General features: G+C 47.3%; 1 protein-coding gene and 1 long non-coding RNA gene across 5 annotated transcripts; both read right to left on the reverse strand.

Annotated features, from left to right (window-relative positions):
- Positions 1-22,408: 22,408 nt before the first annotated feature.
- Positions 22,409-24,864, reverse strand: LOC143764253 (uncharacterized). Its single transcript, XR_013213140.1, has 4 exons — positions 24,797-24,864; positions 24,063-24,135; positions 23,788-23,896; positions 22,409-22,588 (listed from the first exon to the last, which is right to left on the reverse strand). It is a non-coding gene; the product is annotated as an uncharacterized LOC143764253 (long non-coding RNA).
- Positions 24,865-33,949: 9,085 nt separating this feature from the next.
- On the reverse strand, positions 33,950-93,704 carry LOC143781753 (alpha-1-antitrypsin-like). 4 transcript variants are annotated; one of them, XM_077268549.1, is made up of 5 exons: positions 93,634-93,704; positions 56,587-57,228; positions 55,821-56,091; positions 34,532-34,679; positions 33,950-34,182 (listed from the first exon to the last, which is right to left on the reverse strand). In XM_077268549.1, exons 2-5 carry the CDS (start codon positions 57,221-57,223, stop codon positions 33,994-33,996), a joined length of 1,245 nt encoding a protein of 414 aa, XP_077124664.1. In that variant the 5' UTR covers positions 57,224-57,228; positions 93,634-93,704; the 3' UTR covers positions 33,950-33,993. The 4 variants fall into 4 exon arrangements, with proteins under 4 accessions (XP_077124664.1, XP_077124679.1, XP_077124671.1 ...); XM_077268564.1 differs by lacking the exon at positions 93,634-93,704 and adding an exon at positions 91,945-92,005; XM_077268556.1 differs by lacking the exon at positions 93,634-93,704 and adding an exon at positions 91,689-91,822.
- Between the last annotated feature and the right edge of the window lie 10,189 nt (positions 93,705-103,893).

Genomic DNA, 103,893 nt, shown 5'->3' on the forward strand with positions numbered 1-103,893 from the left:
ACCAGGCCCAGCTTGACCGACAGTGGGAAGAGAAGGAGGGAGAGTATCGGGCCAAACGTGAGGCCCATAACCGACGGGATCTGGAGGTGAAGGCCAAGGCCCAACAAGACCGCACCACTCACCAGGCCCCGCGCAGGCAGGGCACTGTCGTGGACTTCAAGCTCCAAGGAGGATGGGGCTTTGTGAAGGAGCAGGGGCTGTATGCGGAGGTCTTTGTAAACCGGAGGAACGTGGAATCCCACCTGCGGGAAGGCCACCCCGATCGGAATCTCTACCCGGGGGACGAAGTTACCTGCACTAGGCACTTCGGGGAAAAGGGCTGGTTCACCTTGAATGTGCATAAGAAACGAGACACCACAGCACCCCCCGTGCAGAGCTCAGTTAAGCGGTCCCCTGTGGCAGTGGTTCCCCCGCGTACTCAGGCTACGGCTGTCACCAAGACGACGACTGTCACCCCGATGTGGACCATCATCCGCACTACAACATGTACTGTTGCTACATCCGCCACCGTTGTGGCCAAGGGACTGACCTCCCCGATGGTTGGCGCTTTAGCTGTCCCAGAGCAGAGAACTGTGGGTACACAGAACCCCGTTTGGAGTGAGGGAGTTCCTGGTACGACACCTGGTGGCCGCAGGTACCCCAGCGGATGGCCCCGCCCATTGCTACCTGCAGAGCTACGGCCGCCGGAACAAGAGTAAACCTCGGAACCCCAAACCATGTATATAGTTCTTTAAACTGTTTGTTTTTCTGTTTTGCTGCTTTACACCCCGTCTAAGGTTATTCTTAAAGGGATCCCTTTATTGACCCGGAATCTCTATTGTTTTAAGTTTTTCTATCTTTTGCATCAAAGAACTGCGGGATCATGAACTGCAAATGATTCACAAACTACTTGTACATAGTTTGCACCTTTTTTAAAGGTGTTCCCTACTGGTTTTACAAAAGAGGCTGTTACAGAGACTGCCTCTTACAGAAGTTGCTGTAAATTACATTTTGCCTTACAGACCTGAAGAAAAACCCGTTGGGGTGGCAGAATGCCGGGTCACAATTACACGTCTTGTAGCCCACCCAAGACCAGCGTTTGAGGGTTCATAGCGGGTCCTTCATACTGCATCACGTCATGTTGCCTTTAGGAGAACTTGGAAAGATAATGATGTGATTGGTTGCACTACCTCAGAAAAGACTAGAGAGTCCCTCTTAAAGGGAATGTCAATTGTTGCAATTTTTGCCTTAGTAATAAAGGGTTAATAATGTTGAAGTTAGAAAGTTTGATAATGTACTGTGAATAAGATTGAGCTCATAGGAGAAAAGATGCAGTAGGCCCGTAGGGGTAGACAGATAGTCCTGCATACATGAAAGAGAGAAAAATAAAGAAAATGTTGAATCACACTTATGCCTTTAGTGGGTCCAGTATATTCCCTTAAGGGAAATGTTAAATTATTGTTATAGCACTTAGTAGCATACCCGGCTGGGTAGTGGTCAAGTTAATAATTGTTATCAAAATGCCTTTTGCACAATGTAAATATGTTCCTATTGCAACGTTCAAGTGTCCTCACCTCCCATAAAGGGAAGCACTGTTAAATTTACTTGTTTACAGCATTCCAAAAATTTGGTATCTCTTTTACTAACATGTATTGTTGTTCTTCTTTTCCCAGTCCGGGAGTACTGGATTAAACGGGGGGGAGTGCAGCGCCCCAGAGTCCTGGTCGCTGCAGTATTGTCGCTCTTCCACCAGGGGGAGTGATGGTACGTCTGATGGCACTAAAGGAGTTCACTTGACCAGGTATCCCAGTCACACATTACACTTCACACTCTGGCCACCAGGGGGAGCAAAAGGTTCTATGTATTAGGCCACTCCTCACACTCTGGTAAAACTGGAAGTCAGATAGGAAGTTAGGGAGAAGCTGACTGGGTTTTGCCCAGGTAACATCTAGAGAGAACGTTGCTTGGGAAGACTCAGGGGGGTCCCTGTCAGGGGTGGGATCCTGGCAGTGGCCTAGCACCAGACAGAACATTATGGAGCTGCGCCTGCACTTCCTTACGGCAGCATCCTAAGAAAGGATACGAAGCAAAGCATTTTGTGGAGAAGTGAGAAACGAGATCACAGCACAAAGGAGATAAAACCAGAGGGAGTCCTGCCATAGAGATCGGCAACATCCTTCTGAGGCGCGTAGCCGGTGGCCGGAACGCCGAGGGGGTGATTGGCTACAATCATTACCCCGAACCGCGGCAGGGCAGTTAACTCTAGGTTGGCTGTCCACACTTTACACCTAATGAAGACAACGGAGGCAAATTGTAGGAGAGGGGCGTCCTATCCATATCATCTGGGGGACGGAGAGAGAGAACTGAAACAGAACAGAAACGTACACGACAGTTGTGAGGACTATCCCGTGGGGCTCAGCAGGGAGGTACTACAACACACAGGCGCTAGTAGGAAGGCTACTGATTTCCACCTGCAAAGGGAACTCTGGATGTGCCTTCGGACCGGCCGGTCTCAGCCAGCCCTGTTAGCAGTGCTCTGGATTGTGGATGCCGAAGCCTTCAGTAAAAAGGTAAAGAGACTGCAACCCTGTGTCCTCGTCATTTACTGCGTCCTACACCATCACCATCTATTCCTCAAGGGAAGCCCTGGGGACATACTTCACCTGTGGGAAGTTACACCATCTAGCTGCCATTCCATCACCCCAGCGGACGCCTAGCAGCGTCGGTCACCCTGACCGAACACCACAGGTGGCGTCACGAACTCTTGACAAGCTTTCACCTACACCTTTAATTGGGCGCCCCTTAGCAGGGCTACGGACCAGGTCAGGCCACCGTGACATCCCCAGGACCGGGACTGAAGAGACCCGGTACCGAGTACCCCGCCATCCTGCGTCTGGGGGCGCTACATATACACACAGGCATATATACACACACACACACAGGCATATATACACAGACACAGGCATATATACACACACAGGCATATATACACATACAGGCATATATATACACACACACACACACGCATATATATATATATACACACAGGCATATATACACACACAGGCATATACACACATACAGGCATATACACACAGGCATATACACACACACAGGCATATACACACACAGGCATATATACACACACAGGCATATATACACACACAGGCATATATACACACACAGGCATATATACACACACAGGCATATATACACATACACACAGTTGGGAACACTCACCAAGAAAAACCATGTATTGCACTTTAGAATAAGGCAGCAACCCAAGCTGTAGTCGGCGCTTCCAGGGAGGAAGTCATAACTCAGTTGGAGTTACAGGGCAGGACAGCAGGGGGGGAAGGGGTAGACAGGAGAGCACAGTGCGGTGTCACCTGACACCACTGCTATAGCAACAACTGACAGGACTGCAGGAAAACAGAGTGCCGTGCGAGTCGCCGCCCACAAAGAATGTCAACATCCTCCTGAATCCTTATCACGTGAGACAGTGACACCGTCGCCGCGGTCAATATATGTGCACGTGGCCCTGCATAACCTTAAGAGGCGCTTTTAAAGGGCCCCGCACAGTCTCTCAATCATCAGGGCCCACCGTGCAATTCCCCTGTATCCCACCAGGCCAGTCCGACCCTGGTACCACCTCTGTGGACTGTACTGGGGGTGATGTTGAGGTGGAGAAAAAGGAGAAGAGGCCCCTTGAATCTGGGCTTGCCATCCACTCAAGCACATGCTCTTTCTGGGCCTTATCAGCAAGGAGTACTGCTGTGCTTCTGCCAAAGAAAGGTAATGGAGTAGACTGTCCAGTAACAGAAATTGTCAGATGTCTTTGCATAGGACATGTTGTTGTTGGGTCACTAGTGCTTTCAAACATTACCACCTACCCCACGTACATCTTGAACATCAAGCCTAATGCCCCTTCCTTCATGACCTCCTTTTTTCCCTGTCATGTTTTTCAGATAGTGTGGTAGTAACACAGCATTAGCTACAAAAAATTAGATAGTTGTTTGAGTGTGGATGAGTCCTGTATAGTGTTGAGCATTCCGATACCACAAGTATCGGGTATCGGCCGATATTTGCGGTATCGGAATTCCGATACCGATTTCCGATATTTACCGCATATCGGATACCGGAATCGGAAGTTCCCAGAATTCAAACTGCACGAATTCAGCCAATGAGCAATGATTACAAGTGTGGGCACATCCTGTTCAGCATGGTGGGCATGTAACTACTGGCAAGGCTGTGATTGGCTGCTGAAATGATGTCATGATGCACTATAAAAAACGCTGCCACCATTTCGGGCTCACTCTGCTGTGAATTCAGTTAGGCATAGCACGCTGTGTTCTGACTGAGGGCCAGTTGAGATAGCGATTTGCTTCATTGTGCCTTCCCCAGGCTAATTTAGCAACCGCTGTGTATTCACCTTGCTTTTGCCTTGAAGCGCTGTTTTCACAGCTGTCTGCAAGGTCTCTGTGTGTGTGTGAGTGCAGCTCACTCTGTAGTCTGTGTGCAGCCACAGCTGGTTGTATTCAGCTCAGAGTGCTTCACTGCCTCATACTGTTCTATCCATTGTCCTTTTTTGCTAATAGTGCAGCCTGCTGCACATTTTTTCAAATAATTCCTATTAGTGGCTTTCCACCCGTATCCAGCTAAATTGTGGAAAAACACTACATAGGATAACATAGAGGAGGTTTTTTGAGCCTTGCAGCACCGTTTACAGCTGTCTGCACGGTCTCCGTGTGAGTGCAGCTCGCCCTGTAGTCTGTGTGCAGCCACAGCCGGTTGTATTCAGCTCAGGGTGCGTCACTGCCTCATACCGTAAAATCCATTGTCCTTTTTTGCTAATAGTGCAGCCTGCTGCATATTTTTTCAAATAATTCCTATTAGTGGCTTTCTACCTGTATCCAGCTAAATTGTGGAAAACACTACATAGGATAACCTAGAGGAGGTCTTTTGGGCCTTGCAGCGCCGTTTACTGCTGTCTGCACGGTCTCCGTGTGAGTGCAGCTTGCCCTGTAGTCTGTGTGCAGCCACAGCCGGTTGTATTCAGCTCAGGGTGCGTCACTGCCTCATACTGTGAAATCGATTGTCCTTTTTTGCTAATAGTGCAGCCTGATGCACATTTTTTCAAATAATTCCTATTAGTGGCTTTCCACCCGTATCCAGCTAAATTGTGGAAAAACACTATATAGGATAACCTAGAGAAGGTGTTTTGGGCCTTGCAGCACCGTTTACGGCTGTCTGCATGGTCTCCGTGTGAGTGCAGCTCGCCCTGTAGTCGGTTCCTCCAAAAAAAAAATATAATAATAATAAAGTTCACCAAACACACCACTTTACAGTTGTGTAGGCCACATTAGCTCATATTAAAGTCTAGTCCACAATTTAGAAAATTAGTGTTTCTTATACCTGTTAGGAGCTGTTCAGGAATAAGCACACTAAGCCCTTAGTACTTTTCTGCTTATCTTTATCAGTCAACCAAGATGAAAAGGGCAGGGAGTAAAGCACGTGGGCGTGGGTGTGGGCACGGAGCAGGGAGAGGAAGTGGGGATTCTGTGCCTGCTGCGGGCACCGGTGACTCATCATCACCCAGTTTCAGCAGGGAACAGTCCTTCATGCGCAGCTTTGTCGGAGAGCGCCATACACCGCTGCTGCGTGAAGAACAAATTGAATCCGTTGTGGATGGATGGCAGCTAACGCATCGACTTCAATTAGTGCCACATCCTCTCAGGCACAGAGCACTGGAGAGCACCCATCTGTCTCTTCACCACCTGCCAAATTGCCCAGGCAGTCAGAGAGCCCAGGACAGGAGCCGTCTCTACTTCTGTTCTCTGAATCTCTTGGCTTGGAAACAGGGGGCCAGCCTAGCAGCATTGGAGAAATGGAAGAAGAGGCAGTGTGCAGTGATGCGCAACAGCTTTGTCTCTCTGACTCTGAAGAGGCGGGTGGGCCAGTGCCTCCGGTCACCACACCGCAGTACGCATCTGATGATGACACTCAGGTGCCACTTTCTTGTGCGTGCTGTGCTGCTGAGACTACCCAGGAGGAGCAGTTGGTGGCCGAGGGTAGTGTAGATGATGAGGTCCTTGACCCATCATGGCGTGAGGTACGGGAAGGTGGTGGGAGCAGCTCTGAGAAAGAGATTCCCCGAATGGGCCAAAGATGGAGAGGGAGGGGGAAGACTGCGGAGCCTGTAGCCTCCACTTTGGCACCCGTTAGGAGCATGCCTCTTCCAAAAGCCAAAAAGGGCGCTCCCAAGACTTGCAGTGCCTGGTCCTTTTTTGACACAGTTGCAGATAACATTTGCTTTGTCAAATGCAAGGTGTGTCATCATAAAATCAAAAGAGGGAGAAATGTCAGCAACCTCAATACCTCAAATATGTAGAAACATGTGTGGACCAGGCACGCGGTGGAGTTACAAAAACACACTGAAGACCTAGGCCAACCAACAGCGGCAGCTACCACCACTTCAGCTCGTGTTGCCTCTTCCTCCAGCTCACATACAGCTGTTTCGGCTTCCTCCCAGGATCACCATGGAAGAACCTCTGGCACTGTTGTCCAGAGACCCACTGTAATTCCACCCGCAGCACCACGTTCCCAGTCATCCTCACACTCCCAGCCCAGTCTACAGCCATCGGTAGTACAGGCATGGGAGAAAAGGCGGCCATTCTCGGCAAACCACCCACGAGCACAAGCTCTGAATGCTGCATTGCAAAACTACTGTCCCTTGAAATGCTGTCATTCAGGCTGGTGGAGACTGACAGCTTCCGTGACTTGATGGCATTGGCAGTCCCACAGTACAATGTGCCCAGCCGCTTTTATTTCAGCAGGCAAGCCCTCCCTGCCCTGTACAAGCATGTGGAGGGACATATAATACACGCACTACTGAACGCCATCAGTAGCAAGGTCCACCTCACCACCGATGCGTGGACCAGTCACCATGGACAGGGGCGATACCTTTCCCTCACTGCCCATTGGGTTAATGTTGTTGAGCCGGGTACAGATCGTGCGAGTGGCACAGGACGTTTTCTGTCCACTCCAAGGATTGCAGGAATCCAGTCTGTATGCATTGACTCCTCCTCATACACAAGTTCCTCAGAATCATCGCTGCAGGAGCCGTCACAGTCCACCTCCACATGGACCCGTGAACGTTTACCTGTTACGACCGACATGAGCACAGCCGTGGCCAAACGTCAACAGGCCGTCTTGAAATTAATTTCTTTGGGGAATCGAAGCCACACAATGCAGGAGCTCTGGAATGCCATCAAGCAGGAGAGCGATGTGTGGTTTGTGCCAGCGAATCTCCAGCCAGGCATGGTAGTGTGTGACAATGGCCGAAATCTGGTGGCAGCTCTGGGCCTCGGCAACCTCACTCACATCCCATGTCTGGCACATGTGCTCAACTTGGTCGTGCAGAGTTTTTTGAGGGACTATCCGGATCTTGATGCACTGCTGCACAAGGCCCGCCTAGAGTGTGCTCACTTGCGGCATTCCAGCATGGCAAGATCGTGCATTGCAGCTCTGCAGCGCCAATTCTGCCTTCTGGAACATCGCATCATATGTGACCTACCTACCAGGTGGAATTCCACGTTACATATGTTGGAGCGGTTGTGTGAGCAGCAGCCAGCAGTAGAGGAGTACCAGCTGCATCAGGCGCAAAGAAGTCACACTCCGCGCCGTTCAGACTTCACAACCACAGAGTGGGCCACTATGAAGGACGTCTGCCAGGTTTTGCATCCCTTTGATTATTCCAAGCGGATGGCGAGTGCAGAAGATGCACTAGTCAGCATGACTGTCCCCGTTATCTGCCTGCTTCAACAAACACTGCAAGCGCTAAGGGATGATGTTGTGGAAGAGGTGGAGGATGAGGAGTCACCATTTCCATCAGCTTCTGGACAGTCAGCGCCACGCGGTTCCTCACAAAGGCGTAGGCAGGAAACACTTTGTGAGGAGGATGAGGAGGAGTCAATGGAGGAGAAAGACATCCGTCCAGAGGAGGGAGTTACACAGTTGTCCAGTAGTCAGTGTGTACAGTGAGGGTGGGGTGATGAAGAGCGGGCAGAGATCACGCCTCAAGCAGGGAACAGCGTTTCTTGGCCAGTTGGCAGTCTGCAGCACATGGTTGATTACATGCTGCAGTGCCTGAGAAACGACCGCCGCATCGCCCACATTCTCAACATGGCTGATTATTGGGTGTACACCTTCCTCGATCCTCGCTACCGGGACAACGCACAAAGCCTCATCACACCATTGAACCGGGACCATAAAATGCGGGAGAAGCAAGACACACTGGTGATTCCATCATCTTCTCCAGTACAACTGAGAGCAGTGCTGCTAGTGCTTTACAAAGCAGCTCAGTGCGTCGAGGCAGTGGAGGAGGCTCTGCCCAAAGAGGGAGCAGAAGCAGTGCCTCTGTGTTGGCCTAATGCATATTGATCTGTATGTATTGCAACAACTATTGTTTGTTTAATATGATGTGATTTTTATGTCTGCATGCATATTGTTCACATGTTAACAATTTTTTTTTTTTTTTTTTAAAAAGGTCCTCATTTGCAGACAGGATGTTGCTCCTCCCTCTCTCCCTGTGAGCACATTTTCTTGTGTGCAACTGAAGCTGAATGTAACAGCATATCTCTCTCTCAGAAACCAGATTGATCCTGTTCTCATGTTGTAATGCTGGATGTTCTTAAAGGGAACCTGTCACCTGAATTTGGCGGGACCAGTTTTGGGTCATATGGGCGGGGTTTTCGGGTGTTTGATTCACCCTTTCCTTACCCGCTGGCTGCATGCTGGCTGCAATATTGGATTGAAGTTCATTCTCTGTCCTCCGGAGTACACGCCAGCGCAAGGCAATATTACCTTGCACTTGCGTGTACTCCAGAGGACAGAGAATGAACTTCAATCCAATATTGCAGCCAGCATGCAGCCAGCGGGTAAGGAAAGGGTGAATCAAACACCCAAAAACCCCGCCCATATGACCAAAAACTGGTCCCGCCAAATTCAGGTGACAGGTTCCCTTTAATTCTCAATAAAAGAACATTCTCTGTTGCTCGTTGTGGACATCACGCTGCTTAACCCGCTGCTAACAGGTTATCGGCCCAGGAGTCAAGGCAGTCCCAAACCTGCAGAGCCCAGAGATAGAAAGACGACAGCAAACTGAGAAGAAGTAAAATGGCCACCAGCAGCAACTTAACAAAGTTTACAGTGCCAAGCCTGAATAACCAGAACTACCAATCCTGGAAATTCAAGGTGAAGATGCTGCTGATAAGAGAAGGTACGTGGAAATACACTCAGGACCCTAAGCCTGACCCAGTACCACAGGAATGGCTAGAGATGGATCAGAAAGCACAGAGCACCATATCACTCAGTATAGAGGATGATCAGATTGTGCATGTGTGCAAGTGTGAATCTGCAAAGGAAATGTGGGAGCAGTTGCAGAAAGTACATGAGAGAATAAATTTAAGTAATAAACTCTATCTAATGAGAAAGCTGTATCATTCTAAGCTGCACAATGACCAGGACATGCAGGACTACATTAGAAATACTCTAGAGACTGTAGAGCGCCTGCAGGGCATTGGGGAAGATATGAAGGACTTCCATGTAGCAGCACTATTACTTAGTGGTCTCCCAGAAAGCTATGATACGCTTGTTATTGCATTAGATGCACGCCCAGATGATGAGCTGACATTGGAGTACATCAGAGGAAAGCTTGTAGATGAATATAAGAGAAAAGCTGAAAATGTGAGCAGCAAAACATGTAACAAGGAAACTGCTTTACAAACACAGGGTGTGCCCACCAGCAGAATCCACCCTAAAGAGACACGTGAATGTTTTGTATGCAAGAAGCCAGGTCATTTAAAAGCTGAATGCAGAGTCTGGAAAGCTAAAATGAATCAGCTGAAAAAGCAAAACAGCCAACAGAGAGTTAAGAGTGCTGTATCTGGAAACAATGATTCAGTGAATACTGAAGCTGCATTCACATCAGTCAATGCATTTAAATCAAAGCATGCATGTTGTATAGATTCTGGTGCAACCAGTCACATGACCAATGACAGAGACTTCTTTACTAAACTTAATCAAAATAAGTCAGAGAAAGTGATAATGGCGAATGGTCTGTGCATGAACTCAGAAGGCGTAGGAGACCGTTATATTGATTGTAACATCTCTGCAACACAAAGTAGAAGGATCCATGTAAAAGATGTACTATATGTGCCTAGTCTTGAAAGTAATCAATTATCTGTGAAAAAGCTCACAAAACAAGGTAATGAAGTTATATTTAAGGAAGATAGCTGCATCATCTCAAAAGAGGGTCACACATTAGCAAAAGGAAAAATCAGAGATGAACTGTATCAGTTGAATTGTAAAGAGTGTGCATGCACAGCTAAGCAAGAACTGCACAAGAACTGTATTCATGTATGGCACAGGCGGCTTGCGCATAGAGACCCAGAAGCAATAAGAAAGTTATTTCAAGAACAATTAGCTGACAATATTACAATTGATTCATGTAATCAGACAATGAAGTGTTCCAGCTGTATCAAAGGGAAAATGTCCAGAAAGGCCTTTCCTAAGAAAAGTACTACAAGAACAGAACAACCACTAGATTTAGTACACACGGATATCTGTGGTCCAATGCGTACTCAGACCCATGGAAAAAAGAGATATTTTCTTACATTTATTGATGACAATTGAAGATATACAGTTGTCTATTTACTTCACAGCAAAAATGAAGTTCCAGAGAAACTTGGAATATATCTAGCTGAAGTACATAACAAGTTTGGAAGAATGCCAAGAATTTTACGCGCAGATAATGGAACTGAGTATACAAGTAATGAAACACAGAGCATTTTAAAGAAAAATGGAATCATATTTCAAACTACTGTACCATACAACCCTGAGCAAAATGGTATAGCAGAAAGAAGGAACCGGACACTCTGTGAAAGCGCAAGGAGTATGTTATTTGATGCAAATTTGCCTACAGTATATTGGGGCGAAGCTATTATGACGGCTTGTTATCTTCAGAACAGACTACCAAGTAAAGCGACAGAGAAAACTCCATTTGAGCAATGGAATGGTACAAAACCAAAACTACAACACATAAGGATTTTCGGAAGTAAAGCATTTGCACATGTTCCCAAAGAAAAACGAACTAAGTGGGAATCTCATGCCAAGGAAGGCATCCTGGTAGGCTACAGTGAAACCCAGAAAGATTATAGAATTTTACACCCAGAGACAAACAAGGTCACAATAAGTAAAGATGTAGTGTTTGATGAAAACTTCGTGTCACCCAAGTTTTATGACATTATGCCAGTAGTCCAGATGAAGCAACAACAACAACAATCACAATTACAAGACAACAAAGAAAAGAATGTAGAAGTCTGGCTGGACTCTTCAACCACTGAAGGAACAACAAAAGGCCTAAGTGAACCTGAAATTAGATGGTCGTCAAGATCAAACAAAGGAATACCAGCTAAACGTTTATCCTACGTTGTGAAGACACTGCCTGAGTCAGAACCACAGTCATGGGATGAAATGCAGAAACTACCCACCCATGAAAGAACAAAGTGGATCATTGCCACGACCTAGGTTCCAAGAATTGAGAAGCACTATGGGACTGACAGAATAAGTAGTTGTTGAGTGGGGGTGTTGGCCTAATGCATATTGATCTGTATGTATTGCAACAACTATTGTTTGTTTAATATGATGTGATTTTTATGTCTGCATGCATATTGTTCACATGTTAACAAAGTAAAAAAAAAAAAAAGGTCCTCATTTGCAGACAGGATGTTGCTCCTCCCTCTCTCCCTGTGAGCACATTTTCTTGTGTGGAATTGAAACTGAAAGTAACAGCATATCTCTCTCTCAGAAACCAGATTGATCCTGTTCTCATGTTGTAATGCTGGATGTTCTTAATTCTCAATAAATGAACATTCTCTGTTGCTCGTTGTGGACATCACGCTGATTAACCCGCTGCTAACACTCTGCCCAAGGCAAGACCAGTATGGCCCAACTGTGGCACAGTTTTGTGTGCCCGCCACAAATGTCTACACCATCACAGGCGGCATCGGTTCCATCAGATGGTGACAGACTACATGTCTTGCCCTCTTACTGTACTCCCAGACGGCTCTTCCCATTTCAAGTTTTGGGTCTCTAAGCTGGATACATGGCCAGAGCTAAGCCAGTATGCATTGGAGGTGCTGGCTTGCCCTGCGGCTAGTGTATTATCGGAACGCGTCTTTAGTGCTGCAGGTGGTGTACTAACAGACCGTTGCATGCGACTATCCTCCGATAACGTTGATCGGCTTACTTTTCTGAAAATGAACCAGGCCTTGATCTTGCAGGAATTTGCCACTACTCTTCCTGATTAAATAATTGGGTGACTGTCTACAGTATCCAGGTCTCCTGTTGTGTTCATCTTTCTACCACCTGAACTGTAATTCCTGGGCTCCAACACCGCCAGTTGAGGCTCAGAAGTGCAGGCTGCACAGTCAAAACATACGACCCAGTGTTATTGGGTTTCAGTAACCTCAGCTGATCCCCAGCTGTGTAGCTGGCAATGTGTCCTGCGACCGCCACGCTGACACAACAAATTAAATGTAAGGGAACCTGTCCCCCCCCAAGGCGTTTGTTACTGAAAGAGCCACCTTGTGCAGCAGTAATGCTGCACAAGGAAAAGGTAGCTCTTTTAGTTTAGCTCCTTGCACACGCAGAACTTAACACTTACAAAATGTGTCCACTAATGCCGTAAAACCGTCCCGGAGGTGGGACTTTCCTTCGTAATGTGACGCAGCACAGCCGTCATTCCTACCCCCTTGGTGCCGTGCGCGGCCTCCTCAGCATTGTTTGATTTTGTCCCGGAGCCTGCACTGTTATGTTATCCCTTGGCTAGTCACACTTAGCGCTGCCTGTCTTCTGACATCATTTGGTGTCAGGCTGGCTGCACCTGTGCGGCCGCGCTGCCCGAGATCCCGCCTCGCAGTATCTTCTGATTTAATCACACTGTGGGCCTGGGATCCATGGGCATGCGCAGTGCATATCTTCACCTCAGGCTCTCACTCATCTCCCTCCGCCTTCTTCAGACTGTGCTCTTTCAGCTGATCCCTAATAGCATGCCACGGCCGTGACGCCGCACAGTCTGAAGAAGCCTGAGGGAAGGGAGTGAGAGGCGGGGATATGCACTGCGCATGCCCATGGATCCCAGGCCCGCAGTGGGATTACATTAGACGACACTGCGAGGCGGGATCTCGGGCAGCGCGGCCGCACAGGCGCAGCCAGCCTGACACATAATGATGTCAGAAGACGGGCAGCACTAAGTGCGCCTGGCCAAGGGATAACATGACAGCGCAGGCTCCGGGACAGAATCAAACAACGCTGAGGAGGCTGCACACAGCACCAAGGGGGTAGGAATGACAGTTGTGCTGCGTCCCATTATGAAGGAAAGTCCCACCTCCGGGACGGTCTCACGGTATCAGGGGACACATTCTAAAAATGTTTAGTTCTGTGTTTGGAAGGAGCATAATTAAAAGAGCCACCTTTTCCTTTTGCATCCTTAGTGCTGCACAAGATGGCTCTTTCAGCTACAATTGCCTTGGGGGGGGCTAAAGGTTCCCTTTCGACTTGCTCCAATCAGGCTTCGGTCTACACTGTGTTCCTCCTCTCCTCCTGCTGTCCCTGGGCTTCAACACCGCCAGTTGGTGCCTGGAAGTGCTGTCCGCACAGTCAACAGTCGCTCCTCTGTTATTGGGGTTCAGTAATGTCAGCTGTTCCCCAGCTGTGTGTGCGGCAATACCTCCAATCTGCTCCTCCTGCTGTCCATGGGCTCTAACACCACCAGTTGGTGCCTGGAAGTGCTGTCCGCACAGTCAACAGTCGCTCCTCTGTTATTGGGGTCCAGTAGCGTCAGCTGTTCCCCAGCTGTGTGTGCGGCAATACCTCCAATCTGCTCCTCCTGCTGTTCCTGGGCTCTAACACCGCCAGTTGGTGCCTGGAAGTGCTGTCCGCACAGTCAACAGTCGCTCCTCTGTTATTGGGGTTCAGTAACGTCAGCTGCTCCCCTGCTGTGTATCTGGCAAAACAAATCTGCTCCTCCTGCTGTCCCTGGGCTCTAACACAGCCAGTTGGTGCCTGGAAGTGCTGTCCGCACAGTCAACAGTCGCTCCTCTGTTATTGGGGTTCAGTAACATCAGCTGCTCCCCTGCTGTGTATCCGACAACATGTCATGCGACCGCCATGCTGGCACACTAAGAGACATTTACATGCCTCCAGTGCAGGCTTCGGCCTACACTCTGCTCCTCCTGCTGTCCCTGGGCTCCAACACTGCTGGTTGCTGCCCGGAAGTGCTGATTGCACAGAGACAAACACCTTGACAATGTGTTAGTGGGGTTCAGTAACGCTTGCTGCTCCCCTGCTGTGTATCCGGCAATGTGTCATGTGACCGCCACGCTGGCACAACTACTTAAATTTAAGGGAACCTGTCCCCCCCCAGGCGTTTGTTACTGAAAGAGCCACCTTGTGCAGCAGTAATGCTGCACAAGGAAAAGGTGCCTCTTTTCGTTGTGCTCCTTGCACACGCTGAACCTAACACTTATGAAATGTGTCTCCTCACACCGTAAAACCGTCCCGGAGGTGGGACTTTCCTTTGTAATGTGACGTAGCACAGCCGTCATTCCTACCCCCTTGGCGCCGTGCGCCGCCTCCTCAGCGTTGTTTGATTCTGTCCCAGAGCCTGCGCTGTTATGTTATCCCTTGGCCAGGCACACTTAGCGCTGCCTGTCTTCTGACATCATTTGGTGTCAGGCTGGCTGCGCCTGTGCGGCCGCGCTGCCCGAGATCCCGCCTCGCAGTGTCTCCTGATTTAATCACACTGCGGGCCTGGGATCCATGGGCATGCGCAGTGCATATCTTCACCTCAGGCTCTCACTCATCTCCCTCCCCCTTCTTCAGACTGTGCGCCGTCAGCTGATCCCTAATACCATGCCACGGCCGTGACGCCGCACAGTCTGAAGAAGCTGGAGAGAGGGGAGTGAGAGGCGAGGATATGCACTGCGCATGCCCATGGATCCTAGGCCCACAGTGGGATTACATTAGACGACACTGCGAGGCGGGATCTCGGGCAGTGCGGCCGCACAGGCGCAGTCAGCCTGACACCAAATGATGTCAGAAGACGGGCAGCGCTAAGTGTGCCTGGCCAAGGGATAACATAACAGTGCAGGCTCCGGGACAGAATCAAACAACGCTGAGGAGGCCGCGCACGGCGCCAAGGGGGTAGGAATGACGGCTGTGCTGCGTCACATTAAAAAGGAAAGTCCCACCTCTGGGACGGTTTTACGGTGTGAGGGGACATATTACATAAGTGTCTAGTTTAGCATTTGCAAGGAGCATAATTAAAAGAGCCAACTTTTCCTTTTGCAGCATTAGTGCTGTACAAGATGGCTCTTTCAGCAACAAACGCCTGGGGGGGTTTAAAGGTTCCCTTTCAACTTGCTTCAGTGCAGGCTTCGGCCTATACTCTGCTCCTCCTGCTGTCCCTGGGCTCTAACACCGCCAGTTGGTGCCCGGAAGTGCTGGCTGCACAGAGAGAAACACCCGCCAATGTGTCAGTGGGGTTCAGTAACGCCAGCTGTTCCCCTGCTGTGTAGCCGGCATCGTGTCCTGCAAACGCCACGCAGACACAGCAACTGAAATCGAAGGGAACCTGCCCCCCCAGGCGTTTGTATGTATAACAGCCACCTTGTACAGCAGTAATGCTGCATTTGTACAAGGTGGCTCAATAAGTTTTTCTCCTTGCACACGTCGAACTCAACACGTATAAAATGTGTCCCCTGATACCATTAAACCGTCCCTGAGGTGTGACTTTCCTTTGTAATGACACGCAGCAACCCCCTTGGTAGTGCTGCCCGTCTTCTGACATCATTGGTTCGCAGGATGGCTGCGCCTGTGCGGCCGCTCTGCCCGACACAACGCCCCTAGGTGTCTTATTTATTTTGACTGCGAGGGTGTGATTGATGGGCATGAGCAGTGCATATCTTCGCCTGTCACTCATCTCCTTCTGCCGTCTTCAGACTGTGCGGCTTCATGGCCATGGCATGTGATAAGGGATCAGCTGACGCCTCACAGTCTGAAGCAGGTGTAAGGACATGAGTGAGAGGCGAACATATTTAGTGCGCACAGCCATGAATCCCAGCCCCGCAGTGTGAATAAATGAAAAAACACTGCGGGGCTGGGATTCATGGGCATCGCGAACCGTTCCAGTAACGTCAGCTGGTCCTCGGTAGTTCCATTGGCTCTTGGACCTTTGGCTACCCATCATGGTTCCAGTACCGTCAGCTGATTCCGGGCAGAGCCTCTGGCTTAGGTGCCTCCTTCTGGGTATCCGAGTTCCACCAACGTCAGGTGGTCCTTGGTAGTGCTTTCTGGCACGGGTACCTCCTGCTTAGTAACCGGGTTCCAGTAACGTCAGCTGGTCCTCAGTAGTTCCATTGGCTCTTCGAAATTCGGGTAGCCATCCGAGTTCCAGTTCCATCAGCTGGTTCTCGGCATTTTCTCAGCCTTCTTGTACCTTCTGCTACATTCCCAAGTTCAAGACCCTAAAGATGACGACCCGGAAGACCACCCCTAAGATGACGACGACACCAGAGACGACAACCACTGAGATGAAGACGACCCTGGAGACGATGACCCTGAAGACCACCCCGATGACGACGACGACCCCAGAGACGACCACCCTGGAGACAATGACATGGAAGACCGAGAAGCAGAAGAACAAGAGGCTGCAGAACAAAGAGCAGAAGAACATTAAGCATAACACTAAACATCAGAGCAAAAGATATTATCTAAATTATAAGCAGAAGAAGACTAAGCAGCGTATGGGGGTGAGTCCGTTCCTCCTCATGGTGCCCCTGGATAAAGCCTGCTGCTGCAGGCCAAACTGAACGAGGACAAATCCTGTTATAACTCTTTTGTGACAGGCAGAACGGAAGGTGTAATCTTCAAACTTTCATAGATAACAACTACACGAATGCCTCTCACAAAGAAAAATATGATGAAGTAGAATATGAAGAAGAATAATAGTTGAAAAAAAAGAATATGAAGAATGTAACAAAAAAAAATAGGTAGCAGATGAAGAAGAAGAAGTTGATGTCAAAGATGCTGCAGCTGAGGATGATGAAGAAGAAAGTGTGGGAGAAGTTAAAAAAAGGACAAGGGCATGGAAGTAGTGAAACATCAATATCTGACAAAATAAAAAAAAAATTCACATAGTCAATATCTTGGTAAATCCGAATGTCTTAAAAAAATTAAATAAAATTCCTGCTATTCTATTTGATTGGGCTAAACCTCTGTGCCTTATGCAGCTATCAGGGAGCCTTATAAGGCAGCCTAATAAGCTACAGAACTGATGCAAAAAAAAAGGTGGTGTTGGACAGTGGAAATCGCTACAGCACAAGCAGTTTGGGAGTTAATCTTCCCTCCCTAACTATATCCCTTCTTCTGAAGCTGCAGCTACCTCTCCCTATGCTAAGATCGGCAGAAGTAAGATGGCGGTCGGCGTGCACGCCCCTTTATAGCCCCTGTGACGCCTCAGAAAGTAAGCCAATCTCTGTCATGCCCTTCTCTAAGATGGTGGGGACCGAGACCTATGTCATTCCGCTGCCCACACTCTGCGTCCTCCTTCATTGGCTGAAAAATGGAACTGAAAGCATCATATGAAACGCGACTTTGGCGCACAGATCGCCGACCTCATGGCCAATCCCACACTAGGATCGGGTTGGGTTTCATGAAACCCGACTTTGTCGAAAGCCTGCGATTTTTTAATTTGTCCGATCCGTTTTGCTCAACCCTAGTCCTAAAGCCTCAAAGAATCTGTCCAGACACATGTTTAGGGCCAGAAGCAGGAAAAGAGAAAGCCATGACTGAGGTCCCTCGCGCAGTAAGGAAATGATTATCCCCACCCGCAGACTCTTATCTCCAGAAGATCGGGGTCTAAGAAAAAAAAAAAGCTTGCAACTCTCCTTAAAAGTATAAAATCTCTCCCTCTCCCCAGATAAGGTATCTGGGAGCTTGACTGTAGGTTCAGGAGAGTGCAAAGAGACATCAACAGTGTCAAAGTGCTTACAGTCAGTCTGCAATGATTTAACTGTGTCAGAAAGCTCCCTTTGTAGGTGGTTATGAGACTAGGACAAGGCTCTCTGTTCCACAAACAGGTCTTGTATCATAACTGTCAAACTGTCCATTTGATCCACCCAGGCATGGAGTGGATCCATAGCAAACAGAGCAGAGGAAAAAAAATGCAGAAATCCCTTTAAATGTATTGGTCAGCTATAATGTCATGCTGCTGCAGTGCAGTGCAGTGCAACCTCCACCAGGGGGAGCTTGAGAGGGAAGTGAGACTGCACACACAGAGAGCAAGAGATCAGTACACCAGAAAGGGCAATATACGGTACAATAGGGACAAACAGTAACGGAGTCAATAGCCAAGCCAGGAGGTCAGAACCGGAGAATCAAACAGATAAACAGATAGAGAACCGCTGGGAAAAGGGCAGACAGAGGGAATTAACAGACACAGGACAAGTCAGGGTTCACAGCAGGACAAATCAAGAGCTACCAGCAAGGTCAGATTCACATGTCGAATGCAGAACTATAGCTGACACTGCCAGCATGATTTACGGGAGCTAAATAGCAAACCTGAACCCAGAATGAAGCACAGCAAAATTAACCCTTGACATGATCTGCCCAGAAAAAGGGCAGACAGGAATAAACCCTGGAACAGATCATGACATCACCAACCAGTAATGAGTGTCACCCAAAATTTTTATAATGTGAGCGTCACGTGAAACACAGCGCAGCATAAAGTCAGCCATGCATGCCAGACTGCCAACAGGCAAGACTTCAGTGTCCTCACCAACAAGACGACTGACTATGCTGTCCTCCTCCTTCTCATCCTCCTCCTCCCTGTCCTCAGGCCATCCCTGCTGAACAGACGGTATGACAGCTGTGTTTGTAGTACCGTCTATAGCGTATGAAAATAGCTACTGTTCTTCCTTCTCCTCCTCATTGCCTACCAATCCACATTGAGAAGACGTGAGGCTGGGCTAAGTGTAATCCCCATGTATGGTTCCTTGCTCCATGTCCTCGTGCAGAGAAGTTTTCAGAATGCTCAGAAGCGGGATGGTTTTGGAGGATGGTACATATGTCGGACATCCATGTCCACACCTGAGGTCTTATGTGTGGAATCTGAACTGAATATCGATGGCCTTCTTGATGTTGGCAGTCAACAACTCCTTTCCAACATATGCAGCGTAGAGTTCCAGCACATGGGGATATCACACACCAGTCTGTGAGCTGGAAGCTGAAAACGCTGCTGAAGCATGGCAAGGGTGGCTGAAGCTGCAGCTGACTTTCTAAAGTGGGCAGACAGATGGCGTACTTTCACTAGCAGATCCGGCATCTCCGGATAGCTTTTCAGAAAACGTTGAACCACGAGGTTAAGCACATGAGCCAAGAGAGGTGCGTGTGTGAGCTCGCCTTGCCTCAGAGCTGCCACCAGTTTACGGGCATTGTCACACATGACAATACCTGGCTGTAGGTTCAGCAGTGGCATCCAAACATCTGACTGCTCTTTCAGCGCTGTCCACAAATCTTCTGAATTGTGGGGTTTGTCACCTATGCAGACTAGCTTCAGCACAGCCTGTTGCCGCTTGGCTGAGGTAGTGCTGCAGTGCTTCCAGCTTCTGACTGATGTGTTGATTTCAGAGATGGAGGATAAAGAGGAGGAAGTGCAGGAGCTGCAGACTGTGGGGGCAACCCTGATTTACATAGGGCCAGAAATCCTTGGCGTGGGGAGGATGTGTTCCATCCCAAGGTCTGACAGGGTCCCGGCTTCCACTATGTTAACTCAGTGTGCCGTCAGTGAGGTGTACCGTCCCTGCCCACAAGCACTTGTCCATGTGTCTGTGGTTAGGTGGACTTTCCCTGTAACAGCATGTTGTGGGACACATGCTGGTGTAATGCCGGTACGGCACACTGGGAGAAATAGTGGCGACAGGGGATCGAGTACCTTGGGACAGCCGCCGCCATCAGGTTGCAGAAAGCTTCCGTCTCAATGAGCCTAAAAGGCAACATTTTTAGTGCAAGAAGAAGATAAATATTAGAATTTAGGACTGTGGCCTGTGGGGCGTTGGCTGGGTATTTCCGCTTGCGTTCCAAAGACTGGGGTATAGACAACTGAAGGCTGTGCTGGGACAAGGACATGGACAGGCTTGATGATGGTGCTGCATGACTGTGGGCAACAACAGGTGCAGGACTAGAGGCATCTTCACATGCACGGTGTACTGCGGATTGGCTTCTACGCAAAACAGTGGAAGAAGCAGTGGTGTGACCTGCAGACAGTCGTCCTGGAACCTGGGTTTCAGCCCACAAAGTCAGGTGCTTTGCTACCATGTGCCTGATCATGCTCGTGGTGGTCAGGCTGGTTGTTTGGCCTGCTTATGCGGGCATGGCAGGTGCTGCAAATGGCCTGTTTGGGGTTATCGGCAGGGTCTTTAAAAAATAACCAGACTTGGTAAGATCTAACAGTTGGAATGGCAACTTCCCTCATGTTGGTGTTATGTGGAATGGATGCATGCCTTCTGTCTGTGGCCACCACACTGCTTCTTCCTGCTTGTTGGGGTGATATGCCTTTTTTCCCATGTGTGCTGCTGCCCTCGCTCTGCATGTCCTCCTGCCAGGTTAGATCAGTCACATAATCATCCACCACCTTGTCTTACACATCGGCACCCTACTCCTCCGCCTGACTTTCTGGCAATTGTGTCTTGTGATCGTCCACCTCTTCTGACACTTTCCCACCATCGCCTTCATGTGACCGGGGCTGGTCAAAGCTTTGGGCATCTCTAAATGCGATCTCATCTGTCCCCATTTCAAGTTGACCGGCCCAGAGTTCTGAATCTTGAAATGGAAAACTGAACAGCTCTTCAGAGTGTCCAAGTGTGGGATCAGTTGACTCAGGACACTCGGCATGGTGGAAGGAGGGAGGATCAGTGTGAGGAATATCCGGGCCACACTCACAGCTACTTAGACTTGACCATGTGGAAGACATGGTGGTGGTGGTGGCTAAGTGACTGGAAGCATTATCCGCTATCCAACCAACAACCGTTTCACACTGCTCTGGCTTCAATAGTGGTGTGCTGCGGTCCCCTAGAATGTGGGACCAGAAGGTCCATCGAGAAGATGTGGGTCTTTGTTGTTTCCCACTGCCTCATCCTCTACCATGCACCATCATCATCACATCCACTTACCCATCCCTAGCCCCTTGCCTTGCCCATTTTAAATGGACTACTGCACTATTTCAAAAGTTCAACACAAATGTATTTATTTGGAGTGAAATATCTGATCAGTATGCCTGCAAATCTACGATTTTTCAAACACAAACACCAGGCAGGCCTCAGCTTGACATAACAGACTATATTCTATTTTGGCTTTTTTGTGAATTTAATTTATGCAAAATAGTGCTGTATATAAGTAGAGTAACAGATAGGAAAAAACAGTGGCAAAACTGCCCACAATGTCCAAGCTTGGAGCACGCAGATATATGAGGCCTGCCGTCGAAATACCACACTGCCAAAAATGTGGCCTTTTTATTTTTTTATGCAAAATAGTGTTGTATATAATTAGAGTAACAGCAAAAACAGTGGAAAACTGGCCTAAAATGCCCAAACTTGGAGCACGCAGATATATGAGGCCGGTCACGGAAATACCACACTGCCAAATATGTGGTCTGCTTTTTTAGTTTAATGCAAAATAGTGCTGCATATAAGTTGAGTAACAGACAGGAAAAAAAAGTGGTAAACCAGACTACAATGCCCAAACTTGGAGCAAGCAGATATATGAGGCCTGTCACAGAAATACCACACTGCCAAATATGTGGCCTGTTTTTTTTTATGCAAAATAGTGCTATTTATAATTAGAGTAACAGACAGCAAAAAAAGTGGTAAACCAGCCTACAATGCCCAAACTTGGATCACGCAGATATATATGAGGCCTGTCACGGAAATACCACACTGCCAAATGTGTGTCCTGTTTTTTTGTAAAATGCAAAATAGTGCTGTATATAAGCAGAGTAACAGACAGCAAAAACAGTGGCAAAATGGCCTAAAATACCCAGACTTGGAGCACGCAGATATATGAGGCCTTTTTTGATGAATTTAAAACACACAAAAAAAACAGTGGCACAAGGCTAGCACACACAACTATGCTATGTACTGTATGACTGACAAACTATGATTTTTAAAAGAACTTGGCACTCAGTATTTGAAAGTTATTTTTGCTTCCTTTTATTAGTGCATCCAGACAAAAAATAGCTAGTGAACGTTTTCGGTCCGGCAAAGGACCTTCATCAGACAATTCTTTGACATGAACTATAAGGTGAAAAGAAAGGACTTCACAAAACATGAATTGTCACATGATGAAGAGATATTGATATACAATATTAAATAATCATATAATGATAAGTAAATATGAGCAACGTAGATCTAAACAAAACAAAACTAAAAAGCGAGCTCTATTCGTGAGTGCTCAGTGAACGGTGGAGGTTCTGGTGAGGCTGCAGAACATACTGTAAAACCAATATAAGGGAAATAAAACAGTGATATGACTATATACATGACTACGTATATATATGAGACATCGTGATTACTCGTAAATCCCGCCCCCTGCACAGTAGCTCCGCCCCACCACATATAATCCCGCCCCCCAGCCCATTACCACACACAATCCCGCCCCCACCACATTACCACACACAATGCCGCCCCCCCACCACATCACCACACACAATCCCGCCCGCCCACCACATCACCACACACAATCCCGCCCACCACATCACCACACACAATCCCGCCCGCCCACATCACCACACATAATCCTGCCCCCCACCACATTACCACACATAATCACACACCCCACGACATTACCACACATAATCCCGCCCCCCACCATATTACCACACATAATGCCGCCCCCACCACATTACCACCATTACCACAGATAATCCCGCCCCCACCACACATAATCCCGCCCCCACCACATCACCACACATAATCCCGCCCCCACATTACCACACATAATCCCGCCCCCCACCACATTGCCACACATAATCCCACCCCCCACCACATTACCACAGATAATCTCGCCCCATACCACATTACCACACATAAAGCCGGCCCCCACATTACCACTCGAGGCTCCATCCCCACACAATAACACACGAGGCTCCGTCCCTCCACATTACCACACAAGGCTTCGTCCCCACACATTACCACACGAGGTTGTCCCCACACATTACCACACGAGGCTCCATTCCCCCACATTACCACATGAGGCTCTGTCCCCACACATTACCACATGAGGCTCCATCCCCACACATTACCACATGAGGCTCCGTCCCCACACATTACCACACGAGGCTCCGCCCCCCCACATTACCACATGCAGCACTTCCTTTCTATGTAATTCAACCACTTCAGCCAAGGTAAACGTACATTTAATTGCATCCGCATTCTCCAAAACAAAATGAGCCAAGAAGAGTCGCCAGGTCCATCTCACAGGCCGCAGGAAAATCTGGACAACGATGCAGTAGCTGATCGACAACAACAATATCGACTAAATCATAGGATTGTTGTCATTATTTACTTTAGTTTAATGACCAGCCGCGTTAATTAGATAGCAATGAGCGTGCCGAGCGTTAGCTGGCTGGAAACAGCTAGTACAAATAATAAAGGTTAAAGAATCCTAGAGAAACTAAGTAGTGAAGGATACATAGTGGAATATTCCTTTCATAGAGAGACCACGATCTAATCTAGGACATTTGATACAGGTATCGGTGAGGGTCTAGACAGCCAATAACAGTGAATATCAAGTGAAAGACCTAGAAAACATGAGCAGGCATTAGATGATAACATGTGTACGCAATATAAAACAAATAGTGTAACATACCTAGTGACCAATACAGAATGATAAAGAACACCCATGCTTGAATTATAAGATAAAAGGAGTAAAAGTAGTAGAAGGATATGTGCTATGATAAACTGTACCTGGATGTGGAAGCAAACCAGAAAGGATTAGAGAGCATTAAACTAATGGCAGCCTGCTGCAGCGGGTAAATGGCTATGAAGGACAAGAAAAAAGAAAAAAAGAACACAGGTGATATATGGGGCTAGAGATAATACTAGATTAGGTACTAGAGAATATAGCACAATAGTGCAAAATACCTGGGGGGTAGGACACCACTCAAAAGGAGAAAAAGCGCTGGGGTCTGAAGCAAAAGGGTTGCGGGAGCAAAGCGTTGTAAAAGAGGTGTATATAAATTAGAAGCAGGGAGATGAAAGAGGGGGCAGGGGACGCACCGTCCCACTCAATATACCTGTGTCCGCATCAAAGGAGAAGGAGAGCGGCAGTGCGCCGTACAGCAGGAGCAATGCTGCAGCGCTGTAAGACTTCCGGGTTTAAATCCCTGCAAGAGGTGGCGTCATCACGGGCATGTGACCGCCCGGGGAGCAAGAGCACATGTGCAGAGACCCAGAAGGGGAGCGAAAAAAAGGAGGAGAAGACAGAGCTCGTAATAGCACATGCAAGGGCATAATAAGAGCCAGGTGGGTATAGTAAACTCAAGAGTCCTGACGGGGAGGAAATGTAAAAGGTATAGAGGCAAGGGAGAGAGAGGAAGAGAAGGCTGCAGCAAAATAATAGAAAATAAAGAAAAGAGGGAAACGGACCAGTCTATGACCAAAGACAAATAAAACAGTGCTAAATCTAATATGCACTATACCATATAAAGTGATAGTGGTGCCCAGTGCGGTGAAAAGGAGTCATGTTACCGATTCTAAAAAGAAGAAGAAGAACATTGAGTTAAAAACAATATACAAGTACAAAGTCATAACACTACTGTATAAACATTTACAAAAAGGATGACAAATCATATTCCCTATTGAGCCCTTTGGGCTCAAGGGTCTGGAGTGTAAATATCCAGAAAGCTTCCCTTTTTTTAAGCATTTTGGTCCTGTTGAGACCTCTCCTATTGGGATCAATTTGTTCCAGAACTTGGAACCTAAGTTGGGAGATGTTATGATTTTTTTCGTGGAAGTGATATGAAAGGGGCAAGTGGGTTTTTTACACCAAATGGTCGACTTATGTTGTGACACCCTGTCCTTAATTGATTGAGTGGTTTCACCCACGTAGGCTAAGCCGCATGGGCACTTTATTATGTAGACAACATATGCGGACTCGTATGTGTAGAAGCCCTTAATAGGGATACCTTTACCCGTATGGGGATGACAAACCTTTGGACCTTTTGGTACATTGTTGCATTGAAGGAAACTCAAGCAAGGAATGGTACCCTGTTTTTGCGTCTGCAAAAAAAGTTTGCCTAGGTAGAAAGATTTTGGAGCCCACATCTGCTTTCACCAATCTGTCCCGTATTTGTATACGTAGTCATGTATATAGTCGTATCACTGTTTTATTTCCCTTATATTGGTTTTACAGTATGTTCTGCAGCCTCACCGGAACCTCCACCGTTCACTGAGCACTCACGAATAGAGCTCGCTTTTTAGTTTTGTTTTGGTTAGATCTACATTGCTCATATGTACTTATCATTATATGATTATTTAATATTGTATATCAATATCTCTGCATCATGTGACAATTCATGTTTTCTGATGTCCTTTCTTTTCACCTTATGTATTTATAGTTCATGTCAAAGAATTGTCTGATGAAGGTCCTTTGCCGGACCGAAAACGTTCACTAGCTATTTTTTGTCTGGATGCACTAATAAAAGGAAACAAAAATAACCTTCAAATACTGAGTGCCAAGTTCTTTTACTATTGTCTTATGGGTTGAAGACCCTACTTGAGCACCAACAGCACCTACTCTATTGAGTGCTGTGTTTCCCTCTAGTTGAAACTATGATTTTTAAACAGGCCTCAGTCTGACAGAACACACTGTATATATTTTTTTTTTGGGGGGTGAATTTTTGGGAAAAAAAAATGCAACTAGGTATATAGCAAAGAAGCTGCAACAGCAGCAGCAGACAGTTATGGAGCTTTGAGAGGGATACAGTGGGAGCAATGGACGCACATACAGTGCCTGCAGGCCTTGCACTGATGTGGATATGCTGTGCCCTGCCTACCTAGCGCTGCAATATCGGGACCCACGAATTAGCCCTAAAAAGGACTGTTGGTTTCTCAGGAGTTTTGGATTTAACAGTTGCAGACCTACACTAACTATAAAAACCACCATTCTGATCCTATCTCGGCAGCCCTCCCTACTCTCACTGAATCTGGAGCAGAATGCGGCGAGCAGGGCAGCGCCAGGTCTCTTATACTCGGGATGATGCTGTGCGGCCAAGCCAAATCACTGCACGACCACAACAAAGATGGCTTCGGCGTTTCATGGCCTGGCAGACAATCTCTGCAGCGGGATTGGTTGGGTCTCTAAAGTCCGACAAAAATACTGGGTGGATACACCAGTTACCAGCGAATAATCCCGGAAATGCTCGGTGCTCACTGAGTACACCGAGCATAGTGATACTCGGACGAGTAACGAGTAGTGGCGAGCACGTTTGCTCATCACTAATAACAATGTATGGGTTCCTGATAAGATACATATATTAGCGAATACATCCAAATTTATGTTTTTTTCTAGGTATATATGTGTCTGTATGTGGGCACTTTGTATGCAGGTGTCTGTATGAAGGTGGTCTGTGTATAACCATTTGTCTATATGTATGCAAGTGCTCTATGCATGCATGTGTCTGTATGTATGTGCTCTGTTTGCACATATTTGTATGTGTCCTGTGTATAAATATATGTGTGTGCATGTATGTGATTGGTGTATACTTGTGTGTCTGCTATGTGTGTAGACATATGTAACACCTGCACTGGGAACTGTCAGGGCAGCTTCTGGTATACTGGGACTTACAGACACTAAGAAGAGCTTTGCAGCTGCTGTTAAACAGGGACCTACAGACATTAGCAGATTTTCCCCTGAGCTGCAGTGGACTACAATTCCCAGGTACCCTTGTTTCAGTCAGAAGACACAGCCTGGATTGGATGAGGAGGGACTTGAAGGGAGGAGCTGGGCAGAAAGTGAAAGCAAGAGTGCAGAGAAAGAAGTGAACGTGGCAACTTGCTGTGAGAGACTGAGCACGGCGGATTTGCATCCCTCTACGCTGCATTGTTGTTGTCCCCTCGGATATACTCGCGCAGCTGGAGAGAGTGCGGCTTTCTTTTACCCTCTGAAGCAAGTTACATCAAGAACTTGGAGAGTTCTGCCGGCACTCCCACCATATAAAGGACTGAATCCGGCCGCCCCCAGCTGGTGTTCAGCGAAACATCCGACCGTTGGAAACACGCAGTGATGCCCTTCTGAGACTTGTGGTCCTACCAGCGCTATTTACAGTGAGTACACTACAGCCCAGATTATTGCCATTAATATTCATCTAAGTGCACCAACTGTTCTAATTTGTGCGCCAACAATCCGCGCCAACTGGGCCCCAACGTTAGGACTGAGTTAAACCAGAAGAAACAAAAAACCCTGCTACGTTATACTTGCAGGGTTGAAGTAGAATTAGAGTGTGATGTGTATATGACTTTGACAGAGCACAGTTATTTGTATTGCATGTTATCCTTTTAAATCCATCTCATTTATGCTGCATAGCAATAAACCTGTTAAACTGTTTTACTCCTGATCCCTGTGAGTGTGTACTGAGTGTGGCAGGGGCTTCCCGAGTCAGCCCCTGGCAGAAGATAATAGTCCTTCTGCAGTCCCAGAGAGAGCTCCAATCAAGATTCGGGTGGAGGCACTGCACCCTGGAGAGGTGAGACCCCCCATAACACCCAGTGTACCGTGGTAGCCCTAAAGGGGTGTTACACATATATGTGTGTAACACACAATGTGTATGTCACATACTGTGTGTGTATGTAGCATCCTCTTATAAATCTCAACTGCAAAGACAAGAGTTTATAGGTGTAAACATGACAGCAAACGACCAACAAATGAGCAAAATGCTGCTCATTCAGTGGGCCATTGGATTGGTTTTGGTGGAACAAAAACCATTGATCTCATCAGCAAATCACTCGGTGCAAACAGCAGATGTGGTGCTGATAATATGATACTTTATGGGGACAGATTGATCTACTGGTGATCGTTCTGTGCCCAAAATTTGTCATCGTGTAAAGAGGCCGATAAAATAGCACCAAACGACTTCAATATTGTCAATAGTGCTCATTTAGCGGTCTGAACTCAGTGCAAGTAAATGTAACCTAAATGTTTGCGTGTGATGGTGTAATATGTGAGCATTTAGGGCCCTACTATACATTTTTGCCCAGGGCCCCACTTGGTGTAAAACCAGCCCTGCTATCAAGGTATAGGTGAAATACAACAAATCCTGTACTCAACTTATTGAATACTCTGCTGGCCAGTGCCCCTCCACTAATGAGTGACAGCTACGGACAGTGGTTGGCGGCAACAGTCATGGAGGGATATATGTAGCGCCCCCACCGCTGCAGGGCCGAGGGGTACCCGGCACCGGGCCTCTGAGTCTCGGTTCTGGGGTTGTCACGGTAGCTAGACCCGGTCCGTGGCCCTGCCTGCGCGGGGGCTTCCAGGGAAAGGGTGTTGTATAGTGGTGATGTTACGGTGCAGTGTAGGCCGCAGTAAATAACGAGGACACCAGGTTGCAGTCTCTTTACCTCTTTACTGATGAATTCAGGGTCCTCAGTCCGGAATACGGTTAACCAGGCTGCGCAAGTCCGGCCGGTCCGATGGCACCTCCAGAGTTCCCTTTGCAGATGGAAATCTGTGCCTTCCTGCTAGCGCTATGTGTTGTGGTCCTCCCCTGCTGTGCTTACAGGATAGTCCCCACAACTGTTGTGTCTGTTTCTCGTGTTCCCTCACAACTTGATCGGATGATGTTCTTCTCCTCCGTCCCTCCCTGATGTTCTGGTTAGGACGCACCCGTATGACGGGTAGGCTCGGAGCTCTTCCGGGACCCTAGAGTCGCCCCTCTCCTAGTGTGCCCCCTATGTCTTCGTAGGTGATTTAGGTGAGACAGCCCGCCTGTAACTGACTGTCCTGCCGTTGGTTTGAAGTATTGCCTGGAGCTCTATACTTCCTCGGCGTTCCGGCCGCCGGCTGTGCGCCTCAGTAGGATGTTGCCTCGGTCTAACAGCACGACTCCCACTGGTATTCTCCTTCTTGCTTTGATCTCGTTTCTCACTCAGCACAATATATCTCGCTTCTGATCCTTTCTTAGGGCACCGCCGCTATCCTGAGCAGGCACGGTCCCGTAACGTTCTCTCTCGTTGCCAGGCCTCTGTCAGGATCCCACCCCTGACAGGGACCCTACCGAATCTTCCCCCACAACACCCTCTGCCACAAGGTGTTGCCTGGTTCCAACCCAGTCAGCTTTCTCTGATCTAACTTCCTGCCTGATTCCCAGTTTTACCAGACTGTGAGGAGTGGCCTAATGAATAGTACCCTTAGCTCCCCCTGGAGGCCCGACTGTGAAATGTATTGGTGTATGTGATACCTGGTCAGATGAACTCCTTCAGTGCCATCAGACATACCATAGCCCCCCTTAGCGGCAGAGCATCAGTACTGCAATGACCAGGACTCTGGGGAGCTGCACTCCCCCCCGGTTAAATCCAGTACTCCTGGACTGGGAAGAAAACAACAATACATGTCAGCAAAAAGACATACAATTTTGAAAATGCAATAACAATAAGCAAGTTTGAACAGAGCTTCCCTTTATGGGAGGTGAGGACACTTGAACGTTACAAACATGGCTAGATATTATAGATAACAGTCTATAAATAACTTCTCTTACCCAACCGGGTATTCTACTTAGTGCAAACTTTGAACCATAATTTAACATTGCCTTTAAGGACGTATAAGCTTAACCCACTAAAGAACTATTCTTAAAACACTATAACACTGATCAACGGTTCTTCATTTTCTTTCTTTATATCTGCAGGACCGCCTTTCCTAACTGCTCCAGGCCTGCTGCCTCTCCTTTCTGTTACAGGACCGCCCCTTTCTGCCCGGGCCTACTGTCTTTCCACTGCTATACACGGTATAGAACGTATCATCCATCTTTCAGTTCAAGATTACTGAGCCATTCCTGTATGGCTCCTAGGAGGACTCACTGATTAACCCTGTACGGGTTCACTTTCTGTCCTCATTCTCTAACACATTATTGAACATTTCTTACAATTAACTAGCTTTCTACATATAACTTTACATATAAGCACTATCACTATTTTTCTTAAGGCATCATTAGACTCTAAGTGCTATGAGTGAACGTTCCCTTTAAGAGGGGACCAAGTCTCTATGAAGTAGTGCAACTCCTCAGGCTGCAAGTCCGTACACAGCAAGGACTCCGGTGCGGGTTCCAAGAACCGTGTCTTCGCAAAGAGTCCTTCTTTGATGTAAAACCAGTAGAGAGCACCTTTAAAGGGCCACTGTCACCCCCTCCAGCCGTTATAAACTAAAAGAGCCACCTTGTGCAGCAGTAATGCTGCAGTCTAACAAGGTGGCTCTTTTGGTTCTTGATTAAGTTATTACCTCAATAAAGCGATTTGAAAATTGTCCACAAAGACCAGCTATTGTACCGGGAGGCGGTCCGAAGCGTCCTGTATGAATCCCCCAACGGCCGTCACTCTTCTCTTCAGGGGCGCTGGTTTCCGCCCCCTGAGCGCTGTTATCTTCTGAAATCTGGCGCTTGCGCTGTTCTTTCCTGCCTGGGGCCTGCGCAGTGTTTACTGTGAGTCACAGCACAGACGCAGGGTGCCTGACTGCGCCTGTGCCGGCAGTGCGGCCGCCCTGTTACTGAATCCCCACCCCGCACTGTGTTATTCATTATGCACAGTGCGGGGCGGGGATTCAGTAACAGGGCGGCCGCACTGCCGGCACAGGCGCAGTCAGGCACCCTGCATCTGTGCTGTGACTCACAGTAAACACTGCGCAGGCCCCAGGCAGGAAAGAACAGCGCAAGCGCCGGATTTCAGAAGATAACAGCGCTCAGGGGGCGGAAACCAGCGCCCCTGAAGAGAAGAGTGACGGCCGTTGGGGGATTCATACAGGACGCTTCGGACCGCCTCCCGGTACAATAGCTGGTCTTTGTGGACAATTTTCAAATCGCTTTATTGAGGTAATAACTTAATCAAAAACTAAAAGAGCCACCTTGTTAGACTGCAGCATTACTGCTGCACAAGGTGACTCTTTTAGTTTATAACGGCTGGAGGGGGTGACAGTGGCCCTTTAAGAAGGTGCAAACTATATACAAGGAGTTTGTATCATGCATTGTTCATGATTCTGCAGTTCTTGATAACTGATGCAAAAAGTGAAAAACAAACAAAAAGCAATAGGGATCCCGGGTCAACAAAGGGATCCATTTCAGAGTTAACCCTGGACGGGTTTTAGCAGCAACAAGCAGGAAACAAACAGTTAAATGAACTATATACATACTAATAAGCATTCTTGCTTTTACATTTTCTGGCTGCCCCCACCGAGGCTTTACCTGGCAGGTGGCCCTCTGCGGCCCAGGCAGGTCGGACTCCAAGTCTACTCCCGATGCCAGGTGTACCCCATGGGTTCGGGTCTTCTGCATGACCAGGTCGTGCGCTGCCATGAGTGTCTGCGTGGGTCTATGGATGATGCTGGCAGAGGCTGCAGCAGCGGCTTCAGCGGCAAGCTCCTCCCCCTCGGTTCGGGATACTGCCAGAACGGCTGTACAACGCTGCATATCCCGGGCCCACCAGTTGCTCCCCTGCAGATGCCGGCGATATGTCACCACGTCTCCCGGTTTCAGGAGGGACTTCGCACCATCCTCACTCAGGCAGGGCTCCACCTCGTCCCGGGTGATGCGAACTCGCAGGGCCATTCCAATTTCCTGGACGAAGCCTTTCCCCTCCCGGGGCAGGTAAACAATCACAACGCCCCACTTTGGCTGGGAGCCCTCCAGCAGCTCGCCTCGCGCCTCCCGCTCCACTTCTCGCTGGAACTCCGCGATCAGATGGTTCCGATATTCTCCCCAGGGGAAGGGCCCGAGGTCGTACCCCCCCGGTGCATTGGCACCAGACGGCGGGGGCACTGGGGCGCCAATGGTCGCAGCAGCGGCCGGGTCGGGTGCAGAGGGGAGGCGGCCTCCCCGGGGGTCGCGGCACTGGGTACCTTCACTTGAGGTAGCTCGCCTGGCGCCACTCCCCTCTCCTGAGGGAGGCGTACGAGCTGGGGACCACCCAGGCACGGGATGCCCCACCGGCAGCTCCCAGGGATCCAAATCCTCCAACGGGGGCATATCGGAATAGTTCCCCGGCGACGGGGGTCGGTGCGGGGCCATCCTTTTCCACAGGCCTTCACTGGTCTCCAGTCCCACCTCATCTGAGTCATGGTTTCGTTTCTTCGGTTTCCGCCCGCCACAGAAAATCAGAAGGCGGGTCTCGACTGCTGAAGGACACGTCCTCAGGATGCAGAAATACTTAGACTGGGCGGCCATTGTCCTTCGCGCTCTCCAGCTTGTCTACGCCCACTCCACGCCCCTCTTCTTCTCCTGCGCTCTCCTCAGCGCTGCAATGGCGGCGGTTTTGGCAGTAATCCTTGTAGTAATGGCAATACACAGTCTTTGTAATAAAGCACAGTAAATCACAGTTCCAAGGCACACATGACCTGATTCTTCAGGCTTAAGTAGATCCTGTTCGTGACACCAAGTTTTGTAGCGCCCCCACCGCCGCAGGGCTGAGGGGTACCCGGCACCGGGCCTCTGAGTCTCGGTTCTGGGGTTGTCACGGTGGCTAGACCCGGTCCGTGGCCCTGCCTGCGCGGGGGCTTCCAGGGAAAGGGTGTTGTATAGTGGTGATGTTGCGGTGCAGTGTAGGCCGCAGTAAATAACGAGGACACCAGGTTGCAGTCTCTTTACCTCTTTACTGATGAATTCAGGGTCCTCAGTCCAGAATACGGTTAACCAGGCTGTGCAAGTCCGGCCGGTCTGATGGCACCTCCAGAGTTCCCTTTGCAGGTGGAAATCTGTGCCTTCCTGCTAGCGCTATGTGTTGTGGTCTTCCCTGCTGTGCTTACGGGATAGTCCCCACAACTGTTGTGTCTGTTTCTCGTGTTCCCTCACAACTCGATCGGATGATGTTCTTCTCCTCTGTCCCTCCCTGATGTTCTGGTTAGGACGCACCCGTATGACGGGTAGGTTCGGAGCTCTTCCGGGACCCTAGAGTCGCCCCTCTCCTAGTGTGCCCCCTATGTCTTCGTAGGTGATTTAGGTGAGACAGCCCACCTGTAACTGACTGTCCTGCCGTTGGTTTGAACTATTGCCTGGAGCTCTATACTTCCTCGGCGTTCCGGCCGCCGGCTGTGCGCCTCAGTAGGATGTTGCCTCAGTCTAACAGCACGACTCCCACTGGTATTCTCCTTCTTGCTTTGATCTCGTTTCTCACTCAGCACAATATATCTCGCTTCTGATCCTTTCATAGGGCACCGCCGCTATCCTGAGCAGGCACGGTCCCGTAACGTTCTCTCTCGTTGCCAGGCCTCTGTCAGGATCCCACCCCTGACAGGGACCCTACCGAATCTTCCCCCACAACACCCTCTGCCACAAGGTGTTGCCTGGTTCCAACCCAGTCAGCTTTCTCTGATCTAACTTCCTGCCTGACCCCCAGTTTTACCAGACTGTGAGGAGTGGCCTAATGAATAGTACCCTTAGCTCCCCCTGGAGGCCCGACTGTGAAATGTATTGGTGTATGTGATACCTGGTCAGATGAACTCCTTCAGTGCCATCAGACGTACCATAGCCCCCCTTAGCGGCAGAGCATCAGTACTGCAACGACCAGGACTCTGGGGCGCTGCATATACATAATGTTATCAGTGCAGCTGCCGTCACCCTGATAACACAAGACTAGAGTAAGAACGACACAGAGAGTAGACACAGCGCTTTATTGTGTGACAAACGTGCTGGAACTCATTCTATTTTGGTGGGTTTATTATTCTTCCAGTGAAAATATCAGTAGAAATATCTTTGTTGTAGATGGTGAATAAGAACGGTCGGTCAAATGGGACGTGTGGTGGAAGACTGAGCTTCTTTATTCCAATGGTCGTGGCTGCAGCGGCTTCTGTTCCCTTCTCATCCACTTTCAGCACGGCTTTATGGACAGCCTACAGAGGTTGAGAGCAGAAAAGTCATAAAACATAGGTCACCTGCGCTCTTATTGAGTCTTTAAGGGAGTGGTCAAATTAGGAACATTCCCTCCCACAAGTGCCCCAAGAATCAGCTGCAATGACCAGAGAAGGCAACTGAACGTGTTCTGCTGGACAAATGATGCTCAAATCTTTGGACAAACTATTTTAATAAAAATGTCTTTTTTTACTAAATTATGTTGGGAGGGGCACACTAATTTACATAATTTTCCCCATGGAGCATTACCAATGTGATTCCAGTCAGTCTCATTAAGGAGATTCAGCCCCTGAAAATGATTCTTTGCTCAAACCCAAAATTAATTTTCACCTTTGACACTTTTAGCCTGGAGTCTCCTGTAATTCCGGATAGGTCTGCGTCATCAGAAAATACCTCTGTGATACCAAAATGTTCTAGTTCCTTCACAAGATCAAGTTCTCCGGAGATTGAAAATTTTGGAATTGATAGAATAATCTCTCTGTGCAAAGGGAAGAAGTCTCATTATGTCATAGAAATGTCCCACTAAAAAGTCCATGTTCACACTGCAATCATGATTTTTCAATTGTGCCATTACAATAATAACAAGTTAATTTTCATTTTAAAAAAAACATACTGAGCAACTAACCTGCACACAGGATGACTAGCATACCAGGCACAGCCTGTAAATAGCAGACGTGTTAGTGCAGCTCTGGGGTATACTATAGGATGTAATTCAGAATCAGTACCGGATCAGTAATGTATGTACATAGTGACTACAACAGCAGAATAGTGAGTGCAGCTGTGGATTATAATACAGGATATAACTCGGGTTCAGGAAGGGATCAGTAATGTATGTACACCGTCACTGCAACAGCAGAATAGTGAGTGCAGTTCTGGAGTATAAGGCTATGTGCACACTTTGCGGCGTGCTCTGCGGGTTCTCCCGCAGCGGAATTGATAAATCTGCAGGGCAAAACCACTGCGGTTATCCCTGCAGATTTATCGCGGTTTGTTTTGCGATTTCCGCTGCGGGATTACTCCTATACTATTGATGCTGCATATGCAGCAATATGCAGCATCAATAGTAATGTTAAAAATAATAAAAATTGGTTATACTCACCCTCTGATGTCCGGATCTCTTCGGCGCTGCACGCGGTGCGGGAAGCCCTGACAAAGAAGGTCCGGAGACCTTCGAAACGCGTAGGCACTGTGATCCCTATCGGCACCCGTCCTCTGCTCTTTCCCCCTTTTCCATCCTGGTGACGTCACCCTTACTACACGCCCCCCTACTCCACCGCTCTGCCTAGCGGTATTCTCGCAGCCCACGTGTGCCGGTCTAACAGCGTTCCAGGCGTGTGTAAGCAGAGCACTAGCTAGGGAGGACGCTCCCGAACCAGTGAGTGCTTCTGCCGTCCGTCATCACCGTCTGGACCTTCCTGCTCCGGACACACAGCTGGCAGCTGCCCCTGCTCCTATCCACACCAGCACTACGCTAGCACCTGCTACTTAACAGTAAGTGTATTAACTTTAATTCATCTGTTATACACTCACATACAGATTGCACCTACCATAGGCAATAAGTCATTGGGCGGTCGGTGATTGCTGGCCACGGCGGTCTGGCATTTGCTTATCTTCATTTGTGGAGCTGTGACTAGCAGTGTTATTGTAGGGACGGAGCCGCTTCCTCATTGTTGTTAGCTGCCTATTAGCAGCTCCTGTGTATCCATTCTCAGGTTTCTCATTCTTTAGGCACTTTGATCCTATTGTACGTTTCCAGCTGGTTAGCGCAGTGTCCTTATCTATTTTACAATCCTCCACATTACGCGACAGATTTAGCACAGTGGCTGTCTAGGCACCAGCAGCTTTCCATCTTGTTTATCTTAGGAGCGCCAGTGTGTTTGTTCTTTTGTAGACCTTCTATAGGTGTCAGTGAGAAAACTAGATTTATTACCACCTTCAGCCTTCAGTCCGATCAAATACGCCAGATATTGGAGAATGCATGGCCTATTTTAAAGGTGGACCCGATTATTGGGAAATTTCTTCCCACCCGACCTTTGGTGAAATTCAGACATGCTAGAAATCTCCGGGACTGTTTGGTGCAAAGTCACTATGTGAGCCAACATCCTCCAACTTTTTTGGAGAGATTTACTCCCAGGTTTGGATGTCATCTGTGTGGCCGCTGTGTCGCCTGCCCTAATGTGGATACCTGTGACATATTTATTGATTCAAGGGGCGCCAGGACATATTCTATTAGAGCACATATTACGTGTGTTACACGATATGTGATTTATTATGCTACCTGCCCATGCGGACTTATCTATGTGGGATTGACCACTTGTCAACTGAAGGTCCGCATTAGGGAGCATGTCCTGGGGATACAGGCAGCTGGCGGCCACATGGATGCATCTAAACTTGAAACACTACCTAGGCATTTCAAGGAGTTTCACGGATGTAATGCATCATTACTCAGGGTTAGGGGAATTGATACCCTAAAAATTAATATTAGGGGGGGTCAACTCTCTAAAAGGTTGGGGAAGCTGGAGACGCAATGGATTTGGCGTCTCCGGACTATCCACCCGAAGGGTCTAAATGAAAATATTTCATTTGCCCCATTTTTGTAGTCCGCTGGTTGTTTCTGCTAGATCTCTTTGTATACTTCCACATGCATTTGTTTTTATTTGATTTTAATGGTGTATTTTTATTTTCAGTATTGATGTTTGTGGCACGTGAAGGACGACTAGTCGGTTATCTCTCTGGGAACAGGTCAATCATCTACCTGGATTATATATACTTCCTTGGAATGAGGAATTAGCGAGCAGTGTGTGACTGGAGTGTTCGAAGAAATCCATTGGGATTACACTTGTATTTATTCCCCTATGTGTATACCTCTACAAGGGGAGACTACCATGGACTCTGGCCATCATTTTGTCCGCTACTGTTTAACTAACTTTCCCTATCAAGAGATGATTGCTCTCACCCAGGGTTAATTTTCCCCTTTGTGGTGATATTTTGAGTTGTATGTTAACCGATATGTCTAATAGGATGTTTATCCTTAGCTTTATGGTTCGTTATCCATGTTCATCTATACATGTGTGCTGTTTTTTTTGTTTTTTCTTTCGTATTGTTTTTTCAATTATTTTATTATTATGTTTATGCACATACATGTATATGTTTATTCTTGGTCTGTGAGGGTTAGTCTATTATTATTTAGTATATATTGGGGCGATACATATATGTATACCTACATACGGTTATAATATTGGTTAGGCACATTCTAATTATATGTTCTGTAATAAGGTTAGGTTATGGGCTATTGATTACTTTCTATTTATTTAGTTAGATTTTGTTATTCATCTTTTTGCCATCTTTACCTGTGCTGTAATCTTCACCAATATGACCGCGCATTGTCCGTCTGCGCATGCCGGACTACATAAAAATGGCCGCCTATACTCCCTGTGCTGTAGCCTTTATGTGTATGGCTGCGCAGGTTTACTTGCGCATGCCAGACTACACCAAAATGGCGGTACAGTCTATTTGGTCTTGGCCTCCAATAAAATGGCCGTATGACGCGATATGCGCATGCGCACACATTATATGACCGCATAATACTCCGGAACTGCTTCCTCTGCTCTCTGCATCATGGCGCCATCATTCCGGGAGCGCATGGGGCCCCATGTGTTCTCCTTATGTGGCGTCCAGGTGTACTGAAAGCGGATTAAGGAGGTACTTCACGCCATTGGTTAGCCCCTAATTGTAGCCCCACCACTTTGTGCCCTTCCATCTATATATATACTGAACCCAGCACTACACCGGTGTACCCCTTGAAAAAGGCAGTAGCCGAAACGCGCGTCGGGGCGGACAGGGGTGAGGTGCCAGTCCACATTTGGCATATTTCCACACTAACCGGTATGTATATTATATACTATTACTGTGTCAGGCTTCTCTAGTTATTTTTTGTACTTCTCTTTACTATGTGTAGCTACATTGGGTAGTCTGTCGCAATTTTTGATTAGTAAGTGGACCTCTGTATTTGTAGGCACCTGCCCCCTGCCCATATTAGGTGCATGCTGAGGGTGGCACGGGGATTGTTTCCTTCTGTCATGTCTTTATCTGGTTTCATTATCAATAAAGTTTTCTGTATATTTATATATTTGGACTATTTGCTGCTTTTTTCTTTAGTTGGTTTGGGCTCCTGGAGTCCCCAGTGTGCCTTCAAAACTTCCATCTTGGTGACGTTTTACCGGAGGAGGCACCTGGGGGCCAAAAGAAAAAGGCAAAGACCACAAAGCCAAAACTGCAGGAAGCAGTAAGCTATGTGTATGCCTCCCTCACTTTACCCCCTGTGTCGGAAGCAGGGTCAACTCGCTGTATAAGCCACATTGACCAGCCAAGCCCGGGTTCTGCTGTGGACCCAGTGCAAAGGTGCGGGGAGATTACAAAGAAACATAGTGAGGTGCAGAGTTCCGTCTATGCTTGCAGTAGCAGGGACATAGCAGCAGATGCATCAGCCAAGAGGCTGGACAGTGAGGGAGGCCTAGCGGCGGGCGTACAGTCAGACCACGATACTGTGGTGCGCTCCTCAGTGGAAGGGGAGCGGCCCATTATCAGGGACAGCTCCAGTAGCCTCGGTGCCCATGAATGCTGTTGCCGCTGATCACTTAGATGAGACGCGGCAGCAGTATGAGGCGGTTGCCGGGGCTGGGAGCTACGGTCCTCCCACCAAATTCCTATTTTGTGTTGGCACCGCAGGTCAACAAGATGCTGATATAAAGGATCAGAGACACCTCACAGCGGCGAAAGATTAGCAGCGTCTGGTATCAACAGAAAAGCAGTGAAAAATATCAACTGATGATGCGGAGGGCATACGTAATACCAGGGGTAAGGTTACCTCCAGTTCTGTGGAGGAGACTGAGCCCCTTGTGCCTGATGATGTGGAGGTGAAAATGTCACCCCCTGTTGTCACTGGTCCAGCAGGAGTGAATGTGGTGGTGGGTATGGATGAGGAAAATTCTTCGTCTAGTGGTGTGGTTGCTGGTTTGATAGAAGGTGAGGGGTTATGGAGGTGGGTAATAGTGATACTGTTGGTGTGGATGTGGTTACTGATCCGGTTGCCCCCCCTGGTGGTGGCAGAGCTCATCAAGAGAAATATGGTGTCCTCGCCGTCTCTAGGCTCTGGGGACGGCATGTTGCAGCAGAGTTTCCTTGAGGCTCTAAAAAAGGGGGAGATCACTAATGGTAGATTGTCGAGAGTTTGATCTATCCTTCTGGATAGAGAGGCATGGCCTTGGGGCCTTCCGAGAGCCAAGAGTGGGGGATACAGTGTGGTCCCTCCCAACAGCTGGGCTGAGTAGTGTGTGTAAGAATGTGGTCCGTCTTCGATGGAGAGGCAGTGATGCATGTACTCCAAGGTCTAAGGTTGTGGAGCTCCTCCTGAGGATCGGCTTCAAGGCGATTGACATCTACACCTTGATACATCCCTATTCCACGCCTAAGTTTGATGTCAGCTTTGTTCGGCCAGAAGAGCTTGAGCTCTTCTGGGGAAATTATGAGCTGGCAAAAAAAGAGCCCGGCTGGAGAGACTTTGCTATTCAGGCGGTGTCTCGCCAAAACCAAGTCAAAAAAGTGACTGTGATGACTTGTAAATAGTCGCTATCTTGTGTAGCATTTCACCCGCTACGGGTCTAGGGGACACTCGCTTAGTTGCGGTGGATGACACTCAGGAGACACGTTTCCTTAAAGTTCATAGGTTTATTGCTCCATAAACCACATTGCAACAGGAACAACAGGTAAACAGTCTTACGTCAGATAGGTGATTCCCCAATGTCCATAGTAGAGCTCCGCTCTCTCACGACTGTGGGCACACAGACCGTGCTATGAGCAGCACGTAGGCTCTCCAGCCTAAAGATGGTCTCTGTGTGTTGTTCAGGATGTCTGTCCCCACTTGGAACCGTCCAACACACAGGCCACTCTGCAGTGTCCAGCCAGGACACATGGAAGTGTGTCCACCCTGACACACACCCACAAACTCTCACCGCCATGTGCCAAACACACCTCCATTATGAAGCCTGAAACCACACCCAGGTACCCATCACATGATTAGACATGTGGTTCTGACATCACCCCAGGTCCTGAAACAAACAGATAGGCATGGTTATGCCCCTTACCCAGGGGTGAGGTATATGGGTAGCCAGACCCTCCCATCTCTCATAGCAACCCGTAACCCGGACCCAAATATACTTAAACATTTCCTTATTGCTTTATGTGCATTACAGAAAACACTCCGGGTTACATCACAGCGACAAGCCTTCTCTGTGATACATACCTCCCGTCGACTATACAACCTTTAGCCACGCTACACTTGTTATGACATCATGAGGTGGCTTGGACGATATGGAGATGCCAAAGAGAAACCGTGACGAGTTTGGTATCTGGTCGGGGGGCCTGGATGTTTTTGGTAAATAGTATCACTACGCGACCAATCAGAGCGCCGTGACGTCATCTAAGGCCCTTCAAGCGCGCATTCTTAGGTACAACGGCTCCCGGTTACGGCGGTAAAGTCCAGGCTGCATCGGAGAGGTGAGTATATCCCTATTTTTTATTTTAATTCTTTCTTTTACACATTGATATGGATCCCAGGGCCTGAAGGAGAGTTTCCTCTCCTTCAGACCCTGCGAACCATCAGGATACCTTCCGATACTTGGTGTCCCATTGACTTGTATGGATATCGGTATCGGATTAGATCCGATACTTTGCCGGTATCGGCCGATACTTTCCGATACCGATACTTTCAAGTATCGGACGGTATCGCTCAACACTAGTTATTGAATTAGAAATGGGAAGTTGTCTGATATTAGATGTCCTCATGAAGGGACAAGAGCTCCATCTCATTAACATCTATGGTCCCCAATCTAGGTGGGACCGAAAGTGCCTTATTATGAGAATCAAGCCCTACCTTTTTACAAGTCGGCAGGTTGTCTTTAGAGGTGGCTTCAATACTGTCACAAGGCACTGAGATAGAGAAAGTTCCAGAGACAAGCGGACTTAGCGTCGCCCTTAATAGTATAGTTAGTGAGGCTCGCCTGGTGGATGACCACATTCGGCACACCCCAGGCCATGAGGGGTTCACCTATCATACAGTTAACTGTAGATCCAGAATAGATATGTTTTAAAGGAGGAAGCTGTCCCTTCAGCAGTGTCTGTTGTTGAGGTGGAGTTCTCCGAGCACTGTTTAATTTTGTTTTCTATGAATGTAACAGAGACCCTCCGAATGGGAAGCGGCCTTTGGAGGCTCAATTCGTCTCTCATGGAAGAAGCGGAGATAAGACAGTCCTTTGAGGATTTTCTTCAGAGCCAGGTACCCTTACTGGATCTTTGTAGCAGAAAGTCAGAGTGGTGGGAGATGTTTAAGGAAAGGGGTGCAAAATTCTTCCGTCAGCTCTTGAGACTCAGGAGTCTCCACAGGTACCACCTGTATCATGGTCTGAGGAGGAAACTCGAGCATCTTGTCTCAACTGGAGGTAGTCAGGAGATCTCTAGAGTGAAATCTTTGCTTAAGTTATGAGGTGTCAGTAGTATAGACAAGCATCTTTGGGTTTTGAGAGGGATTATGGAAAGTACCGCTCTCCTGACCCTTATAGAAACTGCAAGATGTCAGTGAATAGTAAAGTACAGGGAGGCCCATGTATATGGATACACCTAAATAAAATGAGAATGGTTGGTGATATCAACTTCCTGTTTGTGGCACATTAGTATATGAGAGGAGAAAACTTTTGAAGATGGGTGGTGACCATGGTGGCCGTTTTTAAGTCTGCCATTTTGGATCCAACTTTTTTTCCAATGGCAAGAGGGTCATGTGACACATCAAACTTATTGAGGATTTCACAAGAAAAAAATGGTGTCATGCTCACTCCCTGACTGGGTGGCATGAGCTAGGGGATTGTGGCCCCACTGTGCCACAAACAGACTACCCTGGAAGGGGTGTGACTAAGCAGCTACCTTGGTGTTCACTGGAGCCTCTGACGGTGAGGTCAAGCTTGTGCGGCAGGTAGCTGCCAGGTACCACCCAAGTGCGGTGTCTGGTTGTGTCAGCTGATCCCACTGAGGGACAAAACACAAGAGACTGGTGCGAGCAAGTACGGATAGGCACAACTGGTAGTCTGGTGGGCACAGCTCTCACTCTAGGCTGGCAGGCAGGCATGCCTGGCACTCTAGGCAGGCAGGAGGTCAGTAGGGAATAAATAGATACCAGTTCAGACTGGAGGGACAGGAACTGTCAGGAACCAGTTCAGACTGGAGGGACAAGGACTTGCTTCAGGAGACACGGGAACACAGGCTGGAATGAGTAGGATAAGGGGGTAGGTAGGGACCAGTACAGACTGGAGGGACAAGAACACACAAGGCGTGGAGTGGAAGTAGAGCAATTGCGGATGCGGAATGATGCGGAGAGCAGGACAAAGCCATAGGAGGAGAGACAGGAGTAGAGCAGAACCGCAGGAGGCAGAGCAAAGAGCAGAACCACAGGAGGCAGAGCAAAGAAGAGAACCGCAGGAGGCGTAGCAAAGAATACAACCGCAGGAGGCGGAGCAAAGAGCAGAACCACAGGAGGTGGAGCAAAAAGCTGAACCACAAGAGGCAGAGCAATGAACAGAACTGCTGGAGGCAGAGCATAGGGCAGAACCGCAAGAGGCAGAGCAAAGAGGAGAACAGCAGGAGGCAGAGCAAAGGAGAACCGCAGGAGGCAGAGCAAAGAGCAGAAGGAGTGAACACAAGGAAACACACAGCCGAATAGGAAAGGCTACAGACAGGGATACAAACAGACACAGGTATAGGACTAGGTTCAGACAGGGTCAGGAACAGGACAAGGCGCAGAAACAAGGACTCAGATCAGGGTATGAAACCCCCTGGATGGCTGAAACAAAAGACACAGGACACAGGTACAGTCCTTGGTATGAAACCCCTTTGGGTGGCTGACACAGGAGGAAAAGCAAGACAGGACCTGGCACCTCAGCAGCAAGACACTAACTGAGGAAGTAATATGAAGCATAAGAAAAATTGGAGCAAAAAGTCCAAAAAGCAATCAAAATATCAATTTATTGGAAGTAATACACAATACATAAACAGACTAGGATAAGGTAGTAACAAAAGGACAGTGGTATCCTGACAAAAAAAAGATATTTAATATTCGACATGGGTAAAAGTGCTCAAGTGCAGCAAGAGAGAGACCAGAAGGTTCAAAGTAAATAGCAGAAATAAAAGTATCCAAATGGCTGAACTAATCTGCGCGCTATGCCATTATATAGGACCGGGTCCCAAGCTTGAATCATTGCTTACCCATGATATTAGTGTGCCAGGATCAGTGTCCACGCCGCCACCGACGCGCGTTTCACCTCTTTCTCAAGGAATCCTGACAACATCTCTTGGGGTCCACGAGGCCTGAATTTTGGGAAACACTGATCTAAATAAAGCTTTAAAAAAAAAAGAGGTTATCCGGGACAATTTTTTTTCTTATGGGACTAAGAACTTACAGACCGCACCTTGAGAAAGAGGCAAAACGCGCATCGGTGGCAGCATGGACACTGATCCTGGCACACTAATATCATGGGTAAGCAATGATTCAAGCTTGGGACCCAGTCCTATATAATGGCATAGCGCGCAGATTAGTTCAGCCATTTGGATACTTTTATTTCTACTATTTACTTTGGACCTTCTGGTCTCTCTCTTGCTGCACTTGAGCACTTTTACCCAAGTCGAATATTAAATATCTTTTGTCAGGATACCACTGTCCTTTTGTTACTACCTTATCCTAGTCTGTTTATATATTGTGTATTACTTCCAATAAATTGATATTTTGATTGCTTTTTGGACTTTTTGCTCCAATTTTTCTTATGCTTCATATTATAGTTAGGAGTGTCCTTTAGGTGTACCTTTGAGATACCCACATGGTTTTTGATCTCTGTGGCACCCCTTTACTTTTGTTGTCTTGCATGGTATATGTTTATCTAGCTGAGGAAGTAAGTTGCTCAGGCATCCCCATAGGGGTGGGAATGCCTTAAGTACCTGATGCCTCTTGGCAATTGACAGGGGACACCTTAGGAAGGTGCACATAGACTCAATAAGAATCAGGAAGTGCCGGGGCTGCTGCCCTAAGCACACAGCCAGGAAGTATGCAAAGAGCAGGCAGGAGACATGAGGTTCACAACATGGGGCCGACAGAGAGCCGGACTCACAGCATGGCCTGGAGGGGTAAGTAGCATGGCCTGGAGGGGTAAGAAAGATGGTGTATCTGCCTGATGGGAGATGGAAAGCCATGCAGTAATGCCGGCAGGGTTGTTACAAATGCTGTGCTTGGTTTTAACTTAACTTTATTCTTTCATGAGTTATTTACAAGTTTCTTTTTGTTTACAGCCATTGACATGTCGCAGAGGTTAACACATGAGGAGTGGATAGAAATTATGTTGATGTCTGGTGAACGCAGTACCCGAGTCATTGCAGCAGATTTCTATGCAAGACACCCTACGCAAGAAAACTGTCACCATTCCCATTTTATTTAGGTGTATCCTTATAAATGGGCCACCCAAAAATGTTTGCCTCATCACTGAACATAATGTTCTGTGTAAACTAAGGGTCCTGTTCCAATTTTTGTTTAGACCATTCTGCAAATTCAGTGCGCCGATCTGGCATCAGTCGAACATCCCTTCGGTGGATATTAGCTACTCACAAATGGCACCCTTAGAAAATCCAGCTGCTGCAGCATCTCAATGAAGATGACCCAGATTGGTGCGCTGAATTTGCAGAATGGGCAAAACAAAAATTGGAACAGGACCCTCAGTTAACACAGAACATTATGTTCAGTGATGAGGCAAACTTTTTTGGGTGGGCCATTTTATGGATACACTTAAATAAAATGAGAATGGTGACAGTTTTCTTTTGTAGGGTGTCTTGCATTGAAATCTGCTGTAATGACCCGGGTACTGCGTTCACCAGACATCAACACAATTTCTATTAACTCCTCACAAGAGAAACTTGTAAATAATTCATGAAAAAATAAAGTTACCTTAAAACCAAGCACGCCATTGTTTTTCTTGTGAAATTCTCAATAAGTTTGATGTGTTCCATTGGAAAAAAAAAAGTTGGATCCAAAATGGCTGACTTCAAAATGGTCGCCATGATCACTACCATCTTGAAAAGTTTTCCCCTTCCATATTCTAATGTGCCACAAACAGGAATTTGATATCACCAACCATTCCCATTTTATTTAGGTGTATCCATATACATGGCCCACCCTGTGGTTACAGGACTGGTCGATACTATGGGGTCCCTGAGGCAATCCAGATCAGGGATCCTGGAGGTTGTTATTTGCACCTCTTGGGGAAGAGGGATCTTGACTGGGATGAAATGTCGGCTTTCCTGGCTGAAGCCAAGGGTAGACCCATCTCTTGACGTTTTAATAGAGATGATCATGGAAGAGGAAGTTAAGTTGACGATTGAAGTGCTTGCCCCCCAAAAAAATCACCCTGTCCAGATTGCTTAACATCTGAATTCTATAAGACCTTTAAGGACATTTTGGTTCCCCTCTTGACTGAGGTATTCAGTGAGTGCCTTTCCTTGGGCACTCTGCCAAAGTTAATGAGAAGATCTTCCCTGATCATCTTGTCAAAGGGTAAGGACGCATCTTGCATTGAGAATTGGCATCCTATTGCGCTTCTCAATGCAGACAGGAAGGTTCTGGCAAAGGTGCTGTTTGCAGGGAAGGACTGGTCACTGGAAGGGGTACATGTTGTCACTGGACCAGGCAAAAGCATTTATCGTGTTAATCACGTGAACCTCTGGTTTGTCCTTCTGAGATATGGCCTGCCAGGCGGTTTGTTTATTGGGTTAAGACCTTGTACGGTGGGGCAAAGACTTTCCCACTTGTAAACATTTGGATTGGCAGCTCTGTTGAGGTTGGATCTGGTATTCGCCTGGGTTGTCCCTTGAGCCCATTGCTGTACGTGTTTGCAATTGACCCTCTTCTTAGGAGGGTGGAGCGTGGACCATTGGCCGGGATCGGGATGGACCGGGAAGCACCAGCACTCTGTGGGTGGTGGCGTATGCCTATGATGTTATTGTTTTTGTTTCCTCTCACAAGGAGGCAGGGTGGCTGATGTCAGAGGTAGATCGCTACTCGGAGGCATCAGGGTCCAAGATCAACCGGGATAAGTGTGAGAGTCTCTGACTGGGAGGAGGAGATCCTGATCAAAACTTGCCTGCTCCCTTTACTGATTTATCTGGGCAGTGTGTGCATCTTGCTGGAGTCTCTCTGGACTCAGGTCTACAGTTTGTTCTTCCAACTGTTATGGGGGAATAGACTGGACCTGGTCAAGAGAGAGGTTACTTACCATACCAGGAGACTAGAAGGGTTGGGTATGGTCAACCCTGTGGTATTTCTTGTGGATACTTTCATTAAGATCAATATTGAAAACTTCTGGAAAGAGAGGGCTCCTTCATGTGTATTCTCCTGTACGGGTTGGTTTCAGCCTTTCTTCCAGGAACGGGAGACAAGAGGGCAAGTGAAGGATCTTCGCACACTGCATGGACATCTTCCTGTTTATGCTTCCTTGGTTCTGAATGTAATTTGCCGGTGGGGTCTGGGAATGTGGGAGATCAGGACTCTGCCAAGGAAACTCTATGACAATAGGGTTCTGTTGACCCATTTCTATCAGGATCTCCTCGAAGTTTTGGGACATGGTCTGGCGCTGCTTCCATGGGAAACTGTGTGTGAGGGACAATCTGAATTGTAGGAGATCTGAGGAAAAGAACTGTCCTAGGAGCATTGTGGTACCGTGTTGGAAAGCATGGACCATTTCCTTTAACACAGAGGTGTACTGGCCGGTCTCTCTTATACAGAATGGGCCTATGGAGCATTTGGAGACCTTGGTGGTTAGGACCGCTGCACCTTTTTTCTAGTTAGCTCAGTGGTTAGGTATCACACGTGGAACACACGGTACTTAGTATTGACACAAAGGAAAATCTTGTTAGTGGACGATGTGTTTAGGACCATACTCTGTGCCATGGTGAAGGTGCACTCTCTGGAGTATGAGAGACTGGGCACACATAGGACCACTCTCATATGGATGGGCTTTTCTTTCAATGTGCGCTTGTCTGGTCATCTCCTTTCCTGGTGGTGGGCTGCTGCTGACATCGTAGATTTTTGCTTTGTTTGATCATGATATAGTGATGTAGTTCTGCAGGTGCTGAACTTGGGCTTTGAAATTTGTGGTTATTGTAGTGTTCGCTTCTGTATATATTGTATATAGGATCTAGATTTTGGGTGTAGGTGTTAGGTTGGGTGGTGGGAAAATGGGGAAGGTGTGTTCATCTTGTGGGACTGTGGGACCCCTTGGTCTTTTGTGAAAAACTGGCACTGCCTGATCTGGTCTATGGACGTTGGACAAAGACTGAGGCATGATAGGCAGGACCAGCTCTCAGGTCAGTGCGGGGGGTTGGTAATGGTGGCCTTGAGTGTGGGGTGGTGGTTAGTTTACTCAGGTGTATCCATATAAATGGCCCACCTTGTATGTGTATATATTGTAGCGTTTCACCCGCTACGGGTCTAGGGGACACTCACTTAGGTGCGGCGGATGACACTCAGGAGACACGTTTCCTTAAAAGTTCACAGGGTTTATTGCTCCATAAACCACATTGCAACAGGAACAACAGGTTAACAGTCTTACTTCAGACAGATGATTCCTCAATGTCCATAATAGAGCTCCGCTCTCTCAGACCTGTAGGCACACAGGCCGTGCTATGTCCAGCACTCAGGCTCTCCAGCCTGAAATGGTCTCTGTGTGCTGTTCAGGACGTCTGTCCCCTCTTGGGACCGTCCAACACACAGGCCACTCTGCAGTGTCCAGCCAGGACACATGGAAGTGTGTCTACCCTGACACACACCCACACACTCACCCCATGTGCTACACACACCTCCATACATAGGTGTAACCACACCCAGGTACCTGTCACATGGCTAGTCAGGTGAGCGTGAAATCACCACAGGTCCTTACACACAAAACCATCTTACGTGTTCAGACACGCCTCTTTGGGAGGGTTTGTAGGTGACTGAACCCACCCATCTCTCCAATCACCTGGAAGCCTTCCCAACGTAAACAAATCCCTCAGCAGTAGATCTGCTTGAGCAAAACATACCCAGGCTTCCATCACAGGGCCACCCACCTCTGCGATATATACCGTCCATCAATCACATGACCAGTCACGATGCCACATATTCCCCCTCTCTGCCTAAAGCCGTGGGGCTTGGCACTTTCTATTACCCGACCAGAGATCCTTCTCTGTCATCCCCGACAGTCAAACTGTCTGTCAAAGTCAGGGCCTGTTACTGAACCCTTTCGTCGGCATTCGTTAACCATTTCCGTCACACCCTTTGATAAAGACGACCCCTTGTCATCTCGTCTCAGTCGGATTTGGGCAACATGGTCAATCTGGCGTCGCAATCCCCTTGCACCCATACAACCTATCTGGACTGACTCTTTGTCAACACGTCCACTACCGGGTCTCCCACGCAAGTCACTCAGGGTAACTACCCTCTTAGCTGTGGCATCAGTTGTGGACAGCATCACTAACTGATTAGTTTCTGGGGACCAATTCACCTTACATGCCCCCACAGCCTTCTTGAACTCTTCATGCATAGACTCCCTGGCACAGGCCTCTCTCAGGTCTTCAGGTACGTCTATCATACATTTGAACAAAGAACTCTCCTTCTCTTCAGCTGTCATTAGACACGCATCTTGTTCAGCTTTCAGAGCCAACTTCCTCTGAACATCACCAGCTTCCAGATGTTTGGCCAGGATAGACACCTGCCGCTCCACCTTCTCCCAGGCTACTTTATACTTTGACTGGCTTTCTTTCAGGCGACCTCTGAGCTCCGCCACCTCTTTCTCTAAGGCACTCACATGACACTCAGTGGCCTGTCTCCGAAGCTCCTTTTGCTTCAAATGAGTATCCACAGCCTCTTGAACCATGCTTAGCTCGTTCCCTCTATCCTCTGGATTGGCTGAGCTTTCATCACGCAAGGTGGTACCTACTTCAGGCCCCACTCCTTTGGTGACCCCCTCCAGCTCTTCACAAGGTGCAACTGGTACCACTTCTTTGCATCCTTTACGTCTCCGGTGACGGGAGGACTTTTCCTTCTGGTGGGGCTCTTCTTTACTGTACTCCCTTACTTCCTCAGAGTCACAGTCACCAGAATAGTCTGTGTCATACCCCACAGTATGGTGAACCCTCAAGTCACACTCTTTCCGGGTGTCAGCTCCACATGTTTTACCTACCACATCACTAACAGTCATCTTGTGGCACACATCAGGTGACGTCATGTCTGTAAGTTGGGACCCTCCACCATTTTCCTTGGTCACGCCTGACTTAGGACTGTCAACTATAGGGGGTGCATTCTCTGCATTAACTTTCACACACAATAATTCATTTGCCCGGGACAACAGTCTGTCTGAGTCACGCTTTTGAGATGCTCCGCCCCCTTTTGGGAAACCACCATCCCGCGGGACTCCACCCCCTTTTGGGCACCTACTACTTTTTGGGTTACCGCCCCCCTTTTGGGACTCCGCCCCTTTTTTTGGAAACCACCATTTGGCGGAACTCCACCCCTTTTTGGGTAACTACTACCTTTTGAGTTACCGCCCCCATTTGGGACTCCACCCCTTTTTTTTGGAAACCACCATTCGGCGGAACTCCAACCCTTTTTAGGCAACTACTACCCTTTTGGGATACCACCCTCTTTTTGGGACTCCGCCCCTTTTTGGCAACCATCCCTGTTTAGTTTTTCCACCCCATTTTTTTTTTGAATGCTACCCTTTAGGGACACCACCCTTTCACTGGGGTACACCCAACAGTGCTATCAGACCCCAGCTCACAGCGTGCACCAGAATGTCTCTGGGCCTGCACTGGCCCTTTAAGAGTCTGCACAACCTGGAGCAGAAATAATGGGTTTTTTTGTTTGTTTTTTTTCAAAACTTCACCAGCTCCTGCTGGCACTGCTACAGCTCCTGCTGCAGACACAAATCTCCGGCACCTCCGGGTGCCGATCACAAGCTGCTGCCACCGCCACTGCAGCTCCTGCCGCTGCGGAACCCCTCGCTGTAACCGCGCTGCACGGCTCAACCGCAGATTTCGTGGACCCGCCGATCCACAGCAAGCCGCTTGTCACCTTCGTGGACCCGCCGATCCACAGCAGACTTCGTAACCCCGCCGAGTTACCGCCAGACGCCTTCAGTCTTTGTGGCTGAGCCACAGCAAGTTGATCAAAGAAGAAAAAAAAAGAAATACATGGACTCGCCGGTCCACAGCAAGCACCTGCACACGTGCTTTATAGAAAAACACAGTCTCTCACTGACCCCGGTCAGAACAACACAGACTCCGGTCTGTTACACACCCGGCTTTACAGCCCAAACACAATTTTTCACTGATCCCGACTAGCTTAATACACGGTTTTCAGACCATTACATACCCGGCTTTGCAGCCCAAACACAATTTCTCACTGATCCCGACCAGCATAATACACGGTTTTCAGACCGTTACCCGTTGGCAACTTTTACTGGTTCCTGGACACCTCTCGGTCTCAGAGGTGCCCAGACGCAATGTCTCTCTTTTCCTTCCAATCTGACCCTGGTCAGTACACCACGGATCTCCATCCATCACCTGTCTTTGCCACACAGGTTCCTGGATCCCTCTTCTCTTCAGAGGTATCCCATAAACAGCAGTTCTCACTGACCCAGGTCAGTATTTGCTCACGGTTGTCAAGACCGTCCACTCCTCTGGCTCAGACCAGCCAGCACTGCAACCTGTGTTCCTTGGATCGTTGCCCGCATCCGAAACACCAATTGTAGCGTTTCACCCGCTACGGGTCTAGGGGACACTCGCTTAGGTGCCGCCGGTGACACTCAGGAGACACGTTTCCTTAAAAGTTCACAGGGTTTATTGCTCCATAAACCACATTGCAACAGGAACAACAGGTAAACAGTCTTACTTCAGACAGATGATTCCTCAATGTCCATAATAGAGCTCCGCTCTCTCAGACCTGTAGGCACACAGGCCATGCTATGTCCAGCACACAGGCTCTCCAGCCTGAAATGATCTCTGTGTGCTGTTCAGGACGTCTGTCCCCTCTTGGGACCGTCCAACACACAGGCCACTCTGCAGTGTCCAGCCAGGACACATGGAAGTGTGTCCACCCTGACACACACCCACACACTCACCCCATGTGCTACACACACCTCCATACATAGGTGTAACCACACCCAGGTACCTGTCACATGGCTAGTCAGGTGAGCGTGACATCACCACAGGTCCTTACACACAAAACCACCTTCGTGTTCAGACACGCCTCTTTGGGAGGGTTTGTAGGTGACTGAACCCACCCATCTCTACAATCACCTGGAAGCCTTCCCAACGTAAACAAATCCCTCAGAAGTAGATCTGCTTGAGCAAAACATACCCAGGCTTCCATCACAGGGCCACCCACCTCTGCGATACATACCGTCCATCAATCACACGACCAGTCACTATGCCACTATATATATATATATATATATATATATATATATATATATATATATATAAAAAAAATTTATGGTTATAGTTTCTGTATGTTATTGTTTATTTTATTTGTTTATTATTATTTGGTAGCCGAACCAGAAGGTGGAAGTAGTTATTAGTTATTTTTCTGTATACAGTGGAAAAAAAAAGTATTTAGTGAGCCACCAATTGCGCAAGTTCTGCCAATTAAAAAGATGAGAGGTCTGTAATTGACATCATAGGTAGACCACAACTATGAGAGTCAAAATGGCAAAACAAATCCAGAAAATCACCTTGTCTGATTTGGTAAGATTTACTTTGCAAATTATGGTGGAAAATAAGTATTTGGCCATTTACAAAAGTTTATCTCAATATTTTGTTATATATACTTTCTTGGCAATGACAAAGGTCAAACGTTTTCTGTAAGTCTTCACAAGGTTGGCACATATTGTTGGTTGTATGTTGGCCCATTCCTTCATGCAGATCTCCTCTGGAGCAGGGATGTTTTGGGCCTGTCGCTGGGCAACACGGACTTTCAACTCCCTCCAAAGGTTTTCTATGGGGATGAGCTCTCCAGACTGGCTAGGCCTCTCCAGGACCTTCATGTGCTTCTTACGAAGCCACTCCTTTGTTGCCCTGGCAGTGTGCATGGGATCATTATCATGCTGAAAGACCACCCACGTTTCATCTTCAATGCCCTTGCTGATGGAAAGAGGTTTGAACTCAAAATTTAACGATACATGGCCCCATTCATTCTTTCATGTACACGGATCAGTCGTCCTGGTCCCTTTGCAGAGAAACAGCTCCAAAGCATGATTGCTACCCCCATGCTTCACAGTAGGTATGGTGTTCTTTGGATGCAACTCGGCATTCTGTCTCCTCCAAACATGATGAGTTTTGTTTCTACCAAACAGTTCTACTTTGGTTTCATCAGACCATATGACATTCTCCCAGTACTCTTCTGGATAATCCAAATGCTCTTTAGCAAACTTCAGATGGGACCGGACATGTACTGGCTTAAGCAGGGGGACACGTCTGTCACTGCAGGATCTGAGTCCCTGGTGGCATAGTGTGTTACTGATGGTAGCCTTTGTTATGGTGGTCCCAGCTCTATGCTGGTTATTCACTAGGTCCCACCTGTGTGGTTCTGGGATTCTTGCTCACCATTCTTGTGAACATTTTGAGATCTTGCTTGGAGCCCCAGATTGAGTGAGATTATCAGTGGTCTTGTTTGTTTTCCATTGTTTTATTATTGCTCCCACAGTTGATTTCATCACACCAAGCTGCTTGCCTATTGCAGATTCAGTCTTCCCAGCCTGGTGCAAGGCTACAATTTTGTTTCTGGTATCCTTCGATAGCTCTTTAGTCTACACCATAGTGGAGTTTGGAGTGTGACTGTTTTAGGTTGTGGACAGGTGTCTTTTGTAATGATAACAAGTTCAAACAGGTGCCATTACTACAGGTAATGAGTGGAGGACAGAGGAACTTCTTACAGAAGAAGTTACAAGTCTGTGAGAGCCGGAATTCTTGCATGTTGTTAGGTGACAAAATACTTATTTTCCACCATAATTTGCTAAATAAATCTTTCCAAGTCAGACAAGGTGATTTTCTGAATTTGTTTTCTCACTTTGACTCTCATACTTGTGGTCTACCTATGATGTCAATTACAGGCCTCTCTCATCTTTTTAAGTGGGAGAACTTGCACATTTGGTGGCTGTTTAAATACTTTTTTCCCCACTGCATATGTATAAATATGTGTGTGAGGAGAGAATGAGCTGCTGGACCAGTGTTCATAACAGTGATTATTTGCTGGTTTATATTTCTGTTATTATTATTGTTATGTTTTTCATTTTTATAATAAAAGATCTACAGGATTTAACTCAGGATCAGTAATGTATTGTATGTACACAGTGACTGCACCAGCAGAATAGTGAGTGCAGCTCTGGAGTATAATACTGGATGTAACCCAGGATCAGTAATGTAATGTATGTACACAGTAACTGCACCAGTAGAATAGTGAGTGCAGCTCTGGCATATAATACAGGATTTAACTCAGGATCAGTACAGGATCAGTAATGTAGCTTCATAGTGACTACACCAGCAGAATAGTGAGTGCGTCTCTGGAGTATAATACAGGATGTAATACAGGATCAGTAATGTATGTACACAGTGACTGCACCAGCAGAATAGTGAGTGCAGCTCTGGCATATAATACAGGATGTAACTCAGGATCAGTACAGGATCAGTAATGTAGGTTCATAGTGACTACACCAGCAGAATAGCGAGTGCGTCTCTGGAGTATAATACAGGATGTAACTCAGGATCAGTACAGAATGAGTAATGTAATGTCTGTACACATTGACTGCACCAGTAGAATAGTGAGTGCCCCTCTGGAGTATAATACAAGCGGTAGCTCAGGATCAGTATTGTATTGTATGTACACAGTGACTGCATCAGCAGAATAGTGAGTGCAGCTCTGGGGTATAATACAGGATGTAACTCAGGATCAGTACAGGATCAGTAATGTAATGTATGTACACAGTGACTTCACCTACAGAATAGTGAATAAACATACAAAAATAGGCAGACACAGATGGCTGGTACACAACTGTACATTCATATTATCATAGTTATATACCGTATTTTTCGGACTATAAGACGCACCGGACCATAAGGAGCACCCCAAATTTGGGGTGAAAATTGCAGAAAAAAAGATTTTTTATAAGATGGGGGTCCGTCTTATTGTCCGAATTTACAGTATCTTACCTGAGGGCTGGTGGTGGCAGAGCAGGGTCACTGGAGGCATGGTGTCGGCAGAGGTGGTACGGCGTGCACCTGAGCAGGGTCCCTTCCTGCTTAGGTGGGCGACGCCACGGCCTGGTGTCCATGGGAGGGTGGCAGCAGTGGTTACCGACAGAGGTGCTGAGATGAGGAGGCACAGTGAGAGGTATGGCGTGAGAGGGGTCCCTTTCCCCGGTGAGGTGATGCAGCAGCCCGGTAATGCAGCAGAGCCGGGTGAATCCTGTTGTTATCGGTGGGCACGGCCATCTTCCTGAGGCCGCGCGTGCGCAGATGGAGGTCTCTGCTGCCCGGGGCTTCAGGAAAATGGCCGCAGGATGCCGCGCGTGCGCAGATGGGGATCGCGGCGGCCATTTTCCTGAAGCTGAGTTCGCATCTCGCACCGATAACAACAGGATTCACCCGGCTCTGCTGCATTACCGGGCTGCTGCATCACCTCACCGGAGAAAGGGACCCCGCTCACTGCGCCACCTCATCTCCACACCTCTGCCACCGCACCTCTGCCGCCACGGTAAGCCTGCATTGCGACTATTAGACGCACCCCCCATTTTCCCCCCTTTTTTGGGGGTGAAAAAGTGCATCTTATAGTCCGAAAAATACAGTAATACGACCAACCTCTATATGGATAATGTGTAGGACACACTACTGCTATAACAGCGAAACCACTCAAGAAAAATTAGTGTACAAGTCCAAACAATATATATATTTATTTAAACAAATACCAGAACATGGATACAGGCTGCAAGGTAGGAGACGTAAACATAACCTCATGAAACCTAGGAAATTGACAATGATCCCCAAAGAGTAATCACATTAACAGCCCCACTCAAAGTGGGGGTGGGCTGGAGTTGGCGTGGTCCCCTCTTGTATCTTGGTATGTACGCGTCCTTTCTATATATCTGCACCTGTCTATGGACATTTACCTATATTGTTATATAACATCTTGTATCTTTTGCATGTCCTCAACAGTGAGCTATTGCTATTTATGTGTGCCTATCTTGTTATCCCACACTTTGAGTGGGGCTGTTAATGTGATTACTCTTTGGGGATCATTGTCAATTTCCTAGGTTTCATGAGGTTATGTTTACGTCTCCTACCTTGCAGCCTGTATCCATGTTCTGGTATTTGTTTAAATAAATATATATATTGTTTGGACTTGTACACTAATTTTTCTACAGAATAGTGAGTGCAGCTCTGGAGTATAATCTGACGTCCGTTCTGTACATTGTGAATGTGTACAATGAAATCCTATAGTTATTGTTACCTTGATTTCATTGCTTTGTTCCATGCCTCTTCTGACAAATTCTGAAGAGCTTTTTCAGCATCATGCAGTTTCCCTATCTCTGGTAAGACAAAAATTGCCGAGGTGTTTCCTTTGTACGGGACGTCGACCACTCTGCATCCAATCTCAGGTATATAACCCGTGAGATACTCTCCTCGTCTGCTCATCATCGGCACCTTCACTACTGTGTTCTCATCCACATGGAAGTCTTCTTCTCTGGTGTGATCTACGTTGAAAGCGTGTTCCCAGGATCCTACAAGAAATCCCACCAGTATTTCACTTATTCCTTATATATCGTTTGTTACATTTCTGCAGTTTTTGAACTTTTTGATCTCCTAAAGTGTTCATTCTTTCTCTATTTGTATCATGGTGAGGTGAAACCTGTTGTGTTTCTTTACAAATAAGTGACTCTGCTCTTAGATCTCTTTATCAGGGTTTTCAGATGCTGTAAAATTGATACTTTTCTTTTATAATAGATCATTAAATCTGATCAGCAAGGGTCTCACACCCACCTCTCTCCTTGAGATTACAGCACTCCAACCTGAGTCATTGTTTACCAGGCATGGTCCTGTTTATTTAGTAGTGACTGTGCCTGATCCAACAGTTCAATCACTTGATGGTCACTACCAAATATACAGGACAATGCCTGGTAAGCAAATGGAATGCAGCACTCAACGGAGCAACTCGGCCTCTTTCATTCAGCTCATGAAAATGATGGGAATTCAACCTTTTTTCTTTAACTCCTTACCCTTGAAGAATATTGTGTTGACAATAACCAGAGCTGTCATCGGATCAAGATTGTCCAAGAGATCTTTAATTTTCCCATTGGTTTTCTTCTCCACATAACTATTGATTTGTTCTAAGGCTTCTTGTACTTTGTGGAAGTCAGTGGAGAAGGCTTCCGATCGGTAGAAATTCTTGGCGTCATCTAAGAACTTGTTTAGAAGATTTAGCTTTGTATCAATGAAGAGCGCGTTGGCGCTGTCCAATTCAAATCCGCTTTTCGGTTGGTTGATGATGTGTAGAAGCTTCTGGAAGCCTTTGTGGATCATTTCTTCTGATACCGAGGATTTGTTGAAACCAAATCCTTCATGGATCTGACTGAGGGTCTTGGACTTGGCACCAAGTGAGAGTAAAGAAAATGCTATTGAGATACTTAATGGAGAGAAGAAAAAGTTGTCATTAGGGTGAGCGGCAGCTAGTTGGTAGTAGAGCTTGTAGGAGAACTTGAGGTTTGCTGAGGATATCTGGAGCAAAGCTTCGGGTTCATTGTTGTGGTGGTGGCCATCGTGGTCATGGTCATCATCATGTGGTCCACCATGGTGTCCACACACAAATGCACAAATCAGAGCTTGGCTGAAACACAGGAAGACAAAAAGCTTCATTTTCTCTGAAAAAGACAATAATTCATTATAAGTATGTGAACCACCATATTTCTCATTAATTATGTTTAGGGCTTGATATACAGCTTGGTGAACAAAGCTCCTACTTTATTATGGTCGCGGCTGATACCCCAAAACAATGCAGTAAAAAGTAATCAAAGCATGATATGTACCCCACAAAAAATGTACTCCCCAGACAAAAAACAATCCCACACACATGTCTAATGATGGAAAACTAAAAAAAGTTCTGCATCTCAGAAAAAGTTGATACAGACCAAACTATTTAAGCCGAGGCACCTAATTTTGCCACAAAAAACTGGGAAAACTTATTGACTTGATTATAAGTTGGGTATGCATTGTCCCCTCATTCCTATGGTATACGTGGCTCCCCATCCCTGTCTTTGTGTGCATGGCTCCCCATCTTTGTCCTTGTATGCATGGCTCCCCATCCCTGTCCATGTATGCATGGCTCCTCGTCACTGTATGCATGGCTCCTTATCCCTGTCTTTGTATGCTTGGCTCCATATCCCCTATCCTTGAATGCATGGCTCTTCAACCCTGCGCTTGTATGCATGGTTCCTATAAAAAAAAAACACATCCTACTTACCTTCCCTGTTCGCCTTCGCTGCATGTCTTCCGGCCAAGCGATCACGTGTCCCCGCTCATTAAGGTAATAAATAATCACTCCAAGCCTATGGGAGTGGAGAGAGGTGAATATTCACTACCTTAAAGAGCGGGGACATGTCTTTCTGGGACAATAACTCGTGTATAAGTTGAAGGGAGCGTTTTCAGCACAAAAAAATGTGCTGAAAAACTCGGCTTATACACGAGTATATACGGTAGTTATTATTTTTCTTACTAAGTTTTGAATTTTTTTAGCAATTTTTTTTTCTCCCGGTCACCATCTGTCAATATTCAAACCCAGCAGCTCTTGTGCACCAGGCAGCAGCTCTTCCCTGTGAGATATTGAGCTCGCTAGACAGTTCCTTCCTAAATCAGATACTAGTACCCATGTTGTTCCCAATGTCTCCACCCCAAGTTACTGATTGGCTCAACCCTGTGATCTCCTGATTGAATGCCCTACTTAAAGGGAACCTGTCACCCCAAAAATCGATGCCCAACGGCATCAGGGGCTTATCTACAGCATTCTATAATGCTGTAGATAAGCCCCCGATGTATCCTGAAAGATGAGAAAAAGAGGTTGATTATACTCACCCAGGGGCAGTCCCGATTCTGTTCTGGTCCGATGGGTGTCGCGGTCCAGTCCGGGGCCTCCCATCTTCTTATGATGACGTCCTCTTCTTGTCTTCAGGCTGCGGCTCCAGTGCAGTCGTACTTTGCCCTGTTGAGGGCAGAGCAAAGTACTGCATTGCGCAGGCGCCGGGCCTCTCTGACCTTTCCCAGCGCCTGCTTATCCTCAAGATCCTACTGCTGCTCCGTGTACCGACCTCTGGCTAATATCCTGACTATTTCTCCAGTCACCTTCCATGACAGCCACTTCTGCCACTTCGAAGGATGTCTTCCCCACCCTAATGGGGGACAGAAACACAAAGAGGTTAAATACCCCTCCCTGCGGGACTCGGGACCTTCCCGCTTCTCCTGTGCCCCTCCGGGGGTAAAGCAGGGTGTGCATGCCAGGGGCCTCCAGTAGCTCCCCAGCTTCCTCCTCCCCCGTGCTGCCGTCTCCAGGGAGCACGCACGGGCCGGAGGTGGCCCGGCTCCATTTCCAGGTCATCGCTGTGCATTCCATGATGGGTTATTTCCCCTGTGCATTCCATATCTCCATGGCTACCTTCTCCCAGATCCCGGTACCTCAACCACTTCCATTTAGAAAGAGGAAGAAGGCTCCGGTAGAATCTGACTCGGACTCGGGCCAGATTCAGTCCTCGGGTTCGGAGGTCATTTGGGAGAATGAGGGTTCCACTTCCACTTCTACCTCTAAATTGGGGAACAAAAAATACTACTTTAGTTCCGAAGATATGGGTGAGCTGATCAGTATAGTGAGAGGCACCATGGGGGTGGAGGAGTAAGAAGTTAAATTCACGGTACAGGATGAAATGTTTGGGGTCTGAAGGTCAAAGATCAAGATGAATACTGCCATGTGCCAATCCACTCAGAGCACAGGAAATTCCTCAGATTCGCAGTCTCTCAGGGGCAGCAAGTCACGCATTTCCAATTCAACGTCCTACCCTTCGGCGTCTCATCGGCATACGGGTCTTTACCAAAATTATGGTGGAAGCAGTGATTTTCATCCGTCGCCAGGGGATATGCATTATCCCATATCTGGGTGATTTTCTCTTCACTGCACCATCTATCCTTCATCTGAAGATGGAGGTAGCAAAGACCCTGGAAAAATTAAGATCCCTGGGGTGGATCCCGAACCTAAAGAAGTGAGAGATCCATCCCTCCACAAGGAGGAAGTTTCTGGGGGTTCTTCTGAACTCAAAGGAAATTACATCCTTTCTACCCAAGGATCGTCAGATCGACCTTGTCCACAGAATAACCAGGTTCAGGGACCAGCGGGCACCAACCCTCAGAGAATCAATGTCTATTCTAGGATCTCTGACCGCTTGTATCCAAGCAACTTCCTGGGCTCAGGCTCATACACGAATCCTACAGACCCACGTGCTTCTACATTCCAGAAGACGACAGATTCCATTGACCCAAAGGATTTCCCTCTCCGGCCATGTAAAATCAGCCCTGAGGTGGTGGTTAGTGTTGAGCATTCCGATACCGCAAGTATCGGGTATCGGCCGATACTTGCGGGTATCGGAATTCCGATACCGAGATCCGATACTTTTGTGGTATCGGGTATCAGTATCGAAACAACATTAATGTGTAAAATAAAGAATTAAAATAAAAAATATTGCTATACTCACCTCTCCGACGCCTAATTCTGCATTCAGGACCTGAAATTACGTCACGGCTTGCTGTGATTGGTCACGTCGCGGTCACATGGGCGGCACGCAACCAATCACAAGCCGTGACGTCACGGAAAGCAGTAAACGCATGCATTTTAAGCAAAGAACGCTGCCGGTTCCCTCGGTGAGGTCCAGGCTGCGTCGCAGAGGTGAGTATAGCAATATTTTTTATTTTAATTCTTTCTTTTACACATTAATATGGATCCCAGGGCCTGAAGGAGAGTTTCCTCTCCTTCAGACCCTGGGAACCATCAGGGATACCGTCCGATACTTGAGTCCCATTGACTTGTATTGGTATCGGGTATCGGTATCGGATTAGATCCGATACTTTGCCGGTATCGGCCGATACTTTCCGATACCGATACTTTCAAGTATCGGACGGTATCGCTCAACACTAGTGGTGGTTAAACTACCGAAACCTTCAGAAGGGGGTTAGCTGGGATCAGCTTCCCCTGAAAACACTCTGCTCAGATGCCAGCCAACGAGGGTGGGGTGCAGTAGCAGAGGGATCCTACTTCCAGGGACGATGGCCATCAAGTATCAGAACTAGTTCCTCAAACTTGAGAGATCTAAAGGCTGTAGAAGAGGCCCTAAAAGCATCATTGTGGAGAAAAGGGTTCAGTGGGTGCTCTCGTCCGCTGGCCCGACTGTCTTTAGCAAGACTGCATGGACCACGGCTCATACCACTGAACGCCCGCTCTATCTCCCCATGGGCAATACACTACACAGACAACACAGGGTTAAGGTAAAACAGTGTGGCAATACTTTATTGAACCACAACACACAATAGCAAACAGAACAATCCCACCATGGCTGGAATTGTTTGGTTACATGGGCGCATATAAAAGGTCACTGCGTCTCCACATATTTCCAGTATGACATGATGTCAGAGCTCCCAGGGTCGCTACTCCACCTGTGGATGAAAGCACAGAGAAGAGGTAACGACAAGCATAGGGAGATGACCAAGAACTGTCCATAGAGTCCAGACAAGGTCCAAAGCCAGTTGACACGAGAGCCACCACCTGGCTTATCTGAACATCTCCATGGAACCAGGCGACCAGCGTGTCCAATACCTGGCTTTCTCCAAACATATCCATGGTTCAGAGATGGTCACTGGATCAGATCTGTGTCCTTCCAACTGGAGCCGAAAACCCCTGGGTTGTTTCCTATAGAAACATAGATCAGTGTCCCTCGTGATGGTGCCATGATGAATTGGCTCCAGTCCTTTCTCCTGTCTGTAGTGTGGTTTGCAGAATGTCGAGCTAGTAGCTGTGTATTACTTCAGTCCCTCAGGATGTGATCTCTGAGTCTTTTTATACCCAAGGCATGTAAGCTATTTTTAGAATTACCCAGGGTCTTTCATTCCAACATCAAGATAAGGTAAACAATGGTGATGGGATTAAGTAGCACTATTAGCATATAAGCACACATCAATAAACAAAGCTTAACACACTCAATACAGTCACTATTAAGGTACCGTCACACAGTGGCATTTTCATCGCTATGACGGCACGATTCGTGACGTTCTAGCGATATCGTTACGATCTCGCAGTGTCTGACACGCAGCAGCGATCAGGGACCCTGCTGAGAATCGTACGTCGTAGCAGATCGTTTGAAACTTTCTTTCGTCGCTGGATCTCCCGCTGTCATCGCTGGATCGTTGTGTGTGACAGCGATCCAGCGATGCGTTTGCTGGTAACCAGGGTAAACATTGGGTTACTAAGCGCAGGGCCGTGCTTAGTAACCCGATGGTTACCGTGGTTACCAGCGTAAAAGTAAAAAAAAACAAACCGTACATACTCACCATCTGATGTCCGTCAGGTCCCTTGCCGTCCGCTTCCCGCTCTGACTGTCTGCCGGCCGGAAAGTGAGAGCAGATCACAGCGGTGACGTCACTGCTGTGCTCTGCTCTCACTGTACGGCGGCACTCAGTCAGAGCGGGAAGCGGACGGCAAGGGACCTGACGGACATCAGATGGTGAGTATGTACGGTTTGTTTTTTTTTACTTTTACGCTGGTAACCACGGTAAACATCGGGTTACTAAGCGCGGCCCTGCGCTTAGTAACCCGATGTTTACCCTGGTTACCAGCGAACCTCGGCATCGTTGGTCACTGGAGAGCGGTCTGTGTGACAGCTCCCCAGCGACCATACAACGACTTACCAACGATCACAGCCAGGTCGTATCGCTGGTCGTGATCGTTGGTAAATCATCATGTGAGACGGTACCCTTACAGACTTAAGGTACCTTCACACTAAACGATATCGCTAGCGATCCGTGACGTTGCAGCGTCCTGGCTAGCGATATCGTTTAGTTTGACAGGCAGCAGCGATCAGGATCCTGCTGTGATGTCGCTGGTCGTTGAATAAAGTTCAGAACTTTATTTGGTCGTCCGATCACCGTGTATCATTGTGTTTGACAGCAAAAGCAACGATACCAGCGATGTTTTACACTGGTAACCAGGGTAAATATTGGGTTACTAAGCGCAGGGCCGCGCTTAGTAACCCGATGTTTACCCTGGTTACCAGTGTAAAATGTAAAAAAAAACCAGTACATACTCACCTTCGCGTCCCCCAGCGTTCGCTTCCTGCACTGACTGAGCGCCGGCCGTAAAGCGAAAGTACAGCACAGCGGTGACATCACCGCTCTGCTGTTAGGGTCGGCGCTCAGTCAGTGCAGGAAGCAGACGCCGGGGGACGTGAAGGTAAGTATGTAGTGTTTGTTTTTTTTACATTCTACACTGGTAACCAGGATAAACTGTTGTGAACTCTGTTTTTAGGTTCCCTCTTGTGGTCACAAGTGGTACTGTGTGAGTGCTATCTTTGGGCTCCCTCTGGTGGCTCTTTTTGTCATTCTGCGGGTCTGTGGCTGGGATCAGCTGTCTCGTTATCTGCTAGTTGGTTTCCTATTTAGCTCACCTGGACTTTCAGTTGTTGCCTGCTGTCAATGTATTTAGTGCTATTTTGATCTCTCCTGACTACCTTCGTTATCAGTCTCTCCAAGAGAAGCTAAGTTTCTGTTTGTTAATTTTTTGCTTATCAGTGTTCAATATGTTTCTTGGTTTATTATTAGTTTTTGTCCAGCTTGCTAGTATGTGATTTCCTTGCTTGCTGGTAGCTCTAGGGGGCTGAGTTTCTCCCCTCACACCGTTAGTTGGTGTGGGGGTTCTTGAATTCTCAGCGTGGATATTTTGTATAGGGTTTTCTACTGACCGCACAGTTTCCTATCTATCTTCTGCTATCTAGTATTAGCGGGCCTCATTTGCTGAATCTGTTTCATTTCTACGTTTGTATTTTCCCCTTACCTCACCGTTATTATTTGTTGAGGGCTTTTCTATATCTTTGGGGTTATTTCTCTGAGGCAAGTGAGGTCTTTGCTTTCTCTCTAGGGGTAGCTAGTTTCTCAGGCTGCGTCGAGACGTCTAGGAATTCAGGCACGTTCACCGGCTACCTTTAGTGTGTGCAGTTAGGATCAGGATTGCGGTCAGTCCAGTTACCACCTCCCTAGAGCTCGTCCTATGTTCAGTTACTTAGCTAGTCAGTTCTGTGATCCTCAGCCACTAAGGATCATAACAGTACAGCAGGCCCGAAAGTGTTTAATGCATCGCAGAATTGGGATAAGAGAAGTCCTGAGTGCAATTTTTTTTTTTCCTTTGCTGCAGTCTGTCCAGCTTCTCTCCTCCCCTTAATCTCTGGGTGGCTTTGAGTTCAGCTGCAGACATGGATATTCAGAGTCTAACTTCTAGTATGGATCATCTTGCTGCAAGGGTACAAAGCATACAGGATTTTGTTGTTCACAGTCCTATGTCAGAGCCAAAAATACCTATTCCTGAGTTGTTTTCTGGAGATAGATCTAGGTTTCTGAATTTTAAGAATAATTGTAAATTATTTCTTTCTTTGAGACCTCGTTCCTCTGGTGATTCCGCTCAGCAAGTTAAAATTGTTATCTCCTTGTTACGTGGTGACCCTCAAGATTGGGGTTTCTCCCTGGCGCCAGGAGATCCTGCATTGCTGAATGTGGATGCGTTTTTTCTGGCGCTTGGACTGCTTTATGAGGAACCTAATCTTGAGAACCAGGCAGAAAAGGCTTTGCTGGCCCTCTCTCAGGGTCAGGATGAAGCAGAGGTGTATTGTCAAAAATTTAGGAAATGGTCGGTGCTTACTCAATGGAATGAGTGTGCCCTGGCTGCAAATTTCAGAGAAGGTCTTTCTGAAGCCATTAAGAATGTTATGGTGGGGTTCCCCACGCCTGCAAGTCTGAGTGACTCAATGGCTTTGGCCATTCAGATTGATCGGCGTTTGCGGGAGCGCAAACCTGCGCACCATCTGGCGGTGTTTTCTGAACAGAAACCTGAGTCTATGCAATGTGACAGAATTCTGACCAGAATTGAGCGGCAAAGTTATAGACGTCAAAATGGGTTGTGCTTTTACTGTGGTGATTCTGCTCATGTTATCTCAGCATGCTCTAAGCGCTTAAAAAAAATCACTAAATCTGTCACCGTTGGTACTATACAGCCTAAATTCATTTTGTCTGTTACTTTAATTTGTTCTCTGTCATCCTACTCGGTTATGGCTTTTGTGGATTCAGGTGCTGCCCTGAATCTGATGGATTTGTCATTTGCCAGGCGCTGTGGTTTGGTCCTGGAGCCTTTAAAATTCCCTATTCCACTGAGGGGAATTGATGCTACACCATTGGCTGAGAATAAGCCTCAGTATTGGACTCAAGTGACCATGTGCATGACTCCTGTACATCAGGAGGTGATTCGCTTTCTTGTGCTGCATAATTTGCATGATGTTGTCGTGTTGGGTCTGCCATGGCTGCAGGCCCATAATCCAGTCCTGGATTGGAAAGCTATGTCTGTGTCAAGTTGGGGTTGCCAGGGGATTCACGGCGATGCTCCTTTGGTGTCAATTGCTTCTTCCACTCCTTCTGAGGTCCCTGAGTTTTTGTCAGACTACCAGGATGTATTTGATGAGCCCAGATCCAGTGCCCTGCCTCCTCATAGGGATTGTGATTGTGCTATAAATTTGATTCCTGGTAGTAAGTTCCCTAAGGGACGACTTTTTAATTTGTCTGTACCAGAACATACCGCTATGCGGAGTTATATAATGGAGTCTTTGGAGAAGGGACATATTCGCCCGTCCTCCTCCCCTCTTGGTGCAGGATTCTTTTTTGTGGCCAAGAAGGATGGTTCTCTGAGACCTTGTATAGATTATCGTCTTCTAAATAAAATCACAGTCAAATTTCAGTATCCTTTGCCATTATTGTCTGATCTGTTTGCTCGGATTAAGGGGTCCAGTTGGTTCACCAAGATAGATCTTCGTGGTGCGTACATCCTCGTGCGTATTAAGCAGGGTGATGAATGGAAAACAGCATTTAATACGCCCGAAGGCCATTTTGAGTACTTGGTGATGCCTTTTGGACTTTCTAATGCTCCTTCTGTGTTTCAGTCCTTCATGCATGACAACTTCCGAGAATATCTGGATAAATTTATGATTGTGTATCTGGATGACATTTTGGTCTTTTCTGATGATTGGGAGTCCCATGTGAAGCAGGTCAGGATGGTATTTCAGGTCCTGCGTGCCAATGCCTTATTTGTGAAGGGCTCAAAATGTCTCTTCGGAGTACAGAAGGTTTCCTTTTTGGGTTTTATTTTTTCTCCTTCTACTATTGAGATGGACCCAGTCAAGGTCCAGGCTATTCATGACTGGACTCAGCCTACATCTGTTAAGAGTCTTCAGAAGTTCTTGGGTTTTGCTAATTTTTACCGTCGCTTCATCGCTAATTTTTCTGGCGTGGTTAAGCCCTTGACGGATTTGACCAAGAAGGGTTCTGATGTGACTAATTGGTCTCCTGCGGCCGTGGAAGCCTTTCGGGAGCTGAAGCGCCGGTTTTCTTCAGCTCCAGTCTTATGTCAGCCTGATATCTCTCTTCCTTTTCATGTCGAGGTTGATGCTTCTGAGATTGGAGCAGGGGCTGTTTTGTCGCAGAGAAGCTCTGATTGCTCTGTGATGAAGCCTTGTGCTTTCTTTTCAAGAAAGTTTTCGCCTGCTGAGCGGAATTATGATGTTGGTAATCGGGAGTTGTTGGCTATGAAGTGGGCATTTGAGGAGTGGTGACATTGGCTCGAGGGGGCTAAGCATCGTGTGGTGGTCTTGACTGATCACAAAAATCTGATTTATCTCGAGTCTGCCAAGCGGCTGAATCCTAGACAGGCTCGTTGGTCGTTGTTTTTCTCCCATTTCGATTTTGTGGTCTCGTACCTGCCTGGTTCAGAGAATGTGAAGGCTGATGCTCTTTCTAGGAGTTTTGTGCCTGACTCTCCGGGAGTTTCAGAGCCGGCTGGTATCCTCAGAGAGGGAGTGATTTTGTCTGCCATTTCCCCAGATTTGCGATGAGTGCTGCAGGAATTTCAGGCGGATAGACCTGACCGTTGTCCACCAGAGAGACTGTTTGTCCCAGATAGATGGACCAGCAGAGTTATTTCCGAGGTTCATTCTTCGGTGTTGGCAGGTCATCCTGGGGTTTTTGGTACCAGAGATTTGGTGGCTAGGTCCTTCTGGTGGCCTTCCTTGTCGCGGGATGTGCGTTCCTTTGTGCAGTCCTGTGGGATTTGTGCTCGGGCTAAGCCTTGCTGTTCTCGTGCCAGCGGTTTGCTTTTGCCTTTGCCCATCCCGAAGAGGCCTTGGACGCACATTTCCATGGATTTTACTTCGGATCTTCCAGTCTCTCAGAGAATGTCTGTCATCTGGGTGGTGTGTGATCGTTTTTCTAAAATGGTCCATTTGGTGCCCTTGCCTAAGTTGCCTTCCTCCTCCGATTTGGTTCTTCTATTTTTTCAGAATGTGGTTTGTTTGCACGGCATCCCTGAAAATATTGTGTCTGACAGAGGATCCCAGTTTGTGTCCAGATTTTGGCGGATCTTTTGTGCTAAGATGGGCATTGATTTGTCTTTTTCGTCGGCCTTCCATCCTCAGACGAATGGCCAAACCGAGCGAACTAATCAGACCTTGGAAACTTATTTAAGATGTTTTGTTTCTGCTGATCAGGATGATTGGGTTACTTTCTTACCATTGGCCAAGTTTGCCCTTAATAATCGGGCTAGTTCTGCTACTTTGGTTTCGCCTTTTTTTTGTAATTCTGGTTTTCATCCTCGTTCTTCCTCGGGTTACGTGGAGCCTTCTGACTGTCCTGGGGTGGATTCTGTGGTGGATAGGTTGCACCAGATTTGGAACCATGTGGTGGACAATTTGAAGTTGTCACAGGAGAAGGCTCAGCGCTTTGCCAACCGCCGTCGCGGTGTGGGTCCCCGACTTCGTGTTGGGGATTTGGTATGGCTATCTTCTCGTTATGTTCCTATGAAGGTCTCCTCTCCTAAGTTCAAGCCTCGCTTCATCGGTCCTTATAAGATTTTGGAAATCCTTAACCCTGTGTCATTTCGTTTGGACCTCCCAGCGTCGTTTGCCATTCATAATGTGTTCCATAGGTCTTTGTTGCAGAGGTATGTGGTGCCTGTGGTTCCTTCTGTTGAGCCCCCTGCTCCGGTGCTGGTTGAGGGCGAATTGGAGTACGTGGTGGAGAAGATCTTGGATTCTCATATTTCTAGACGGAGGCTTCAGTATTTGGTTAAGTGGAAGGGCTATGGTCAGGAGGATAATTCCTGGGTTGTCGCCTCTGATGTTCATGCGGCCGATTTGGTTCATGCCTTCCATGTGGCTCATCCTGATCGCCCTGGGGGTTTTGATGAGGGTTCGGTGACCCCTCCTCAATGGGGGGGTACTGTTGTGAACTCTGTTTTTGGGCTCCCTCTTGTGGTCACAAGTGGTACTGTGTGAGTGCTATCTTTGGGCTCCCTCTGGTGGCTCTTTTTGTCATTCTGCGGGTCTGTGGCTGGGATCAGCTGTCTCGTTATCTGCTAGTTGGTTTCCTATTTAGCTCACCTGGACTTTCAGTTGTTGCCTGCTGTCAATGTATTCAGTGCTATTTTGATCTCTCCTGACTACCTTCGTTATCAGTCTCTCCAAGAGAAGCTAAGTTTCTGTTTGTTAATTTTTTGCTTATCAGTGTTCAATATGTTTCTTGGTTTATTATTAGTTTTTGTCCAGCTTGCTAGTATGTGATTTCCTCGCTTGCTGGTAGCTCTAGGGGGCTGAGTTTCTCCCCTCACACCGTTAGTTGGTGTGGGGGTTCTTGAATTCTCAGCGTGGATATTTTGTATAGGGTTTTCTACTGACCGCACAGTTTCCTATCTATCTTCTGCTATCTAGTATTAGCGGGCCTCATTTGCTGAATCTGTTTAATTTCTACGTTTGTATTTTCCCCTTACCTTACCGTTATTATTTGTTGGGGGCTTTTCTATATCTTTGGGGTTATTTCTCTGAGGCAAGTGAGGTCTTTGCTTTCTCTCTAGAGGTAGCTAGTTTCTCAGGCTGCGTCGAGACGTCTAGGAATTCAGGCACGTTCACCGGCTACCTTTAGTGTGTGCGGTTAGGATCAGGATTGCGGTCAGTCCAGTTACCACCTCCCTAGAGCTCGTCCTATGTTCAGTTACTTAGCTAGTCAGTTCTGTGATCCTCAGCCACTAAGGATCATAACAGTAAACATCGGGTTACTAAACGCGGCCCTGCGCTTAGCAACCCAATGTTTACCCTGGTTACCCGGGGACTTTGGCATCGTTGGTCGCTGGAGAGATGTCTGTGTGACAGCTCTCCAGCAACCAAACAGCGACCCTGCAGCGATCGGCATCGTTGTCTGTATCGCTGCAGCGTCGCTATGTGTGACGGTACCTTTACACAGTATGTTAGATAGTATATCAGTTGGCAAGTCTGTCCTCTTGACCCACCAGACGCAAACACCCAAATTCACAAGCCAATATACAGACAAAAAGCCAGCTCCCCTGGTTTTTGCAAAAACATGGTTGTCTGGGCAATTAAGATACAATCTGGTTTCTTCACAATCATCATCCGAAATCACCACGTCCATGTCTACTCGGACAACATGACCACAGTGGCCTACCTCCTTCACCAGGGAGGCACAAAGTACGCCACTCTAAGGGTACCGTCACACATTGAAATTTCCATCGCTACGACGTTACGATTCGTGACGTTCTAGCGATATCGTTACGATATCGCTGTGTCTGACACGCTACTGCGATCAGACACCCTGCTGAGAATCGTACGTCGTAGCAGATCGTTTGGAACTTTCTTTCGTCGCTTGATCACCCGCTGACATCGCTGGATCGTTGTGTGTGACAGCGATCCAGCGATGTCTTCGCTTGTAACCAGGGTAAACATCGGGTAACTAAGCGCAGGGCCGCGCTTAGTAACCCGATGTTTACCCTGGTTACCAGCGTAAACGTAAAAAAACAAACCGTACATACTCACCCGTCGGTGTCCTTCAGGTCCCTTGCCGTCTGCTTCCTGCTCTGAGTGCTGGCCGGAAAGTGAGAGCAGAGCGCAGCGGTGCTGCGCTCTGCTCTCAGTGTACGGCTGCACTCAGAGCAGGAAGCAGACGGCAAGGGACCTGAAGGACACCGACGGGTGAGTATGTACGGTTTGTTTTTTTACGTTTACGCTGGTAACCAGGGTAAACATCGGGTTACTAAGCGCGGCCCTGCGCTTAGTTACCCGATGTTTACCCTGGTTACCCGGGGACTTCGGCATCGCTCCAGCGCCGTGATTGCAACGTGTGACCACAGTCTACGACGCTGGAGCGATGATTATACGACGCTGCGACGTCACGATTCGTGCCGTCGCAGCGATGAAAATTTCAATGTGTGACGGTACCCTTAAGGTAGTAGCAGACAGGATTTTTTCCTGGGCAGAGAAAAACTTACCCTCAGTCACAGCGGTACATCTGAGAGGGTCAGACAATACCCAGGCAGACTTCCTCAGCCAGAAAGACAACCATCCAGGGGAGTGGTGTCTGGACCAAGCAGTTTTCTTGTCTCTAACCTCAAGATGGGTGACTCCAGAGGTGGACCTATTTGCCAACAGACAAAATGCGAAAGTGGAGACATTCTTCTCCCTGTACCACACAGAGCGCAGGGAATAGATGCGTTCGCACAACTGTGGAATTTCAACCTCGCATATGCCTTTCCACCCATACCCATGCTGGCAAAGACATTGCAAAAAATCCGGACAGACCGAGTCCCCACAATCCTAATCACCCCTCGGTGGCCCGGGAGGAGCCGGTACAGTGCCCTACTGGACATGGCTCAGGAAGGCCCCTGGTTTCTACCTAAAAAGTCAACCTCCTTCACCAAGGACCTCTACTACACCCGGACGTACACAAACTGAACCTGGCAGCATGGTTACTGAGGCTGAAATTCTGAGAGCCAAAGGGCTCTCTGCTTTTCTGGAGGGTTTGGATTACCTTATCAGAAAGCCAATAACCAATGCCATCTATGCCAAGGTTTGGAAAAGGTTTTCGTCCTGGTGCTCCCAAAAAAATCCTGATCCCTTCCATCCCAATATAGCACCGGTCTAAGACATTTTACAGAAAGGTCTAGAAATTGGCCTTACTCCTAGCACACTAAAAGTGCAAGTATCAGCTCTTAGCACCTTTTATGATCTTGACTTGGCCAGCGACCGCTGGATCAAACGCTTTATGGCGTCGGCAGCCAGGATTTGTCCTAAACTCCGTAGTCAGGTGCCACCTTAGGATCTCAATATCGTGCTTAACAGCCTAACCCAGGATCCATTTGAGCCTTTAAAATCTATGACCATAAAGAACTTGACCCTTAAAGCTGTCTTCTTAGTTGCAATTACTACTGCTAGACGTATAGGAGAATTGCAGGCCCTGTCGATACAGGAACCTTATCTGACTCTCACTGCAGTATTATCCTGAGATTAGATCACTCTTTTCTACCCAAAGTGGTCTCAAACTTCCATAGGGATCAGGATATTGTGCTGCCCTCATTCTGTCCAAATCCTTCCAACCCTAAAGGCCCCGTCTCACATAGCGATTTACCAACGATCACGACCAGCGATACGACCTGGCCGTGATCATTGGTAAGTCGTTGTGTGGTCGCTGGGGAGCTGTCACACAGACAGCTCTCTCCAGTGACCAATGATCAGGGGAACGACTTCGGCATCGTTGAAACTGTCTTCAACGATGCCGAAGTCCCCCTGCAGCACCCGGGTAACCAGGGTAAACATCGGGTTACTAAGCGCAGGGCCGCGCTTAGTAATCCGATGTTTACCCTGGTTACCAAAAAAAACAAACAGTACATACTCGCCTTTCGGTGTCCGTCAGGTCCCTTGCTGTCTGCTTCCTGCTCTGACTGTCTGCCGGCCGGAAAGTGAGTGCAGATCACAGCGGTGACGTCACCGCTGCACTCTGCTCTCACTGTACGGTGGCTCAGTAAGAGCAGGAAGCAGACGGCAAGGGACCTGACGGACACCGAAAGGCGAGTATGTACTGTTTGTTTTTTTTGTAACCAGGGTAAACATCGGGTTACTAAGCGCGGCCCTGCACTTAGTAACCCGATGTTTACCCTGGTTACCAGTGAAGACATCGCTGGATCGGTGTCACACACACCGATTCAGCGATGTCAGCGGGACCTCAACGACCAAAAAAAAGGTCCAGGCCATTCCGACACGACCAGCGATCTCGCAGCAGGGGCCTGATCGCTGGTACGTGTCACACATAGCGAGATCGCTACTGAGGTCGCTGTTGCGTCACAAAACTTGTGACTCAGCAGCGATCTCGCTAGCGATCTCGCTATGTGAGACGGGGCCTTAAGGATAAGACCTTCCACACACTCGACGTTCGCAGGGTGGTCCTATTTTACCTACAACAGACTGAAGCCTGGCGAATTGACCAGAATCTATTCATCCAGTTCTCAGGACAGAATAAAGGCAAGAAGGCGGCAAAGAACACAATCGTGAATTGCATCAGTCTGTTTGCCTGGCCTACTCATCACTGAAACTGGATCCACCTGTTTCACTGAAGGCACATTCTACCCTTGCGATGGCAACATCATCATGGGCAGAGAGGGAGAATGCTTCATCAGAGCAGATATGCAGAGCCGCCACCTGGTCGTCTATCCACACGTTCACCAGACATTACACGCTAAATTTCAATAGGGATTTAACATTTGGCAGATAAGTTCTGCAGGCCGTGATCCCTCCCTAGAAAAATTAGCGAAATTGGCTGTCGTGGAAGGTGACTGGAGAAAATTAGTCTTACCCGTAATTCGGTTTCTAGGAACCTTCCACGACAGCACTAATGTCACTCCCTATCTGATGTTCTTATTGGATGATTCCTGCACTTTTGTGGTAACTATACAAGCTAATGTGTCCAGGAAAACACTGGTGGTTGCAGGAAGGGGAGGGATATTTAACCTCTTTTTGTTCCTGTCCCCTGTTAGGGTGGGGAGGACATCCTCCGAAGTGGCAGAAGTGGCTGAGGTGGAAGGTTCCTAGAAACCGAATTACTGGCAAGACTAATTCTATTTTCATCCCCCTTTGTCCAAATGGGTTCTTAATAAAATAGCAGCAGATGAACATCTGTTCTATCTGCAGTAGACCATGGTCTTTCAATAATATCAATCATGCAAGCGCATGTCTTTGACTCTTTCCTTTCCTCCTAACATAGATCGCCCTTTCATACTGGGCAAGCATTGAACCAAGCTCACTGTGCGCAGATGCTAAGTAGTTATCCTTGATACCTCTGTCAGTGACTATATATGCTCCTTGATCATTATGGAGTGCAGCTCATGTCATCTGCGCTTGCACCAAATAAGGAGCTTCCTTGGTTATGAGATACATAACAGCATGTGTCAAAGAAGGAGGGCTAGCCATATGCATATAAGAAGGTACAAACAAAACCAAGAGAAGAGATATGCATAACAAAGGGATCAACCATGGCTAATTAATTTTATCAAGTATTTCAATAAAAAAAGGCACAGGAAAACAAACAATTTAAAAACATTTAAAAGCCCACATGGCAAAAAAGAACAAAAATTGTCCTCCCCAGGTAATCAATAGAGTGTAAATTGTTATATCGGAACTTATACACGACCCATATGATGAGTACAGGTATAGGATATATTGGTCTCCGTGGTCAAATATACAATAACACTGACAAACCCTACTGACTATTCATTAGATACAATACAAATATGCTGCCAGCTAGACCTGTGGATACCAGAAAACAATGACTCCCAATTTATCAGGAAAAATATAAGTCAACATATCCATCATGGTCAGTAATCAATTTTAGATGGATAGAGGAAACATATCCATGAAGCCAATGAATATCAAAGAAACCTATACCTGCTGCACGTAAGGAGATTTTTTTTGCATCTAGTGAAAGAATTAGCCCAGAGAATCCAGGTGGTCATGTGGCAGGGCAATGATAAGGTGCTAAGTGCAGTCCATGGGGAGGCTGAGATACATAATTTACGGTTGAGCGTGACTAGTGCTTCCTGCAAGTTCACGGTTCTAAGTATATGATGTACAGGGTGGGCCGTTTATATGGATAAACCTGTGTAGGCCATTTATAAAATTGGATCCAAAATGGCTGACTACAAAATGTCTGCCATGGTCACCACCCATCTTGAAAAGTTTTCCCCCTCCTATATACTAATGTGCCACAAACAGGAAGTTGATATCACCAACCATTCCCATTGTATTTAGGAGTATCCATATACATGGCCCACCCAGGTGTATCCATATACATGGCCCACCCTTTATTTATATTGGATCAACAGAACTACACCTCAAGTCCAACACCTCAACTTCTGCCCTACCTTCTACCTTCTTTCCAGTCATTGAGTACAGGACTCTCCAGCCTGTAGGGCAAACCTGATCCAATATTACGGATTTTTTTTTGCTACTCAGGTGCCATAATTCTAGGACAGGCCGGAGCGAGCCGCCCCCTCCCCCCCACGGCTAAGCGGAGGCCAGCATGACAATGGGTTGGAGAGGAGGGGGCGGGGGCCAAAAGGGTTAACAGATTAGGGGGCGGGGAGCTAGGTGAAGAGAGGGTTAGCGAAGTGTCAGGGGGCGGGGGCCGGTCAGTTCCCGCTCACCAGCACTGAAAGCAGCAGCATGTCCAGTGTGGATGCGGTGCTGCTGAGCCTGAGGGCGGCTGCAGCCTCCCGGCCTCCTGGATGGCTGGAGGCACAGGTGGCCCACTTGCTGGATGGCGGCGCCGGCGGCAGCGGATCCCCGCCGGCGGTCCCCCATCTTGATCGGCGGGCTCGGCGGACACGGCCCCCCGAGCGCCTATCGCCGGATCCTGGGCCTAGCGCCCCCCGCAGGCGTAGGAGCCCCTCCCGGGACCCTCCAGGCCGGGCGCCGGTAAGAGCGATGGCGAGCAGGCCCCGGCCTGGGAGGAATCCGACTGCCAGGCGGGGCGCAGCGGCGGTTGGAAGGCCCTCACCTCGTGGTGCGGTGGGGGCGGAGCCTAGACGCGCCGGGCAGCGCTTGGGGCCTAGAGCAGCGGGAGGCCGCGGCGGTGCCGGTACCGCCGCGCGGCCTGCCTCGGCGGTGCGAGCGGGGCCTAGAGGAGCCGTGGATGGAACCGGGGCGGGCGGCCCGAGGCAGGACGGCGCCGGGTCGGCCCCTACAACAGCGGCAGGGGGTCCCCCTGCTCCAGGGCTTTGGAGCGGACAGCCTCCTGCGGCGGCCTGGAGTGCGGCTGGCGCCGGTCAGCTGGATGTGCCCTCGCCGGTCCAGGCGGCGTCTCCCCCTCTCGCGTGAAGTCCGAATCCGGGGTCCCACGGGCCAGCGGCGTCCCGGAGCAGCGGGTCTGATGGACACCCACAAGGCACACCTTTGGACGGGTCGGTGGCGGACTGGGCCGTCCGTGGATGTCCGGATACCAGCACTCCGGCTGGAGGGACCACAGATCCCTTGCAGCCCGGTGAGTATGCGTCTGTGTCTCGTGTGTGTTTTTCTGATGCTAGTGCGCCTGCGCTTAGTGGGGGTCAGGGAGCGCTTAGCGGTGTAGCTGCGGCGGGGGTAGCAGGCGGCTGTGAAACGGCAGGGGTTCGGGAGCTTTTGGTTAATGTGCAGAACTTGCTAGCTAGATTGGATCGTGATGTGGCTTCGCAGGGTTTTCTAGGTGCTTGGTCTGGTGTATCACGGAGTCCGGTTAGTGCAGCAGCAGTGCAGGCTGAGGTTGCGGAGCCAGTTTCAGTTTCTGTGCAGACTGAGAAGGAGTGTAGGGTTCATTTGGATGATAGGGCGCACGGTGAAGTTTACGTGTGTTTTGAGGGCCCGTTGGGGGCGCATCTTAAAAAAGAGGTCAGGGAGAAGATTAGCAGGGACGAGTACGTTGAAATTTTTTCACTGCTCCCCCTAGAGAAATTTAACATTGACAAGGGGAAGAAGGAGGATTTAAAAAAGGAGGAGGAAGAAAAACGGCGTTGGCGTTTGATTCCTCAGACTTTTGCTAATTGGCTTCAGGCGTTTGCCATTTTGGCCAGTGTTATTGGCGAGAAGGCTCTGGAGAATTGCTCGGGGCTATTTTGCTACATGGACTCCATCAGCGAGGCTCATAGGGTGTATGGCGGTCAGGCGTGGCTGAGGTACGATGAGCAGTTTAGGCAGAGAAAAGCTGTTCGGCCGGCCATTAGGTGGGACCAGAAAGATATTGGTCTCTGGTTGCGCGTGATGGCGCAGTACAAGTTCGGCCATCCCTTTCAAGGGGGGGCCGGTGGGTCCGGCCATGGATCTCAGTCCAGTGCAGGGAGCTCCTCAGGCAACGCCGGTCAGGCAGGCGGACAGAAGTTGGGCGTCTGCTGGCAATTCAATGAGGGACAGTGCAAATTTGGAAGCAATTGTAGATTTAAACATTTGTGTTCCCACTGTAGTGGTTCCTCTCACGGTGCCGCAAAATGCTTTAAGAAGGGCAAGGCAAAATCAGGTTCAGGTAATTCCCATGGGGGAGACTCTGGTGAGGGTGGAAAGGATGGTCCCTTATCTAAGTAGGTACCCGGATAAGGAAAAGGCGGCACTGTTATTGTCCGGTTTTACGGAAGGTTTTGTTATTCCGGCACCTCCTTTTGCGGTTCCCGTCGTTAGGAAAAATTTGCGTTCAGCCATGTTAAACTCTGGGGTGGTTTCAGAGAAGTTACGTAAAGAGGTGGCTTTAGGCCGCATGGCTGGCCCTTTTGACCACGCTCCGTTTGAGGACTTAGTTGTTTCCCCTCTGGGGGTGGTCCCTAAGAAGGAAGCGGGTAAATTTCGCCTTATTCAACACCTGTTGTATCCTAAGGGCAGGTCGGTGAATGACGGCATCGATCCTGAGTTGTGCTCGGTTGTTTACGCATCGTTTGATGAAGCGGTTGTTTGGGTGCAGAGATGCGGAAAGGGCGCCCTGCTTGCAAAGACGGACATAGAATCCGCTTTTCGTTTGTTGCCGGTTCATCCGTCTAGCGTTAGACTTCTTGGATGTTTTTGGGAGGATAAATTTTTTGTTGACAGATGTTTACCCATGGGTTGTTCGCTGTCTTGTGCACTGTTCGAGGCGTTTAGTTCATTTTTGGAATGGGTGGTACGGGACGTGTCTGGTTGTGATGCGGTCCTACACTACCTAGATGATTTTTTGTGCATCGGCCCGGCGGGGTCCGATTGCTGTGCAAGGATTTTGAGTGCGATTGAATGGGTGGCTTTGCGGTTCGGGGTCCCGCTGGCCCCGGGCAAGACGGAAGGCCCCAGTACGTGCTTGTGTTTCTTAGGCATAGTCATTGATACCGTGAGGTGGGAGTTTCGTTTGCCTGAGGACAAATTGACGGGCCTGCGGGAAGATGTTGTGCGGACTGGTCGTCTGCGTAAGTTGCCGTTGCAGGACCTGCAATCGTTGCTCGGGAAACTTAATTTCGCTTGTCGAGTCATGCCAATGGGGCGAGTTTTTTCTAGAAGGATGGCTAGCGCTACGGCTGGAGTTAAGGCTCCTCACCATTTCGTGCGGTTATCAGCTGAGCATAAGGAGGATTTGGCAGTGTGGAGTGAGTTCCTGAAGTCATATAACGGTAGGTCGTTGTTTATGTCGGGCGTGATTGATAACGACTCCGAGTCGTTGGAGTTATTCACTGACGCAGCCGGAGGTTCGGGTTTCGGAGCTTATTTTCAAGGGCAATGGTGCGCGGCGAAGTGGCCTGCGAGTTGGATTTCTACCGGTCTTGTTCGTAACATTGCTCTCCTGGAGATTTTCCCTATTTTGGTATCTGTGCACTTGTGGCAAGATAATTTTCGGAACAGGCGTGTTCGTTTTCGCTGCGATAACATGGGGGTGGTGTGCGCGATTAATAGTTTGTCTGCATCATCGCCGCCAGTGGTTTGCGTGTTACGGCGTTTGGTGCTGTTGTGTTTGACTTTGAACGCGCACGTTACAGCGTCGCATGTGCCTGGAGTTCATAACTCTATCGCTGACTCTCTTTCTCGTTTACAGTTCGATCGCTTTCGGTCATTGGCCCCGGAGGCGGAAATGGTCGGTTTGGAGTGCCCTCCAGAACTTTGGCTAGCGGTGTCCGGGACGCTCAGGCATTGATTAAGGCGTCGTTGGCTCCCAGAACCTGGGAGGCCTATCAGGGAATTTGGCGGGAGTGGGAGGTTTTGCTGGCGGCGGCATCTGGTGGGTGGAGCCACCAGGATCAGATCGGGATCCTGTTGTCATGGTTGAGCCGGGGGGCATTAGAGGGTTGGTCTCCTGCAAAAGTGTCAAGAGTCATGGCGGCTCTGGCCTTTGGTTGCAAATTGCGGTGTCAGGAAGATATCACCAAGTCCTTTTTTGTGCAGAGGGCCGTAAAAGGTTTTAGGCGGCGGCCCAGAGGAACAGATTCAAGGCGGCCAGTGTCTTTTAACGTTTTGGAAAAATTGGGCGAAGCATTGTCTTCGCTGTGTTCTTCGTTTTTTGAGCTTTGTTTATTTCGGCTGGCGTTTTCTTTGGCCTTTTTTGGGGCATTTAGAGTAGGAGAGTTGGTGGCACCAAACAAAAAAGGGCCGGGGGGTTTATTGGCCAGGGACGTATTGTTGGCGGAAGGCCAGGTGGAGTTATGGTTGCGACGGTCAAAGTCGGATCAGGAGGGGCGGGGCAGCAGGATTGTGGTGGGCTCAGTTGCGGGGTCCGTTATGTGTCCTGTCTCTTGCCTTAGCATCTTTTGGGGCCTGCGGCCTAGGCGGGATGGGGTTTTGCTATGTCACCAGGACGGTTCCTGTTTGTCTCGATACCAGTTCACGGCGGTTTTCAAGAAGGCAATTTCCTCGGTGGGTTTGGACGGGGCTTGCTTCGCCCCTCACTCCTTCCGGATAGGAGCTGCAACTGAAGCTGCAATTGGGGGATTGGGGGATTCCGCCATTCGTAGGATCGGTAGGTGGCGCTCCAACCGCTTTAGGAGTTACGTGCGGCCACAAGGGGTGGTAGGTGGGGTTTTATAGGCTTGAGGGAGCTTTTTGCTGCAGTAGGTGATAGTTGTTAAGTTTGTATTTTGTTTTCCAGATCACCAAGGTTTATTGGTATGGATTCTTGGACACTCGTACGTGCACTGGGGAGCTCTGCGAGCCGACGTTCGGACGGAGGGCAGGCAACTGGGCTTTGATCGGAGTGTTGCAGTCATCCGGTGGCTCGGTTTTCGGGGTATGGCCTGGAATCGCGTGTTGCGGGAGATCCAGAACAGCGCGAGACTGGACAGAGCCCCTGATGTTTTGGTTCTGCACGTGGGGGGTAACGATCTCGGGGTCCGACCTTTTCGGGAGTTGATTAGAGACATAAAACAGGACTGTTTGCGTCTGTGGGTTTTGTACTCGGGTTTGACTATTGTCTGGTCCGAAATTGTGCCGCGGAAACGGTGGAAGCACATGCGGTCTTTGCAAAAAATTGATAAAGCCCGCATAAAGGTGAACAGGGCGGTGTCTGCCTTTGTTGTTAGGAATGGGGGCGTGGCGGTCAGACATTTTGAACTAGAATCAGGACGGGGGGAGTATTGGTTGGCGGACGGCGTTCATTTGAATGCTGTCGGAATTGATTTTTGGGCTCTCGGGTTGCAGGAGGGCATCGAGAAGGCCATAGCTCTTCGGTCGGGTGGGGTCTCGGGCCTTTAAGGTATTCAAAGGCCTTTCGTTGTGGCGGTTGGGGGGAGTCCTTGGAGTTGGTTGAAATTGGTTTGGGGGGTCCATAGGTATATGGCTCCTCTGTTTTGAAGTTTATTATGTTTCGGATCTGGTGATTGGTGGTGGGGAGTTCCGGCAGGGGTGGTCGGATCTCACGTTTTTACCACGAACAGTGAACCCTCTTGTGGGGTTTTTGGTGCTCCCGAGCCAGGCTTACAACGGCTGGGAGTAAAATATGGTCTGAGTTATGTTCGCGGTATGGTTAAAAAATCACCAGATTCTTTTGGGCTCCAAGGACTTTCCCTAGTTTTGAAATGTATGCTTTTACATTAATTGTTAACTGTTATTTTGTTTAATAAACAGGCTGCTGTGGCCTTCATAATTCCAAAGAAACTTTGTCTCTGTCTTAATTGGGAGAATGAGTTCGGGTGGTCGCGCTGGGGGGAAAAAGGTAAGGGACTGTAAGAGTGTCAGGGGGATGTATCTCCCTCTTTCCCTAGAGACTTCGACAATACCAGGGTCAAGGACAGGCCGGAGCGAGCCGCCCCCTCCCCCCCACGGCTAAGCGGAGGCCAGCATGACAATGGGTTGGAGAGGAGGGGGCGGGGGCCAAAAGGGTTAACAGATTAGGGGGCGGGGAGCTAGGTGAAGAGAGGGTTAGAGAAGTGTCAGGGGGCGGGGGCCGGTCAGTTCCCGCTCACCAGCACTGAAAGCATCCCTCCCTCCCGCCCTGTTTTTGGTTTGTGGTCTGTGGGGTTACATTACTCGCGGTGAGCGGGTAGTTATAGTATTCATTTGGTCCTTTTCGGGTCATTGCGGCCGGGGCGGTTGGGGGGAGTCCTTGGAGTTGGTTGAAATTGGTTTGGGGGGTCCATAGGTATATGGCTCCTCTGTTTTGAAGTTTATTATGTTTCGGATCTGGTGATTGGTGGTGGGGAGTTCCGGCAGGGGTGGTCGGATCTCACGTTTTTACCGCGAACAGTGAACCCTCTTGTGGGGTTTTTGGTGCTCCCGAGCCAGGCTTACAACGGCTGGGAGTAAAATATGGTCTGAGTTATGTTCGCGGTATGGTTAAAAAATCACCAGATTCTTTTGGGCTCCAAGGACTTCCCCTAGTTTTGAAATGTATGCTTTTACATTAATTGTTAACTGTTATTTTGTTTAATAAACAGGCTGCTGTGGCCTTCATAATTCCAAAGAAACTTTGTCTCTGTCTTAATTGGGAGAATGAGTTTGGGTGGTCGCGCTGGGGGGAAAAAGGTAAGGGACTGTAAGAGTGTCAGGGGGATGTATCTCCCTCTTTCCCTAGAGACTTCGACAATACCAGGGTCATGGTCTTATCTTGGCTTACTTGTTTACAGATGCCTCACTACTTTTGGGTATGTTTCATATGGCTATATGAGTACTTTTGTTTTGTCTGGGGTAGGCTAGAGTGCATCAGTACATGTGTATATATATATAAATGGTGGGTCATATATGGGGATAAACCTGGATGGGCCATGTATATGGATACACCTAAAAAAAATGGGAATGGTTGGTGATACCAACTTCCTGTTTGTGGCACATTCGTATATGGGAGGGGGAAAACTTTTCAAGATGGGTGGTGACCATGGTGGCCATTTTGTAGTCGGCCATTTTGGATGTAACTTTATAAATGGCTCACCCAGGTGTATCCATATAAATGGACCAGTCTGCATGTATATTTTTACTGGGATTCTGAACCAGTCATTTCTCGTACTGACCATGGTGTTATGCTATGTGCTCAACTACTAGGGCACACATTTTGGATATGGGGAGAGGCAGGACATAGCCGTATTATGGGCATACTATGTTTTCTGTAGTTTTAATGTTTGTAGTTCTGTGTTTACTAATAAAAATTTTGTGATTATTTATTGTGATCGATCACTGTATTTTACATGTCTCCTTTTCTTAGTTATTTACTTAGCATTTTTTTGACATGCCACAGGTGATCCTTTTGATATTGGTGGTGCCCTCCATTTTTTTGTGCTATATCCTGACTACATTACCTGTTTTTATCCTTCCAGCTATACTGCTGCTCCATGTACCGACCTCTGGCTTTTTCCTAACTATGTTATCTGCTTATCCTCTCAACTATACTGGTGCTCTGTATACTGACATCTGGCTATATCCTATGATTCCTGTTTATCCTCTCAACTATACTGTTGCTCCATGTACTGACCTCCGGCTATTCCTGACTATGTTACCTGCTTATCCTCCCAACTACACTGCTGCTCCATTTACCGACCTCTGGCTATTCCTGATTATGTTACCTGTTTATACTTCCAAATACGCTGCTGATAAATGTACCAACATCTGGCAATTCTCTGATCACGCTACCTGCTTATCCTCCCAATCACACTGCTGCTCCATGTACTGACCTCTGTCTATACCCTGACTACCTTACCTGTTTATCCTCCCAACTATACTGCTGCTCCATGTACAGACCTCTGGCGATTCTCTGATTACGTTACCTACTTATCCTCCCAATCACACTGCTGCTCCATGTACTGACCTCTGGCTATTCCTGATTATGTTACCTGTTTATCCTTCCAACTACACTGCTGCTCCATGTACTGACCTCTGGCGATTCTCTGACTATGCTTCTGCTGGTGCTGCCCCTAGTAGTTGCAATATCACTTTTCCAACTCCGGTCAGTCCTTAGCACCATCAGTTTTTGTTCTGATGTTATTCCCGTTGCTCCTCTGAGTATGAAATGTTTTTCTTTTATTAATATTTGCCATACGTCTCCAGAGATGTGGGGCCTTTTTATTTAATGTTAATTTCTATGGTTTTTAGAAAAAGGGCGTGACTCAAAAAAATTTCTGGAGGCGTGTCTTGAGCTGTGTTGCATAATTTCCCTGTGATTGAGAATTGTCCTCAAAGACCATCTTAAAAACCATAAAGATCAGCACCAAATACAAAGACACATATCTTTGGAAACATGTCAGATTTTAGAAAAAAGAAAGAATGCAATTCTCAGCGGGAATTATACAGAAAAAGAACCTGCTCCCTTTTGACTTGTCCTCTTTAAAGAGAACTTGTCAGCAGGATTGTGCACAGCAACTACAGACAGTGTCAGGTCGGCGCTGTTATACTGATTACAGGGATACCTGTTGAAATCCATCTTGTGGTTGTTTAATCTTTATTTTCAGTTTTCAGTTAATTATATGCTCGTGCTGCAGGGCGGCATGGCGGTGGCATGTGGGCAGGGCTGTGTGAGGCCTTTGGGCGGGGCATGATGTGGTGTTCTGCTTAGTTACTCATACTGATGACTTATGAGAGGTCACTGATCCATCATTGATCTGCTCCCTATTTAACATAATGTTACACCCGGTCCAGTCCCTGTACCTTTGCCGGGTCCCCGTCGGGACTCCCGTTCTGAGCTGGCTCCATGCTGTCCTGACACAGCCTCTGGTTCTCCTTCCTTCTTTGCTTCCTGGCCCGCAACCAGCAGGTTCTCGTGCTGTGTGCTTAGGTCGCACGCGCTCGCTCTCGGTCTCTTAAAGAGACAGTGCGCATTTTCCAAAAAGTGCTTCTGACTAATGGCATGTTAATGATCACTATTTCTAGCCCCTCCACCATAGGGAGGGTGCCAGAGCAACAAGTATCCTCTGTTGCTAACTTCCGCTTTCTGCTAGCATGTGCTTCTGTTTCTGAAGTTCTCTGCCAGTGCTCCGTTTACACTGTTTGTCTCCACAGACTATCTGCTACCCGTTACCTGGCTTTCATGGACAACCTCCGATTTGCCTACTCCGGTTCTGTCTTGTCCCGCCATTCAGTTACCGGTACCTCTGGACAACGTCAGTACCGCTGGAACCAGCTTCTACCCATACCACCGGTACCCACCGGTTAGCTCTACATCACCTGCTAACCCTGCTTGTCCATCTGTCCCGCTGGGTCAGCTACCACAAGTCCGGAGTCTAACTGGAGGTAGCACCTGTGTCCACCAGGCATCCCATTCTGACCCTGTTCAAGGGGTCTTACCACGGGTGCCTGGGGCTCACGTAGTTATGCCCCCTTCGGAGCCCCCAGTCCGTGGTCCCGATGTTCCACGTTAAACTACAATAAAAACGAATGTGAACTTCAACATCTGTACCTCCATTTCTATTCGTTACACACACTGATTTTTATATGTATTGAAGAAAAAAAATCACATTCAGCAGGCAGGTGCCGGCGGCGGAGCTTGTGCTGCAGCATGATCGCATCTATAGTATGCATTAAATTGTTTTATTTAGTCATATATTGATTCTGAAAAAAAAAAATCTTTCTCAATATGGCGCCAGCAGCGCCTGCCCAGTAGCATCTATCGGATCGCTAATAGATGATACTGCGCAGGCGCTGCAGGCATCATATTGAGAATTTTTTTTTCAGAATCGTATTTTTCGGACTATAAGACGCACCGGACTATAAGGCGCACCCAGGTTTTAGAGGTGGAAAATAGGGAAAAAAATATTTGAAGCAAAAAAATGTGGTAAAATATTTAATAACATACTATTATATGTGGTGCTATTATATATAATAGTATGTTATTATGTTGGAAGCTGCGGGACCTGTTGTGGATTCTGTTTGTGGGCTCCCTCTGGTGGTTACTGCTGGTACTGGGTGACTTTGGTGGGTTGCGGCCTTTGGTTTCCACCTGTCCATCAGTGGCTGGGTGTTTCCTATTTTACCTGGCCTTTCTGTCATTTCCCTTGCCGGCTATCAATGTATTCAGATGTGCTCTGTTTGGTTCCTGCCTACCTGCTCCCAGATCTTTCAGGATAAGCTAAGTGCTGATTTTCAGTTGTTTGGTTTTTTTGTCCAGCTTGCTTATTATGTCTCTATGCTAGCTGGTAGCTCTAGTGGACTGAGGTTCTCCCCATGTGCCATGAGTTGGCACATGGGTTCTTGTAATCTCAGGATGGTTTTTTTGATTAGGGTTTTTTGCTGACTGCTCAGTCCCCTTTTGTATCGTTCTGCTTTCTAGTTTACAGCGGGCCTCAATTTGCTAAAACTATATATATCATCTCTATGTGTGTGCCTTCCTCTCATTTCACCGTCAATACATGTGGGGGGCAACTATATCTTTTGGGGTTCATTCCGCTGGAGGCAAGTGAGGTCTTTATTTTCTCTGCAGTGCTAGTTAGCTCTTAGGCTGGTGCGTGGCGTCTAGAACCAACGTAGGCACGCTCCCTGGCTATCTCTAGTTGCGTTTGTCAGGCGTAGGGCAGCAGTCAGCCCAGGTTCCATCACCCTAGAGCTCGTCCGTAATATATTTGTACTTTGCTTGTCCTGTGCTATCCCTAGTCATTGGGATTCATGACAGTATAGCCGGCCCACAAAGTGTTAATTGTTTGGGCTGAAGCAGGAGAAAGAGAAGTGTTTAAGGGTTATTTTTTTTTTTTTTTTTCTTCCCTTCAGAGTTTTGCTGCCTAGCCCTTAATTGCTGTCTAGCTGCTTCTTACCTCCTCTTAACCCTTGAATGGCTCTGATCTTAGCTGTTTAACATGGATGTCCAGAGTTTGGCTTCCAGCCTGAGTAATCTCGCGGCAAAAGTTCAAAACATACAGGATTTTGTTGTTCACACTCCCATGTCTGAACCTAGAATTCCTATTCCAGAGTTCTTTTCTGGAGATAGATCTACCTTCCTGAATTTCAGGAACAATTGTAAATTGTTTCTTTCTTTAAAATCTCGCTCCTCTGGAGACCCTGCTCAACAGGTCAAGATTGTAATATCTTTCCTGCGGGGCGACCCTCAGAATTGGGCATTTGCATTGGCACCAGGGGATCCTGCATTGCTCAGTGTGGATGCGTTTTTTCTGGCATTGGGATTGCTCTATGAGGAACCTAACCTGGAGATTCAGGCTGAAAAGGCTTTATTAGCCCTCTCTCAGGGGCATGATGAAGCGGAGATATATTGTCAGAAGTTTCGGAAATGGTCGGTGCTTACTCAGTGGAATGAGTGCGCCCTGGCTGCAAACTTCAGAAATGGTCTTTCTGAGGCCATTAAGGATGTTATGGTGGGGTTCCCTACGCCTACAGGTCTGAATGAGTCTATGGCTATGGCCATTCAGATTGATCGGCGTTTACGGGAGCGCAAACCCGTGCACCAGTTGGCGGTGTCTTCTGAACAGACACCTGAGACTATGCAATGTGATAGAATTCAGTCCAGAAGTGAACGGCAAAATTATAGGCGGAAAAATGGATTGTGTTTCTATTGTGGTGATTCAGCTCATGTTATATCAGCATGCTCTAAACGCACAAAAAGGGTTGATAAATCTTTTGCCATTGGTACTCTGCAGCCTAAGTTCATTTTGTCTGTGACTCTGATTTTTTTCACTGTCTTCCATTTCCGTCGATGCCTATGTGGATTCGGGCGCTGCCCTGAGTCTTATGGATTGGTCATTTGCTAAACGCTGCGGTTTTAGTCTGGAACCTCTGGAAGTTCCTATTCCTCTGAAGGGAATTGACTCTACACCATTGGCTATGAATAAACCGCAGTATTGGACACAAGTGACCATGCGCATGACTCCCGTTCATCAGGAGGTGATTCGCTTCCTTGTACTTTATAATTTACATGATGTACTAGTGCTTGGTCTGCCATGGTTACAAACTCATAATCCTGTCCTGGACTGGAAAACAATGTCTGTGTTAAGCTGGGGATGTCAGGGGGTTCATGATGATGCACCTCCGATTTCAATCGCTTCATCTACTCCTTCTGAGATCCCTGCGTTTTTGTCTGACTATAGGGATGTTTTTGAGGAGCCTAAGCTCAATTCGCTCCCTCCGCATAGAGATTGTGACTGTGCTATAGAATTGATTCCTGGCAGTAAGTTCCCTAAGGGTCGTTTGTTTAATCTGTCACTGCCAGAGCATACTGCTATGCGGAATTATATTAAGGAGTCCTTGGAAAAGGGACATATTCGTCCATCTTCGTCCCCTCTGGGAGCAGGTTTTTTTTTTGTGGCAAAAAAAGATGGTTCCCTGAGGCCTTGTATAGATTATCGCCTTCTGAATAAGATTACAGTCAAGTATCAGTATCCATTGCCATTATTGACTGATTTGTTTGCTCGCATTAAGGGGGCTAGGTGGTTCACTAAGATAGATCTTCGCGGTGCGTATAATCTGGTGCGGATAAAACAGGGTGATGAGTGGAAAACCGCATTTAATACGCCTGAGGGCCATTTTGAGTATTTGGTAATGCCTTTTGGACTCTCCAATGCTCCGTCAGTCTTTCAGTCCTTTATGCACAATATTTTCTGTGAATATCTGGATAAGTTTATGATTGTGTATTTGGATGATATTTTGGTGTTTTCTGATGACTGGGAGTCTCATGTTCTACAGGTCAGGAAGGTGTTTCAGGTTCTGCGGGCCAATTCTCTGTTTGTGAAGGGCTCAAAGTGTCTCTTCGGAGTCCAGAAGATTTCTTTTTTGGGGTACATTTTTTCTCCTTCTACTATTGAGATGGATCCCGTCAAGGTTCAGGCGATTTGTGACTGGACACAACCTACATCTGTTAAGAGCCTTCAGAAGTTCTTGGGGTTTGCTAATTTTTATCGTCGGTTCATTGCTAATTTTTCCAGTATTGTTAAACCTTTGACTGATTTGACTAAAAAGGGTGCTGATGTTGCTGATTGGTCTCCTGCGGCCGTGGAGGCCTTTCAGGAACTTAAGCGCCGGTTTTCTTCTGCTCCTGTGTTGTGTCAACCAGATGTTTCACTTCCTTTTCAGGTTGAGGTTGATGCTTCCGAGATTGGAGCGGGGGCGGTTTTGTCACAGAGAAGTTCTAATGGCTCGGTGATGAAGCCATGTGCATTCTTCTCTAGAAAATTCTCGCCCGCCGAGCGCAATTATGATGTGGGTAATCGGGAGCTTTTGGCCATGAAGTGGGCATTTGAGGAGTGGCGTCATTGGCTTGAGGGTGCTAAACATCGTGTGGTGGTCTTGACTGATCACAAGAATCTCATTTACCTTGAGTCTGCCAGGCGTTTGAATCCTAGACAGGCTCGTTGGTCGTTGTTTTTTTTCTCATTTCAATTTCGTGGTTTCATACCTGCCAGGTTCAAAGAATGTGAAGGCAGATGCTCTTTCCAGGAGTTTTGTGCCTAACTCTCCTGGAGACTCTGGGCCTACTGGTATCCTTAGGGATGGGGTAATATTGTCCGCCGTATCCCCAGACTTGCGACGTGCATTGCAGGAGTTTCAGGTGGATAAACCGGATCGTTGTCCACCAGAAAGACTGTTTGTTCCGGATGATTGGACCAGTAGAGTCATCTCCGAGGTCCATTCTTCTGTGTTGGCTGGTCATCCTGGAATATTTGGTACTAGAGACTTGGTGGCCAGGTCTTTTTGGTGGCCTTCCTTGTCTAGGGATGTGCGTACCTTTGTGCAGTCTTGTGAAGTGTGTGCTCGAGCTAAGCCTTGCTGTTCTCGGGCCAGTGGGTTGTTGTTATCCTTGCCCATCCCGAAGAGGCCTTGGATGCACATTTCCATGGATTTTATTTCTGATCTCCCGCTTTCACAGAAAATGTCCGTTATCTGGGTTGTGTGTGACCGCTTTTCTAAGATGGTTCATTTGGTGCCCTTGCCTAAGTTGCCTTCCTCCTCTGAGTTGGTCCCTTTATTTTTTCAGAACGTGGTTCGTTTGCATGGGATTCCGGAGAATATCGTTTCTGACAGGGGATCCCAGTTTGTGTCTAGATTTTGGCGGACGTTTTGTGCCAAGATGGGCATTGATTTGTCTTTCTCGTCTGCATTCCATCCTCAGACGAATGGCCAGACGGAGCGAACTAATCAGACCTTGGAAACTTATTTGAGGTGTTTTGTTTCTGCTGATCAAGATGACTGGGTTGCTTTTTTGCCACTGGCCGAATTTGCTCTTAATAATCGGGCTAGTTCGGCCACGTTGGTCTCTCCTTTTTTTTGTAATTCGGGGTTTCATCCTCGTTTTTCCTCTGGTCAGGTGGAGCCTTCGGATTGTCCTGGAGTGGACGTGGTGGTGGACAGGCTACATCAGATTTGGAATCAGGTGGTGGACAATTTGAAGTTATCTCAGGAGAAGACTCAGCGGTTTGCTAATCGCCGTCGCCGCGTGGGTCCCCGACTTCTTGTTGGGGATTTGGTGTGGTTGTCTTCTCGTTTTGTCCCTATGAAGGTCTCTTCTCCTAAGTTCAAGCCTCGGTTCATCGGTCCTTATAGGATCTCGGAGATTCTTAACCCTGTATCTTTTCGTTTGGATCTCCCAGCATCGTTTGCTATTCATAATGTGTTCCATCGGTCGTTGTTGCGGAGGTATGAGGTGCCCGTTGTTCCTTCGGTTGAGCCTCCTGCTCCGGTGCTGGTGGAGGGAGAATTGGAGTATGTTGTTGAGAAGATCTTGGATTCTCGTGTTTCCAGACGCAAACTCCAGTATTTGGTTAAGTGGAAGGGTTATGGTCAGGAGGATAATTCCTGGGTGGTCGCCTCCGATGTTCATGCGACTGATTTGGTCCGCGCCTTCCATAGAGCTCACCCTGATCGCCCTGGGGGTTCTCGTGAGGGTTCGGTGACCCCTCCTCAAGGGGGGGGTACTGTTGTGGATTCTGTTTGTGGGCTCCCTCTGGTGGTTACTGCTGGTACTGGGTGACTTTGGTGGGTTGCGGCCTTTGGTTCCAACCTGTCCATCAGTGGCTGGGTGTTTCCTATTTTACCTGGCCTTTCTGTCATTTCCCTTGCCGGCTATCAATGTATTCAGATGTGCTCTGTTTGGTTCCTGCCTACCTGCTCCCAGATCTTTCAGGATAAGCTAAGTGCTGATTTTCAGTTGTTTGGTTTTTTGTCCAGCTTGCTTATTATGTCTCTATGCTAGCTGGTAGCTCTAGTGGACTGAGGTTCTCCCCATGTGCCATGAGTTGGCACATGGGTTCTTGTAATCTCAGGATGGTTTTTTTGATTAGGGTTTTTTGCTGACCGCTCAGTCCCCTTTTGTATCGTTCTGCTTTCTAGTTTACAGCGGGCCTCAATTTGCTAAAACTATATATATCATCTCTATGTGTGTGCCTTCCTCTCATTTCACCGTCAATACATGTGGGGGGCAACTATATCTTTTGGGGTTCATTCCGCTGGAGGCAAGTGAGGTCTTTATTTTCTCTGCAGTGCTAGTTAGCTCTTAGGCTGGTGCGTGGCGTCTAGAACCAACGTAGGCACGCTCCCTGGCTATCTCTAGTTGCGTTTGTCAGGCGTAGGGCAGTGGTCAGCCCAGGTTCCATCACCCTAGAGCTCGTCCGTAATATATTTGTACTTTGCTTGTCCTGTGCTATCCCTAGCCATTGGGATTCATGACAGGGACCAGTGTGGTGTCTGTGAAGTACTATATGAAGATGCTGGAGGTTGAGTATAAGAATGGGGGCACAGGGCTTATATTGAAAGCACCACTCCAGCACTTCAAAATAACACTGGAGTGCTGCTTTAAAATCCCATGGGAGAACTATAACTACCAGCATGTCCTGCAGATCCTATGACATGCTGGGAGTTATAGTTCACTAAAGGAGTGGCAGAGTGCTTTATTGTGTTTTGGAAAAACTAACCTCTTAATTGTGGCAGCCAGCCAGTGTGGTGAGGTAAAAGCATCCCATGACTGCACACACAGAGCCCTCCCTCTTGTTGCCTTTCCACAGCACAGATAATGGAAGCCAGCAGATTATAGTGTTGGAGTCTGAAGGACCTGTGATGATGTCAAGAAGAGGGAGGGCTCTGTGCTGCCATGTGATGCTCCAGCCCGCTCACTTCTGACATCATCACAGGTCCTCCTTGTGCACACTGCACAGCATTCAGCTCCAGCCCAGGAAGGTACGCAGCGATCTCCTGTCCCCCGGACCCTGCTGCTGCTGCCTCCTCCTCCCCCGGACACACGGATCTCCCCAGCTGCTGCAGGAATCAGCGCTGAGGAAACCATGTGTGTCCCTGCTTAAGTGCAGTATTCATTTGCTGCTCCCGCCTCACCGCTCAGCTGATAGGTGGGCGGGGAGTAGCTAATGAATATTCACTGCACTTAATCATCTGGACCACATGGTTTCCCCAGCCCTGATTCCTGGCAGTGGGGACATTTTTCTGCCTCCTGAAGTGGGATAACAGTGCGATCCCACTCGCTGCTGCCCCCCTCCCCACATGCTACATCCCTACCATAAGACGCACCCACACTTTCCTCCCAAATTTGGAGGAAAAAAAGTGTGTCTTATGGTCAGAAAAATACGGTATATAACTACATAAAACTATTTAATGTACATTATACAAGCCCCGCCCCAAAGCACAAGAATCTCACTAGCTAAAAACTGAAAATACAATTACACAACAACCACAAGATAGATTTTATCACCAGGTATCACTGTAATCAGTATAATGGCACCAATCTGACAGTGTCTGTAGGTTTCTGTGCACAATCTTGCTGACAGTTCCTCTTAAAAAAGGTCTTTTTTACTGCATGCTAAATGTTTTAAATACAAACCTCCTAAAAAAAAAATTGACAGATTTTAATTTTTTCACCATTTTAACCCACTTTTCAAGATAATTATGTTTGAATTAATATGCAAAATAGGTGCTCAGTGTACAGTGAGCGGTCCGGAGCACCACCCCTCTTTCAGTCTGGCCCTTCAGCTTCTCCTCGAACTTCAGTGACAGCACTGGCTTCACTTGGGAGACATGATGACCTGTACTCGTTATTTAAAAGTGTTTTCTCTGAGTACTTCTTTTTTCTTCTAGAGGCTTGCTCATACAAATAATAAGCATCCTGATACTCTCCTCCACAGATCCAGTGCTGTTTTTCACTCCATTTTTATTTACTGACTGTAGCTGTGCTGTAATGACTTTAGTGCACGTGAACACTGCAGCCAATCACTGAGTTTGGCATCTTGATTAGCTGCTGTAGTCATGTGCCTGGCAGTCTTGTCATTAGAACTGGAGCGAATAAATACTAAAGACTGGAGCGTGTTGGAAAGGCATAGATGAACCTGTGGAGGGTGACTATCATTGTGTTTACTAATTTCCACATATTCAAGTATTTAAAAGAAATAGAAAAGTATTAAAAGACAACTCCTTTAAGTGTTAATGATTGAGTGGAATCGTATTATATTGTCACATTTTATATCCTTTTTCTTGTTTTCTGCATGTACACATGTAGCATTTTGTACCAATGTGATTGTTCACTTCTCTGTTTATTTTTCACTTACAAAATATACTAAAGAATATATGAAAAATACCAGTGTGGATATGATATACAGAGGAGAAAAAGTCTGTAAGAAGATCAGCTCACTAACACCAGGAGAACTAAAGTAAGGTAGAGTCCAAGAAGAAACAATACAAAGAGAAAGCAAGATTCAATAGCAGAGATAAAAGACACCAGCAACTTCTCAAACTAGAGAGAAGATTAAACTAAATAGCAAAGCCACTAAAGACTCAAAGTCTCCAAAAATTCGATTTAAACAGCAGAAAAAAAGAGCAGCAAGACTTACCTGCACAGATCTTGGAACAAATGCACTACAGGGTGCAGCCAGCCCATAAAGCAAGATGTTAGCAACACAGGTGCACAATACCAGATCAACAGCCACTCTCCACATACCCACTCCTGGAGGGGGTGACTGCCCAGTATACAAATGCACAATAAAGGCCCACATAGGGCGTTGTTCACGCAAGGGTACGGCATAGTGTCTGGTTCACAGCCTATTAGTCACGCCCCTACTTTTCGATTAGGTGGGCAGGCCAGCTCACCTATCAATGCATCCCAGTGCGAACACCCCTCATGCGAGACCGAACGTGTTTGGGCTTGGCTGTACCCTGAAAAATATAGTGCAAAAATATACAAAAATAGTGAGGTATTGGTTGATATTTTGGCCAAAGTACGCAAGCTCATAACCCACGCATTACCCTTGTGTGAACAACGCCTTATGCAATTGTATACTGGGCAGTCACCCCCTCCAGGAATGGGTAGTTGGAGAGTGGCGGTTGATCTGGTATTTTGCACCTGTGTTGCTAACATCTTGCTTTATGGGCTGGCTTCACCCTGTAGTGCATTTGTTCCAAGATCTAGGCAGGTAAGTGCTTCTGCTGTTTATAGAGAAGCTTAGTGAGAAAAAATGGAAGAGAAGGAGAAAGAGATTAATATGATAGACAATAAGGAGGAGGAGAAAAGAAAATTAGAAATAGGAAAGTCAAGAAGAAGAAGGAGAATTAGGGATTGCAAGGTAAAGGAAAAGAAAGATGGATGGAAGAGAAGAAGGACAGGTAAGGAAGAATGAAAACAATGAGATGAATAAGAAGTACTGTAGAAGAAAGAAAGCAGAAAAGTAGAAGGAGGTAATGGAAGTAAAAAAAAAGTAAAGATCAGAGAGAAAAGAAGAATAATGAGGAGAAGAAGGAGTATTAAAAAGATGAAAGACAAAATGGAAAAATAAAAGAAATTAAGGAAAGAATAAGAGAAAATGAAAAATAGAACAAGGGGAGAAAAGGGAAGATAAAATGGAAAAGGATAAAGGAAAGAAGGAGGACAACAAGCAGGAATATAAGGAGAGATGAAAATGTAAAAATAGAAGAAGACAAAGAAGAATAAATGGAAATAAGGAAAGAGAAGAACAATTGGGAGAAGAATGAAAAATCAGAAAAAAAATGAAGAAGAAAATTAGAAAAGAAGGTGGAGAAAGGAAAGAAAGAAAACACAGAAGAAGATAAGCCAACAAGCTAAAAGTCAAAAATATTAAGCGGAGAAGGGCAATGAGAAGAATAAGCAGGGAATGAAAAGGATGAGAAAACATAGGCAGAAGTAAAAGAGAAAAAATGGACAAGAAAAAAAGAGGTAAAGTAAACAAGCAATTGAGAAAGTGAACATAAAGGAGGGCAAGAAAAAAATAAAAAAGGAAAAATATGTAAAGAATGAAAATAAAATAATGATGAGTAGGAGGAAACAAAGTAGATGAAAAGTAAGAAAAACAAAAAGGAGAAGAACAGAAAGATAAGAGGAAAACCAGGAAAAGGAGGTGAATTACACACAAAGAAGAATAAAGAAAAGAGAGAGAATATGAAGTAGAAAATAAAGAAGATTAGTGGGTTGGAATTGAAAGGAAGAAAGTGAAGGAGTGCAATGTTCTGCCAATAACTGCTATTTTTATGCCGGCAAAAAACATCTGATCAAAATGATTGTCAGGTGATCGCAGATATGTGTATTACATGGGCCAGTAATTGGGAATGAGCATCAGTAAGATTATCCCATGGTCTCCAAGAGTCATTAGTCTCACATATGCCTCCTGTTTTATCAGAGGCTCAGGCGCTATCCTCTACCTCTCCCATACTTTACACTTAAGCTTTGATTGTTTCTATAAAATACAAGAAAACGGCACAAGGAGGGATTATTTGAATTACAGTAAGGACAGAAGACTAAGTAGAAATTTGAGCTGTAATACTCACCAGCAGCTTCGGGATGAGTGGAGATATAAAGCCCTCTCTTCCTGTATGTATATATATGTATATTTACTTTTCTACTTGTGCAATGTTGAAATTCTTCAAATTATATAGCAGCAACCTTTGTCCTATTTCATTGATTCCACTGATTAAACAGTGATGCAAGATACTCGGGTTAAGCTGCATGCCACCTCAGCCCAAAAGTGGTGTGGAAAAATTACAAAATCCTTAAACAGTATCTTCTGCTTTAAGTGACAATCCAGAATAAGCCGTTATGTGTGAATAATGAATATCACTACCACTGGTGATTAAATCACTTCTGTCCTGCACTTTCAATCAGTTTCCCAGGCGCTATCCCAAATTTTCATCTGTCGTTGAGTTAGTAGGAGCAGACTAGGAGCTAAAATGTCTCTCATGTATTGTAGACCCAGACATGAGGGATTCCTGCTATTATGCCACTATGTAGCACATGCTCAAAAGCAGCAGCAGCATGGAGGATATTATACAGCAATACTGAGCTGTGCAGCTGACAATCCAGCTCAAGATAAGATAACACACTTACTAGAAAGCAGTGGCAAAAATATGGAGGTCATTTTATAGCAAAACTGAGAAGGACAGCTATGAATCTATCTTTGCGGCCATTAAGAAACAGCAACATGGAGGACATTATATAGCAGTACCTAGCCATGTAGCTGTGAATCCAGTCTTGTGAGAGATCATACACTTAGGAAAATGGGAGCATTATGAATGCTCATAATTGGAAAAAAAAGTTTATTCCTCTGATAACATATGTTACAGAGTTTCTTGACCCACTAGAGTTGAGGGTGTGGACAGCACCAGGAATAGCAGGGCTCAGTTACTAGTATAAGCTTGATTCAGGATAGCACTTGGGTGCAGCTGAGAAAATAATCAGACTCCTGGCTGGTGCAGAGACAAGTGGGAAGTGACACTTGACTCCTGTAAAATTCATAGAAGCAGAGTGCACAACTATCCGAATACTGAGCCGGCCTAAGTATACTCCCTGATTCAATGTAATCCATATAATAACAAGTGCCCCATGATGATCTCCCATGGAGAGCTGTCACATCGGTAGATGTGACCACTCTCCAAGGGCTCCAGTGATACAATGACGGAAGGTATCCTTCCACACTGTATCACTCCGCTTTTAAAGGTCGCTTTTACCGGCAACGCTGACTGGGAAAATTCTCACGCAGTGTTGCCATAAAGTGAGAGCCTGAACTCTCAGTGATAACACTGCAGGAGCCATTGTCTCCTGTCAGTGTGTCACTGGAGGCCCCATAGAGCAGTCACATCTCCTGATGTGACAGCTCTATAGGGAAGATCGCCGTGGGACATACGTTATTATATGGACTGCGTCGGACCAGGGAATATTTGTATTGGTTTATTATTTTTTTATTTTTTCCAGGAGATCGAGGGCGTCACAGGAATGAGCATAAGGCCGCAATCACAATAGAGAGGAATATGGACGAGTGCTATGCGAGAAAAATCGCATAGCAGTCGGCCCAATGTTAATCTGTGTGGTAGCTCCCATCATCAGTTTTTTTCTCGGCCGTATTATACGTGCGAGTGAAATCGCAGCATGCTGCGATTTGCACCATATATCGGCTGAGACTCGCCAATGAAAGTCTATGGGTGCGAGGAAAACTCGCACACCACACGGACCATCAGTGTGACTTGCGAGAAATACGCACCAGTGTCCTTTCGAAAAGCCAGCAATTCAGTGCGGTGTACAGTAAAATCACACTGACAGATTAGAATACCATAAATAAAATAAATGTATACACTTAGTATAGGTATACAGTATATATACTGCTCAAAAAAATAAAGGGAACACTTAAACAACATACTATAACTCCAAGTAAATCAAATTTCTGTGAAATCAAATTGTCCACTTAGGAAGCAACACTGTTTGACAATCAATTTCACATGCTGTTGTGCAAATGGAATTGACAACAGATGGAAATTATTGGCAATTATCAAGACACACTCAATAAAGGAGTGGTTCTGCAGGTGGGGACCACAGACCACATCTCAGTAGCAATGTTTTCCCGCTGATGTTTTGGTCACTTTTGAATATTGGTTGTGCTTTCACACTCGTGGTAGCATGAGACGGACTCTACAACTCACACAAGTGGCTCAGGTAGTGCAGCTCATCCAGGATGGCACATCAATGCGAGATGTGGCAAGAAGGTTTTCTGTTTCTGTCAGCGTAGTGTCCAGAGGCTGGAGGCGCTACCAGGAGACTGGCCAGTAGACCAGGAGACGTGGAGGGGGCTGTAGGAGAGCAGCAACCCAGCAGCAGGACTGCTACCTCAGCCTTTGTGCAAGGAGGAACAAGAGGAGCACTGCCAGAGCCCTGTAAAATGACCTCCAGCAGGCCACAAATGTGCATGCGTCTGCACAAACGGTTAGAAACCGACTCCATGAGGATGGTCTGAGTGCCCGACTTCCACTGATGTGGGTTGTGTTCACAGCCCAAAACTATGCAGGACGCTTGCCATTTGCCACAGAACACCAGGTTTGGCAAATTCACCACTGGCACCCTGTGCTCTTCACAGATGAAAGCAGGTTAACACTGAGCACATGTGACAGACGTGACTGAGTCTGGAGACGCCGTGGCCTGCAACATCCTTCAGCATGACCGATTTGGCAGTGGGTCAGTAATGGTGTGGGGTGGTATTTCTTTGGAGGGCCGTACAGCCTTCCATGTGCTCGCCAGAGGTAGCCTAACTGCCATTAGTCCCAGAGATAAGATCCTCAGACCCCTTGTGAGACCATATGCTGTTACGGTTGGCCCTGGGTTCCTCCTAATGCAAGACAATGCCCGACCTCATGTGGCTGGAGTATGTCAGCACAGACTGTCTAGGAGTTGGCAGATGCTTTAGTCCAGGTCTGGGAGGAGATCCCTCAGGAGACCATCCACCGCCTCGTCAGGAGCATGCCCAGGCATTGTAGGAGGCCATACAGGCACATGGAGGCAACACACACACAACTGAACATCATTTCCTTGTCTTGACGCATTTCCACTGAAGTTGGATAAGCCTGTAAGCCAGATCTCCGTGGGATATTAGTTGTGATTTATGTTGATCATTTTTAGGTTTTATTGTTCTCAACACATTCCATTATGTAATGAATAAAGATTTACAACTGGAATATTTAATTTGGTGATATCTAGGATGTGGTATTTAAGCGTCTCTTTTATTTTTTTTTGCAGTGTATATATGTAGATCAGCAGTATCATCATCTGTTGATTTTCATTACTCCAAGACTTCTCCTTCTTGGATATATATCCTGAAGTCTCTCTATGTAACTGCATACAACTGTGGCACCACAGGATCCTGGTGGAAAGTAGCATTGCTTTCCTCATGGGAGAGTGATGTTACGCTTGAAGGCAAGAAGGGATAACTGCAACCAGGGTACTACAAACATGAAACACATTAACACTCCAGGCCACCAGGGGGAGCTTTTGATCCTACTTGCTAGGTGACTCCCCATATAAATATAACTGGTAGTCTGTAGGAAGTGTTAGTGAGTTCCAGGCAGGACCAGTCAGGAGACGGACTGGATCAGTCTGAAGTAGCAGAAGGTTTTACGGAGCAGTGTAGTGGCAGTGCAGCTCCTGGAAAGAGACATTCAGAAAGCCGAAAATATTGCAGAGAGTGTGCAGGAAAGCAAAGCACAGAAGAGGATATCAGGGGGAGACCAGCCCCGAGCAGGCTTCCTCCTTCTGAGGCGCAGAGACCGGTAGCTGGAACATCGAGGATCGTAAGGCCCTCTACGACTTACATCAGAGACCGGCAGGAAAGCTGAACTCTACGTTACCTGTCCGACCTAACACCCAGGAGGCACTGTGGCACCCTCCGAGGCCGGGGCTTGTTAGAGTCCCTATAAACAGCCTCAAGCCACCAGTCATACGGGTTATGTCCTATCCTACCCGGGGGACAGAGAGAGAGACAACATCTGTGAGGACCTTATGTGGAGCTTTAAGCCGTAAGGGACTACAACACCATGGCGCTACAGGAAGGCTTTTGATTTCCACCTGGGTAAGGGGACTCCTAACTTGCCTTCAAGCCGGCCGGACCCTGCCTGCCCTGTGATCTGATGCTCTGGACTGTGGATGCTGAAGTCTTCAGTAAACCAAGGTAAAGAGACTGCAACCTTGGGTCCTCGTTCTTTACTGCACTCCTCACCATCTTCCATATACACACCGGGAGCCCTGCGGATACACTTCACCTGTGGGAAGTTATACCATCTAGCTGCCATAACATCACCCCAGAGGACCCCTTAACCCCTTTCTGACATCGGACGTACTATCCCGTCGAGGTGGGGTGGGCCCGTATGACCACCGACGGGATAGTACGTCCAGCGCGATCGGCGGCGCTCACGGGGGGAGCGCGGCCGATCGCGGCCGGGTGTCAGCTGCCTATCGCAGCTGACATCCGGCACTATGTGCCAGGAGCGGTCACGGACCCCTCCCAGCACATTAACCCCCGGCACACCGCGATCAAACATGATCGCGATGTGCCGGCGGTGCAGGGAAGCATCGCGCAGGGAGGGGACTCCCTGCGGGCTTCCCTGAGCCCCCCGCAGCAACGCGATGTGATTGCGTTGCTGCGAGGGTCTTACCTCCCTCCCTGCCTGCTCCAGACCCGGATCCAAGATGGCCACGGATCCGGGTCCTGCAGGGAGGGAGGTGGCTTCACAGAAGCCTGCTCAGAGCAGGCACTGTGAAGCAGCCTGCACTTCTCTCAGATCGGTGATCTGTCAGAGTGTTATGCAAACTGGCAGATCACCGATCTGTATTGTCCCCCCCTGGGGCAAAGTAAAAAAGTAAAAAAAATTTTTCCAAATGTGTAAAAAAAAAAAAAAAAAATATTCCAAAATAATGAAAAAAAAATAAAAATATTATTCCCATAAATACATTTCTTTATCTAAATAATTTAAAAAAACAATAAAAGTACACATATTTAGTATCGCCGCGTCCGTAACGACCCGACCTATAAAACTGGCCCACTAGTTAACCCCTTCAGTAAACACCGTAAGAAAAAAAAAAAAACGAGGCAAAAAACAACGCTTTATTATCATACCGCCGAACAAAAAGTGGAATAACACGCGATCAAAAAGACAGATATAAATAAACATGGTACCGCTGAAAGCGTCATCTTGTCCCGCAAATAACGAGCCGCCACACAGCATGATCAGCAAAAAAATAAAATAGTTATAGTCATGAGAATAAAGCGATGCAAAAATAATTATTTTTTCCATAAAATACTTTTTATCGTATAAAAGCGCCAAAACATAAAAAAATAATATAAATGAGGTATCGCTGTAATCGTACTGACCCGAAGAATAAAACTGCTTTATCAATTTTACCAAACGCGGAACAGTATAAACGCCTCTCCCAAAAGAAATTCATGAATAGCTGGTTTTTGGTCATTCTGCCTCACAAAAATCGGAATAAAAAGCGATCAAAAAATGTGGCGTGCCCAAAAAGTTACCAATAAAAACGTCAACTCGTCCCGCAAGAAACAAGACCTCACATGACTCTGTGGACCAAAATATGGAAAATTTATAGCTCTCAAAATGTGGTAAGGCAAAAAATATTTTTTGCAATAAAAAGCGTCTTTCAGTGTGTGACGGCTGCCAATCATAAAAATCCGCTAAAAAACTCGCTATAAAAGTAAATCAAACCTCCCTTCATCACCCCCTTAGTTAGGGAAAAATAAAAAAAATGTATTTATTTCCATTTTCCCATTAGGGTTAGGGTTAGGGCTAGGGTTGGGGCTAGGGTTAAGGCTACAGTTAGGGTTGGGGCTAAAGTTAGGGTTAGGGTTGGGGCTAAAGTTATGGTTAGGGTTTAGATTACATTTACGGTTGGGAATAGGGTTGGGATTAGGGTTAGGGGTGTGTCAGGGTTAGAGGTGTGGTTAGGGTTACTGTTGGGATTAGGGTTAGGGGTGTGTTTGGATTAGGGTTTCAGCTATAATTGGGGGGTTTCCACTGTTTCGGCACATCAGGGGCTCTCCAAACGCGACATGGCGTCCGATCTCAATTCCAGCCAATTCTGCGTTGAAAAAGTAAAACAGTGCTCCTTCCCTTCCGAGCTCTCCCATGTGCCCAAACAGGGGTTTACCCCAACATATGGGGTATCAGCGTACTCAGGACAAATAGGACAACAAACTTTGGGGTCCAATTTCTCCTGTTACCCCTGGGAAAATACAAAACTGGGGGCTAAAAAATAATTTTTGTGGGAAAAAAAAAGATTTTTTATTTTCACGGCTCTGCGTTATAAACTGTAGTGAAACACTTGGGGGTTCAAAGTTCTTACAACACATCTAGATACGTTCCTTGGGGGGTCTAGTTTCCAAAATGGGGTCACTTGTGCGGGGCTTCTACTGTTTAGGTACATTAGGGGCTCTGCAAACGCAATGTGACGCCTGCAGACCATTCCATCTAAGTCTGCATTCCAAATGGCGCTCCTTCCCTTCCGAGCCCTCCCATGCATCCAAACGGTGGTTCCCCCCACATATGGGGTATCAGCGCACTCAGGTCAAATTGGACAACAACTTTTGGGGTCCAATTTCTCCTGTTACCCTCGGGAAAATACAAAACTGGGGGCTGAAAAATAATTTTTGTGGGAAAAAATGTTTGTTTTATTTTTACGGCTCTGCATTATAAACTTCTGTGAAGCCCTTGGTGGGTCAAAGCACTCACCACACATCTAGATAAGTTCCTTAGGGGGTCTACTTTCCAACATGGTGTCACTTGTGGGGGGTTTCTACTGTTTAGGTACATTAGGGGCTCTGCAAACGCAATGTGACGCCTGCAGACCATTCCATCTAAGTCTGCATTCCAAATGGTGCTCCTTCACTTCCGAGCCCTTCCATGCATCCAAACGGTGGTTCCCCCCACATATGGGGTATCAGCGCACTCAGGACAAATTGGACAACAACTTTTGGGGTCCAATTTCTCCTGTTACCCTCGGGAAAATACAAAACTGGGGGCTGAAAAATAATTTTTGTGGGAAAAAATTTTTGTTTTATTTTTACGGCTCTGCATTATAAACTTCTGTGAAGCCCTTGGTGGGTCAAAGCACTCACCACACATCTAGATAAGTTCCTTAGGGGGTCTACTTTCCAAAATGGTGTCACTTGTGGGGGGTTTCTACTGTTTAGGTACATTAGGGGCTCTGCAAACGCAATGTGACGCCTGCAGACCATTCCACCTAAGTCTGCATTCCAAATGGCGCTCCTTCACTTCCGAGCCCTTCCATGCGTCCAAACGGTGGTTCCCCCCCACATATGGGGTATCAGCGCACTCAGGACAAATTGGACAACAAATTTTGGGGTCCAATTTCTCCTGCTACCCTCGGGAAAATACAAAACTGGGGGCTAAAAAAATAATTTTTGTGGGAAAAAATTTTTGTTTTATTTTTACGGCTCTGCATTATTGACTTCTGTGAAGCCCTTGGTGGGTCAAAGTGCTCAAAACACATCTAGATAAGTTCCTTAGGGGGTCTACTTTCCAAAATGGAGTCACTTGTGGGGGGTTTCAATGTTTAGGCACATCAGTGGCTCTCCAAACGCAACATGGCGTCCCATCTCAATTCCTGTCAATTTTGCATTGAAAAGTCAAACGGTGCTACTTCCCTTCCGAGCTCTCCCATGCGCCCAAACAGTGGTTTATCCCCACATATGGGGTATCAGCGTACTCAGGACAAATTGTACAACAACTTTTGGGGTCCAATTTCTTCTCTTACCCTTGGGAAAATAAAAAATTGGGGGCGAAAAATAATTTTTGTGAAAAAATATGATTTTTTATTTTTACGGTTCTGCATTATAAACTTCTGTGAAGCACTTGGTGGGTCAAAGTGCTCACCACACCTCTAGATAAGTTCCTTAGGGGGTCTACTTTCCAAAATGGTGTCACTTGTGGGGGGTTTCAATGATTAGGCACATCAGGGGCTCCCCAAACGCAACATGGCGTCCCATCTCAATTCCAGTCAATTTTGCATTGAAAAGTCAAATGGCGCTCCTTCGCTTCCGAGCTCTGTCATGCGCCCAAACAGTGGTTTACCCCCACATATGGGGTATCGGCGTACTCAGGACAAATTGTACAACAACTTTTGGGGTCCATTTTTTCCTGTTACCCTTAGTAAAATAAAACAAATTGGAGCTGAAGTAAATTTTTTGTGAAAGAAAGTTAAATGTTCATTTTTATTTAAACATTCCAAAAATTCCTGTGAAGCACCAGAAGGGTTAATAAACTTCTTGAATATGGTTTTGAGCACCTTGAGGGGTGCAGTTTTTAGAATGGTGTCACACTTGGGTATTTTCTATCATATAGACCCCTCAAAATGACTTCAAATGAGATGTGGTCCCTAAAAAAAAATGGTGTTGTAAAAATGAGAAATTGCTGGTCAACTTTTAACCCTTATAACTCCCTAACAAAAAAAAATTTTGGTTCCAAAATTGTGCTGTTGTAAAGTAGACATGTGGGAAATGTTACTTATTAAGTATTTTGTGTGACATATCTCTGTGATTTAAGGGCATAAAAATTCAAAGTTGGAAAATTGCAAAATTTTCAAAATTTTCGCCAAATTTCCATTTTTTTTGCAAATAAACGCAGGTAATATCAAAGAATTTTTACCACTATCATGAAATACAATATGTCACGAGAAAACAATGTCAGAATCGCCAAGATCCGTTGAAGCGTTCCAGAGTTATAACCTCATAAAGGGACAGTGGTCAGAATTGTAAAAATTGGCCCGGTCATTAACGTGCAAACCACCCTTGGGGGTGAAGGGGTTAAAGCAGCGTCGGTCCCCACTGACCGAACACCACAGGTGGCGTCACAAACATAACCCCTTACCGACATCGGACATCGGACGTACTATACCGTCCGATGTCGGCTCCCCTGCTTTGATGCAGGGCTCCGCGGTGAGCCCGCATCAAAGCCGGGACATGTCAGCTGTTTTGAACAGCTGACATGTGCCCGCAATAGGCGCGGGCAGAATCGCGATCTGCCCAAGCTTATTAACTAGTTAAATGCCGCTGTCAAACGCAGACAGCGGCATCTAACTACTGCATCCGACCGGGCGGCCGGAAATGACGTCATCGCCGACCCCCGTCACATGATCGGGGGTCGGCGATGCATCAGGAAGGTAACCATAGAGGTCCTTGAGACCTCTATGGTTACTGATCCTCGGTAGCTGTGAGCGCCACCCTGTGGTCGGCGCTCACAGCACACCTGTATTTCTGCTATATAGCAGCGATCTGATGATCGCTGCTATATAGCAGAGCCGATCGGGTTGTGCCTGCTTCTAGCCTCCCATGGAGACTATTGAAGCATGGCAAAAATTTTAAAAAAAAGTTACAAAAAGTTTTAAAAAAATAAAAAAAACATAAAAGTTTAAATCACCCCCCTTTCGCCCCAATCAAAATAAATCAATAAAAAAAAATCAAACCTACACATATTTGGTATCGCCGCGTTCAGAATCGCCCGATCTATCAATAAAAGAAAAGCATTAACCTGATCGCTAAACAGCGTAACGGGAAAAAAAATTGAAACGCCATAATTACGTTTTTTTGGTCGCCGCGATATTGCATTAAAATGCAATAACGGGCGATCAAAAGAACGTATCTGCACCAAAATGCTATCATTAAAAACGCCGGCTCGGCACGCAAAAAAAAAAAGCCCTCAACCGACCCCAGATCACGAAAAATGGAGACGCTACGAGTATCGGAAAATGGCACAATTTTTTTTTTTGCAAAGTTTGGAATTTTTTTTCACCTCTTAGGTGAAAAATAACCTAGTCATGTTAGGTGTCTATAAACTCGTACTGACCTGGAGAATCACAATGGCAGGTCAGTTTTAGCATTTAGTGAACCTAGCAAAAAAGCCAAACAAAAAACAAGTGTGGGACTGCACTTTTTTTGCAATTTCACTGCACTTGGAATTTTTTTCCCGTTTTCTAGTACACGGCATGGTAAAACCAATGATGTCGTTCAAAAGTACAACTCGTCCCGCAAAAAATAAGCCCTCACATGGCCAAATTAACGGAAAAATAAAAAAGTTATGGCTCTGGGAAGGAGGGGAGTGAAAAGCGAACACGGAAAAACGAAAAATCCCATGGTCATGAAGGGTTTAAAGACCTTTCCCTTTTACATGGGCGCCCAGGGCCACGGACCGGGTTGCCACCATGACATCCCCCTGTGAACGCAGGACCCGGTACCAAGTACCTCA

Source organism: Ranitomeya variabilis, chromosome 1, assembly GCF_051348905.1.
Source record: "Ranitomeya variabilis isolate aRanVar5 chromosome 1, aRanVar5.hap1, whole genome shotgun sequence".
Classification (NCBI taxonomy): Eukaryota; Metazoa; Chordata; class Amphibia; order Anura; family Dendrobatidae; genus Ranitomeya; species Ranitomeya variabilis.

Coding starts and splice junctions, on each gene's coding strand:
- LOC143781753 (XM_077268549.1), bottom strand. CDS start 57,223: ATGAAGCTTTTTGTCTTCCTGTGTTTCAGCCAAGCTCTGATTTGTGCA. Junction 34,680..55,820: donor AACAAAGCAATGAAATCAAG/GTAACAATAACT, acceptor CCCTTTGCACAG/AGAGATTATTCTATCAATTC. Junction 34,183..34,531: donor CCAGGCTAAAAGTGTCAAAG/GTGAAAATTAAT, acceptor CAACCTCTGTAG/GCTGTCCATAAAGCCGTGCT.